The sequence below is a fragment of the Platichthys flesus genome, chromosome 21 (genome assembly GCF_949316205.1).
Source record: "Platichthys flesus chromosome 21, fPlaFle2.1, whole genome shotgun sequence".
NCBI lineage: Eukaryota > Metazoa > Chordata > Actinopteri > Pleuronectiformes > Pleuronectidae > Platichthys > Platichthys flesus.
The window spans coordinates 19,266,862-19,388,757 of NC_084965.1; the positions used below are offsets into that span (position 1 = coordinate 19,266,862).

At 41.4% G+C, this 121,896-nt stretch overlaps 1 protein-coding gene across 1 annotated transcript; it reads left to right on the forward strand.

Annotated features, from left to right (window-relative positions):
* Positions 1-44,369: 44,369 nt before the first annotated feature.
* Positions 44,370-121,395, forward strand: snx7 (sorting nexin 7). Its single transcript, XM_062379326.1, has 9 exons — positions 44,370-44,535; positions 50,342-50,530; positions 51,130-51,240; positions 54,743-54,901; positions 59,127-59,325; positions 59,590-59,789; positions 62,524-62,610; positions 74,157-74,309; positions 119,140-121,395. Exons 1-9 carry the CDS (start codon positions 44,452-44,454, stop codon positions 119,218-119,220), a joined length of 1,263 nt encoding a protein of 420 aa, XP_062235310.1. The 5' UTR covers positions 44,370-44,451; the 3' UTR covers positions 119,221-121,395.
* The last annotated feature ends 501 nt before the right edge of the window (positions 121,396-121,896 follow it).

Consider the following 121,896-nt stretch of genomic DNA (forward strand, 5'->3'; position numbering starts at 1 on the left):
AACCTTTACATAATTGAACATATATTTTCCATGTGAACCCCTTTAACACAGTTCAATTCAGGAGCAAAATATAATTTATACAGTATTTATTAGAGCTAGTATTAGTAAACAGATCAAACAAATGCAGTACAACACATCACACATCCACAGTGTCTCTTTTGCTTATCATCACAGTCAGTCAGAAGTGTCCGTTTAACTTACGTAGCAGTTGAGAGATGCTTCGTTGGAGCTAGCAGGAGCTAGCTCATAGCCAGTGCTGCTGTTGAGAGCGGCAGAGTTCACACAGGAAAAGACACAACGGGAGAGGGGAAAAAAGCTTTGAGTGCGTCCCACACTCTAACCTGCTGAGCGAACAACGTCCACAGTGACTCCGCCGCCGTCCTCTCATCCAGACTCGCCAACCGTTCTCCGGTTCTTCGTGATACACAGCTCCGCAGCTTGTGACGACGTAACTTTTTTCAGAGTCTCATGAGGCGTTCACTTGCAGCTGTGTTAAATGCAGCTTCGTTTGTCATGGCGAGTTGAAGAAGTCTGCTGCAAAGCTATGATTAATCCACATGATGAAAACTCACAGCAATGTTATGCCTACATTATCAATATATTGAGACCCATGTGACACAGTTTGACATGGTTTAGCAAAGTGAATGAGGAGAAATACATCCAAGTGTGAGACGTAACAAACCGAAAGCGGTCTCATGCTGCGTTCATGGTAACTCTGTTAAAATGGGTTTCATTGGTCATGGTGAGCTGATGAACTTTGATGCCACGCCATTAACAATCTGCATGATGAAAAGTCACAATAATGTTATGCCTACATTATCAATATCTTGAGACCAATTTGACACAGTTTGACATGGTTTAGTAAAGTGGCTGGAGGGAAATACATCAAAGAGTAAGATGACCAAAACAAGACATTTCCTGATGCCACCAGGGGGCGCTTTCCTTTTAAGTCATGATTTCTAGGTAGATGTCTTCCGGTCGCGACTCTTGTCTTATATGTGTAGTTTGGAGTCGATTGGACAAAATATGTCTAAGTTACAGAAGCTCGCTTATATTGGCGTTTAGTCGAACTTTGAGACCTCACCACGGTCACACGGTATGATGAAAAGTTTAAATATTGATAACTTTAGATCTTCATCTTGTTTTGTAGAGTCTCATCTAATTTTTAAGTTGATCTGATGAAAGCTGTCTGAGTAGTACATAAAAACATAACACGTACCAAAAACAAGACATTTCCTGTTGCCACCAGGGGGCGCTGTGATTGTAAGTCACAATTTCTGCACCGTTGTCTTCTGGTGGCGACTCTTGTCGTATGTGTCTAGTTTGGACTCAATTGGACAAAATATGTCTGAAATATGGAAGCTTGTGTTTTGATGGCGTTTCATCAAACTTTAACGCCACACCACGGTCAGACGGTTGTGCTAAAACGTAATCCTTCAATAACTTTAGATCTCCAATTTGTTGTGATGACGATCGTCTAAATTTGAAGTTGATCTGATGAAAGCTGTACGACAAGTACATCAAAGAAAAAATATGGAATATGACCAAAATGGCCACTAAAGTTAAACTGGCGGGCTTCCTGTTGCGTTATTCATAATGCACTGATGGACTTTTTTGTGCATCTACTCATGATACACAATAGTCTTTGTTTTTTTTGAGGATCGGTGAATGCTAAATGAGGGGCTTTTCCGTAGGTGGCGCTCTTGAGCCATTTTGCCACGCCCTTTTCAAAATACTCCAGAATACAAAATTTTTCGCCGCCTTCGAATTTACTGCAAACTCCTACAACTTTTTGAGCACATTAAAGCCGTCAAAAAGCCAATTCATTTAAGCTAAGAAAAATAATAATAATAATAATAACTAGGGCTACGTTGTAGCACTAACGGGCCCGAGCACAGGCAATTTCAAGTCTGTTGCGGTCGGGGAAGAGAGAACGTTCGATGACCAAGCGCTCGTCTCCACATTGCCTGCGTTTGCCCTGTGCGGCAAGGAAGATCGCTCCACTTCTTCTGGCCAGCCGCTGGTGCTGAACTAGAGGTAAGTAACCTTGAAACTATCCAACATAACCTATTGCTTTATCTATCATCATATGCTTACATGCCTCAAGTTTTTTGTAATATGTAATTGTTACAAAAGTTACCGTTTATTTATCACGTCTAATGAACAGATTGAAGCAAGATAACTCGACAGTCTTGTTTTGGTTGTGACATTATTTTTTTTAATGAGTTACTATCAATACGCTACACGTGTACGTTTCATGTGATAGTAACTGTTTCACCAATATTCTGATACAGGATGGTATATCCGCCATTACTATTTTCACATTGTTTATTTAGTCTGGCATGGAGTTGTAGAGTGAATTAGACAGTAGTGATAACATTATAATGTCCACACATCAGTGTTGTAAACACTTCTCCAATTAATTATATAATTATGTTTTCACACTGAGGGAAGTGGAGAGACTTGATGTGGACTGTTATCAACAGCTCTGTGGGAGATCATCACCTTGAATATTACAGATGAGGTAGAAAGACATTTTATCTATGTGTACAATGTTGTATTTCTTTGTCACGTTTTATCAAAAGCGATTTAAAGTATGTGCATTTAACCATTAGGATACAAACCCAGACCCTAGTACATCGGTTCTAGCTGAAATAAGTAGTGCTTCATAAACAACACAAAACATTCATAACAGTACGCTTCTGCTCCTCATTAATGCAGCTCCTGATGTCCCCAGCAGCAACATGGTGGAGATCTGCAGCTTCATGCTGGTCAACTGGAAGACAACTGATTAAGATTAAAAGATTAAGATTAAAATCCATTTATTCATCCCAAACACATGCACAGACATGCAAAGGCACACTCATGCAGGTAGGGAAATTTAATCGCTGCTTTTTACCCATCTGGTGCAGGACACACAGAGCAGTGAGCGACCATGTACGGCGCTCGGGGGAGCAGATGTTGGGGGAGTGAGGTGCCTTGCTCATGGGCACTAGAGAGGGTAGGGAGACTCTTGGATTTTTGGACAGATCAATCCAGGTTCGACTTTTGTTGTCTCTCCATGGAGTCGAACCAAAGACGGACCAGAGACCTTCTCTGCCCATAGTCCAAGTTTCTGCCACTCGACCACAGCCTCTCCTCATGCATCATCTAACTAGTAATCTACACATCACTCCATGCGTTGCTCCCTTAACTACAGATGGCCTGCGAATGTCATGGAGTTTTACAGTGAATTAGACAGTTTAGGTATGATTTTAATCTCCACACATCAGTGTTGTAAACAGTTCTCAAATTAATTATAGAATTATGTTTTCACACTGAGAGAAGTGGAAAGACTTGATTTGGACTGTTATCAATAGGTCTGTGGGAGATTATCACCTTGAATAGTACTGATGAGGTAGAAAGACATTTTATGTATTTGTACAATGTTGTATTTCTTTCAGCACTTTTATCAGAAGGGACTTAAAATATGTACATTTCACCATGAGGATATAAACCAAGACCACAGTACAACAGTTCTATCTGAAATCTGTTGTGCTTTATACACAACACAAAACATTCTTTAACAGTGCGTTTTTTCTCTTCATAGATGAAGAACTGCAGCACCTGATGTCCTCAGCAGCAACATGGTGGAGATCTGATTTGATACACTTTAGATAAGAAGCCAGTGTTTTATATTTCTGCTTTGCCATAAGAGACAGAACATGGTCATCACAGCTGTGTCCTTCAGGCTCGTCTGTCCCTAATAAAATGATAGGAAACATGAAAGTGATCGTCATTATTGTAGAGGAAGAGTTACATATGAACAAAGTGTGTAATCTTATTTTCTGTGGATATTCAACTGTGTATTTGAATATGCTTTTGGATTAAAACGTGCACTACCATGACAATGAATGTTTTTAATGGAGCTATTTCACATTAAAAGTATTGCATTATAATTTAATACATTATGTATTATGTGCAATACTTTGATTGTTTTTAAGTAATGAGATCAGGTCTGTACCTGGAGTCAGTGTTCAGTCTGGTTGGATTCAAGTTGTGTGTCAAGTTGGACCTTCTAGAGGAACATGAAACCAATACACAGATATGTAAAGTCATACATGGGCCAGGTTAAGTAATTAACAGACTTTTAAATGGTAAAAATAAAATATTAGTTCAAAGTTAATCAGAGCATAATCATTTCAGATTAGGAAATAGGTAGTGCATATAAGCCTACAACTCTGTATGACACTGTCTGTTCTAGTAAAGTTACAAGGCTATGACTTACTCATATTTAACAAAAGAATTCAGTGAAGTCTGTCTGAGATTAACGATTTAAATACTGAAGGTGGGAGACACGGTTATTTTTCACTGTAACACGTGACAGGACATCAACACCGTGACTCTGAATAAAGAGCCTTAAAAGACGTAGTGCTCCTTTGAACAGCTGCTCTTACAATGTGTATCAAGTGCTAAATCTCCATTAGTATAATAGTAACAAAAATCACCCTTTACATAATTGAAAATATATTTTCCATGTGAACCCCTTTAACACAGTTCAATTCAGGAGCAAAATATAATTTATACAGTATTTATTAGAGCTAGTATTAGTAAACAGATCAAACAAATGCAGTACAACACATCACACGTGCACCAGCATGCAGTCTCAATGTCGCTACGGAATTGACTCTGCAAAGTCAGTCCACAGTGTCTCTTTTGCTTATCATCAGAGTCAGTCAGTCAGTCAGAAGTGTCCGTTTAACTTACGTAGCAGTTGAGAGATGCTTCGTTGGAGCTAGCAGGAGCTAGCTCATAGCCAGTGCTGCTGTTGAGAGCGGCAGAGTTCACACAGGAAAAGACACGACGGACGGGGGAAAAAAGCTTTGAGAGCGTCCCACACTCTAACCTGCTGAGCGAACAACGTCCACAGTGACTCCGCCGCCGTCCTCTCATCCAGACTCGCCAACCGTTCTCCGGTTCTTCGTGATACACAGCTCCGCAGCTTGTGACGACGTAACTTTTTTCAGAGTCTCATGAGGCGTTCACTTGCAGCTGTGTTAAATGCAGCTTCGTTTGTCATGGCGAGTTGAAGAAGTCTGCTGCAAAGCTATGAATAATCCGCATGATGAAAACTCACAGCAATGTTATGCCTACATTATCAATATATTGAGACCCATGTGACACAGTTTGACATGGTTTAGCAAAGTGAATGAGGAGAAATACATCCAAGTGTGAGACGTAACAAACCGAAAGCGGTCTCATGCTGCGTTCAGGGTAACTCTGTTAAAATGGGTTTCATGGGTCATGGTGAGCTGATGAACTTTGATGCCACGCCATTAACAATCTGCATGATGAAAAGTCACAATAATGTTATGCCTACATTATCAATATCTTGAGACCAATTTGACACAGTTTGACATGGTTTAGTAAAGTGGCTGGAGGGAAATACATCAAAGAGTAAGATGACCAAAACAAGACATTTCCTGATGCCACCAGGGGGCGCTTTCCTTTTAAGTCATGATTTCTAGGTAGATGTCTTTCAGTCGCGACTCTTGTCTTATATGTGTAGTTTGGAGTCGATTGGACAAAATATGTCTAAGTTACAGAAGCTCGCTTATATTGGCGTTTAGTCGAACTTTGAGACCTCACCACGGTCACACGGTATGATGAAAAGTTTAAATATTGATAACTTTAGATCTTCATCATGTTTTGCAGAGTCTCATCTAATTTTTAAGTTGATCTGATGAAAGCTGTCTGAGTAGTACATAAAAACATAACACGTACCAAAAACAAGACATTTCCTGTTGCCACCAGGGGGCGCTGTGATTGTAAGTCACAATTTCTGCACCGATGTCTTCTGGTGGCGACTCTTGTCGTATGTGTCTAGTTTGGACTCAATTGGACAAAATATGTCTGAAATATGGAAGCTTGTGTTTTGATGGCGTTTCATCAAACTTTAACGCCACACCACGGTCAGACGGTTTTGCTAAAACGTAATCCTTCAATAACTTTAGATCTCCAATTTGTTGTGATGACGATCGTCTAAATTTGAAGTTGATCTGATGAAAGCTGTACGACAAGTACATCAAAGAAAAAATATGGAATATGACCAAAATGGCCACTAAAGTCAAACTGGCGGGCTTCCTGTTGCGTTATTCATAATGCACTGATGGACTTTTTTGTGCATCTAGTCATGATACACAATAATCTTTGTTTTTTTTGAGGATCGGTGAATGCTAAATGAGGGGCTTTTCCGTAGGTGGCGCTCTTGAGCCATTTTGCCACGCCCTTTTCAAAATACTCCAGAATACGTAATTTTACGCCGCCTTCGAATTTACTGCAAACTCCTACAACTTTTTGAGCACATTAAAGCCCTCAAAAAGCCAATTCATTTAAGCTAAGAAAAATAATAATAACTAGGGCTACGTTGTAGCACTAACGGGCCCGAGCACAGGCAATTTCAAGTCTGTTGCGGTCGGGGAAGAGAGAACGTTCGATGACCAAGCGCTCGTCTCAGCGTTGCATGCATTTGCGCACTGCTGCGATATAAACGCTTCACTTCCTGTAGCCAGCAGGTGGCGCTATGATTTTAAGTCATGGTGTCTTTGTTGATGTCATCAGGTCGCGCTTCTTGTCTTACATGTGTAGTTTGAACTCGATTGGACCAAATATGTCCAAGATACAGAAGCTTGTGCTTTGATGGCGTTTAGTCACATTTTGACGCCTCGCCACGGTCACACGGTGTGGCGAAAAATTGATCTTTCAATAACTTTAGATCTCCATCTTGTTGTGATGACACTAGTTTTTTATTTTCAAGAAGTACTTGAAAATAAAAAACATGGAATATGGTCCAAATATAAAATGGCGGGGTTCCTGTTGCGTTTTTCAAATTGCTCCGAGCGCGTTTTTTGTGCATCTGGTGATGATACACAACTGTCTTCAATTTCGTGAGGATCAGTGAATTCTAAATGAGGTGTTTCTCCATAAATGAGGGGAAGCTCCGTTGGTTGCGCTGTTGAGCCATTTTGCCACGCCCATTCTTTAAAACCATCTGAATATCTTCAAGGGAGGGGGGCTGATGATACACACATGTAGTTTGAGGGAGATGGACCCATGAACACGGAAGTTAAAGCGTTTTTGTGTGTCATGGCGAGCTGATGTGACGCCCCGCCACAGTCAGACAGTGTGACGAAAAGTTGTTTCTTTGATAACTGTAGATCTCCATCTTGTTGTGATGACGCTCGTCTAAATTTTCAGTTGATGTGATGAAAGCTGTACGAGAAGTATATCAAAGTAAAAGATTATGGAATATGACCAAAATGGCCACGAAATCGAAAATGGCGTGCTTCCTGTTGCGTTTTTCATATTGCTCCGAGCGCGTTTTTTGTGCATCTGGTGATGATACACAACTGTCTTCAATTTCGTGCGGATCAGTGAATGCTAAATGAGGTGTTTCTCCGTAAATGAGGGAAAGCACCGTTGGTGGCGCTGTTGAGCCATTTTGCCACACCCATTTCCAAATACCCCAGATTACGTAAATTTTCACGAGGCCCATAATCTGCCCTATAGATGTTGAATGCATTCTGTAGTGAGAACACATTCAAGCACATGTCCTACACCTCCATGAGAGGGGGGAGGGGTGAGAAGGGGGAGGGATGAGAGGGGTGAAAGGGGGTGGGGTAAGATGGGGGCGGGTTGATCTGAGGAGGTCTGTTTTAGACAGAGTAAAAAGGTGCTGTTTTAAATTATCCTTGGGGTATTTTTACCAAAATATTTTACAGACATTTCATTAAGACCCCAAGGAACCATATCAACTGTGTTGAAATGGAAATAATATGTCCCCTTTAAAGCGAATATGTCCCCTTTAAGCGGTTTCGTGTGTCATGGTGAGCTGATTTGACGCCCCGCCACAGTCAGACGGTGTGTCGAAAAGTTGTTTCTTTGATAACTTTAGATCTCCATCTTGTTGTGATGCCACCCGTCTAAATTTTAAATTGATGTGATGAAAGCTCTCCGACAAATAAATCAAAGCGCACGATGTACAAAAACAAGACATTTCCTGATGCCACCAGGGGGCGCTTTCCTTTTAAGTCATGATTTCTAGGTAGATGTCTTCCGGTCGCGACTCTTGTCTTATATGTGTAGTTTGGAGTCGATTGGACAAAATATGTCTAAGTTACAGAAGCTTGCTTATATTGGCGTTTAGTCGAACTTTGAGACCTCACCACGGTCACACGGTGTGATGAAAAGTTTAAATATTGATAACTTTAGATCTTCATCTTGTTTTGTAGAGTCTCATCTAATTTTTAAGTTGATCTGATGAAAGCTCTCCGAGTAGTACATAAAAACATAACACGTCTTAAAAACAAGACATTTCCTGTTGCCCCCAGGGGGCGCTGTGATTGTAAGTCACAATTTCTGCACCGATGTCTTCTGGTCGCGATTCTTGTCGTATGTGTCTAGTTTGGACTCAATTGGACAAAATATGTCTGAAATATGGAAGCTTGTGTTTTGATGGCGTTTCATCAAACTTTAACGCCACACCACGGTCAGACGGTTTTGCTAAAACGTAATCCTTCAATAACTTTAGATCTCCACTTTGTTGTGATGACGATCGTCTAAATTTGAAGTTGATCTGATGAAAGCTGTACGACAAGTACATCAAAGAAAAAATATGGAATATGACCAAAATGGCCACTAAAGTCAAACTGGCGGGCTTCCTGTTGCGTTATTCATAATGCACTGATGGACTTTTTTGTGCATCTACTCATGATACACAATAGTCTATGTTTTTTTTGAGGATCGGTGAATGCTAAATGAGGGGCTTTTCCGTAGGTGGCGCTCTTGAGCCATTTTGCCACGCCCTTTTCAAAATACTTCAGAAAACGTAAACTTGCGCACATTTGTAATTTACTGTACACTTTAGAAACTTTTTGAGCACGTTAAAGCCCTCAAAAAGCCAATTCACTGAGCGAAGAAAAATAATAATAATAATAATCTTTTCAATTTCAATAGGTCCTCTCACCGATTTCGGTGCTCGGGCCCTAATAATAATCTTTTCAATTTCAATAGGTCCTCTCACCGATTTCGGTGCTCGGGCCCTAATAATAATAATAATAATAAAAATCCTTACAGATTCAATAGGGCCTCTCACCATTCGGTGCTCGGGCCCTAACTAGGGCTACGTTGTAGCACTAACGGGCCCGAGCACAGGCAATTTCAAGTCTGTTGCGGTCGGGGAAGAGAGAACGTTCGATGACCAAGCGCTCGTCTCAGCGTTGCATGCATTTGCGCACTGCTGCAAGATAAACGCTTCACTTCCTGTAGCCAGCAGGTGGCGCTATGATTTTAAGTCATGGTGTCTTTGTTGATGTCATCAGGTCGCGCTTCTTGTCTTACATGTGTAGTTTGAACTCGATTGGACCAAATATGTCCAAGATACAGAAGCTTGTGTTTTGATGGTGTTTAGTCACATTTTGACGCCTCGCCACGGTCACACGGTGTGGCGAAAAATTGATCTTTCAATAACTTTAGATCTCCATCTTGTTGTGATGACACTCGTCTAAATTTTCAGTTGATCTGATGAAAGCTCTCCAAGAAGTACTTGTAAATAAAAAACATGGAATATGGTCCAAATCGAAAATGGCGGGGTTCCTGTTGCGTTTTTCCAATTGCTCCGAGCGCGTTTTTTGTGCATCTGGTGATGATACACAACTGTCTTCAATTTCGTGAGGATCAGTGAATTCTAAATGAGGTGTTTCTCCATAAATGAGGGGAAGCTCCGTTGGTGGCGCTGTTGAGCCATTTTGCCACGCCCATTCTTTAAAACCATCTGAATATCTTCAAGGGAGGGGGGCTGATGATACACACATGTAGTTTGATGGAGATGGACCCATGAACACGGAAGTTAAAGCGTTTTCGTGTGTCATGGCGAGCTGATGTGACGCCCCGCCACAGTCAGACAGTGTGACGAAAAGTTGTTTCTTTGATAACTTTAGATCTCCATCTTGTTGTAATGACACTCGTCTAAATTTTCAGTTGATGTGATGAAAGCTGTACGAGAAGTATATCAAAGTAAAAGATTATGGAATATGACCAAAATGGCCACGAAATCGAAAATGGCGTGCTTCCTGTTGCGTTTTTCATATTGCTCCGGCGCGTTTTTTGTGCATCTGGTGATGATACACAACTGTCTTCAATTTCGTGCGGATCAGTGAATGCTAAATGAGGTGTTTCTCCGTTAATGAGGGAAAGCACCGTTGGTGGCGCTGTTGAGCCATTTTGCCACACCCATTTCCAAATACCCCAGAATACGTAAATTTTCACGAGGCCCATAATCTGCCCTATAGATGTTGAATGCATTCTGTAGTGAGAACACATTCAAGCACATGTCCTACACCTCCATGAGAGGGGGGAGGGGTGAGAAGGGGGAGGGATGAGAGGGGTGAAAGGGGGTGGGGTAAGATGGGGGCGGGGTGAGAGGGGGGCGGGGCCTTCAAAACAGGTTGATCTGAGGAGGTCTGTTTTAGACAGAGTAAAAAGGTGCTGTTTTAAATTATCCTTGGGGTATTTTTACCAAAATATTTTACAGACATTTCATTAAGACCCCAAGGAACCATATCAACTGTGGTGAAATGGAAATAATATGTCCCCTTTAAAGCGAATTTGTCTCCTTTAAGCGTTTTCGTGTGTCATGGTGAGCTGATTTGACGCCCCGCCACAGTCAGACGGTGTGTCGAAAAGTTGTTTCTTTGATAACTTTAGATCTCCATCTTGTTGTGATGCCACCCGTCTAAATTTTAAATTGATGTGATGAAAGCTCTCCGACAAATAAATCAAAGCGCACGATGTACAAAAACAAGACATTTCCTGATGCCACCAGGGGGCGCTTTCCTTTTAAGTCATGATTTCTAGGTAGATGTCTTCCGGTCTCGACTCTTGTCTTATATGTGTAGTTTGGAGTCGATTGGACAAAATATGTCTAAGTTACAGAAGCTCGCTTATATTGGCGTTTAGTCGAACTTTGAGACCTCACCACGGTCACACGGTATGATGAAAAGTTTAAATATTGATAACTTTAGATCTTCATCTTGTTTTGTAGAGTGTCATCTAATTTTTAAGTTGATCTGATGAAAGCTCTCCGAGTAGTACATAAAAACATAACCCGTCTTAAAAACAAGACATTTCCTGTTGCCACCAGGGGGCGCTGTGATTCTAAGTCACAATTTCTGCAGTGATGTCTTCTGGTCGCGACTCTTGTCGTATGTGTCTAGTTTGGACTCAATTGGACAAACTATGTCTGAAATATGGAACCTTGTGTTTTGATGGCGTTTCATCAAACTTTAACGCCACACCACGGTCAGACGGTTTTGCTAAAACGTAATCCTTCAATAACTTTAGATCTCCAATTTGTTGTGATGACGATCATCTAAATTTGAAGTTGATCTGATGAAAGCTGTACGACAAGTACATCGAAGAAAAAATATGGACGATGACCAAAATGTCCACTAAAGTCAAACTGGCGGGCTTCCTGTTGCGTTATTCATAATGCACTGATGGACTTTTTTGTGCATCTAGTCATGATACACAATAGTCTATGTTTTTTTTGAGGATCGGTGAATGCTAAATGAGGGGCTTTTCCGTAGGTGGCGCTCTTGAGACATTTTGCCACGCCCTTTTCAAAATACTCCAGAATACGTAAATTTAAGCCGCCTTCGAATTTGCTGCAAACTCCTACAACTTTTTGAGCACATTAAAGCCCTCAAAACAGGTTGATCTGAGGAGGTCTGTTTTAGACAGAGTAAAAAGGTGCTTTTTTAAATTATCCTTGGGGTATTTTTACCAAAATATTTTACAGACATTTCATTAAGACCCCAAGGAACCATATCAACTGTGGTGAAATGGAAATAATATGTCCCCTTTAAAGCGAATATGTCCCCTTTAAGCGTTTTCGTGTGTCATGGTGAGCTGATTTGACGCCCCGCCAGAGTCAGACGGTGTGTCGAAAAGTTGTTTCTTTGATAACTTTAGATCTCCATCTTGTTGTGATGCCACCCGTCTAAATTTTAAATTGATGTGATGAAAGCTCTCCGACAAATAAATCAAAGCGCACGATGTACAAAAACAAGACATTTCCTGATGCCACCAGGGGGCGCTTTCCTTTTAAGTCATGATTTCTAGGTAGATGTCTTCCGGTCGCGACTCTTGTCTTATATGTGTAGTTTGTAGTCGATTGGACAAAATATGTCTAAGTTACAGAAGCTCGCTTATATTGGCGTTTAGTCGAACTTTGAGACCTCACCACGGTCACACGGTATGATGAAAAGTTTAAATATTGATAACTTTAGATCTTCATCTTGTTTTGTAGAGTCTCATCTAATTTTTAAGTTGATCTGATGAAAGCTGTCCGAGTAGTACATAAAAACATAACACGTCTTAAAAACAAGACATTTCCTGTTGCCACCAAGGGGCGCTGTGATTGTAAGTCACAATTTCTGCACCGATGTCTTCTGGTCGCGACTCTTGTCGTATGTGTCTAGTTTGGACTCAATTGGACAAAATATGTCTGAAATATGGAAGCTTGTGTTTTGATGGCGTTTCATCAAACTTTAACGCCACACCACGGTCAGACGGTTTTGCTAAAACGTAATCCTTCAATAACTTTAGATCTCCAATTTGTTGTGATGACGATCGTCTAAATTTGAAGTTGATCTGATGAAAGCTGTACGACAAGTACATCAAAGAAAAAATATGGAATATGACCAAAATGGCCACTAAAGTCAAACTGCCGGGCTTCCTGTTGCGTTATTCATAATGCACTGATGGACTTTTTTGTGCATCTAGTCATGATACACAATAGTCTATGTTTTTTTTGAGGATCGGTGAATGCTAAATGAGGGGCATTTCCGTAGGTGGCGCTCTTGAGCCATTTTGCCACGCCCTTTTCAAAATACTCCAGAATACGTAAATTTAAGCCGCCTTCGAATTTGCTGCAAACTCCTACAACTTTTTGAGCACATTAAAGCCCTCAAAACAGGTTGATCTGAGGAGGTCTGTTTTAGACAGAGTAAAAAGGTGCTGTTTTAAATTATCCTTGGGGTATTTTTACCAAAATATTTTACAGACATTTCATTAAGACCCCAAGGAACCATATCAACTGTGTTGAAATGGAAATAATATGTCCCCTTTAAAGCGAATATGTCCCCTTTAAGCGTTTTCGTGTGTCATGGTGAGCTGATTTGACGCCCCGCCACAGTCAGAGGGTGTGTCGAAAAGTTGTTTCTTTGATAACTTTAGATCTCCATCTTGTTGTGATGCCACCCGTCTAAATTTTAAATTGATGTGATGAAAGCTCTCCGACAAATAAATCAAAGCGCACGATGTACAAAAACAAGACATTTCCTGATGCCACCAGGGGGCGCTTTCCTTTTAAGTCATGATTTCTAGGTAGATGTCTTCCGGTCGCGACTCTTGTCTTATATGTGTAGTTTGGAGTCGATTGGACAAAATATGTCTAAGTTACAGAAGCTCGCTTATATTGGCGTTTAGTCGAACTTTGAGACCTCACCACGGTCACACGGTATGATGAAAAGTTTAAATATTGATAACTTTAGATCTTCATCTTGTTTTGTAGAGTCTCATCTAATTTTTAAGTTGATCTGATGAAAGCTGTCTGAGTAGTACATAAAAACATAACACGTACCAAAAACAAGACATTTCCTGTTGCCACCAGGGGGCGCTGTGATTGTAAGTCACAATTTCTGCACCGATGTCTTCTGGCGGCGACTCTTGTCGTATGTGTCTAGTTTGGACTCAATTGGATAAAATATGTCTGAAATATGGAAGCGTGTGTTTTGATGGCGTTTCATCAAACTTTAACGCCACACCACGGTCAGACGGTTTTGCTAAAACGTAATCCTTCAATAACTTTAGATCTCCAATTTGTTGTGATGACGATCGTCTAAATTTGAAGTTGATCTGATGAAAGCTGTACGACAAGTACATCAAAGAAAAAATATGGAATATGACCAAAATGGACACTAAAGTCAAACTGGCGGGCTTCCTGTTGCGTTATTCATAATGCACTGATGGACTTTTTTGTGCATCTAGTCATGATACACAATAATCTTTGTTTTTTTTGAGGATCGGTGAATGCTAAATGAGGGGCTTTTCCGTAGGTGGCGCTCTTGAGCCATTTTGCCACGCCCTTTTCAAAATACTTCAGAAAACGTAAACTTGCGCACATTTGTAATTTACTGTACACTTTAGAAACTTTTTGAGCACGTTAAAGCCCTCAAAAAGCCAATTCACTGAGCGAAGAAAAATAATAATAATAATAATCTTTTCAATTTCAATAGGTCCTCTCACCGATTTCGGTGCTCGGGCCCTAATAATCATTTCAATTTCAATAGGCCTCCCACCGATTTCGGTGCTCGGGCCCTAATAATGAAACCATCATCATATACCCCCCAAACCAGTACATTGAAAGGGTTACATTCAAAAACAAGCGGAAGAAGCAGAATCGCGGGCTGATCGGCGCTGACAAATGCGTGTCCGGGGTGAACAGCCGAGCGCCTCACTTTCCAACTTAAAACTATGAAATTAACTGAACTATGAACTAGTTCAGATTTAAATGGCGAACTAAATACGTGGACTATTCTTGTTTACTTGTATGAACTGAGCTTTTAACTAGTTCATGAGAAGTGTGAACGCGCAGAACACTGTCCCCAGGACATTCACAATAGTCATATGACATAAAGACGATTAGATGAGTTGTTCCGAGAGATGTGTTTCACATAAAGACAGACAGACAGACAGACAGACCTTTGTGGAATTAGTAGGTTGATGGTTCCATTGGCTCTATCCAGAAAACTGGATATGATGTTATCAGTCTGAGATGTCCCCGCCTTCTCGGCCTTGGGGTCATCTTGGTAGGATTTTCAGTTGTCAATCTGGTATGAAGAACTGGATGAAATCTCTTTCCTTGTGTGGAAGGTTACAGTCTCAGCAGAGCTGTCTTCCTCACTAATGATTGTTCTTCCTTGTAAGCTGGACGATATTTTTTGGTATGTTTCTTTTTCAATGCAAGGTCACCTTCAGTTTCACGCTGCTTACTCTTAAACTCAGGAACCTTATGCAAATCACTTATTAGTTCCCTGTAGTGAAAAATAAAATGTGCATATTGCTCCAAGGAAGCGTTATATAACAAAGCAGCAAGAGATTTACAAGACTGAAACTAAGATGTGATTGTTTGTGAGAATGTGAATACAATATTCATATTACATGTTATTCTAATAATGTAACTGTAAGATGTGTTGCGAGCTGTATGTTTGTGAGTGTATGTGTGTGTATTAGGCTTTGAGAATGTTCACTTGATGGATACATATTCTAATCCCTGATCTATGCAGAGGACATCATGATGCCTGTTGTGCAATAGTACGTAAAAAGTGTTACCATAGAATGGTGTACCTTTAGGCACTCAATAAATTTGGTTATCAAAATAAAATATAAAACATTAATATTGAACATATTAATATTGAATCATAACTTTAATTGGTTAAAGTTCTCGCGGGGCACCACCCTTCATAGAAGGGAAAGATAGCCAATTTATTGTTTAAGATCAGTCTCATTTAGATCTAGTTCAATTAGAAATCTGAATATTTACCATTCAAGATTATATAATGAACAATGAAGGTTATGGAGTTCAAAATTCACTTATGCAATATTAATGAAGTAACAATTGTGAAAGAAGAACATTTATTATGAACATAATAAAGTGTAACAACACAAATGACTAAACAATCCAACTAACTAACGACTAACTGACTAAATATGAGTGTGTGTGTATGTGTGTAAATTAGGGGCCTCCCAAAATTTGTGTTGTTATACTTTATAAGGAAGAGCAGGGGAGCTGCACCTCCGACCTCCGGTTGTGGGTGGATAGAGAAGGAAGCTGGATCAGCCAGGCCCCCCCCCCTTGGCGATGTAGGAGAAGAGAGGCTGGACAGCCTGCTGGCCTTCGAAGGATTGTAGAAAGAGAGAGAGCTTGGGGAGACCTCTCCTTATATTGGCCCCGGTGACCTCACAGGTCTTGGACCAGAGTGACCAATAGGAGTTGACCCTGGTGGTTCTTGACACCTTTGTGTGACATTGCCCAGACCCCAGGACATGCAGCATCCTTTTATATCCTCTGGGAGACTGAGTTCCTTGACTTTCTAAGATCAATGGAACCTGTGGCATCTTGGGGGATTGAGTCCACTCCAGCACATGCGGCATTTGTTTGTAACAAGTTTGACTGAAAGGAGGCCTGTGGTTTGCACAAAAACCATGTCCCAACATCCCCCCTGTGGCTTCAGGGATCGCACCTGACGTGGGTTCCTGAGGGCATATCTGAACATGTTTAGTGCAATGCTGGAAAAGTCCATTGTCAGTTCATTTGGACGGTAACATCTGGGCATTTGTTTATACTATCTAGTTAAGCTAAGCAAGATTCAAATTAGACAAATCATTCAGAGTTACAGAAACAGTACAATATGAACAACCTGTGCTGTTCACTAGGTTTAGAGAGAAAACAGAAAAATGTGACATTTGTAAATTGTAAGACAAGATGTAGAGAGAGACACGTACTATATAAGGTCATTTTTTTGGGGAATGTCCAAGAGTTTTGTTTCCTCATTGGATCTTACTTAATGTAGTACTCAGTCGTATCTGTTAGACTTAACAATTTCAAACTCCTCAGGTTTTCTGCAGAAGGATGTCATTTTTAAAATCTCAAAATTCAAATGACTGTATCATTGTTTCTGTAATAATATGCTAATGTCATACCCTGTTTGGTATGGACTCTTTATTGTGATATGAAAGGTGGTCGATCCAAACATATTTACAAAGTTGGCAGTGGTATATAAGTTTAATCAGAATTTTGGTTTTTGAGTTTGCTGCTGTTGCTAACAAAAACAGTTTTCCTATTTAACTGCATGAAACTTAATATTGACTGTCCTTACAGGATTTAACTGTGTTATGGTTATGGCCGTGAGGAGCGAGCTCTGGATCGCCTGTGTCGTGGCTCAGGGCTGTAACGCGCTGCGGGGCCAGGCTCTAAGTTGCGTTCAGAGGTGCTGTCACTGTGTGCTCGGTAATAACCATATTTTGAACTGTACTCAGAGATGCTGTCGTCATCTTCCGAGTAGTGGTTGTCTGTTTAGGCCAGAATGTCAGAGTACGGCTTCCTGCAGCTTCTACTGTGGGAATGCCTATCTCTGGGCAGTTGGTGAACATGGCGGATACGCTCTGTTTCCCCATGCTGCCTGCTGTCCCCCCCCCCCTCGTTTTGTTGTGAGGGGGCCTTTTTGAGGCTGTGGATAAATTTGACACCTTGGTGTTTGTTCTGACAGGCTCGGTTGCACCAACTGTAGCCTTGAGAGTGATAACAGTTTCCCAAGCCACCTGTGACATCTTCCTGATCTGCTGCATTGAAGGTTTTCCTTCCTGTGTCATCAGTACGACATGTGTGCGTATACATGGATGTAAGTTACGTAAGAACATGGCCTTGAAGGTGGGATTTTCTTCTAGGCCTGGTTCTTTCTTTCCTTGAAAATAAACATGCCTCAAACGTTTGAAATAATCCTTGGGATTTTTGCGACGTGAATGTTTAATTTCGGATGCTGTAACAATGGCTATTATCTCATCAGCAGTAGAAGAGAATTCCTCGACTAGTGCTTGACGGAGCTCTGTGTAGTTACTCGTGACACTGGAAGGAAGTGACCAAATTAACTTGTGAACAGCTGTAGAGCTGGTTTTTAACACAAGTCCAACCTTCTCTCTTTCTGTTGCATTTGGCACATCACTTAAGCTGAGATCTAGTTCTCTAAAGTAATTATCAATGTTGTGATCACAGTTGTTTGGATCAAATTGTTCAATATCTTTAGCTAGAAACTCCAGCAACTCGAAGCGCGGACACTGTGAGGTCCGGCTGCGTGCATCTCCTGCTACAGGTCTCTCTGGTTGAGGGGGAGGTGCTAAAACATTTTTGAATGTTGAAGTCCCCCCTTTCGAGAGTTGTGGAGGAGCAATGTGTCATGCCGCAGTGGATGAGAAGTGTATGAGGCACGATGTGTTCTTGAAGATAAACTACATATGTCATCAATGTCCGTCTCAGAGTCAGAAAGATGGGCGGTTAGGAAGCTGTTACCTTTTCCTGTCATTGGAGGATCAGAAAGTGACTTCATTCCCAAAGACTTCGGGTCGGATGGGATTCTGTCCCATCTTGGGAGTGAAGAGGGAGGTAACCGTACACTATCAGAGGAGTATGAATTGGAGTAACCAGAATCACATTGGTTCAAATACTGATGTGAGGCCGCGCCTTCTAAACTAAGTTTTAACAATTCCTTCTTGTGTGAAAATAGATCTGACTCTGCTGAGTGCAGGTCTTCCAAATAGTGCAGAGTTTTCTTACTAGCAGTCTGAACCTCCTGGAGGAGAAAAGCATTTTGTGCTCTAAGGGCATTTACCTCCTGCTCCGTGGCTGCTTTGCTCTGACAGGCAAGGTTGATTTGCCTGTGGAAAATTAAGAATCATACATCTCAACAATGGACCCTTTGATGCTGTTTGTGCATCACACCTGTCATTAAGTAAGGAATCTATTTCTTTATTACACTCATTGAAGTTCAACTTGTTGATGAATTCAGGATAGCCAGGGTTCAGGCTCGGTGCTAGGGAAGAACGCTTTGGCTCTTTCTCAGGTTCTCTTATCCAACTTAGGCTGATATGCTAGGCAGTAACAGCCATGTACAAGCTCTGTTAGATAGGGCCGGTGACACGCTATGTCTTAATTCAAAAGCATTTAACAGTTACAGGCAATTTCGCAGCTTGACCAGTTAACATTGAATATGTGATATTCAAATGTAGTTCCTAATAAGTAATTATTAATAAACATTTAATTTAGGAGTAAATTAAATTTCACCACAATGCACTTGTTTGTAAATACGGTTGAATGTCTACTCCGGTAGCAGACTAGTGGAATTGAATTCAAACCTTTGGCTTGACTGGAAATTCCAAATTCACCTATTTCTGGCTGTTGCCAAAAATGAAAAACACATTAATATTGCATAGTCATGAAGTTTTTGCCCACTGTACTCTCCCTCACACGGGCTGCACCATTTATGTTGTTAGGTGCAGCCTTATGGCCTCACACGGGGCACCATTTATGTTGTGCAATAGTACGTAAAAAGTGTTACCATAGAATGGTGTGCCTTTAGGCACTCAATAAATTTGGTTATCAAAATAAAATATAAAACATTAATATTTTACATATTAATATTAAATCAGAAATTTAATTGGTTAAAGTTCTCGCGGGGCACCACCCTTCATAGAAGGGAAAAGATAGCCAATTTATTGATTAAGATCAGTCTCATTTAGATCTAGTTCAATTAGAAATCTCAATATTTTACCATTAAAGATTATATAATGAACAATGAAGGTTATGGAGTTCTTAACAGTGTGACTGTTGGCAAAATTCACTTATGCAATATTAATGAAATAACAATTGTGAAAGAAGAACATTTATTATGAACATAATAAAGTATAACAACACAAATTACTAAACTGTTGACTATGCGTGTGTCTGTGTAGATGTTAATCAGATAATGCAAGAGTCAGAGAGACCTACAAAGGAGGCCTGTGAAGGGCCTAATTAACAATTACTTTCAAATAACTTGTTGCCACAATATCACACCACATATCAAACTTATAAACACACACCGATCAAATAAACAGTCTTGCTTAGCATGTATAATTATTAAGCCCAGATTATGTTACCAGTCCGAGGGAAAGAGGAAAAGGAAGTTGCTGTTCAGTTTGCAGTTCGGTGACGTCTCCTGGCTTTGTGGTTGGTTGTGGGTTGGATAGAGAAGGAAGCTGGATCAGCCAGGCCCCCCCCTTGGCGATGTAGGAGAAGCGAGGCTGGACATCCTGCTGGCCTTCGAAGGATTGTAGAAAGAGAGAGAGCTTGGGGAGACCTCTCCTTATATTGGCCCCGGTGACCTCACAGGTCTTGGACCAGAGTGACCAATAGGAGTTGACCCTGGTGGTTCTTGACACCTTTGTGTGACATTGCCCAGACCCCAGGACATGCAGCATCCTTTTATATCCTCTGGGAGACTGAGTTCCTTGACTTTCTAAGATCGATGGAACCTGTGGCATCTTGGGGGATTGAGTCCACTCCAGCAAATGCGGCATGTTTGTAACAAGTTTGACTGAAAGGAGGCCTGTGGTTTGCACAAAAACCATGTCCCAACATGCCTTACCTCGATCTGATGAGATTCAAATTAATTTTCAATCAGAGAGTAAGCTTATCTCTGCAGTATATATTTAATGTGCGCCGCTAAAGATGTCTGATCTTTGTCAGATTGCTGGAGGAGAAAGTCTTATTTCTGTCCAGGTTTGTCAGTCATCAAATAATCGGTAGGTTGATCAATGGCTCCCCCAGTACACATTTCAAAGTATCCTTGGGCAAGTGCTACAAATGAACACATCACTGCTGGCGTAGAAAGGAAGTTTACAGACAAAAGACAGAGCACTACTTCACTGCTGAAACGCACAATGGCAGGAGCAGTGACAAATAGTGTTCACAAACGCTGCAATCGCTCAATACAGGCACTGTCCATACACTTTTTTCTAAAGTCAAAATGGGTATAGATCATGAGTTATGTTGTATCTGTATAGGATAAGCTCAAATCCAGACCGGTACGTCCATACCATACTACTTGTTTTGTTGTACTGCGGAAGTAGTTTTTCATCCTTGCTAACACTCCCAGGATCAGTGATGTGCAAGTTCACACTTAAAATGAACTAGCTCATGTTCATTTGTTCCATATTTTTTTGGGATGATTTAGATGACAAACTTATAATCATGTATTTAGTTATTAATCAATGGTTTTAGATCATGAATCCGGATTCTGGCTGTGAGTGTCACATCTCATGATGTACTGAGCCGTAAAATGTTGAAGACTCATGATGTTTAAATGCACACTCATAAACACTTGAGCGAATCAAACACTTTGTGTTCTGATCAGATCCTAATAGCTTGTGATGGGTGTTGGTATTTATAAGTTAAAGTGAGGGCAAGTCAGCAGGAGTGTGGGGGGAGGACACAGAAACACCAGCATGGTACAAAGCAAACTTCTGATCATTGAGCAACTGTGGACTGTAGTGGAAACTCTGTATTTTCACAATTCGTTCACACTGTTAGCGACCTACTGGCTGCTTTACGTTACCGCTTCTCTTATCTCAATGTGTGTGCTGCTCTGAGCGAGTGAGTGAGGGCGGAGCCCCGTAGCCTTTGTGTATGCAGGTGTATGTGGAGGACACACACACACACAAACACACACACACACACATTTCTTCTTTATCCTGGTATTTCACATAAGATGATCAATCTCGCTGGAGTGAAAGGCGCTCACTTTCACATTCATCAAATGGTAACTGATTCGTTCAGATCAGCGTTCATAACAAATATGAACGCGCTCATTGAATGTTTCTTGAGGGCGTTCATGCACAACACTGCCCTGGATCTATGTATTTTAACAACGACCCCTTTGTTTTTGGAATGTTTGCTCTTTTATCCTATCCTCTATTGTCTCAATGGATTTTCTTCTACTGACGTATGAGTCTGATATTTAATTAAATATAGTTAATTTGAATCGAAACTGGTCGCTAATTTTATACACAGTCAATGTGAAAAGCCTACACAAATATCTACTTAAGCAGGAAATACTCTAAATAAATAGATTGATAACGTTGTGATCGTACCTTTTTTCCTAAATAATTAACCAGCCTCCTGAAGACATCACTACAGTTTGGTCCTGCCAGACCCTCTATGTGTCATTGAGTGTGTGTGTGTTTTTGTGAGTGCACATATGCGCCCCTGCAATACAGGACAATAAAAGAGCCTACCATATAATGAGTTCTCGGATGAGGAGGAACAGGGACAAGACAAAGAGGGAAGAGTTTGACTGAAAGAAAAACAAAAAGGGAGGAAAAATGGGAATAGCAAAAGCAAGCCAACACAATGAAGGAATTAAGTAAGAAGGGATGTGCCAGAACACAATGGAGGAGAGGTAGATAGTGATGGGAAGTTCGGATCTTTTTACCGTGTCGGTTCTTTGAATCTCGTTCACTAGAATGAACGAATCTCTTTTTGAGTCATTCGTTTGTTTCAACGGGGGGTGCAAACGATCCAAAGACTCGTACCCGGCAGATGAACGAATCGTTCAACTCCCGACGTGTTTCGTTCATCTGCCCGCAGAGTCTTCGGCCAACGTGTCGGCCACACAGAGCTCATTTCGCCGGTGAAAATCGCTCCTCGGAAAAGCAAGCCGAGCTCCGGGGCTCCATAATGCTGCACGTCCACCCGGACATGAACGGGGATCTACGGAGCTACTGATCCGCACGCTGCCAGTACATCCAGCTGGCCCGCCGCATCCGCGGACACAGAGCTTAAACTGCTGCTGATCCACTCACTATAACAACGCCGCATTCCTACACTTATAAAATGTAATTCAATGTGGAATAATCCAAGTATTCAGAATACGTTACTCAGATTAGTTAATGTAACGGAATACGTTACAGATTACATTTTTTGGCATGTATTCTGCATTCTGTAACAGAATACGTTTTGAAAGTATCCTTCCCAACACTGGAAATGTTACTGACTTGAGAGCAGTAAGACACCTATATTTAAAAAAAAAAAATTCTCAAGATGGTAAATTTGCACACACTTTTTAAAAAGTGCATGCATTGTGTTTATACTTAAAATGACTTTGATTAAATTACTTAAATGCACACCGATTTGTTATTCTGGTTTCTGTAATGAGCAGTTAAATAAAAATGTGGGAAAGAATATTGTACAGTATCTAATATTGTGTTGGTCATATTTAAATCATTCATTACATTTTTTTTTCGGGGGAAAGAGGATAAAATAAAAGAATCGCATATTAAATCTTAATCGCAATATTTGGGGGGGGAAATCGTGTCTTCAGATCAGTGACTCGTTCTTCTGCCAACAGAGTCTTCGGATCAGTGATTCGTTCATCTGCCGGATACGAGTCTTCGGATCATTTTCCACGTGACCTGCAGCTGCCTATGCAACAGTCCCGATGCGCGGCCACGAGAAAATGAACGAATCACTCTTTGAAAGGACTCGTTACTCCCGAGTCCTTGTAACGATTCGTTCAAAACGAACGAATCGTTCACGAACGACACAACACTAGAGGTAGAGGTACGGGAGACAGAGAGCAGAATGTGGAAATTGAGGGAGGGTGATGGCTAATAATGAAAGATAGGAATGAATAGGGTAGAGGTTGAGGGGGGATGGATTTATTGGCAGGAAGGATGAAAAGAAATGGATGAAAGGAAACAGTATGGTTGTCTGCAGTCTTCTCCTGTTTTTGAGGAATTTGAATTTACATGTAGTGAGGGATTGCTGCATCCCGAATCATGAGCATTGTGCAACATGTTAATCATTACTACTGACATTATATGATTTAGTCGTACTTCTCCGGTGCTAATATAGGCACTTAATTTTAATTTACCAGGTTCTGTCCATTTGCTATCAGATTGGTCATGCATTTTTACATTTTTGTCATGGATTTTGAGTTAAGCATTTTCGCAGTCAAGTAACCGTACCATCTTCATTCCCTACAGATACAAAGTTACCATGCTTGCAGGTGTCATGCAAGTTAAGTGGATTAGTAGACTCACTCAGCAGACTCAGTAGACAGTTGGCACAAGCTCCTTCTCCAGATGCTGCACAACATCAGGAGAATACGCCCCATCCTCACTCAGAAGGCGTTGCAGGTTCTGGTCCTGGCTCTGGTCATCTCACGCCTAGACCAGGGGTTCCCAAAGTGGGGGTTGCGACCCCGAGACACAGAGAGAAGTCGTGAGATGGTGTATTTAAATAAACATTTAAATAATTTAAGTTTTTTTTTATTGTATAAATATAAACATAAATATGAGTTGTGTAGCCGAGCGTTTTGTTTTCGTATTATATCAGGCCCCAGCCGAAAGAGGACAAAAGAGAGGGTCATTAACTTTGGACATCACACCCGTATTATCCATTTCATTCCGCAACAACTCTTCTCACAGAACCCCCTTCCGCTAAAAAAAACTTTCAAAATAAGAGTCTCCACAAACAACCCGCTTACCACAGGAACTACACATTAACCTTCAACCTTAAAGTCACTAAATAAAATAGCTTACAGTTGAAATTAGAATAAAACCACGAATAAAACATTTCCATCAGTTTTTTCCTTTTTCTTTGTTGACCCATGAGGTTATTACGACACGGATTAGCGGAACGAGTGAAATTTGAAAGGCCAAAAGAAAGTCCTCACTAAACAGACAAGCCCAGCCGCAGCTTGAAGGGCTTCATATGAGTTGGCATAATTTATTGCACAGGCAAAAAAGCCAGACACAATCGGCGAAACGTTAATTAAACCTGCTGCTTTAGCTATATATCTGGCCATGCATAGGGATAAATTATAAGCCTGTGATTTTGAAGAAGTGCCGCTGTCTAACGGGACTATTGCCCGGAGCATCACCAACATGGCCCAGGACATAACGTCACAGCTGGTGTATAGAGTTAAGAAAGGGAAATATGCTTTACAGTTAGATGAATCCACAGATATATTAAACTCTGCCCAGCTGCTTGTTTTCAATAGATACAGTTTTTACAGAAAAGGTAATGCTGTTTTGCTCCGGAGTGGGCGTGCACAGGTGAGGACATTTTTACAAGGCTTGCTTCGCTATCTTCTGGATCAGAGGAGTTTTGTGGTCCCGCGGTTTTGTGGTCCCGCGGCATTCTTGCTGACGAAGGAAGAAAAGAACAAGAAGACGATCAGAAGAAGAGAAGGAAAGAGGGGGGAGAGAGAAAAGGAAAAGTGAATAAAGAGGTAGGCAATAGAGGGTTGCCATGTGTTAAATATCAGCCCCACTTGGCCATGTTATAGAATGGAGAAATCTTTATTCGAGTCACTCATTAAATTCATTTGAACTCATCATCTTTATTAATGCAATCAATTCATTTGGCAGAGGGAAAATAACTTCTTAGCGCACTGAGCCACAACTGTGCCAAGTCTTATCAGCTGACAACCGATGCGTTTATGCAGAATTTTGTTATTAGGATCTGTGATGGTAAGAAGTGACGCTGAATCGCGGGGATGAATAATTCTCCCTGTTGTTAATTATTTCCAGAGGGGATTCAGAACAAGAGGCTCACAGGTTCGGTAAAAAATCAACAAGCTGACCTCTCAACCTGGTGAAGTCATCTGCATCATCCCACAGTATTTTCCCTGCTGAGTGTATTTAGGCCACGGCTGATACTCATTGTCATGCCCATGCCCACACACACTTTCACTAAGCACACCATACATATTCATATCAGTGACAAATATTTATCCCTCATATCTCTACACTTCTAGCAGAGATAAAATTACAAGTCAAAACAGATAATTACTGTTATATTTATGGTAAATGGTCAAAAGAATAAAGTTGTTTCATGTCTTTTCAAGTCTTAACAGCCACTCAAAGTGCTTTACAGTACAGTCACTTTCACACACAATACAACGCTTCCATACAAAGCACTTTTCGTATTGCGCATCATTCAGACTTTTCACACTCCCATGATGTATATTCATGATACAGATTTCTGATAAAGATATTACATTACAGATTAGTCCAACTATATTCTTGTTTGTTTACGTGTGCAGTTTATATGGGTGTGATTTCGCCAAACGGATTGGCATCATTAGACCCTGCTCTGTGTCCCTACTGGCAAGTCAGCAAGAAACCAACTGGTAGGAGGAATAATCTCAGGAATTATTCTATAACAGAATCAGAATCAGAAACAGAATTCTTTTATATGCCAAGTATGTTGCCTTGGTGTCGTTCGTTGGTGCACTGAACATAAAACAACAATATAGAACAAAATATATACAGTAACAAAGCAAGGAGGGGGGGGGGCGGGGGAGAGCAGAGTCCGTGTGATGCAGAGTCAGTGTGATGCTGGGGGGTTGTTTGTGAGCCCCACTGCCATGGGGAAAAAACTGTTCAGATGGAACAGTTTTTGAAAACTGCTACCATCTGTACAGTTTTCAAAGCGTTCAGCTCCAGGTGGTTCCGGCTGCACCAAGAAGCCAGGCTGTTAACTTCAGGAGTTTGACAGAGGGGTGGCTGGAAGTGCAGTTGTTGGTGTAGAGGGAGAAGAGTAGAGGGGAGAGCATGCAACCTTGTGGGGCTCCAGCGCTGATGGTCTGGGGCTCAGAGACAAGCTTGCCCAGCCTCACACGCTGCTTCCTGTCAGTCAGGAAGTCAGTGATCCACCTGCAGAGGGGCTCAGGCACGCTCAACTGTGTCAGCTTGTCCCGGAGAAGAGCTGGGGAGATGGTATTGAATGCGGAGCTGAAGTCCACAAACAGGATCCTGGCATATGTGCCGGGGGAGTCGAGGGGCTGGAGGATGAAGTGGAGTCCCATGTTGACTGTGCCATCTACGGACCTGTTGGCTCTGTAGGCAAACTGCAGTGGGTCGAGGAGGTGGTGGGTTGTGGTCTTGAGGTGGGTCAGCCCGAGGGGCTCAAAGGACTTCATTACTACAGAGGTCAGGGCGACTGGTCTGTAGTCATTAAGGCCTGTGATCCTCTGCTTCTTGCAAAAACGGGGATGATGGTGGATGTTTTGAGGCACGATGTACAACACATTCAGCCAGTGAGGTCTTGGCACCATTGTGTTGCATACCTTCTTCCGGCATACTGGGGGGCACACATGAACCATATTTCATGCAAATCTGACTTATTCAAATTCCTTAAAGAAAATGTCTCCATGCCCATCAAAAATGATGACAGGAGCAAGGCAGGAACTGGTGGTGACAGAATCTACACATGACACATAAGATGCTTCCAGACATGCAATGTCTAGAAGCATAGCTTATGTTTGTGTCTGTGGATAGTCTCCACAGTTTCTCCTGCCAAACAACTTGTAAAACTCTGAATAATGTCAGTGACCCCATGTGAGAATACTGCGGGAGATTCTCTGAAATATATTCACATTGAATAGAATGTTGATAAAGTTTGTAATATGCAATGGCCGAGACAGAAGAATAAAAATATCTCAGTATGAAAAAGATGAGCTAGATACAAGACACCAACGGAGATATCCACTTGGAAAGACAATGAGATTAATACCTTTTGGCAATTTACGAAAAATTCCCAAACCGTTTACAAGACCCTATAGCCTATTGTACGAACTGAGGTATTTTACTAAAAGAAACATTACCACTAGGCGTTGACTACAATGGCCGGAGTGGCAATAAGTCCCATAACTGGTGCTATTATGTATAGTGTGAACAGTGTGGGGTTCCAGTCAGAGTGAGTTTTTAAACTTTATTGCTCCTTTTCATCACATGACACAGAGTGGAACTGAATATAACAATAGCTTCTTTACCATTGTTAAACTATTGTTGTTTCTGTTATATTTGTCTGGTGTCGTTGTGCTGTGCTGTCCCCCATTTAAGAAATGGAGTTGGAGGTACCAGACAACTCAGAAAGAATGGCTTTGTTTGTTGACGCAGAGGGAATATGAGAAACGGTTACGGAGAGAGACGCAAGTAGATAAGCCCATGTCCAGTAGATGACCTCTGTGGTTGGACAGATGCTTCAGCCGATGCCTGCCACGCAGTACCCGTATCTACCACAAACCTGGATACAGGACCCACACTACAACTATGAACTATGAGGCAGGGTCTTACCTTCACCCACCTCTGATGTTGTTTTGCACTGCCCTATTACACACACTATTCCCCCAAATACAATGGCATAGATGCATTTTGGTGACAGCTCAGTTGTTGTTTGAAACCAAACCTATAATGGTATGTATTCCAAATGAGTAAAGCTCATGACGCGATGTTGACTTGTTTGATTCTTTGCATGTACACTGAACACATGGAAAGCATTCAGCCTATATTGTCCAGAGACCATGACCTTTTCAAGACATAAACCATTAAATCATCTTTCACGGTTCCTAACGTATCAGTCAATATAGATGTACCTTTATCAAGGGATGTATTTCAAACATTTGGACATGACCAAGAAAAGAAAGTGCGTCAAAATAAAATCACATTTGTGGTGTCCTGTCATTTTAGTTTGTTAATTTCAGTCATCTGTGTGTTTTCTATTTCCTGTTTTATTTTGTAGCCTGGCTCTCACTGTCTTGTTTCAGCTTCTCGGTGTCTCACTTCCTGTCTTTGATTGTGATCTCCAATCCTCATGTGTGTCACCGGTGTGTCATTGCCCCTGCCTTCCTTCTGTGCCCTTGAACTCTGTCCCTGAGCGGCCACGGCACCGCCCCCAAGAGCCTCAGAACTCTGCTCTTGTGCGGCCACAGCGCCGTCCTCCCGAGCCTCTGCGCTCAGCCCCGAAGCGGCCACGGAGCCGTCGGGTTTTTAATAGGGATAGTTTAATGACGGAGCTGGAGGTGGGACGCTCAAACCCGTTAGAGGGGATCTGCCTGGCTCTTGGTGGACCCCGCAGCCTTCAGCAGAGGTCTGCAGTTGGTGGCAGAGGTCGGAGCTGTACCCCCGCATCTTTAAGGCCAGCTCGCAGGCACCACCCTCCAGCCCCAGCCGTAGTCCTGTACGCTAGAAGCGACGGGGTTTTTTGGGGACCCCGCAACCTCAAGGGGTTTCCTCTGGCGGGTTGCGGACGTGAGAGAGGGGGGATCCACAGCAGAAGCCAATCCCTCCAGCAGCATGCTCACAGGGACCAGCCACCTCCAGTCCCGACTGGGTCGCAGTACCCTGCTCCGTGCCGGAGGCTCCCAGCTGATGTCTCTCGTTCACCGACGTCAGTGGTTCTCACAGGGGCGTCTGCTGCAGCACCGGCTCCAGTCCCAGCTCCACGCCGGCGGCTCCCAGCTGATGTCTCTCGTTCTCCGACGTTAGTGGTCCTCACAGCGGCGTCTGCTCCAGCATCGGCTCCAGTCCCTGCTCCGCGCCGGAGGCTCCCAGCTGATGTCTCTCGTTCACCGACGTCAGTGGTCCTCGCAGCGGTGTCTGCTCCAGCACCTGCTCCGGTCCCAGCTCCGCGCCGGAGGCTCTCAGCTGATGTCACTCATTCTCCGACGTCACTGGTCCTCACAGCGGTGTCTGCTCCAGCACCTGCTCCGGTCCCAGCTCCACGCCGGAGGCTCTCAGCTGATGTCTCGCGTTCTCCGACGTCAGTGGTCCTCACAGCAGCGCCTGCTTCAGCACCAGTGCCAGCTCCAGTGCCTGCTCCGCGCCGGAGGCTCTCGGCTGACGTCCTCTGTGTTTCGGCATCGGAGATCCTCGCGGTGCCAGCTCCGCACCCTGCTCCAGTGCCGGCTCCGCGCCGGAGGCTCTCGGCTGACGTCCTCTGTGTTCCAGCGTCGGAGATCCTCGCGGTGCCAGCTCCGCACCCAGCTCCAGTCCCTGCTCCAGTCCCTGCTCCGTGCCGGAGGCTCTCGGCTGACGTCCTCTGTGTTTCGACGTCGGAGATCCTCGCGGTGCCAGCTCCAGTTCTTGCCCCACGTCCAGGGTTGAGGCCGGAGCTCTTGCCCTCTGCCCCTGACTGGTCTTCGGTCCACCTGCCCGTGGAGCCCCCGTGCTGGGCTCCGGACCGCCCTTCCGAGCCTCAGAACTCTGTCCCCGAGTGGCCACGGCGCAGCCCTCCTGAGCCTCAGAACTCTGTCCCGGAGCGGCCAAGGCGCCGCCCTCCTGAGGAGCTTCCTTACTTGGCTCCTGACCAGCCTCCAGGTCGTCCAGCGGAGCCCTTGAACTCTGTCCCTGAGCGGCCAAGGCACCGCCCCCAAGAGCCTCAGAATACTGCTCTTGTGCGGCCACGGCACCGTCCTCCCGAGCCTCTGCGCTCAGCCCCGAAGCGGCCACGGAGCCGTCGGGTTTAGACTATGTACTTTGTCCCTGACCGGCCTCTGGGCCGTCCTCCTGAGGAGCCCTCGTGTTGCGTTCCTGTCCGGCCGTCCACCTGAGACATTGTGCCAGGTTCACAAAGGGGGGGGGGGGTGTGGTACTGTGGTGTCCTGTCATCTTAGTCTGTTAATTTCAGTCGTCTGTGTGTTTTCTATTTCCTGTTTTATTTTGTAGCCTGGCTCTCACTGTCTTGTTTCAGCTTCTCGGTGTCTCACTTCCTGTCTTTGATTGTGATCTCCAATCCTCATGTGTGTCACCTGTGTGTAATTGCCCCTGCCTTCCTTCTGTGTATTTAAGCCTCTGTTTCCCTTTGTCTGGTGTCGGGTTGTACTAGTTGTTTTCTCCCCACGTCGTGAGAAATGGTTTGTCTGTTTCCTGCTGTCTCCACCAACTTCTCCTGCTTCCTCGTTCCTGTGCGCCCTGTCGCCGGTGTGACTTTTGTTAGTGTTCTTGTTTTGTTTTGTATATTAAATCCCCTTTTTGTTATAACCTCTGCATCCTGGGTCCATCTCCTCCCTCAAACCGTGACAGCATTGACATTCAGGTTGGATGACTTAGTTGTGTACTTTGCCCATGTCCAACCAATTGGGGGCTGGGGCAGCAGATGTTATCCTCGGACAGATATGCATATATGTCAACTGAGGAATAAGAAGTGTCGTTAAAATTCAAGTTTGTTTTTACACTATCTTCTTCAGTTATTTTTTAGCCAAAATCAAGTGATCCTGATTTTTATGTAATGTTTTTATGAAAAAGAAAAAAAAAATATTGACTGAGTAATGTTTTTTAAATCATTGAGTTTAGAACAACCCAAAGTTAGGTTTAATACTACTACTGTTTCAGGTAATTACCTACAATATATATTAGAGCGAAACAGAGCTCTAAGATAAAAGGATAAAGATAAAGTGAGGTAGGGTGATGGAGTGTCAAAAGAATTAACTAAGAAAAAGGTCAAGATGACTGGGAAGAGTTTATAAATAATGCATTGAAAAATGTATATAAATATGCTATTTAATGAAGTAAATACTGATAAATCTTGATTGTTCCAATAAAGAATTGAGCTGAAGTGAAGAGCGAGCAAGAGAGACAGATGGAGAAAGTGTGTGGGTGGGTTGGGTGAGGGCTTTCAAGTCCCTGGAAGGACTGAGGCTGGGGACAGTCTCTTTATCAGAAGAGGAAACATTTCTAATCAAACTAACATAACCTTTATGTTAGTTTTATTTTTTCTATTCATAATTGTGTGTGTTTATATTATGATTGGCTTCATATTTGTATTTCAAATGGATTATATTTTATTTTGTGTTTTTATGCGATTTGTTGGTTACATTATATGCTTTTATTTTGAAATTTACTGTTTTATGCTTTTATGCTTACTTTCTGTGACAATCTCATTAGTGAGATTTAAACTTATGACGCTATTTATCATCAACCAATAGGGAAGCTTGAAGTAAGATCAACAGATGCAAAATAAAGAATAGGCACATACGATTCTGCCAAGAAAATAGCGAGCCCACACCCTCTTACTCACCTTTTTCCTTTTCCCTAATTGTGTCCATAATATTTACATCATAATTCCCCACCAGATAGTGCACAATGTGATATATTTCATTCCTATAAGGTTGGCAAATTGCACATGAAAAATATCCGTCATTCTGTGTTCATTATTCTGAGTAAGCTGTATAGACAGTTTTAGTTGAAAATCACAAGATTTTCTTTTTCAGCAGTGGATCAGAAATTTCACTGAGGGGTAGAGTGGTCGTCCTCCAACCTATGGTCGGCAGTTCGATCCCCAGGCTGTCCCATCTGCATGCCGAAGTTTCCTTGGGCAAGATGCTGAACCCCGAATGGCCCCCTATAGAATAACAAAGTGCTGTGAATAGATTCACTGTATGAATGTGTGTGTGAATGGGTGATTGTAAATCTGTTCTGTTAAGCGCTTTGAGTGGTCATCAAGACTAGAAAAGCACTATATAAATACAAAACCATTTACTTGGCTTTGAATTATCTTCTTTTCGAACATATCTGCACATTCATGGGCCACTAGTTTAATACAACTGTATATCTTATGTATTTAAAGTTTCTGTCTGACATGAGTCCTCACTTTCTCAGGAGGGGCTATATGTGTGTTAACGCAAATGTTGGAGTGAGAGCCTCCAGAGTTTCTGTGGACTTTCTTTACCAGTCTGTCTAGAATAGACTCCGCATGAATTGGACCAGGGGAAACTGTACCTGTATATAAATATTTCAGGCAGATACTGTAAATATGATGTGTGCGTACGTATCAAATCTGGCTCCGACCACATCATATTCTAAGGCTGTGATAATTATACATTATCGCATATTGTTATACTGTATATTGTTATATTGCTTTTAAAATTATGAGAATGCAAAAACAAGTGGCTGCAATGCAAGCAACTTTATTAAAATACTTTTGTCTGTATATTTGTGTGTACCTGGAAGATTAAAAAAGCATATCTGCAGGAAGGAAAATCATTGCAAATGATATGTGGCTTATACCAGAAGATAATCTTAGTAGTATCCAAAAAGTCAGCTTAATAAAAAAGGCAACATAGGTAATAATATTGTCAATGTCAATCAGACGACAAAAATGTTCCACTAATCTTAGTGCACATACTGCCTTCAAAGGTCCAGAATTTGGAATGAAATACAGACCTTTTCAAGCCCCTCCGTCCGTCCATCCATCCATCCACTACAGCTCTTACACCCCTGAGTGTTGTAGGAGGTTGGAGCCAATCCCAGCTGACTTTAGTGGAGAGATGAGGTACATTCTGTGGGGTGTTAACCATTGTTCCATCATGCTGCCCTTTCAAACCCAACATATATCAATCTCTTTAACAAAAAAAGCATGTTGTTATTTCTGCTCTTCAAAATCCAACCTCTCCCTCTGCTGGAAGAAAAAACACATAGGTGTTAACAATTTTTACTCTGAGAATGTGTAAATGGATTTGTATTTATATAGCGCATTTCTAGTCTTGATGACCATTCAAAGCTCTTTACAGTACAGTTTTAAATTCACCCATTCGCACACACATTCATACAGTGCATCTAATCGCAGCACTTTGATATTCTATGGGGAGCCATTCAGGGTTCAGCATCTTCCCCAAGGGCACTTCGGCATGCAGATGGGTCAGACTGGGGATTGAACCACTGACCTTCAGGTTGGAGGACGACCACACAACCCCTCAGCCACAGCCGTACCACCACAGATGCAAAATTGAAAAAAGAAAAAGCGGTGGCACACATGTAGAAGACAGACCAAGAGGTCAATAGAGTTTGTGGTGATGAGAGCCAATGTCGATGTACCGTAACCAAAACCTAGTGATCTCCACAGCGGAATTAATGTTACATCGCCTTTGCCTGTCCTGCAATCCTCATCTGAATCCTATAATAGAACCATTTTTTGAGGACATGTATGAACTATCCTCTGAAGCAGAGGTCTTCAACAGGGGGTCCGCGACCCCTCGGGCGTCCGCAGAGGTATGCAGGGGGGTCGCAAAATGTTTGGATGATGTAATCAAAAGGGGTGGTCAATTCTGTCAAATTCTGCACTAAGATCTGACAGAACAAGGACAGACACAAGGCTGTCTCTGTGCTAGGATTAGCTCTAAACCCAGACTGAAAGTTTTCATATATGATTTTCCTGGAGAAACTCCCACAACTTTTTCTATGATTTTAGACAGGAAGGGGAGATTAGATACTGGTCTGTAATTAGCTAAATTATATAGATGCATAAGGTGTAGTTGGGAAGAATAAACATGTATATTAATGGTTTACCAATAATTCCTTTATTATTCTTGTTCACCTATTTCCAACTTGTGGGAATAAACTTCATAAATGTTTGCAAATTGAATGTCTTAAATATAATGTTGCTTTTTTTTCCTTCTAATATGAATACAGCGGTTAAGACAGTGGAAACACAGCAGTCTGTCAATGTGACAGAATCAATAACATGGCTGCCATACAACCTCACAAACTGTCAGACAAAGTGCTTGAGCAACCTTTTAGATCCAACTTAAAATGCTTTTTTTCCCCTACAACATTTATGTATTTGTTGCTGCGAGTTTTATTCCATGCGACGCGTTGGGACACTGTCATCTCCATCAGAATGAAGAGTGGTCCAAATACTGCACACCTGCTGAGAATCAAAACGCACGTCGCTCCATTTTGGCAGATGCATTTAGGCCTATTGTGCTTGTCCGTGTCGAAATAATACACTATTTACTGCTGCATTATCATTATGTGGGCCTGTAGGCAGAGGATGAAAAAGAATGAGATAACTATTGGGGGAGGGAAACATTTACACAAATATGAAATACTGTGTGGGAAAAAAACAGTATCCTTCAACAGAAAAGCCCCTCTGGCCTGCAGGCAGTCCTAATTAGAAGGCAAAGCTTTTTGACGACAAATTGATTTTAATTGTTCAGTCCCTGTATTCATCCAGGTGGCCAAGTTCTCTCTGTGTCTGCCTCTCTCTCTCCCTCTCTTTAAGTGGAACATGTTTGGAGCTGCCTGCCACTGTTAGCAGCGGTTTCCTGAACAAGAGCAATTCATTCAACATTAGACAGATAGGATGGATGGAGATGAGGGGGAGAGAAAAATTCAACGGAAACCGACAATCACAAGAGTTGTGCCATAATTGTCAGTAATACTTTTCTACTTTAGTCATTTTGGACGTGGTACAGGGAAAACGGTCACAGTGAATGTTTTTTACATTTGCTTAGATTTCTTTCCCTCCATGTCTTACAGAGAAGCCCCTCAGACCTGTTCAGGCTAATGGCGGTGACAGTGGGTAAAAGCAGTTTGACAACGGTGATCTACTAAAGCCATCGTTGAAGGAGGCTTGGGGATTGGCTGATATGATTACTAGGCTGCTGGTGGCTGTGCAGAGATCCTGATACTCTGCCAGTTATCTTGTGAGTGGAGAACATGGAGAGTCTCTGTTAGTAGTGTTACTCAAATAATCCTCCATTTAGATGTTGAGGCTCTGCACATAGGCAGGTAGACAACAGGATGTTAGTGTTGCTATGTCAAATCAAACCATTTTGTGGTCTGATGAACAGATCTTGTCTCGTCTGCTGGGCTGGAGGGCAGCAGATAGAAGACAGCATCATGTACCACACACACAACAACGCTTTAAACCCCTATGTTTAAACCAGGGCAGTGGCCAAGGTGATGTTTGATCTCTACACATTCTTAAATGTAAGTGTTAATCATCAGAGTTAACCACGACAAAACCCGGCCGGCCACACAGCACCAAACAATCGCCATCATCATCAGAGGCACGACAACTAGATGTCTCTCTTCAGGTCGAAGACTCCGAAATGCTATGACAACACACCCTCCCTCCTCCCAGCCTCTCCCACACCCCCACCATCCTCCTCCGTTGTCGCTACTTTCACTGTGAGAGAAACAGCAGCCAAAATGAGGCTTGGAGGAGGTGAGGCTTTATTTTAAAAAATCAATCAGACAGACTGAACTGGTATGAAATGGCACAGAGATAATGCAATGGTTTGGCGTTGTGACCTTTTAAACACGGCCTACTGCTACATCCTAACCACTGAAAAACCCTGACCTTTGTAGAACCATTACAGAAGCCTCTAATCTGAAAGGTGGGGGACGGGGAAAATATACACACACACACACACACATGCATACACATCACATGAAACCATGTAGATAATATTTTTAAACGTGCGCACGATTGCATTTGTGCATAAAAACAATTAATACACACACCCAGGGTTAGCAACATGCAATAAGACTGAAACATGCATGCAAACACACTGACGCAAACATTCACTCAGCAGCCTTCCTGTTAGCTGCAAAGGTCATATGTGATAATGGCTTCCTGTATGTTAATGCCACTGTCCGTAGCGCATCCTCATGATTCTCAGTATTCTGTTCAGGCAGCGCTCACATAATTTTGAATTGCAAAGTGCCAAAAGTGGAGCGACGCAGTGTTTGTAATGCTATTGGCACTGTGCATTTAGAAAAAATACAAGAAAAATATCCTGTGGAGTGTTTGAATAGATGATTATGTGTGGCGATGTGTGTGTGCGTTTGTTAGTGTGTGCATGTGCTGACTGCAAACTGAACAATCTGACTCAGGCAAGTGGAGGACAAGCAGTAATTGTTACTGTAGAGGAGAGAATGAATCAATAAATATAGATTATCTTCTGTCCATTAGGAATAATTGGTGATGTTTCAGTGAGCGATGTGAAAACACATCAACACAAGTGAGCTGGGAATAAAACCTTATCGATTTCAAACATAATGCACCGTTTGAAAGTTTAGTTTATGTATTACAACTTGATCATCCACAGCTTTGGTTTCTTGGGATAAGTCAATACATAATTTTTTCAAATAACTACATTTGAATCCAAACAAATTCAATCAATATGATATTATGTACATGAACTAGATAGCTATTGTATAGCTATTTATACATTGTTAACAAAACCATTTTTCATTGGAACAAAACAAAATTGTTTAATGGATTGATTGCCAGATATGCACAAGAAGCCTTCTCGATCTCTTGACTCTATTATTTCCTTACAAACTACTTCAAAAGCAATAATTCCTAAAACTATGATTTAACAGAAAAAAAAATAGGCTGCAATATCCCCCCATCTCCTTATATCCATCTCCAACTTATCAAACCATTTCCCCCACCCAGCCAGACGAGTAAAGACTGCTTAAGATAAGACAACATGTATGACAAACAAAGAAAAGAAATCAATATTACCAGCACTGTCAGCAATTACAAGTACATATTATAACGCCATGCTTCAGAAATAGTAATATATATATAGGATCAACAAAACAAACCAAAAATTGCTTTCCAAGAGACTTATTTTTCTGGAGGGAATTAAATACAAGCAAAGAATGTCTGGCTACCTTAACCTTGAAACAGTCTCTCTAAAAATATTTTACAATGGTTAAAAGCACTTGTTTTCTTGTGCAAGATTTCTTTCTTGTCAGGATGTGTGTTTGCTGCGGATTGAAGGAATGGTGAATATGTGGGATAGCAGCAGTTGTGGTGAAGTGCAGCTTGTAATCATTGGCCAGGATGCAGTCTATCAGGGACCAGCTGAGGCGCGACACACAGCATGGCTTGTACAACAGTGACATCTGTAGGTTTGTCCTGTGCTGGTGGAGCAGGCATGGTGAGTCAGAGCATCCTGCAGGCCAGCCACAATACTGTCTATACGGATGAGGATCACCTGTGACCACTCTTAAAATCCATGGTAGTCTTATACATTTCCACTTAATGTAAGTTAAGGCAATTGTACTGTGAATTTTCAGACTTTAGCTGCAAGTTGTTTTAATTGAGGTCCTCTGACTCCAATTGCTAGAAGAATCACTCACTCATTGACACACAATCACAACCATTCATACAGAGCTGTGTATGCAACTTTTTTTCCATCAAATACCATTGACACTCTGCCAGTACAGCCGTCAAGGGACGTTTAAGGTTCGCTATCTTCTAGAGGAGCCCAGGATCGAACCACCGACCTTCTGATAAGTGTACAACACGCTCTAGCTACGGAGCTACATAATGAGTTAATGAAATAATAAATAAATAAACTCTTCATAAAAAAACTTTTATGTCAATTTAGTAAATGTAGTCTTGAAAGAAACCAATCTGTCGCATTCAAATGAATGCATTGCTTGTGAGTTCAAACTCCAAAGCGAAAGAGAACCGACATGATGCAAGCTTACTGTGTGTCTTAAATGCATGTGAAGAAAATACTTTTTTCTTTTAATGATAATGAACAAGATCATTGTCATTGTCAATATTAAATTCAGCAAGAGATAATTAGGGCCTGAGCACTGACAGGGTGAGGCCCTATTGAAATTGTAAGGATTATTAGGGCCCGAGCACTGACACGCACTGACAGGGTGAGGCCCTATTGAAATTGTAAGGATAATTATTCAGTCAAATGAATTGGCTTTTTAAGGGCTTAAACGTGCTCAAATTCTTACCAGAATTTGCAGAAAGTTAGAAAGTGATGAAAATGTACGTATACTAGAGGATTTTCAATGGCTGTTGCAAAATGGCTCAGCGGGGCCCCCTGAGACCCCCGGAACGTGTTCACATTGACCGATTTTCACAAAAATCGACACATAGGTGTATCATGACCAGATAAACAAGTCTTGGGAGCAATTAGAAAAACGCTATAGGAAGCCTGCTATTTTGCATTTAGTGGCCATTTTGGCCATATTCCACATTTTTACTTTGAGGTGCTTGTACCAGGGCTTACATCAGATCAACTTCAAATTGAGATGAGTGTCATCACAACAAGACGGATATACAAACTTATTAAAAGATCGATTTTAAGTCACACGGGGTGACTGTGGCGTGGCTTCACAGTTTGATTACACGCCATTAAAACATGAAGTTCTGTATCGCGGACATACATGGACCATGAATCCTTTGATGGTGAGCCGTAAACAAACAACTCCACTCCTGCAGTGTCAGTGGTCAACGATCCAAGGAATCTATATATCTTGCAAAGGTTACGTCGCTCTCTGTCTCTCTCAGAATTGGGACAAAACCGTGTAAACATTGATGTACGGCGAAGGTTCATCCTTCGGCAAAGGAGACGATGTTGTCATAACTCCCCTGTGCTTTGTCCTATCACCACCAGTCTTCTGTCTCATGATCAGAGTCCAAGCCTGAACAGCTCTTTGTGTAAATATTTCCTCAGTCATTATAAATTTTTTTATGTAAAACGAATGCAATGCTTCGAAATGCATGTGCTCAGGCCCGCCCAGTGCTCCTTTGCAGTCCTAGAAATGTTAGAAATTGTATTTTATTAAATTTTCACATGAATCTGCTAAGTACAACATTCACTACTAAACAGTGTAAAGCCCTGCATATATATATATATATATATATATATATACACATATTTATTTACTATTATTATTGGATTGTTGTCATTATTAATATATAGATTAGACCAAATGTTAAAAAGTTAAGAAACATTGTTTGTCTTTGTTGCTGGGCTGTGTTGCTATGAATAGTAGCAAACTAAATGAATCACACTGATATGTTTGACTCCAACACTGTGTTAATTGATCAGGGCCATGAATCCTGTATCTATATTCAGAAAGACAGAGGTAGATTTTACTGTACTAGTTATATTTATTCACAAAATGTAACATATTTGCAACATTCACATCATTAAATTATTAATAAAATGTATAGTAGGAAAAGGATGAGGGAGGCGGGGGAAGGAGGGAAGGAGTGGATGAGGTAAGTGCTTCTCCACCTCTTCTCTCTGTTCCAGCTCATCTCGGCCTCCACCTTTCTGCAGCTCAGTCCCATAGTTGGAGTTCCTTCTCCAGCACCCGATACTCCTTTTCTTTTGTAGTGCGCAAGCACAGTGTTTCGCGGTCTCATTCTTTATGACACCAACTTTGTCATTCAACTGATGTTGCAGCTGCTCCACCTGCCTCTACAGAGCCTGGATCTCCTTCTCGAACTTCACCATTCTGCTCCAGGTTGTCATAGGCTAAGGTGGCTACTAGGGATGGACGTTAGATTAAATATTCTTCATCGATCGTCGGGAGAATCAATGACGAATTTTCGATTAATCATTCATATTTTCAAGTTCAAAAATTCACTATTTATAGGCTATATTAAAATGAAGTGAAAAAACAAAGCGTGTTTCCTCATTGAGATCTTTATTACTGGTTGAACAAAATATGCGCTGCCGTAATCTTAAGCAGCGGAGCCGACAGCTAGAAGCGTGTGCTAAAAAACACAACTGACCCTCGTTTTTTTTTTCTCCAAAATAATATAATAATAATAATAATATAAAAAACATCATGCTAATCAACAACTTAACCACATCTATAAAATACTTAGGTCTGACAGGTTTTGCCAGATGTAACTCAAAACTATCAAAAAAGGCACCGAGTCGAGAAAGCTTCATAAAAATAACCAGTAACTCACATAAAACCTCAGCACCAGCCTACGGGTTTGTGTTGAGAAAGATGAGCATGTTAACATTCCCCGAGGTCAGACGCGAACGCAGCCTGGTGACCGTCAGTCAAGCCGCCGAAAAAACTCGCTCTGAGGCGACTGACGTCCGCGTGATACACAGGTAGCTTCCTGCTAACTTGGCTAGCCTTGCCGCGGCTCCGGTGCTTGGGCTCCCCTCGTCCATGTCAGACAACGCAGGCTCCTGGGGCCTCATGTACTAAGACTTGCGTGGATTTCATACTGAAACTTGGCGTACGCCAAAACCCAGAAACTGTCTTACGCACAAATAAATTCAGATGTATCAAAGTGTGCGAACGCATGGATCCAAGCACGTTTCTTTTGTACATCTCAATCAACGTGGAATTGAGCGCACATGCCGACGTGCCAAACTCCTCCCTGTCCACGCCCTCATTTAAATATGCAATTTCATTTAAATAGGCCCCTGGACCTGAGATTCACCTCTTAATCCGATCACCTGGCACCATGAACAGAGTTAAAAAACGCAACTTCACGGAGTCCGGGCTCGAGATTTTGCTACACGAGGTAGAAATGCGCAAGCATATGTTATTTGGTACCCTGTCAACAGGGATAAATGCTAAACAAAAGACAAATGAGTGGGAGCGTGTTTGCGAGGCCGTCAATGCAGTGGGGTCTCAGCAGCGCACACACTCAAATTAAAAAAAAGTGGTCAGACCTCAAGGTGGAGGTGAAGCGGAGGGTTTCTGCCCACCGCCGAAGCATGACCGCAACAGGTGGGGGGACGGGAGTGGGGGAACTCTCCACCTTCGATTTGAGAGTGGCCGCTTTGATCGGTGACACAGCTCTCACCGGAGTGGTGGGAGCCCATGAAGGGGACACCGATCATCCCCAAGGTAAATATGCTGAATTAATAAATGCTGTAATTATACTGGTCATACAATTGGCTGCTTACAATACACATAAGTCATGCGTAAAGATGCCAGGATATTAAAGACTTTGACTCGTGTTTGTTTACTTAAATTTTTCTCCTCCGTCGGCCCCGGTGTCTCCAGCGTCACCGCTGACTCCGGTTTCTCCACCGGCTCCGCTGCACGCGGCGCCTCCAATTCATCTGCCAACCACCCGCCCGGCCGTGTCCTCAACCGAGCTGTGCTGGAGTCACAGGCAGAAATCGTCAGAGCCATCGGTGGCATTAATGATCGCCTTGATCGGCTTATAAATGTACTCGGTGACATAAGAGCGTCAATAAATACACTTGTGTCAAAGTAAATTCTGTCCTTGCCTCTTTACATGCTTGAAATCACATTCTGCCAGGCCCGTATGGCTCCTCGGGGTGGGTTGCAGTTGACGGGTCCGGCATCCGGTTCCTCCAGTGGGGGGTTGTGCTGCTCTGGCAGTGGTATGCCATGGCGGTGTGCCACATTGTGGAGGACGCCACAGGCCATCACAATGTGGCACACCTTCTCAGGTCTGTAGAGTAGCATCCCCCCCCGACCTGTCCAGGCATCGCCACCGTCCCTTCAGCAGGCCGATTGCCCTCTCCACAATTATTCGCGTCAGGGAATGGAGGTCATTATACCTCCTCTCTTGGTCGGTGTTGGGGTTTGTAAGAGGTGTCATCAGCCACGTTCTTAGGGGGTAGCCACGGCCCCCTGGGGTCAGATGAAGCCGCAGAATACAATACACAACGTAAAAACCACACAATGAATGAATGCAGAAGTGCACCGCGGGCGACATTTCTAACTTTACGCCCGCTTTTACTGACGTGAATACTGAACATGTCAGAGAAACATGATATTTGGATGTGCACAAGCCCCAGATGTGCATTACGCTGGTTTATACATACGGGACAATTACACGAATAAAGCATTTACTCACCCAGAAGCCACCCATCGCGTACAGTGCCAGCCTCCAGCCTGTTCCCAACCATGCTGTTGGTCAGAATGAATGAATCGTGCTTTGAACCAGGCCACCTTGCCATGATGTTAAGGAGCTGCATTTGCGCATCACATATCACTTGGACATTGATAGAATGAAAGTGTTTCCTGTTAACGTAAACAAATTCATCCTGTGATGGCGCTTTTATGGCAATATGTGTGCAGTCAACAGCTCCGATTACATTAGGGAAACCGGCTGTTGCTGCAAATTGCGCTTTAATGTGGGCCTGTTCAACAGCATTGTATGGGAATTTGATGTACCTGGATGACATTCGGATGATTCCGTCCCACACAGCTGGCATGGCTCGGCTCAGGGTGGACTGGCACACTCCTGACCGATTGGCCAGCTCCCGCTGGAAGGCCCCTGTTGCCAGGAACCCCAGCGTGGTCAGCACCTGTGTTGGCACGGACAACCCCTGGCTCCTGGCTGTGTGGCGCTCTAGGGCCGGCCGCAGCTCTGCGCACAGCTCCAGTAATACTGGCCTGGGGAAACGAAATCGGCTCATGAGCCAATCGTCATCATTTGCCAGTAAGTCCTCGCGTTCCCTAAATATACGGTCCCTTCGGATGTGACCATTTGCGATGTCCTCTAACAACGCTAACACAGCCATTGTTAAAACAATTTTCTTCATCCATTGCGCATGCTTTTATAGCCACCCATATAATTGCAAGGTGTGTTAATTGTTCATTAGTGTGTCTCTGATTTGCAAATCACTCTGATGAGTCATTGTTTTCACCTTTTTTCCCAGTTTCCCAGCGTCACCTCTAAGTGTCGCCAAAGGAACAATAGCTGTAGAAACGTGCGTACGACAGCTCTGGAGCTGGCGTGGGGACCGCACATTTTTACGGTCATTTCACGTTTTGTACATCTGAACGTGAGCGTGGAAAAGGACGTACGCCACGTTTTTCTGCGTACGCAACCTTAGTACATGAGGCCCCTGGTCTCCCCCAGTCTCGGGGATGGCATTCTTCTCCTTCTCCTTCTCCTTCTCCTTCTCCTTCTCCTTCTCCTTCTCAACCTCACTGCTACAGCTTATCTCAGGCTGAGGTGGCTCCTGGTGCAGACTTGCCTCTATATTCTAAGCCTTGGCCAGACACTCAGTGACCTCATTTCATCTTCAACTGAGGATTGTTTTAAAAATGTTTTGTTATGCAAGAGAACTAAATGAAAACCTTTGTCATTGGTGCCAATTCATATATCCTACATTACATTATTAAAAAAAATCATATATTTTTTTATCGTAATGGACAGTTTCCTAATCTGTGAATCAAGCTTTGAATTTTTAAACTTTTGCATCTAAAACTTGGCAAAGCAGGCTAACTGTACAGGATATGCACACACCAGTCCTCTGTTGTGGTTTTTTCCATTGGCCCGGTAAATTCACTTCTGCAGTTTGTACACAACACTAGGAAAATTAGGACCTATTACCCCCTCTGAGCAGAGACATGTTGTCTGTCAGTCTGTCTTTGACACAATAGCGACAGCTCATTTAATGACATCTCACTTTCATGTTTTTCATTCCTTTTCCATAGTTACTTTACTTTTACACCCAGGACATTGTCACAGTGCGGATCATCTCCACCATGGATTCCTTTAATTGCGTTGACTCCTGTGGACAACAACAGTACTGCAGCCTGATGCCGGTCCTGGTCAGTCTCTCCCACATGAATCATACAGGGAGTGAATTCTGCACTGATCCTTCCGCATCTGCGCGCTCAGTCCTGCACATGTATCAAGAGGGATAAGATCATCAAAAGTATACCAGAAGTACTTTTATTTTTTGTGAAAATAAAAGCATTACTTTAAAATACTACATAAAGAACATGCCTCATGTTGAACCAAAGCTACTCAATAGTTATGATTGAGTATCCTTTCTTAGAGCAGATCCTCTTAAATCCTACACACTGAGACTAGGCAGGTCAATCCCTCAAAACACACCAAATTCACTTTTTATCATTTCATCACTTCATATGAACCATTGTTTCACTCTGAAATCACATTAGACTATCAAATACAATAAAACATTCTAAAAGAAAAATATATATTTCCTCCTCTACTGAAAATCTGAAATGAACTACTGAATATTCAAATTTGAACCCAGAATTCCCTTATGTGTTTTTTTTTATTGGAAATAAAATGCTGTGGAAAACCATTCGATATCCTGCAATGGTTCTTAAGGTACAACGAAAAGATTTTGTAGTACAACATAAACTTTTAAACAGATTTTGAACAATTTAGTCTTGCTATTTTATATATATAAAAAAATCTGATACTTCGATTGTTCTATTATAAGAACGTGTGTATACACTAGTAGTATCCAATTACAAGAACCTGAACGACGAAAACAAACAAACAAGACAAATAATTGAGGTGACTAATGAATCGCTACACTCGAATTGGTTGTAGCTGCGTGGCTTTTATTTTGAAGAGCATTAGAGGAAGTGCAACCCTCAGTCACTCCCCGGGTGTTTCCGCTGCTCAGAAGTTGTGGTAGTTTACTCTCAGGTCTGTCCGATGAGTTGACTTCATCTAGAAAGTTTGAGAGTGCGATGAGCGGACAGACAGTCCCCGCGGACTTCTCCGGACACATGTTGGACCTGGACGAGGACGAAGACCTGGAAGTTTTCAGCAAGGTAAACACACAAGCTCAGCAGAACCCGAGAGCTTCAGACACTCAGATTGTTCCACTGGCTTCGTTGCTACGTGGATTCGACTGACCTCATTGACTCACCGCTTTAACGTCAGCTTGTAGAAGATTGTAAGTTACTCCTATGTGTGTGTAGATAGTTTCCGTTTGTCGTCACTTAGAGAAAGACGGAAACCACATGTCCTGGATCAGCTGATGAGCTGACCTTAGGACCCGACTGTCCTGTCTGCTTATTACTGTGAATTGCCTTTATGGAAAGACCAACACCAAACTCCATTCAGATTTTCAGCAGTTTTAAGTATATTTGACATGTAACAAATCTTGCACATGTAGAAACGCACTTGAAAGTACCTTGACCAATCTTTAGGTTCTCCTTTTCATTCCGGCTTTACTGTTTTTAACTCTTCGCCCAGCTTTACCTGTTAGGCAAATGGATTTGAACCTGAATCCCCACGGTTGGTTGAATCGGTGGTTGTTGGTAGATGATTTTGCTGCATAATTTGAATAATGTAATACATCTTTGAAAGGCCATGATTAATGTTTTATATGTCAAGTATAATGGATGTAATTGTTGACGTTGTTACTGTATTATACTTAATACAGGTACACATGCCATTTCTTTATGGAATTTGAAAGTCGCTAGTACTTCACTTAAAGTAATAAGTAATAAGCCATTTTTCCACCACTGGCTTCATATTTATGTATTTCAGGTCAGTATGTCAGAGACATGGATCAAAAAGTTAAGAAGTTTGAAATTGTATCTTAAGAACTGATGCCTTAGACTATGATTTGGATATCTACTATGAATCAATAAATTCCCATAGTGTATTCTATGAGGTAATCGCTGATGAATGAACATAATCTAAGGGCTTTAGCAAAGTTGCAGGAAAAGGGTGAATAGCTTTATTTCTTTGTGTGTGTGTTTCTCCTGAGCTCGCTTTACGTGAGGTCACAATGTGAACCAAAGGAGGTCTCAAACAAATCTTGATCAAAATTTGGTCTCAAATCAAAACTCCATTGGCTCCAAGACCAGGTACAGGGTCACAGTCCTCATGGATCGTAGATTTAGTCTGGAAAACAATAGACAAGTAAAACAAGTGTTAAATGTCACCACTGTGAGAAAAGGTTAGTTAATGTTGTCAGCGGCAAAAGTGATGGTTGGCAGGAAATGTGCTACTGTATAGTTGACCACCTAATATGCAAAGCTCAAACTTGTGGCCACTTCTATGTAATAATTCAAAAAGCAGTTAATGTTTTCAACAGATTCTCATTTGTTTACCTCACCAGTTCTCACCACATTTATCACAGAAGTACAAAGTCATGATGAATATAGTAGAAAATTATTTTTACATTTATCATAGTGCTCGGGCCCTAATTATCTCTTGCTGAATTTAATATTGACAATGATCATGGTGAGCTTTGTGTTCATTATCATTAAAAGAAAAAGCACAGCTGGAATCATGCAGCCTTTCCCCAGTGTCAGGTAAATTAGATGAGGTGGAAGCACAAATGCTTTTGGTTTTAATTAACCCTCTTCAACTGAATTTGGGTGTCCTGCAAGGTGCTTTAACAAGACCACATTCTGAATTCTGATTCTGAGCTCAGATGCCGAAACCTCATTCAGGGGGAGAATTTGTAGGAGCTAAGTTGCTGCTGTGGAGCTACTTTTGCTGGTTAAAATTAAAAGTGTACATTATGTGCAAACACTATGCATTTTATTTACTCTGCAAGAACATTTGAATATTCTGGTTAAAGTGCAAAACCCCTTCAGGTATTTGGCAATAGGTGTCAGAACAAGGCAGGTAAACGTTAGACAAGGACAATATTTGTTAAGCTATCAGACAACATGAAATCATGAAGCTATAAGCAAACAAATTATGCAACATCTCAGGTTCTATAAACTGTATTTATGTAAAGTGTATGTACCAGATGCAAGTAGCATCATCATTGAAATCAGATACCTGACAGACAAACAGCAGCAGTTTTAGCCATCACATTAGATAGGTTAATGACATGGGTCCAATGTGATCCTCGAAGGACATATCCAGCCACATCTCCCACGGCCAAGTCTGTCAAACACTGCCTTCCTCTTTGCCACTGGCAAAAAAGTGGCAAAATAATTAACATGCACATTCATTATCAATTTGTACATCTTTCTATAGTGAATCAATTACAAAATAGTAAAAATTCCACAGTCTTCATAAAATATAAAAAAGACCAAGTGTTAACAACCCAGTCTCATTTTGTCAGACAGCTGTTTTAAAAGAAAAGCTTTTATGATCCTTTGTGCAAACACCTGCTCAGCAGTAAACAACAGTTAGTAAGGGAGCAACTGGTGAACATGTAGTAGCTGAAGTGTCAGATATTTTTCTAAGAAGTTTGTGGAAGCATAGAAGAGCTTACCTTGCTTATCTATTGGACTTAGATTCATCGAGTGGAGTTAAACACCCATCCAAATTGATGGAATTACTGTTTTCACCATAACAAGTCAAAAGTGCTAATTAGCAGCAACCTCTGCGACTAACCTATTCAAGCTCGAGAAATTGTTATTTATGTCTCCTCCCAATGAATCGCATATTTGGCGGCTTAAACATGCATCACATTTGCTGAAACTTTGGACAAAATTCAGATTTTTGAGAGAGATTTACATGGGCAATTGTTTTCACAGTAGTTGACTTTACATTTAACTGTGGTGGCAACACACTCTCTACATGGCTCTGGCAACACTTAACGGTAGCCTACGGTAGTTACCTTATACTAGTGTAGTCAAACGTTTGTCAATATAATGTGTGCAGCAGGAAGCTGTAGCTACCAACATTTTTCCAACTGCTCTGGTGACATCTGCCACACATAGCAAACACATCTTTGGTATCTGTAAACAGATAGAAATCACTGTATCCCCCTCACCTCAGACTGCTACAATAACAACCACTTAATCCCAAAGACACAGATGTTGGTCATGGTTCCTCTTGAATATAATTTGGAAAAATTTTGCTGTGTTCAGTAAAGGTCAACTATACAAGATATTTCTGCATTTCCAACAACACTGATGGGAGACTGTGGGTTTTTCAGAAAGAGTTAGATAGAGAGATCCCTGTTCCATATGTATGATCACATGATAACAAAGTTATCAGGGAGAGAAAAGTCATGAGGTGTTTGTCGTTGTTGAGCGAGGCATTACTGCTGACCTCAGCAGCTTCTTGGCTGTTGTTACAGGAAACAGGCCTGCAGGCAGCTCACTCTTAACTCACCACTGTTTGCATAAACTGTATCATTTGAGTGTGACAACATAAAGTCCACTGTGGAAAAGGCTTCTGCCTAAAAGGAAAACTGAGTAACATTTATGATTTCATTGATTAATCTAGCAATTACCTTTTTACATTAGTCAATCTTTCAATTTCTTACATCTAAAATTCTTCCTGAGTTATACCCATTTTAAATCTTAATTTATGCTATCGCAAAAAGTAAGATTTTTAGTATATTGTTATTAATAATAGTAGGTAGTACTAAAAATTGACTGAGGGAGTTTCTCTCTTTGTGTGCATATTTCTGTGTCACATTGACCTTAACATTGTTTGAAGGCCATGAATGTGTGGGAGTATCCGTACTTCATAATTTATTGTGTCTTTCACAGAAAACAAGCTGATTTTAGGCTCTACAAACATTTAAAAATTGTGTTTGCTGTAGTCCAAATTTGACAGGTCTCAATTTGACCCATTCATCACACAAAGCACAAGGGTTATGGTATTAGAGATTTTTATTTTTTTTGCCTAATTCAAATTATTGCCCTCTACAACGTCTGCTTAGGTTTACAAATTGAAAATGGTCCAGATGGCTCGCAGAGGTAGCATTCAAAAATGAACTAGGTGCACAATCCTCAGTTCAGAAATTCAGAATAGTCACAGTAATCTAAAATATACTGTAATCAGCCACTTACTTTGACAAGTACCTTACTAGTTATAATTGTGGCCTCCGCGTTCCAATTTACGAAATACACACATCTGGAGTAGACCAACACTTGTCCTGATTGAGTTTTCAAGATGTGCTTTGCCCGTGGGTTAAACATGAAATGCTCATTAAGAATATACCAATAACAGCACAATTATACACAACAATATCTATCTACCAATTATATTTGCCTGGACGACTTCTAATTGCGTCTAAATAATGTGTGGGTTTCAGAAGAGAAAACTTGAGAAACAATAGTTGTGTTGTGAGGAAAAAGTGAAAATTGTATTTGGTTTTGATAAAGAGGCTTTACTATCTACATTCAACAATGTCAATGAAGCCAGGACCAATAGCCAATCACTGGAGTCTGTAGGAAGTTATTACACAAGCCAAGAATTTTTGACACAACATCTTTCAAATTATGACTTGTTGTTTGAACACTTGATTAAATTGTGAATGAGGTTTGCAAGCATAGAGATGCTTTATACAGGGTGGTAGCACGGATATTCTATCATTCCATTGGTAAGTGAATACGTTTATAAAAAAGGTTGCTTACCTTTTACTTTAAGCCAGTGGTGGGATTGATGAGTTCTAAAATGGTTTGTACGTTCAAAGCATCTGTAAACCTTTTATGTAAAGTGCCTTGAGATGATATATATCATGATTTGGCGCTATAAAAATTGAATTGAATAAACATGTGCAGTTTTCCCCCTTGACACCTTCAGTGATTTCACTGTTATGGATGGATGTATTTAGCATTTGCCTGTAGTTTGGTGGCAACTGCTCTTTTGACTACTCTAATCAAAACGGTTGTTTTTGGCTGGGTAGATGGAAGAAAAGGAAATAAATAAACATAGTGACCTGCTTAGAGTGAATTATTTCCCTTCATGTCGATATATGGTCAAATCATAGACATTTAATATACGGTAGATCATTTGTTATTCAATTAATTTATATAGCGCCAAATAATAGTATACCTTTTTTATTTTGAAAAGAGTAACACTGCAACCAAACTTTTTTTTTAAAGTCCAATAAAGCTTGCTTTGATGGTGTTCTGGCAGTACAGATCAGATGAAGCCAAATTCTATTTGTTAAAGCAGATGGGAAACAATAGGTTATTTTTTTGCCTGTGTTAATGTCATATTGTTATTACCAGATGATCTGTTCACCTCCAGCAGAGATGCTAGTGACCATAAATACTTACAACAGCCCACCAATATTATGTGAAACGGTCATAACAAGGCGTAATAGTCATGATAAAAGACACCCAAATCATGTTGTGGCATTAGTGATGTGGTGATCAGCTGCAGCACTTCCTTTCCTCTCTGTCCAGTCAGAAGTGAAGGAAAGAAAAGCTTGTCTTGGAAACATTTCCTGATTTTCCAATTTTGCAACAAAGAACTTGGTCAGCTCAGTCTTTTTTTCTCACATGCTCAACATTATGAACGTTGGTCGATAATAAGATGTGACATCAGAGCTTCTGTGGCATTTTCCTGGCAAAAGAATGTAAAGAATTTCTACATTTAGTTTTAGAAAAGTGATGTCAATTACATTTTTAACAGTCAAGAACCATGAATGGCACAGTGAAGGTGGAGCACATGCAGGAAGTGATACATGTTCTGTATACTGGGGATTTATGGTATCATACATGTGTTATTAGACCAAACGCAAACGTGTTAAACAGTCAGAGGTAAGTTAAACAGCGAGCTGTCACAGATACACTGTGACTTACACATATGGCTAATACCATATATGTTGAGTATCTCTTTGAAAATGATGTTGCTCTTTGCTGTTCACATGGAAATCTGCTGAGCACTTACAGTGTCATTGCCTCACTGGTTCAGAACACATCCCTGGCAGATGGAAGCTCCATGCCCAACTCTCCCAGCTCCATGGTCAACCAGTACAGACTAGAGGAGGATGAAGAAGAGCAGCAGGACACTAACACCAAAGACATCTTCATCACTGTCGACAACCCGGAGAGCCAGGTCACTGCCATTGAGACCTTCATCATGTACAGGGTTCTGACCAAGGTGAGAATGTCGTAAATGGCTGTGTACATGCAGCATAGTAAAAAGACTGCATCCATCTAGTTACATACAGTCATTGCTCTTACTTGTATAACTCAGAGTAAATGCAACATTTCTATCAACTTTCTTACTTGAGACAATGACAGTATCTCTGCTGATGTTGAGGACAGACACAGGGGTGTGCCAACCTGTTAGGATTTGCAGGAGATGGAGATCAGACATGGACTGATACTTTGGGAATGGTTCATTAGAACCTACAGTTGAGGCAACCAACAATCAGAAGTTTCTGTCTCTATTGGTTGCAAAGGTTTGTTAATTACAACACTATACGTCATAATGACATCATGATCATGTCATTACTCTATATGATAAAAAATTATTTACTTGATCTATATAAGGTGTAGGTTAAAAGACTGAGACACTGCTCCCTCTGTTTCCATCCCTGTGTAATCAACACACCAGCACCATCTCATGTTATTACTTCCCTAAAAACAGGAAAAACATACTATTTCTTTGATTTTGTGAAAATCCGAAGATTGACATCAGTCTTGTAGGCTATGCAGTGTGGTAATTGGGTAGTGATTTGCTGCTTCTTTCTGCAGACTACGCGGAGTGAGTTTGACTCCAGTGAGTATGAGGTACACCGACGCTACCAGGACTTCTTATGGCTCAGGAGCAGACTGGAGGAAAACCACCCGACACTCATTGTCCACGTATGTATTAGCCCACCGCATCATCTGCTGAACACATCTGTGGACTACGTCACAAGTCCAGTGGGTAGAGACCACAGCTCATTTACCACAAGTCATACATACTTGATATTATTGTCATACATATTCCAAAGCACTCAGGGTTTTTAGAGTTGATCTTTGTCTTACTTTTGTAATTATTTTCTGAATCATTACTTGTTTTGGTTAAATTAGACAATGGAGGAGTATCTTAGTTGAGGTAAGATATGATGTTTCTACACAATGAAATTACATGTGTTACAGAAAAAAGCGTTTCTATCCCCATTCCGATTAAGTTGTAGATTATATGATATCTTGGGTAGTGTGGTAGGCTGTGTTTTTTATGGGTCTAAAACAGGACCATGCTCATTGCATGTCTTTAAAGGTAGAAAGGTAGGGGAGAGCGGGGTAATGTGAGACATTACCCGATGACCACAAATGTGTTCCATTTGTGGTCATGTGACCATAATGTTTTCAAGCCCCTCCCATTCCCCCCTTGCCATGAAGGAGAAGTTGGAGCTGGTGCTGGGAAAGGATAGCCTGACGTTTTCATACTCACAATTCAAGTCAGAATGTGAATCCGCTCCATTGGGCTGTGATTATGGGGCGTGTTTCAACCGAACCAGGAAATAAAATTCCGTAACGTAGTATGTGACGTATGTAAAGTGACGCATAGTTGTTGTCAACAGAACTCAGCTGCATGCACGCTGGAAGATGTAGAAGAAGATCAGTAAAAACGATTTTTGCCGGGGTTGTAAAAATAATTTAAGGATACACGGAGAGCTTACCAACACGATCAGCATTTTTTAGAGAAACAGTTGATGTAAAAAATGCCTCTTGTCTCAATTGGATAGACCTACAACCAATCAGAGCAACGTAGTATGTGACGTATGTTAAGTGACGCATTGTGAGTTATTTACTAACGCCGGGTTCACACCGGACGCTGAAGCGATGCCGAAGCGACGCTTCTGCGCAGCGTCAAGCCTTAAATAACAGCTGGCTCCCATCCACTCCCATGGTAAACCCTTGTGCTGGACACACCGGAGGCTAAAGCAGCGCGCTGCGCCAAGGCTGCCTCGCGCCGTGCAGCGATCGTTTTGGCGTCGAGTCTATTTTTTGCGCTTGACGCGAGCGTATCGCGCCAGGAAACACACTGAAAAATGATTAACGATATTGATGACATATTTTATATGATATAAATGATCAAATATGCATCCCATCCTTTGAATTCGCCTTCTGTTGTCCTGGAGTTTTAATTTGACCAATGACATTATTAAATGTCCCATTCTGCCCATCCACTACAGCCACACAAGCAGTGATAAAGATAAAAAGAGAGAGGGGGGGGCTAAGTATTCTCCACATATCTTGAGTGGAGAATACGTAATTTACCCTCGACCCTCCGGAGCAAACAGAGAAGTTCTTCAACATGGATGACCTTAAATTAATAATTGAAGTGGAGAAGTACAGTGAGTTGTATGATCCTCGGAACATGTTGTATAAAGTTGTTGGGACGCTGTTGCTTAATGTTGGAGCAACAAGTAAGTATATGCTTTTATACTACTGGATCAACGGGTGATATTATTAGCGCTGCCCGGCGGTTCAGTGTCGCTTCAGTGTCCGGTGTGACGGCCAAGCGCCGGCGCGATAGGGATTAGCGCGGCGCGGCGCTTAGGCATCGCCTCCGCGTTCTCTGTTCCTCTTTCAAAATGAATGCGCTGTCGATGTCTTCTAAAACAGACTCAAATGCAGCATCTACACATCTCAGCTCTCCAGCGGCAGGCATGTTTGTTGAAAACAAATTCAACCCAAGGGCACTTTGATGACGTGGTTGATTACGTTACCGTTGATCATCTGTCCATCATCGTATAAAGCCCGCCCTGACAATCTGATTGGTCCGGTCACTTTCGAACCGGGCATAATTTCTCCCCAACGGAGCGACTCCAGACCAAACTTCCCGACCTCAAATGTTGTGGGCGGGGCTAAGTTCGTCTGGCATCCAGGCTAGGGTGCAGTAGCTGAGGCAAAGAGAATATTCACAGATGAGATGGAGGATGAGCTTGCCAAACACTTGAAACAACTAGCTGATCAGTTCAATGGCCTTGGTCCAGTTAAGTGCCGTGAACTGGCATTTGAATACGCAGAGAAAAACAATATCCCAGTCTCTGCTAAATGGACAGAGAAACAATGTGCAGGTAAGCTAGGGTGTGCAAGAGATCACATGAATCATAATAATCATATATTTGCTTAATTGACCAATCCCCATAAATCTGTTACTAGTCCGATAATAGTTTTGGAATGTGTGGTTGTCAATCTAGCTGTCAGGATTTTAACTATTACAAACTGTGTTGTTATCATAGTTTTAAAGTGGAAAAAGAAAGTGGATCACTTTACCCCCTGGATTTCCCTAAGCCGTGGTAAAGTGAGACACAAGACCACTTTTGAAAAAACAATCATATTTTCACTGCCCCTTGTCCTGAAGACATTCTGATCATTTCCATTGCTAGGAAACAACCTGAATTAATGGGAAATGTGGACATTTTACTGATATATAATTTTAGCTCGCCTAGAGGGGAGCAAATGTAAAAAATGGCTCACATTACCCTGCTCTCCCCTAGATTTGATAAGTTATTTCTGAAACAGTTTTTTATCTTATTTGTTGACATCCCCTTCATGCCTAGATAATCATCAATTAATGAGATAAAAGAAAGAAAAGGAAAAAAGGCAGGTTCTGTGGTCCTGATAGGACTGTAATGAACAGTACCAATCATTTCATTAGGGCCAAATGAAACAATTGGTCAGTGTACCTGTCTGTCACTAACCAACCTGTGCACACCCTACCCATGCTCTCAGTGTGCATGAGTTGAGTTTCAGTTAGAGAGAAAGGAGAAGCAGAGGCGATTTAGTGAGCGAGCAAGTCACGAAAAAGTTGTATTCCTGCAGTTTTTAGACGAAGCACGTTCATATGGGCGTAGCTTTGAAGAGAGGGTCGATGGAGAGGATGGGATGAATATGTAACATTAACTTAAGATTCTCTAATGCGGAAAAAGAGATTATTCTTTGGCTTCAAATTGCTTTATCCTTCTAAGCATGTTTTTTTCTGATATTACTATTTTATTTGTATACACTTTTTTTACATTTAAAATTTTGTAAATCAAACATGTGAATATGGGTGTAAGATTTTCTTGTCTGACATACAATATATATAAAGGGCTGTTTACTAGAGTCATGTTTAACAACTAGTGTAAAAGATGAAAAAAGTAAAAATATATCATTATTTATGGCAATCCTTTTAGAATGGAAAATGCATATTGATTGAGTTCACATTAAAAAATAAAAAAGAGTCACTTCTAACTGCAACAACACACCATCCAAGTTTAACTCCCTATGTGCAGAGGAGCACATAATCTGCTGGCCATGTGGAGCTATGTCACCATCATTACCATAATTTGGCTCTTTGACTTAGGACACACTTTTGGTCTTTCCACAGCCGCTGCCGGAGAAGTTTGTGATGAAAGGCATGGTGGAACGATTCAACGAAGACTTCATCGAGACCAGAAGAAAAGCTCTGCACCGTTTCCTCAACAAGATCTCTGAGCATCCCATCCTGTCCTTCAGCCAGCACTTCAACGTCTTCCTCACTGCACAGGTCACACACGCACACATGCACTAAGAGAGTCTCTTTGCACATTCAACAATTGTTTCTATCATTAAGTTAATCAAAAGCAGAGGGCTAAAAGCCGCCAGTTCAAGAATCTACTGAGTAAACTTTAGTCTCACTGCAGAGATCTGGTGGATGACGAGTGGTGGTTTTACAAACAGACTACAATGAAGAAGCAAAACAATTAATGGCGATGAAAAACACACCTTTTGGGGAACCTGAGGACCTGGTCTATGCAGCTGCTGCATCCTTCATTGGCCGTGTAGTCTGCGTCTGGCCTGCTTAATGCAGCACCAGATTATCACCTTACAGGTGGCTGAGGGGTAGAGTGGTCGTCCTCCAACCTGAAGGTTGGCAGTTATATCCCCAGTCTGACCTATCTGCATGCCGAGGTGTTCTTGGGCAAGATGCTGAACCCCGAATGGCCCCCCATAGAATAACTAAGTGCTGCGAATAGATGCACTGTATGAATGTGTGTGTGAATGGGTGAATGTAAATCTGTACTGTAAAGCGCTTTGAGTGGTCATCAAGACTAGAAAGGTGCTATATAAATACAAAACCATTTACAGCCGTTGCCTAGCAAGAGAACGTGTACTATTAGTTGTTCGGTTGAGTTCTTATAGAATCTTCTAATGTTTTTGACTCTCTCTTTACTGCCATCACCCCCTCAAGAAACAGAAGCGCAATGAATCCTGGGATATGTTGGGCCAGGAAGGATCCACATGTTGGAGACTCCGTTACAAGGGGGTGAAAGGACACATATTTTGGCTGCATTTGGAGAAGCCTTGGAATTTGATCTAGTCAAACCGCTGTGACATAATCTGTCTTCAAATGCAGCCTCCGGAGGTTAAGGGCCCAAAATTGAGTTAAAGCTTCAGTGATGGCAAGTGGCTGTTGAATTTTGACTCTGAACATCAAACTACATTGTTCCAATCAGGTTCCCAGCTTTCAAATGTGAAATCAAATTATCATGCTAAATTAAAGCTTTTTAAGTGAAACCGGAAAGGGGTTACCCTGGTGTTTTTCCACTCTTAGGGAAAAAAACATCCGCTGTGACATCTTAATGTGCTTGTTATTGTCGAAGGGCAGCAGTTCCCGCTGTCACAATGGAGAGGTTATTAATAAGAAGGTTATTGGTATTTCTTCAGTAATTTAGTATGGCCTTTGAGGGAATTTATAAAAACCTAAATAAGCCTTGATAAGAAGAATATTTCCCAACCCTGCCATTAACTCAAAATGGTCTTGACTAGAGCCCAGTTTTGAATGAAGGTACCTTGAAGTTTTATTCTCCGGAACTTTTTCAAGTAACTCTAAGGTTCCAGCAGACTGCTGTTCACCTGTTATTCTACTGTTGTCTAAAGATCAGGGGAAATTAGGTACTAGCGATAGCACCAAAAAACTGTTCAACTCCAGTCCTCAAGGTGGTAATTATGCACAAGACTGTACAACAATAGCGACACCATATTAATCAAGCAATTACAACAAATAAAGGGAAAAGTGTAAACTCTGTAAAAAAAAACGGTTTGGCTCGATGCTGTAGGCCATGTGCAGCCAAATGATACAGACACAGAGAAGAGCAGTAAATTACTGACAGAGCCTGTGAAAACTGTAGAACAAAACTTTTTTACAGTAACATGAATGAAAGACCCCAATGTTCGCTGTAAGTGGACTTAGTTGACCTGTGCATTGGCTCCCTGGGTGTCCACGGTCCCTGTGGCGATGTGGCCTGGCGCCTTCTACCTCGGGCTGCGGAGCTGTCAGTGGTTTTCAATAAAACCATGTTGTTTCAATGGAAATAATGCATTTTATAGTTTTCAGTCTCTGCATAGACTACTCACTGTATGGGGTCTATGTTAGCCCCAAACCAAAACAGAAAGACTTTAACACCATATACGCCATATAACACCATATATAGGGGCGGCCTGGCCTAGGGGATAGAGCGTGTGTTCTGCTACAAGAAGGTTGCCGGTTCAAATCCCACTCTTTCCCATCTGCATGCCTAAGTGTCCTTGGCAAGATACTGAACCCCTAAATGGCCCCTCATAAAATGTTGAGTGTACTAAAAATGTAAGTCGCTTTGGACAAAAGCGTCAGCTAAATAACATGTAATGTTATATAATGTAATATACAGTGCCTTGCATAAGTATTCACCCCCTTTGGACTTTTCTACATTTTGTATTGGTATAACCACAGATTCAAATTTATTTCATCGTGAGTTTATGTAATGGACCAACACAAAATAGTGCATCATTTGGAAGTGGGGGGAAATATTACATGGATTTCACAATTATTTACAAATAAAAATCTGAAAAGAGTTGAGTGCATATGTATTCACCCCCTTTACTGTGAAACCCCTAACAAAGATCTGGTGCGACCAATTGCATTCACAAGTCACATAATTAGTAAATAGGGTCCACCTGTCTGCAATTTAATCTCAGTATAAATACACCTGTTCGGTGACGGACTCAGTTTGTTGGAGATCATTACTGAACAAACAGCATCATGAAGACCAAGGAGCTCACCAAACAGGTCAGGGATAAAGTTGTGGAGAAATATGAAGCAGGGTTAGGTCATAAAAAAATATCCAGAGCTTTGAACATCTCTCTGAGCACCATAAAATCAATCATAAGAAAATGGAAACAATATGGCACAACCGCAAACCTACCAAGAGGAGGCCGTCCACCCAAACTGAAGAGTCGGACAAGGAGAAAATTAATCAGAGAAGCAACCAGGAGGCCCATGGTTACTCTGGAGGAGTTGCAGAGATCCACAGCTGAGGTGGGAGAATCTCTCCACAGGACAACTACTAGTCGTCTACTCCACAAATCTGGCCTTTATGGAAGAGTGGCAAGAAGAAAGCCATTGTTGAAAGGGATCCATAAAAAATCCTGTTTGGAGTTTGCCAGAAGCCATGTGGGAGACACAGCAAACATGTGGAAGAAGGTGCTCTGGTCAGATGAGACCAAAATTGAACTTTTTGGCCTCAATGCAAAACGCTATGTGTGGCGAAAACCCAACACTGCCCATCACCCTGAGCACACCATCCCAACAGTGAAACATGGTGGTGGTAGCATCATGCTGTGGGGATGCTTCTCTTCAGCAGGTACAGGGAAACTGGTCAGAATAGAGGGAAAGATGGATGGAGCCAAATACAGGGAAATCCTTGAAGAAAATCTGATGCAGTCTGCAAAAGACTTCAGACTGGGGCGGAGGTTCATCTTCCAGCAGGACAATGACCCTAAACATACAGCCAGAGCTACAAAGGAATGGTTTGGATTAAAGAATGTTAATGTCTTAAAATGGCCCAGTCAAAGCCCAGACCTCAATCCAATAGAGAATCTATGGCAAGACTTGAAGATTGCGGTTCACAGACGGTCTCCATCCAATCTGACTGAGCTTCATCTTTTTTGCCAAGAAGAATGGACAAACCTTTCCATCTCTAGATGTGCAAAGCTGGTAGAGACATACCTCAAAAGACTTGCAGCTGTAATTGCAGCGAAAGGGGGTTCTACCAAGTATTGACACAGGGGGGTGAATACTTATGCACCCAACAGATGTCAACTTTTTTGTTCTCATTATTGTTTGTGTCACAATAAAATTTATTTTGCACCTCCAAAGTACTATGCATGTTTTGTTGATCAAACAGGAAAAAGTTTATTTAAGTCTATTTGAATTCCAGTTAGTAACAGTACATAATGGGAAAAAGTCCAAGGGGGGTGAATACTTATGCAAGGCACTGTACTTAAGCATTTCTTAATTAAAAATCATATCATCATTCAACAACGTTATCAAATATTGCATGCTTTCCTAATATCGTGCAGCCCCAATTTCAATGACCCAGTCATTGCAGAAACAGCGATGAGTCGGGCTCGTGATTTTATAGCGTCACTAGCTTGCATTGACAATAAAGCTGTTCGTTTTTTTTAACAGTTCAAATAAATTCTACTTACCAATTTGTCACAGAGGCGCAATGAAAAAGAAAGCTTCTTATGAAAAGTGCAAATTGACATTGTGACATTGTCCACTAAGCAATGTAAAGGTGTTTGTTGGTGTATTGTTGCGTGACCGAGGTTATGCCTTATTCCCCTGCTTCAACTCTTATGCTTAAACAGACTGACAATCAGACATGAGATATAAACAGTATGAACATTTTGAAACTGGTTCAACACTGGTACCCAATATTATTTAAGCCCTGTGCTATGACCTCCTACAGGAGCTGACGTCTCACAAAAAACAGGGTCCAGGGTTCCTGAGCAGGATGGGGGAAACGGTGAGGTCAGTGGCCAACTCGGTACGAGGCCTGAAGAGCCGCCCAGAGGAGTTCACTTTTATGCAGGAGTATGTGGAGGACTTCAGCAGCAAGATCTGCTCTGTGGACAAAGTCACCCAAAGGATTATCAAAGAACAGAGAGGTACTGCAGCATGCTTATTACCAAAAATTAACAGATCGAAGACAGCCTTTTGTTTTCTTGTGATTGCAAATACTCGCTGTAAAAGAGTTCTGCTCAGCACACAGGGTGGAAATAATACTAATATCTAATAACTGCTATGTTGGAGTGTGATCCAGGTAGTACATCACAATGGAGAGAAACCAAAATGATTTAAGAGGCGCTGGATTTATTAACACAATATTTATATATTTGCATTATTTGTTTAAAAGTTCTCTGTGCTTCCAGAGTATCTGGATGAGCTGAAGCAGTATGGCCCAGTGTATGCCCAGTGGGCAGAGTCAGAGGGGGACTTGGGGGAACCCTTGAAGGCCGTGGCCGGCTGTGTGGAACGCTGCAGTAAGGAGACAGAAGAGAACAACCAGCATCTGTCCGAGGTCCTGGCCCCTGCCCTGCACGAGTACATCCTGTGTGCTGAGACACTGAAGGTGAGCTAAGACCACACTGCTCACATCAGAAGTTCTTCATGTGTGAGTAGGAATTGTCTGTACGAATAAGATTTGTCATGTTCATCAGAGGTGGGAATACACAGCTTAATCCAGTGAAGCACGGTGAATCTCACCTATTCTACATCCATCTGCCTGTGCATGTAAGGCTAATTTCCATATAAGGATGATAAATCAACCCCTGTCATGTTTAGTTCAGTTGTCAACTTTCCCGCTAGTCAAACAATTCATCAGCATTCGGTCATTCTCACACCGACTATGTAAACGTGCTAATGTTTAGTAATTACTCTTATTACCATGATCATTTGCAAATTAGAACTAAACAAAAACCAGAAGAGGAGCTAATGGGAATGCTATTTGTTTATTAGTTTTTTTGGTCATAAAGCAAACTATTGAAGTTCATCCTGAAAGGAACATGAATTAAGTTCTAATCCACTTATTGGATGTAGCAGCGGCGATTTAACCCTGAAATCAGTTTCTAATCAGTAAGTGGCCGACCTGAACACAAATACACAATGTGAAAGTGTGTCTGTCCCCTGTTGCCTTATAGCTTTATAAGGTAGGGCAATTTTGTATGACGCCATGTCACCGTCACAAAAATAGAGGTAGCTGATTATTATAAGTAGTAGGCCTATAAAAGACCAGTAGGATATACTATTGGCTGTGTTTTGAGTGCCAGCAGGGATCAGAAATCCTATTTCAAATATAATTCACATGCTTTAGCGCTCAGCGCGACACAAAGATGTTGATAATACAGCATTAGATGTTGATAATACAGCATTAAAGTAAAATGATTGCCACAAAGTAAAAAGATTAGACAGACACATAGCTTCACATCAACGCGAACATCAATACTCTGAATAAAGAGCTTTAGGAGACGTAATAACGTAGGGCTTAGAAGATGTGACATTTTTTTATTTTTGGACGTGGATGGCCTCTCTTTTCAGCTTTGCCTGGATCTATCAATCAACATAACATAACAAAATTAACAACACTTGTTTGGCTGTGTTTTGCCTCTTTGCCGGCAATAACCGGTAGCCGAATGCATTATGTTTTGGGTGAGTCCGTCTGTCCATCTGCAAGTCTGTCTGTGAGTCCCATTCTCTTGAGCATGATACCTCATGAATGCCTTGAGGGAATTTTTTCAAATTTGGTGCAAGTATTCACACAGCACAGTTATGCCTTGTGAAGGTGATAACTCTGGAACACCATTAAGGAGTCCATTCATTGCATTATTATTATATATCATTGAGCTGACACTTTTATCCAAAGCGACTGCTAATTTTTGCATTCAACATCTGTGAGGGGCCATTCAGGGTTCCGCATCCTACCCAAGGAAACTTTGGCATGAAGGTGGGGCTGCCGACTGACCTTCTCGTTAGAGGATGACCGCTCCACCCCTCAGCCTTTTATATTTGGCACAAACATTTACTCGGACTCGAAGATTAAAACAATTTGTAAGCCGAAGTTCAAGGTCACAGTGGCTTCAAAAAGTCACAAGTTTTACATTTTATTTGTATAGCGCAGAATCACAACATACATTATCTCAAGGCACAAAAATGTGGAAGAGAGGAGGGATGGGTGGAACAGAGTGGGGAAAAGAGAGAGAAAAGGGAAGGGGGGGAAGAGAAGAGAGAGAGACCAGGAACAGTTGTGTAACCATCATATTTAAGCTTTGTCAGACTGGTTGTTACAATGAATTACCCAACGATTAGTATTTATGTGTGTAGCGTCTATCCTTTTTGCTTCTTAGTTCTTTTATTGTTGTAATTTGCTGAATTTTTTAGATCTAATTTAAATGTCGCTTTCATTTCCATCTTGGGAGGGTTAGGGCAAACGAAGGTGCACAAGGTGGTCATAAAGAATTAATTCCTCAGAAATCATGTGCTTTCTTGACATCTTCCTTAGTGTTTTTTAACTCTGTGCACGTTTTTATCTTGAGGTATTTGCAATCTTTTTTTCTGTTTTGTTGTCTGCAGCATATTAAAAGCGACAACAGCACACCGACTCGACGAGTGAATCTTGCAAAGGATCTTAAACGGGCACCTTTTTACTAGAGGTTTTAGTTTTTACTAGGGTACTGGCTACAAAAATCCAGCAGGGCGTCTGAATGCTCTCACTTGGACATTCATGTGCATACACACAACCCCATCCAGAGAATTACTGGAGGTTGGTGCATGTGTAAAAGCAGCTGTAGAGTCATACACTGTGATGTCAATGATGAGAACAACACTTCCAGGCCGTTCACTTACATTGTCATTTTACAGTTCCTTTTAACACCATTGAAAGTGATGTTAGAGAGTGTTTAAAGGAGTGGTTCTCCAAAGGGGGTAACTAGTACCCCCGGGGGTACGTGAAGGTATTCCATGGGGTAGGTGAGATTTTTTTTTAATGTATTTAAAATTAGCATCCATTGAAAAATCCTTAAAAAAATGTTATTTAATAAATATCAAATAAAATATAAGTGCTTAATAAATCAGACACTGATGGCACAGCGCTGTGTATTGCATCTTTTTTTCAACCAAAACTACTTTTCGCGGGTTAGGGGGTACTTGGCTGAAAAAATATTTCACAGGGGGTACATCATTGAAAAATGGTTTAGAACCACTGGTTTAAAGGATGTTTATGTAAATATAAGCAATATTCAGACTAACCAAGATGGATAAAAAATTGATTTCAGCAAGATTTATCAGTACTGTTTACTGGTATTTTCTAGACTGTGATGAGACGCAGAGACAACGTCCAGGCTGAGTTTGAAGCCAAGAATGAGGCTCTGGCTTCCAGAAAAGGTGAACAAGAGGAAGTAAGTATGATTTCACATCCTCACTCACAGACAATCTGAAGCACACACTGCCCCCCACCCCCCCTCTCTGTGTGTCCCTCTGAGCCAGCCGAGGTGTTTGTGTGTCCTCCAGTCATTTTCCCAGAGATTAGGTGTAATAAAGTGAAGCATGGAGTGTGGTCTCTCCCATAGGGCCAGACTCAGCTCATATTTGGAGGTGGGGAGGCTTCCTGGGAGGATTATCTAAATATCCAGGCTTGTCGACTGGAAGTCAGTCCTCAGCTCAGTGGGAATACGAGCTGTCAATATTATTTTACACTGTAAGCCCAGCAGCTAATCGTGGAGTAATGAAAAATCCCATATCCCTTTTTAGAAGATGACGCACTTCAAAATGTCAGGAGACAAAGAAAGAAGACAGAAAGTTTGCCAAGCAAAGGACAGAGCTATTTTTAAACACTCTACTAGAGGTGTTTGTCTATGAATTTGTGAGTTTGTATTTTATTTACAATCATATTTCAGGGACATATGGAAATTGAGACACACACACACATGCACATGCACACATACACACACACACACACACATACACACACAGAACAACAGAAGATGTGTATACAAAGCAATGATTCTAGGATTTTTATGTTTTGATATTAGTTTAAAGGTTCCACTACAATGCAAAAAGTTAGCACTAAAGGTTAAGTTAAGGATGTGAGCTAAATTAGATGTAAATTCATCATTAACATCTGTATTAAAATGTGTTTTTGGTGATTGGATTGCAGTTTGATAGACATTCACCACATGACAGTAAAGGTGTAAATGCATCAAAGTCACATTGATGGTGGAAATAATAATTACAGGCAAGAGTTTTTAAACCAGCGAGGTAGCAGGTATTAATTATGTACACTATTAATTCTGAAAAAAAAAGTGTACAAGTGCACAAAAGCCGACGCCACCTGAACGCAATGTTCTTTTTATAAATCACAGTCCACCTGGAAACATTTGTATGTGGATCTGGCTCAAATCCCGCACATTAAATGCACACATTCAACCATAAATGGTCATATATAAATATAAGTGGAAATATAAGTTTGATTGTGAATGGTTTTTCTTGTGTATTGTGAGTGATCTCCAGTGCACTCTGTGCGCCTAATGGCACAGTCGCGTTCACTGCAGCGATTTTACACTCAAGCGTACTTCATGATACCTACACGTTGTTAGAAGACTTTAAAAACTATTAATGACACGGCTGTTTAATGGTATCTGAATGTAATTTTTTTTTATATATTTTTCAATTGAAGGTTCATATGGAACAGTTATGTTGTGCGAGAACAATATCAATACTGACCACCACATTGTGAAACTATTTTTTGAATCTTTATTACAAATTGGTAAGATCTTTCTTCATAGTAGATTTTGCATTGTTTCAAGCTGACCCAAAGACACACCAAAATATTTTCACACATTTTTCTACTCCGATTGGGTTAAAACACAGTCATTTGGTCTTCACAAATACAAATTATTACATACTTCACGGATCTCATTTACATATAGAGCGGGTGAAGTGAGATATGATCACAAGGTCTCACAGGAGATAGACTCAGTCATTCAAGGTGTGAACAGCTAAACTTTTAGCTCACTACTTGAGGTTTGATCTCTCAGGATATATTTTTGTACCAGGTCTCGACGGGTCTGCAGCGTGAGCACAGGAGAAACATATGAACACCAGGTGTAAATAATATCTGGTAAAATACCAAATTTAAATACTAGCAGATCATGTAAACATCTGCATTAATGTTCAATCTAAAAGAACATTTACAGTCAGATCAATCCAATTTTGTCGTCTCTCTCCACTGGACAGACAGGCAGGTTAAATAAAAAGGTTAAATAAAAGACTGGAGGAGAGGAAATGGGGATTCAACGCTTCCATCACTGATCTATCAATAATAATATATTATATTTCTTTAATTTGAGTTGGGACAGGGTTTTTGTGACAAGATGTTACAGTTCTTTAAAAGTTCAGCAGAATTATCCTGGGCAGAAAGAGCTGACTGTTAATAATTTAGCCTTCCTAATCGTGCTGCTGCAGATGCTTTCTTTGCCACTGCATCTAGCTGTGAACCAGTCTTTGTCTCTAGTGTAGATGTTGATGCAGTGTTGTGTATGGTGCAGGTGTGTGTCCCCTCACCCAGCTGATATTGAAATCCTTCTGTGAAATTTGTATTAAGGAGGATTGAGATATTCTCCCAGAGACTTGTATTCTATTCATACTTTAATTAATTGTGTGTATGTGTCTCTGTGTGTGTGTGTGTGTGGGGGGGGGGTAATATAGTCCCTTAGCTTCTAATGCATATCAGTCATCTTGTGCCTTGAACACATCAGTGCTAATGAGGTGGGTGGGGTTGGTGGAAAAGATGCCTTTGGTACTGTTTCCAAGAGTACTCCTATACCATTTTTATTGACAGGTCGTTGGGTCGGATAATACTTTTAAACCTTCACTCCTTTCCATGTCAGCAGATAACATGCAACTACAGCTGATGTTCAATGCCATTTATGAGGTAGAAATAAAAGTTTCACATCACAGAAATTTCAATGACATTGATGATACCTGTACCCTGACTGATGTGGCCACTTATAATAGTTGATGTTCCCCTCACAAGAGTTGAGAAAATAGAGAGAATGATCAGCTTCAATGCGAGGAAATGGTTAGGAATCTTAAGATGTCTAAGCAACATCTGCCTGTATAGACACGGTATCCTCAACCTGCCTAGAGAATCTCAAGTCTTGTAGAGGAGTTTAAATGCACCAAGACAAGACTGGAGATAACCCTCTCCGATTACGCTGACACATCCATATCGTTTGTTGGACCATCACTGACAACAGGACAGAAATGGTCACCAAATGAGGCAACTAAACAGGCTAAAGCTACACTCCAGAATGCTGACCTTGTGGGCCTCGTTCTGCAGGGAAGAGGAGGTACGGGCATAGGTCAGAGTAGACCCCTGTGGAAAAAGGCAACTCCTACCGAGCGACGGAAATTGGTTGTCTTGGAAATTCATGGGGTCAGGATGAGGCAGCAAGATGTGCAAAGGCTGTTATTCAAGCCAGACAGGGGCAGTGGATGAAATGGAAGAGCACAGAGAAAAGGAAGATCAGCTGGAACTGTGAGGAATAGAAGCAAGCAGGATAAGATTCCTGCTTAGGGCAACCAATGACGTTCTTCCCTCACCCAAAAACCTACAGCATTGTCTGCACCAAAATCCATCCTTCCCACTATGCTCAACTCTAGCTACCCTCAGGCACATTCTTACCTGTTGTAGGTATGTATACGTTGAGACACAACCAGGTACTCAAATGCCTTGCAGCAACAACTAAAACAAAGAGAACTGCAACCAATGCATAGCCATCCAAAACGTCAGAAGCAGTTCAAAGGAAAACATTTGTTCGTGAGGGGGAACATGGGCAGAGAAGGCTGTGGCAGTAGACCTTGCCACGGTGTCCTCATCACAACAACCAAAGACGAACCATTCGCTTTTTAACATATTTATTAAATCAGACACATTTAACAAACTTAAATAAACTTCAACTTGAAGCAGACTAGCTTTGCAGCTCTGTCTCTCGTTCAGTCCGGGCATCTCTTGAGTGTCTGAGTCTCTCCTGAGGCAGCTCAGACGCCAATCAGCAAACAGCTCTCGTCTGTGCTGAGTGATCCTCTGTGGTGCAGGTGAGGGGGCTGGGAGAGCACCTCCACAAAGGCTTTCTCCACTGACCAGTTTCAGGTTGCTCAAAGATCTAGGGCAGACATGGGCAAAGTATGGCCCGCGGGCCGTATACGGCCCGTTGGGCTTTTTAATCCGGCCCTCCGAACTTTTCTAAATATTATTATAATTATAATATATATAATATATATATATATATATATATATTTTTTTTTTAATATGGTTTTTATGTTCATTGTATGCACCAACATCCAGAGCAAATTCCAGGTAGGTGTAAACCTACTTGGCAATAAATACATTCAGATTCTGATTCTGAAATTACATTTTACCTTTCTCCTGTAATGCCCCCATTTCCCCATTAGATGTCGCACTTTGACAGGGAGTGTGGTGAAAAGGCCTCTTAAGGGCACATGATCACCCTTCACTTTTTCGGTTTGCCCTGTGAGTCCTTGTCCTAAAATGAGCGGATCAAGGAAACGAAAAGTGGACAAACTTTTCTACAAAATACTTTTTCACTGAAGTCCAATCGAAGGCTGTATGCCTGATATGCCGAGAAACTGTCGCAGTTTTTAAGGAATACAACATCAGCCGTCACTTTGCTACGAAGCATGCCGACTACGCTAGCAAGCAGTCCACGCAAGAGTGGGCGGCTACGGCTCAGAGGTTGGTGGCTACATTACAGACTCAGCAAAAAATAAATTACCGACAAACTGCAATTCAAGAGTCAAATACCAAGGCAAGTTTTTTGGTGGCATTAAAAATAGCAAAGGCTAGCAAGCCTTTCTCTGAAGGTGAGTTTGTAAAAGAATGCATGGTACAGGCAGCAGACATCCTGTGTCCGTAGATCAAAAGCAAATTTGAAAGAATCAGTTTATCACGCAGGACTGTGACTCGCCATGTGGAACTGATTGATGAAAATATAGCCAGCCAATTAAAAAAAAAGTCTGATTCCTTTGAGTTATATTCACTAGCACTGGATGGAAGTACGGACGTAAAAGACACAGCTCAGCTCCTCATTTTTATCCGAGGCATTGACAACAGTTTTGCGATAACAGAGGAGTTTTTGACCATTGAGTCCATGAAAGGAACAACGCGGGGAGAGGACTTGTATAACCAGGTGTCTGATGTCATCGAAAGAATGAAGCTACGTTGGAGTAAACTTGTCAATGTCACAACGGATGGATCACTAAATTTAACTGGAAAAAATGTTGGGCTGCTGAAAAGAATCCAGGATAAAGTGAAAGAGGAAAACCCTGATCAGGTTCTTATATTCCTTCACTGCATCATCCATCAGGAATCCCTGTGTAAGTCTGTTTTGCAGTTAAATCATGTCGTGAATCCAGTCGTAAAACTTGTGAACTTTATAGGAGAAAGAGGACTTCAGCACTGTCAGTTTATTATGTTCCTGGAGGAAACTAAGGTGGATCGTCAGGACTTGCCTTACCACTCTTGTGTCCGCTGGTTAAGTTTGGGGAAAGTGTTACAACGAGTATGGGAGCTGAAAGAGGACATCATCGCATTTTTGGAGTTGATGGGGAAATCAGACGAATTCCCTGAGCTAAGCGACAAGAACTGGCTTAGTGACTTTGCGTTTGCTGTGGACATATTTTCACACATGTATGAGCTGAATGTAAAACTGCAGGGGAAAGATCAGTTGGTTCACGACATGTACAAACATGTGAAAGCCTTCAAATCCAAGCTCACTTTGTTCTCCAGACAAATTGCAAACAAATCTTTAGCATATTTCCCCACACTTGCCATGCAGGAAGAGGCACCGCGAAACGCGCCAAAATACAGCAAATCACTTGAGGACCTACACAGAGAATTCTGCCGTAGGTTCTCTGATTTCGGAAAAAATTTAACAGTCACTTCAGCTGGTGTCCTGTCCCATGTCACAAGACCCTGAAACAGCACCACAGGAGCTGCAGTTGGAACTGATAGATCTTCAAACTTGTCCTAAAGGACAAGTTCAACTCTGTTAAACTGAATGACTTTTATGCTTCACATAACAGAGCCAAACATGTGTTCAAACCTCCGGAAGAACTGAACAGACTATGCTGACTTTGTTTGGCTTGACTTATGTGTGTGAACAGACATTCAGCGTCATGAACGCCAACAAAGCCTGTTACAGATCAAAGTTAACAGATCAGCACCTAAGATCTATCCTGAGAATTGCCACAGCCAAAATAACTCCAGACTTGGATGCACTGGCAAAAATAGGAGATCAATAACACTGTTCCCACTGAAAATGAAAGTGATGATGTGTTGCTAGGTGAGGTTGGATCCAAATCTCCTAGATAATGTGGATCATAAATAAGTTCAAGTGAGGTTATTGGTTTGGTAGCAGACCTCAGATGTTTTCATGATGTTTGATCAGTCAAGTTACGACATATTTTTGTAATGTTCATGTTCGTGACATTTGTTAAATTGCCTTGCAAATAAATGTTCTGCTACCTGTTAAAGGCCAAATTCTTTCATGTAATGATTTTTCCATGTCATTTATATTAGTTCACACAAACACTCAATCCATCTGTTCCTGGCCCGGCCCTTCTGTCAAATTTTAGAACCCATTGTGGCCCGCGAGTCAAAATGTTTGCCCACCCCTGATCTAGGGGATCCATGGACAAGCCCTGCACCAGAACATAAAAGACCCTACACCCTACAGGTGAACACGCAAAGTGAAGGGGTAGGGTTGGGAGCTACAGCCAAGGGCTGAAATGGGATTAGGCCTTTAACTAACTTAAAGAGATGACATGGTACTTTAGTGTTGTGCAGATTCTATTCCAAATGCCACTCAAAATGTACTATCAATTAAACTTTTTCGAAAACACCTTAAAAGTTGTCTTTAACTCCTTAAATGTTTTTTCAAACTGATGTGCCCTATTTTTCTTCTCTGCATTGGGATGTTATGTATGGGTTGGCAGCCAGTTCCAACCTCAAACCTGTAGCTGCATTATATCAGTGCATTAATATTCATCATTTGAAATATTTATGGGACACACCATTGCCCCCTTCCCCAATATACTGGCCTTCCAGCTCAATCAATGAGTAGGGATCAGGATTTATTCTTATTTTTTATAAAGCTATTTTATAATGTGTCACAGCTCTTCTTGAAATAATGGAAGCAATTTTAGCCATTAGACCTGGCACATCCTGCAGGTGCCAAACATTCATACAGAGTTGGGGAGACCTGCCTTCTGTTACTGTGCTTCTTTAAAACGACCTCTGAGACAATTACAGCTTTAGTTGCTAATTTAATTAACTGCAATTGTGATTACATTTAATTCCATGACTTAATTATTTTTGGTGGATTAATTAATTTATTCATCTCATTGTAAATTCCTACATGGCTAACGTTGTTATTTTTTACCCAGTTTAACTTGAATTAGCCACATGTTCCTCTTTTTTTTTTTGCATTACTTGTGTCTGTATTTATTTTGTGTCTGTGGCTCAGGAGGTAGAGAGGGTCATCCACTAACTAGAAGCTTGGTGGTTCATTCTCCTGCTCCTCCAATTTGCATTCCGAGGTGTCTCGCTAATGAACACATATAGTCCTCTAGCCGGCCTAACATGTTATTGCTGATATAAGGAGTGTCCTCATAGAAAATAGTGAGACACAGTAGTGGGAATTCGATCAAAAAAGTTTGTGAAGTCTGTTCAGTCATAACTGGATGGCACATACCATGACTGAGCAGTCTGAAACACAAAATATTCAAGTTGTGTATGAGCGGTAAAGCAGAACTGTACTGACCTGTATAATGAGAATGTGAAATTCAAACAGCACAGTATAAAATCGCTCTCTTCTTCAAAGTTTATTTGGCCTTTTATTGGAGAGGAAATACTAAGCTTATATACTCCTGATCAAAATCTTAAGACCAGTTAAAAAATTGCATGAATTTGCATTCTGCACTGTTGGATCTTAGGAAGGTTCTAAGTAGAGCTTCAAAATGCAAAAAAAAAAAGAAATGGGAACAAGACACCAAAAGTTGTGAGCAGGCAATTTATTGAAAACAACAATTTAACTCAAATAGGCTGTTCATCAGCTGATCAAAAGTTTAAGACCACAGCCTTTAAAAGCCAAAATCTGTGCAAAAATTTGGATTCCATGTCATTTCCTGTCAAGTAATCACACTGTGAAGATCTCTTGATGGCAAAGGCAAAATAGCTCACCGTCTTTGAACGTGGTAGGATTGTTTAACTGCATAAACAAGGCCTCTCACAACGTGCCATCGCTGCTGAGGTTGGACGCTGTAAGACAGTCATTTTGCATTTCTTAAAAGATCCTCAGGGTTATGGAACAAAAAAATCAAGTGATAGACCAAAAAAATCTCACCGGCGCTGAGCCGGAGGATCCGAATGGCTGTCCATCAAGACACGGGACGATCCTCGTCCCAAATTAAGGCCATTACTGGTGCTGACTGCAGCCCAATAACCATCAGACGGCATCTGCGAAGGAAGGGCTTCAAAAACAAGAAACGTCTTCAAAGGCCACGTCTCCTTCAACGCCACAAAATTGCCAGTTTAGACTTTGCAAGGGAGCACCACACATGGGACATTCAAACGTGGAAGAAAGTTTTATTCTCTGACGAGAAAAAATTTAACCTTGATGGTCCTGATGGCTTCCAACGTTATTGGCATGACAAGAAGATGCCACCTGAGATGTTTTCTACGCGGCAAAGTGGAGGGGGCGCCATCATGATCTGGGGTGCTTTTTCCTTCAATGGAACAATGGAGCTCCAGGTTGTGCAGGGGCGTCAAACAGCAGCTGGCTATGTGGAGATGTTGCAGCGGGCATCCCTCATGACTGAGGGCCCTCGTCTGTGTGGTAATGATTGGGTTTTTCAGCAGGACAACGCTCCAATTCACAATGCCCGTCTGACCAAGACTTTTTTCCAGGAGAATAACATCACTCTTTTGGACCATCCTGCGTGTTCCCCTGATCTTAATCCAATTGAGAACATTTGGGGATGGATGGCAAGGGAAGTTTACAAAAATGGACTTCAGTTCCAGACAGTGGATGCAACGTGAAGCCATCTTCACCACTTGGCGCAAAATTCGCACCAGCCTTTTGAAAACACTTGCATCAAGCATGCCAAAATTACTTTTTGAAGTGATCAACAGTAATGGTGGAGCTACTCATTAATGAGTCATTTTTTGACACTTTCATTTCTGTTTTAGGAGGTTTTTGGTTTTTGAGCTGTGGTCTTAAACTTTTGATCAGCTGATGAACAGCCTACTTCAGTTAAATTGTTGTTTTCAATAAATTGCCTGCTCACAACTTTTGGGCTCTTGTTCCCATTTCTTCTTTTTGCATTTTGAAACTCTACTTAGAACCTTCCTAAGATTCAACAGTGCAAAATCCAAATTCATGCAATTTTTTAACTGGTCTTAAGATTTTGATCAGGAGTGTATGTGAGTCAATCTTTCCAGAGACAGAATGAATGTGTCAATGACCCATTACAGCCAGGAGGAGGCAATGTTGCTCTATTTTAGCAGCTCCCTGTTTCATCAAACCATATTCCATGCTTGTGTTATATTAATATTATCTGAAATCCAAGTAGGCTGACAAAATAAAAAAAAACACAGATTTAAAAATGTAAATTTATAGATTTTTGATGGAAATGGAGAATCATGATGAATTGTTGTGTGAGTTAATGTTGTTAACCCTAGAACACCAACGTACAATTAGTAACACCATCATTAACGTCGGGTAAATTTTACCTGATACAATGTACCCGATAAAAAATATTTCTCATCAAAATATATTAATGTACAACAATACATGGCAATTTCAAGTACTCCTCTTTTATTTTTCCCAATACAACATCTAATAAAATGAAACAAAGGTATCATGGGGGGACCCTATAAAAAAGCTCTAAAATTTGTGAAAAATGAGGGGGTCGTAGAAGAAAAATCCCCCCCCCCCCAAAAAAAAAATAGCGCTGGGAACTTGTTCTTCGGGCCAGCCGTTCCTGGGACATGTCCGGTGAAGGCACAGTCTCCCTGCATCATTTATATCATATTAAAAAAAATGTACCTTCTAACACTAACGTCAGGTGAAAATTTCATGAACACGTGCCTATTGAAAAAAACAGGGATGGGAGCAGGGAATCCACCCTACTTTCTATGACGTCATTGAGCAGACTAAAGCTACCCAAGGACCCACTCTACTCAGACAGCAACACAATGAAAATACCATGACAATCGCTTGGGTTAAAAACACCCGACGTTAGTGTTCTAGGGTTAATGAAACAAGATTGTCAATTTACATGATTACATCAATTTAGTCTTGTAGAGAAATATTACAAAAACACAAGTGTGATACTTGTGTGTCAGTAAATGGACTAAGCACCGGTCTGTTAACTCTGAAAATAATATTTATTTGTAATGTTTTCTGTCATATTAATGCAATGATTTACTGTGCGCTTAAGGATGAAGCCTCTTTCAGATTATACAGTCGCTGAACCCTCACACTTTGGTGTTGACCTACACTATTGGTGATGTTGCAATTGGCCCATATGTTCCTGCTAAATAACTTGTACAGAGGAAAAATAATGGAACACACACACAGATGCACTGTGGTTTATGGCCATATAGCTGTTTTTTGGATCAATATCACTGCAGTAACAAGGACGCTGCTGAGAAGCCCCCAGCTTGTCTGTCATAATCTGTCTTTGGGGACACATTTCAGAAGAAAGACCAGTTAACTGGGTACAGCTTGTCCACTTGGCACAAAAGCTGTGTCCCCAATTGGGACAATCTAATTTTTTATGTGTATGAATACTTTAGAGAGAGTGTGTATGGGGATGGAATCAAAACCACTCTAATGTAGTAAAAAACTAAAAAGTTAACTTTTTTATAATTTAATTAGTAGATTAATGACGTTAAATGGTGATTAGTAATGCATATAATTATATTACTTAAATGAAGTAAATGAGTGAGCACTTTGGCTCCTCCTGTTCTTTGTGATCTGGTGAAACCACTGTGGGTCTCTGGTTCAGTATCTTTTCATCATCATTTTTATATTCAGGTTAAAACTTGTTTTTCAAAGCAGTATCCATTGCTTTGTATAGCCACTCTGGGGAAACCGAACAAAATAAATTATATAACACTTGGCCACGTTCAAAGGCAACTAGTTATTAAAGGGTGAAACACTCTTTTTAGCTGAGAGGAACTGCAGAGTTAGTGACAATTTTCTGTGAGTACAAACTGTGAACTGGGATTGGTCATGTCGTCATGGATGATAAGTTTTATTCCATTGATATTTTTTGATTAGCAATTTACTTTTCCATTTGTGGTTTTGTTGAATTTGTATTAACTAGTGCAGTGCTTGATCTAAACATGCCTGTTTGGTAAGGCTCGATTTCTTGGCCTGTGTTAATGCACTGGAGCTACTTCAGAATTATTCCTGGTCATAAGTGAGTTCTACACTATATCGTCAAGCTGTTAGGGGATCGAACTGCCGACCTTCTGGTTGGAGGGCGACCACTCTACCCCTAAGCCACAGCCGCCGACTGACAAAAGTATTACACAAATTGACAGGCAAAACTATATTTGGGAAATGACACACAGTGATACTTAAGAACAATCCAAGCACACAACAGTCAGTGTCTTTCTGGACAGTAGAAAAATCACTGATTTGTTTTGAGCTTATTCCATAAAACCTTATATGCATACATTAGTCTTTTAAATGTGATGCAAAACAAATCATTAAAAAAAATCCAGTTTGCCATAATGAGCATTATTATCCTTTCACCTCTTTATCTTCATCTTTTTTGATTCCTATTTGGCTGATCCTGTGATGATTGTTCTCTGAACCTTCAGTCATTGCTCTGTGTTTTTGACTGGCAGCTGCAGGAGGAGGTGGATGGTCTTTCAGACCGGATGGAGATGGCTAATGATGCCTTGAAGGGAGACTGGTCCCACTGGAAGAACAGCATGAGAACTGACCTCAGATCAGCCTTTATTTCCACCGCAGAGAAGAACGTGGACTATTATGAGAAGGTGAGATGGGTTCTTTGATCATCAAAAGGTTTAGAATTAAGTGCATATGGAGATAATTACTAATTAAAGAGGACCATCTTTAATCTAGGCAACAGTTTATGTACATACATAGAAGGTGAGGGCATACAAACTCAGCAAGGAGACTCTGATCCAGCTGAGTGGATAAATCAGGAGGTCCTCACAGTTCATTAGACATGAGGAATGATGAAGGAAATAACATTGACTACATTTAAAGGTAAATAGTAACATTTACAAGGCTATAGTATAATTGTCTGAAGATGGCAGACCAAAATTTCTGACATGTCAACAATTTCACTCCCCCATGTATATTTCACCACAAATGACAAAGCTATTTGGTCAGTGCAAGAGCAGGCTATGCAAAGTTTGTGGTTAAAAAGTTTGAAAGTAGAGTATACTCAGAAGTACACAGAAGATTACATGTACTATTACAGTTCAACCATGAGTTCCCTCAGCTGCCTGATAAAAATCACCATTTAACTTAAAAATTTGAGCTGAGAAGATTTTATTTTATCAGAAAACCTTTTCAAGAACAGCAAGAATATGAAGATCCAACCAGTTTAAGATCCTTATTCGTCACAATCAATGCAGAACAATGTAGATCCATACATTAATTACAATCAACCCTGCTGGTTCCAGGTTAGTCGCTTTCTTGTTCACTCTTTTACTATGAGAACACTTTACTCATTGAGCATTGAGCATTGAATATACATTTTTCCAAAAAATTGTTTTGCAACAGCAGAGCATTGGATTCTGGGATAGTTGACAAAAATCTATATACATTATATAGTCAGTTTTGGGCACCTGTGTGCAACTAATAGACCATGAAATGAGCTTCTTCAAATGTTAATGCCATTGGCAGTTCCTACATGCTTCCTGCCATAAAGGTCTCATATCTTTTAAGTAGCAACTGCTTTAAAGTCTTTCAGCTCCAACTAATTTGTTTATTCATATCCTGTGATGTTTACACTCGTTTAGGTTTGTCACAGGGTCTAATCAAACTTATTGTATCTTTTTCACAGAGCAATGAATCTCCTTGTAAATTTGTTCGGCCTCTCATAATTGAGAAAATCGGCGCACAATTCTTGTATGATAAAGCTATTTGGAGGGAGAGGATGTAACCTGAAAGAAGAGCATTGAGATATCAATAGAGGATGGAGGAGAGTAAAACAGAGAGAGAGAATATGCAAGTTGCCATGTAGAAGAGACAATCCAGATTAAGGACCAGGCAGCTCAGCAGAGACGGCAGGGGTCTTAATATTGAGAAACGAACAATGGAGTGAGCTAGAACAAAAAAGCATTACAGGAGAAGGAGAACAAGACAATTGTTGTTATGGCAACAGTTGTTTAGTCTATTTAAGCCGTTGTTAGTCATGATGTCTAAGAAAGCAGTGCGCACAGAAATATGCTTCCACTTTTGATATTATAGTATTTAATAGTATTTTGGTCATTGAGACTGGAGCTCAGTCAGCAGAGGGTGGCAGGATTTGAAGGTTCTATTAACGGCTGTTCTTTTAAATTGCTCCTATAAATGACATATTGTAAAGATCTTGGTTGATATGGATAATGGTTGGTAGCTAGGGGATTACACATTTGAAGATTAACTTATAAATACTTAACGAAAAACTAGTGTGCTTAACTTCGTGCCATAGATTGGGTTTTGTTTGTTCTTCCTTCAACATGACAATGTATTCATGCACAAAGCAGGCTGCATTGAGGAATGGCTTCTCACTTTGCTGTGGGAAAACTTTGCCTTGAAGGTGAGCGTCCGAAGAGTGGAGCCTGCTGTAGCTTCAGACTAATGCTGGAATGCCCGGCATATATTTAGTTTGAGTAACTTTGTACTTTAGACTATTTTTTTGTCTTATAAAAGTTAGATGTTTTAAAGCTGCAGAAAACATTAATGTTCAAGAAAGGGTAACTAAACAGGGTGTTGCTAAATATCTGATTTTTTCCTGCTTTTGTTATTTCTGAAGAAGATGTTATTTGATGTGACAATTGTGTTAGTGTGTGTGTGCGTGCATGCATGCATGCATGCATGTGTGTCTGTGATTGTCCTTGTCATATTTGGTCTTTCTCTCCAGTTTCTCTGTCTGAAGGGGAAGGCCAACTCTGCTGGCCTCTCCCTGCAGCAAGAATGACAAAAACACCCATCACCCAGCACAGTCCCCCGCAGCAACCAAGTGCAATACATCAAATGAGTACTGATGTGTGTGTACTTGAATTCATATCTTTGTGAAGACCATTTTGAGTAAAGCCCTTACGGAGTGAGGACATATTGGGAAATTGAGGACATTTGGCCACTTTTCTCAGGGGCTGTTAGAAGTTTAAGATTTGGTTTTAGGGTTAAGTTTATAATTAGATTCAAGTTAGGGTTTATTTAGGGTTATGCATTCAGTTGTGATGGTTAATGCACGAGGGAATGCATTATGCCAATGACTGTCCTCACTAAGATGGAAGTGTAGGACTGTGTGTGTGGGAATGTGGAAAGTGTATAGAAGCCGCCAAAGGGCACACTGCCACTGAATATGAAGGCATTTTTAACATAGTCAGTAAAACTATTTGTTAAAAAGGGAGCCTTAAACCGGGATTTTGCCAGAACAATACATACAGCCACGGATATAATAATAATAATGGGAAATGAGACTGCCTGCTTTGTACTTGAATTATACCACATATTAATTCCTATGTTTGAATTTAAAACAAATTAAGCCTCAAAGTTTCTTCTCCTCCACATCACTTTTTAAAAGTTTTTGATTAAAAGGCAGGAAGGCCAATTTTACGCAACTCCGGCTGGGTGATATCTCTTCAAATCAGTATCCCAATTATTTAAGACTTAAGGCAAACATTATACATGAAGATACTTCTTTCTTAATGAAAAAAATATTTATGTGCATTTGTCCCAGTGTGTTAGCTCAGTAGTCGTTTAAAATGCAATGCTTTTTTTTCTTCTTTTTATTAACACATTGAATCTTCGCGGGGTGATGAATGTGTTTATTTGCATATAGTGGGGGATTCTATCACAACGTGGTCAGTCTACTGCGGTCAGCTGTGTATGACTCCCAGGTTAGAGCCCGTCACAGCCCGGCAGGACTGACGCTGCACGGTGCGAACAGGATGCACATTTCTCCTTTCTCTGGTATTAATGCCTTTCTTCGTCATCTATCTGTGATATGAAAACATCAAATTTCCAAACTGACAGAGAAAGTATGTGTCCTGCTCATATAGTTTCGTTATAAAATCCAGCACAGCGTCACTCTTGCTGCTGCTGACAGCACAGGTGAAACATTTGACACATACACAGGATGCTACAGGAGTTAAATGTTGCGCTTAACTGAAAAAAGTACCAACTTCACTGTAATAATGGACATTTAGTGACAAAATTCTGAGTAGGATTCAGCCCTGCAGTGTTTATTTGCATGTAGAGCGGGAAAGAGAAATCAAATCATAATTGGTCACTTGGATCACCCAAAATGCTTGTTATTCAGGGGTAAACCGGGCCAAAGACCTGTGATCTGTATCGGTCCTGGCAAATACTACTTCAAACGTTAGACGATCGACCACAAAAATCCTGAGCACCCTTAATTTATTTTCTTATTAATTGATGGTATCGGATCGTGAATCTGGATCGATCTGGTCCATTTAACCCTGTTGTCCTGGCTGTCCTGGCTCCCAGGTGAGAGGAGGTGGACTAGTGGCAGAAAAAAATTCGACTATGGGCAGAAAATTGGGAAGACATCAGACTGGATGGTCTTTGATTTGACTCCATGGAGTAACAACAAAAAACGTACCTGGACGGAGTAACAACAAAAAAACGAACCTGGATGGACAACAATTGGATCCGTCCAAAATATCCAATAGGATTCTCCCTACCCAACTGTCTAGTGCCCCTGAGCAAGGCACCTTACTCCCCCAACATCTGCTCCCCGGGCGCCGTACATGGTTGCCCACTACTTTAATGTGTTTAAATACGTGTTTCATAAACTCGAGAGGCGAATCAAACTTCAATAATGGTCAGATCCTAATTACTTTGGACTAATTAGTGTGTGTGTTAATTAGGTACATGTAAAGTGAGCACAGGGAGGACATGCGGCAGGGTAATACAGCATGGAACGTAGCAGAACCCAGATTTGAATGTATGAATTGGGGAAAGTATTAACGGAATTAAGCGATATGAGCAAAATTACGTCGGTTAGAGAATGTTAATGTCTGTTTTCGATACATTTTTGGTTAATTGCCCTGCGCTAGCAAACATAGCTGCTCTTTAAGCTCTGCTTTTGAGACATGTATGAGTAAAATATAACAATAAGCTGTATTTAAAGGTCGTTAAAAGGAAAATGGAAATCAAAATCCTCAACTGCTCATTTATCTGAACAGTGGTTGTTTGAATTAACTGTAAGCTAATCCGTTGACTGTCCTGAGAAGGCTTAACATAAGTGTTAGGCAGTACAATAACTGGGTGAGGCAGGTCTGTCAAGCTTTGGATTTGTCCACAAATTGAAGCTGGATGCATGGGGATGAGGAAGGCAGGATCCTCACAGTATACCAAGACTTTAAGCACTGTGACACTTGTGCTGGTTGTGGCAGACCTGGGTATTTGTTGATGTCTTCATTGCAGAATGAGGTGCAGCTCACACACGCACGCACGCACGCACGTCAAAAACTGCAAGGCAGAGATGGAGGGGTTGAAAGTTATGATGGTGCTAGCAAACAGCTGACCATATTCTATATAATAATATAAGGTATTTGTGTCTTAATACTTCTTAATCCCTTATTAGGGCCCGAGCACCGAATGGTGAGAGGCCCTATTGAATCTGTAAGGATTTTTATTATTAGGGCCCGAGCACCGAATGGTGAGAGGCCCTATTGAATCTGTAAGGATTTTTATTATTAGGGCCCGAGCACCGAATGGTGAGAGGCCCTATTGAATCTGTAAGGATTTTTATTATTATTAGGGCCCGAGCACCGAATGGTGAGAGGCCCTATTGAATCTGTAAGGATTTTTATTATTAGGGCCCGAGCACCGAATGGTGAGAGGCCCTATTGAATCTGTAAGGATTTTTATTAGGGCCCGAGCACCGAATGGTGAGAGGCCCTATTGAATCTGTAAGGATTTTTATTATTATTATTATTATTTCCCTTTGGGGGGCTTTTTCAGGGTCTAGACATGCTCAAAAAGTTATGAAACTTTGCAGGAAATTCAAGGTCTGCGGATATTTTAGTATTCTGGAGTAATTGGAATTGGGCGTGGCAAAATGGCTCTACAGCGCCCCCTGGAACCAGCCCCTAGGTTTCCACATAACGGATTTTCATCAAAATCTGGATATAGGTGTATCGTGACCAGTCATGAAAAAAAGTCTCATGGAGCATTATGAAAAACGCAACAGGAAGTCCGCCATTTTGCTTTTAGTGGCCATTTTGGCAATATCCCACATTTTTACTTTTACGTACTTGTCCCAGGGCTTTCATCAGATCAACTTCAAATTCAGATGAGTGTCATCACAACAAGATGGAGATAAAAAATGATTGAGGGATTTTTTTTTTATCACACCGTGTGACCGTGGCATGGCGTTAAAAATTTGTTACACGCCATCAAAACACGGGCATCTATATCTCGGACATACATGTTCCAATCAAGTCCAAACTAGACATGTAAGACAATAGTCCCTGCCTGATGACATCTATGCATAAATTATGACTTAAAACCGCAGCGCCCCCTGGTGGCAACAGGAAATGTCTTGTTTTTTGCTTGTCTTACACTTGGATGAATTTCTCCTCATCCACTGACCTCAACCATGTCAAACTGTATCAAATGGGTCCCAAGACATTGACAATGAAGACATAAGATTACCGTGACTTTTCGTCAAACGCCATATGAATGGCGTGGCATTAAAGTTCATCAACTCGCCGTGAAACACGAAATTGCTGTAACTTCAGTGTTCATGATTCTATCTCTCTCAAACTACATGTGTGTAACAACAGCCCCCCCCTGAAGATATTCATATGGTTTTAAGAAATGGGCGTGGCAAAAAAACTGACCAGCGCCCCCTATAGGGCAACCCCGGCACTACGATGGCCGACATTTATACAAATCTATCGGGACATGTGTCGTTTCATAATAAACAAAAAAATATCTTGGATAGGTATGCTTGACCAAACAGGGAGGCCGCCATTTTGGATTAAGTGGCCATTTTTTTTCCATATTCCACATTTTTACTTGATGCACTTGTCCCAGGGCTTTCATCAGATTAACTTCAAATTAAGATCAGTGCCATCACAACAAGATGGAGATAAAAAGTGATTAAGAGATTGACCTTTCGTCACACCGTGTGACCGTGGCGTGGCGTCTTGAGTTTGATTAAACGCCATCAAAACACAAGGTTCTGTATCTCGGACATACATTGTCCAATCGAGTCCAAACTAGACATGTAAGACAAGGGTGCCATCCTGATGACATCTACACAGAAATTATGACTTGAAATTACAGCGCCCCCTGGTGGCTACAGGAAGTGACATGTTTTATACTTTGATGAACTGCTCCTGGCTGATTTACAATATACAGCTCAAATCAGATCAGTCAAGTCATTAGATCATGGTCAGAATTGTGACGTTTCCTCAAACCGTGTAAACATTGATGTGCGGCGAAGGATTTTCCTTCGCCAAAGGACACGATGTTATCATAACTCCACTGTGCATTGTCCTATCACTACAAAACTTCTGTCACATGGTCAGAGTCCAAGCCTGAACAGCTCTATGTGTCAATATTTCCTCAGTGTCATAGCGCCACCTACTGATTCGCCAGGAAACAGGAAGTACTTTGTTAATCCACTCTGCATTATCCAACCGGCTCCAAACTACTGACCTATGATCACAATCCTGAATAGAACAGCTCCATATATGAATATTAGTTCAGGATCATAGCGCCACCTATTGATCAGTGTGAAAATTAAGTTGCGGAAACATTGTCCAATTGACACAAAATTTCTCACGCTACATCAGAGCGCCTACTTGAACAGATCTATATGTCTGTGCGTAATAATAGTGATGGCGCCACCTACTGGCAAACCTACTGCCGCAGAGCGCAAAACGCATGCAACGTGGAGAAGTGCATGCTCGATCGATGATGTGCGCTTGGTCATCGATCGCTCTCTCCACCGACCGCAAAAGGCTTCAACGTGCGGGTGCTCGGGCCCGCAAGTGCTACAACGTAGCCCTAGTTATTATTATTATTATTATTATTATTATTATTATTAGGGCCCGAGCACCGAATGGTGAGAGGCCCTATTGAATCTGTAAGGATTTTTATTATTATTATTATTATTATTATTATTATTATTTCCCTTTGGGGGGCTTTTTCAGGGTCTAGACATGCTCAAAAAGTTATGAAACTTTGCAGGAAATTCAAGGTCTGCGGATATTTTAGTATTCTGGAGTAATTGGAATTGGGCGTGGCAAAATGGCTCTACAGCGCCCCCTGGAACCAGCCCCTAGGTTTCCACATAACGGATTTTCATCAAAATCTGGATATAGGTGTATCGTGACCAGTCATGAAAAAAAGTCTCATGGAGCATTATGAAAAACGCAACAGGAAGTCCGCCATTTTGCTTTTAGTGGCCATTTTGGCAATATCCCACATTTTTACTTTTACGTACTTGTCCCAGGGCTTTCATCAGAACAACTTCAAATTCAGATGAGTGTCATCACAACAAGATGGAGATAAAAAATGATTGAGGGATTTTTTTTTTATCACACCGTGTGACCGTGGCATGGCGTTAAAAATTGGTTACACGCCATCAAAACACGGGCATCTGTATCTCGGACATACATGTTCCAATCAAGTCCAAACTAGACATGTAAGACAATAGTCCCCGCCTGATGACATCTATGCATAAATGATGACTTAAAACCGCAGCGCCCCCTGGTGGCAACAGGAAATGTCTTGTTTTTTGCTTGTCTTACACTTGGATGAATTTCTCCTCATCCACTGACCTCAACAATGTCAAACTGTATCAAATGGGTCCCAAGACATTGACAATGAAGACATAAGATTACCGTGACTTTTCGTCAAACGCCATATGAATGGCGTGGCATTAAAGTTCATCAACTCGCCGTGAATCACGAAATTGCTGTAACTTCAGTGTTCATGATTCTATCTCTCTCAAACTACATGTGTGTAACAACAGCCCCCCCCTGAAGATATTCATATGGTTTTAAGAAATGGGCGTGGCAAAAAAACTGACCAGCGCCCCCTATAGGGCAACCCCGGCACTACGATGGCCGACATTTATACAAATCTATCGGGACATGTGTCGTTTCATAACAAACAAAAAAATATCTTGGATAGGTATGCTTGACCAAACAGGGAGGCCGCCATTTTGGATTAAGTGGCCATTTTTTTTCCATATTCCACATTTTTACTTGATGCACTTGTCCCAGGGCTTTCATCAGATTAACTTCAAATTAAGATCAGTGCCATCACAACAAGATGGAGATAAAAAGTGATTAAGAGATTGACCTTTCGTCACACCGTGTGACCGTGGCGTGGCGTCTTGAGTTTGATTAAACGCCATCAAAACAGGAGGTTCTGTATCTCGGACATACATTGTCCAATCGAGTCCAAACTAGACATGTAAGACAAGGGTGCCATCCTGATGACATCTACACAGAAATTATGACTTGAAATTACAGCGCCCCCTGGTGGCTACAGGAAGTGACATGTTTTATACTTTGATGAACTGCTCCTGGCTGATTTACAATATGCAGCTCAAATCAGATCAGTCAAGTCATTAGATCATGGTCAGAATTGTGACGTTTCCTCAAACCGTGTAAACATTGATGTGCGGCGAAGGATTTTCCTTCGCCAAAGGACACGATGTTATCATAACTCCACTGTGCATTGTCCTATCACTACAAAACTTCTGTCACATGGTCAGAGTCCAAGCCTGAACAGCTCTATGTGTCAATATTTCCTCAGTGTCATAGCGCCACCTACTGATTCGCCAGGAAACAGGAAGTACTTTGTTAATCCACTCTGCATTATCCAACCGGCTCCAAACTACTGACCTATGATCACAATCCTGAATAGAACAGCTCCATATATGAATATTAGTTCAGGATCATAGCGCCACCTATTGATCAGTGTGAAAATTAAGTTGCGGAAACATTGTCCAATTGACACAAAATTGCTCACGCTACATCAGAGCGCCTACATGAACAGATATATATGTCTGTGCGTAATAATAGTGATGGCGCCACCTACTGGCAAACCTACTGCCGCAGAGCGCAAAACGCATGCAACGTGGAGAAGTGCATGCTCGATCGATGATGTGCGCTTGGTCATCGATCGCTCTCTCCACCGACCGCAACAGGCTTCAACGTGCGGGTGCTCGGGCCCGCAAGTGCTACAACGTAGCCCTAGTTATTAGGGCCCGAGCACCGAATGGTGAGAGGCCCTATTGAATCTGTAAGGATTTTTATTATTATTATTATTATTATTATTATTATTTCCCTTTGGGGGGCTTTTTCAGGGTCTAGACATGCTCAAAAAGTTATGAAACTTTGCAGGAAATTCAAGGTCTGCGGATATTTTAGTATTCTGGAGTAATTGGAATTGAGCGTGGCAAAATGGCTCTACAGCGCCCCCTGGAACCAGCCCCTAGGTTTCCACATAACGGATTTTCATAAAAATCTGGATATAGGTGTATCGTGACCAGTCATGAAAAAAAGTCTCATGGAGCATTATGAAAAACGCAACAGGAAGTCCGCCATTTTGCTTTTAGTGGCCATTTTGGCAATATCCCACATTTTTACTTTTACGTACTTGTCCCAGGGCTTTCATCAGATCAACTTCAAATTCAGATGAGTGTCATCACAACAAGATGGAGATAAAAAATGATTGAGGGATTTTTTTTTTATCACACCGTGTGACCGTGGCATGGCGTTAAAAATTGGTTACACGCCATCAAAACACGGGCATCTGTATCTCGGACATACATGTTCCAATCAAGTCAAAACTAGACATGTAAGACAATAGTCCCCGCCTGATGACATCTATGCATAAATGATGACTTAAAACCGCAGCGCCCCCTGGTGGCAACAGGAAATGTCTTGTTTTTTGCTTGTCTTACACTTGGATGAATTTCTCCTCATCCACTGACCTCAACCATGTCAAACTGTATCAAATGGGTCCCGAGACATTGACAATGAAGACATAAGATTACCGTGACTTTTCGTCAAACGCCATATGAATGGCGTGGCATTAAAGTTCATCAACTCGCCGTGAAACACGAAATTGCTGTAACTTCAGTGTTCATGATTCTATCTCTCTCAAACTACATGTGTGTAACAGAAGCCCCCCCCTGAAGATATTCATATGGTTTTAAGAAATGGGCGTGGCAAAAAAACTGACCAGCGCCCCCTATAGGGCAACCCCGGCACTACGATGGCCGACATTTATACAAATCTATCGGGACATGTGTCGTTTCATAACAAACAAAAAAATATCTTGGATAGGTATGCTTGACCAAACAGGGAGGCCGCCATTTTGGATTAAGTGGCCATTTTTTTTCCATATTCCACATTTTTACTTGATGCACTTGTCCCAGGGCTTTCATCAGATTAACTTCAAATTAAGATCAGTGCCATCACAACAAGATGGAGATAAAAAGTGATTAAGAGATTGACCTTTCGTCACACCGTGTGACCGTGGCGTGGCGTCTTGAGTTTGATTAAACGCCATCAAAACACGAGGTTCTGTATCTCGGACATACATTGTCCAATCGAGTCCAAACTAGACATGTAAGACAAGGGTGCCATCCTGATGACATCTACACAGAAATTATGACTTGAAATTACAGCGCCCCCTGGTGGCTACAGGAAGTGACATGTTTTATACTTTGATGAACTGCTCCTGGCTGATTTACAATATACAGCTCAAATCAGATCAGTCAAGTCATTAGATCATGGTCAGAATTGTGACGTTTCCTCAAACCGTGTAAACATTGATGTGAGGCGAAGGATTTTCCTTCGCCAAAGGACACGATGTTATCATAACTCCACTGTGCATTGTCCTATCACTACAAAACTTCTGTCACATGGTCAGAGTCCAAGCCTGAACAGCTCTATGTGTCAATATTTCCTCAGTGTCATAGCGCCACCTACTGATTCACCAGGAAACAGGAAGTACTTTGTTAATCCACTCTGCATTATCCAACCGGCTCCAAACTACTGACCTATGATCACAATACTGATCTGAACAGCTCCACATATAAATATTAGTTCAGGGTCATAGCGCCACCTACTGATCAGTGTGAAAATTAAGTTGTGTTAACATTGTCCAATTGACACAAAATTGCTCACGCTACATCAGAGCGCCTACATGAACAGATATATATGTCTGTGCGTAATAATAGTGATGGCGCCACCTACTGGCAAACCTACTGCCGCAGAGCGCAAAACGCATGCAACGTGGAGAAGTGCATGCTCGATCGATGATGTGCGCTTGGTCATCGATCGCTCTCTCCACCGACCGAAACAGGCTTCAACGTGCGGGTGCTCGGGCCCGCAAGTGCTACAACGTAGCCCTAGTTATTATTATTTCCCTTTGGGGGGCTTTTTCAGGGTCTAGACATGCTCAAAAAGTTATGAAACTTTGCAGGAAATTTAAGGTCTGCGGATATTTTAGTATTCTGGGGTAATTGGAATTGGGCGTGGCAAAATGGCTCTACAGCGCCCCCTGGAACCAGCCCCTAGGTTTCCACATAACGGATTTTCATCAAAATCTGGATATAGGTGTATCGTGACCAGTCATGAAAAAAAGTCTCATGGAGCATTATGAAAAACGCAACAGGAAGTCCGCCATTTTGCTTTTAGTGGCCATTTTGGCAATATCCCACATTTTTACTTTTACGTACTTGTCCCAGGGCTTTCATCAGATCAACTTCAAATTCAGATGAGTGTCATCACAACAAGATGGAGATAAAAAATGATTGAGGGATTTTTTTTTTATCACACCGTGTGACCGTGGCATGGCGTTAAAAATTGGTTACACGCCATCAAAACACGGGCATCTGTATCTCGGACATACATGTTCCAATCAAGTCCAAACTAGACATGTAAGACAATAGTCCCCGCCTGATGACATCTATGCATAAATGATGACTTAAAACCGCAGCGCCCCCTGGTGGCGACAGGAAATGTCTTGTTTTTTGCTTGTCTTACACTTGGATGAATTTCTCCTCATCCACTGACCTCAACCATGTCAAACTGTATCAAATGGGTCCCAAGACATTGACAATGAAGACATAAGATTACCGTGACTTTTCGTCAAACGCCATATGAATGGCGTGGCATTAAAGTTCATCAACTCGCCGTGAAACACGAAATTGCTGTAACTTCAGTGTTCATGATTCTATCTCTCTCAAACTACATGTGTGTAACAACAGCCCCCCCCTGAAGATATTCATATGGTTTTAAGAAATGGGCGTGGCAAAAAAACTGACCAGCGCCCCCTATAGGGCAACCCCGGCACTACGATGGCCGACATTTATACAAATCTATCGGGACATGTGTCGTTTCATAACAAACAAAAAAATATCTTGGATAGGTATGCTTGACCAAACAGGGAGGCCGCCATTTTGGATTAAGTGGCCATTTTTTTTCCATATTCCACATTTTTACTTGATGCACTTGTCCCAGGGCTTTCATCAGATTAACTTCAAATTAAGATCAGTGCCATCACAACAAGATGGAGATAAAAAGTGATTAAGAGATTGACCTTTCGTCACACCGTGTGACCGTGGCGTGGCGTCTTGAGTTTGATTAAACGCCATCAAAACACGAGGTTCTGTATCTCGGACATACATTGTCCAATCGAGTCCAAACTAGACATGTAAGACAAGGGTGCCATCCTGATGACATCTACACAGAAATTATGACTTGAAATTACAGCGCCCCCTGGTGGCTACAGGAAGTGACATGTTTTATACTTTGATGAACTGCTCCTGGCTGATTTACAATATACAGCTCAAATCAGATCAGTCAAGTCATTAGATCATGGTCAGAATTGTGACGTTTCCTCAAACCGTGTAAACATTGATGTGCGGCGAAGGATTTTCCTTCGCCAAAGGACACGATGTTATCATAACTCCACTGTGCATTGTCCTATCACTACAAAACTTCTGTCACATGGTCAGAGTCCAAGCCTGAACAGCTCTATGTGTCAATATTTCCTCAGTGTCATAGCGCCACCTACTGATTCGCCAGGAAACAGGAAGTACTTTGTTAATCCACTCTGCATTATCCAACCGGCTCCAAACTACTGACCTATGATCACATTCCTGAATAGAACAGCTCCATATATGAATATTAGTTCAGGATCATAGCGCCACCTATTGATCAGTGTGAAAATTAAGTTGCGGAAACATTGTCCAATTGACACAAAATTGCTCACGCTACATCAGAGCGCCTACATGAACAGATATATATGTCTGTGCGTAATAATAGTGATGGCGCCACCTACTGGCAAACCTACTGCCTCAGAGCGCAAAACACATGCAACGTGGAGAAGTGCATGCTCGATCGATGATGTGCGCTTCGTCATCGATCGCTCTCTCCACCGACCGCAACAGGCTTCAACGTGCGGGTGCTCGGGCCCGCAAGTGCTACAACGTAGCCCTAGTTAGGGCCCGAGCAACGAATGGTGAGAGGCCCTATTGAATCTGTAAGGATTTTTATTATTATTATTATTATTATTATTATTATTATTATTTCCCTTTGGGGGGCTTTTTCAGGGTCTAGACATGCTCAAAAAGTTATGAAACTTTGCAGGAAATTCAAGGTCTGCGGATATTTTAGTATTCTGGAGTAATTGGAATTGGGCGTGGCAAAATGGCTCTACAGCGCCCCCTGGAACCAGCCCCTAGGTTTCCACATAACGGATTTTCATCAAAATCTGGATATAGGTGTATCGTGACCAGTCATGAAAAAAAGTCTCATGGAGCATTGTGAAAAACGCAACAGGAAGTCCGCCATTTTGCTTTTAGTGGCCATTTTGGCAATATCCCACATTTTTACTTTTACGTACTTGTCCCAGGGCTTTCATCAGATCAACTTCAAATTCAGATGAGTGTCATCACAACAAGATGGAGATAAAAAATGATTGAGGGATTTTTTTTTTATCACACCGTGTGACCGTGGCATGGCGTTAAAAATTGGTTACACGCCATCAAAACACGGGCATCCGTATCTCGGACATACATGTTACAATCAAGTCCAAACTAGACATGTAAGACAAAAGTCCCCGCCTGATGACATCTATGCATAAATGATGACTTAAAACCGCAGCGCCCCCTGGTGGCAACAGGAAATGTCTTGTTTTTTGCTTGTCTTACACTTGGATGAATTTCTCCTCATCCACTGACCTCAACCATGTCAAACTGTATCAAATGGGTCCCAAGACATTGACAACGAAGACATAAGATTACCGTGACTTTTCGTCAAACGCCATATGAATGGCGTGGCATTAAAGTTCATCAACTCGCCGTGAAACACGAAATTGCTGTAACTTCAGTGTTCATGATTCTATCTCTCTCAAACTACATGTGTGTAACAACAGCCCCCCCCTGAAGATATTCATATGGTTTTAAGAAATGGGCGTGGCAAAAAAACTGACCAGCGCCCCCTATAGGGCAACCCCGGCACTACGATGGCCGACATTTATACAAATCTATCGGGACATGTGTCGTTTCATAACAAACAAAAAAATATCTTGGATAGGTATGCTTGACCAAACAGGGAGGCCGCCATTTTGGATTAAGTGGCCATTTTTTTTCCATATTCCACATTTTTACTTGATGCACTTGTCCCAGGGCTTTCATCAGATTAACTTCAAATTAAGATCAGTGCCATCACAACAAGATGGAGATAAAAAGTGATTAAGAGATTGACCTTTCGTCACACCGTGTGACCGTGGCGTCTTGAGTTTGATTAAACGCCATCAAAACACGAGGTTCTGTATCTCGGACATACATTGTCCAATCGAGTCCAAACTAGACATGTAAGACAAGGGTGCCATCCTGATGACATCTACACAGAAATTATGACTTGAAATTACAGCGCCCCCTGGTGGCTACAGGAAGTGACATGTTTTATACTTTGATGAACTGCTCCTGGCTGATTTACAATATACAGCTCAAATCAGATCAGTCAAGTCATTAGATCATGGTCAGAATTGTGACGTTTCCTCAAACCGTGTAAACATTGATGTGCGGCGAAGGATTTTCCTTCGCCAAAGGACACGATGTTATCATAACTCCACTGTGCATTGTCCTATCACTACAAAACTTCTGTCACATGGTCAGAGTCCAAGCCTGAACAGCTCTATGTGTCAATATTTCCTCAGTGTCATAGCGCCACCTACTGATTCGCCAGGAAACAGGAAGTACTTTGTTAATCCACTCTGCATTATCCAACCGGCTCCAAACTACTGACCTATGATCACAATCCTGAATAGAACAGCTCCATATATGAATATTAGTTCAGGATCATAGCGCCACCTACTGATCAGTGTGAAAATTAAGTTGTGTTAACATTGTCCAATTGACACAAAATTGCTCACGCTACATCAGAGCGCCTACATGAACAGATATATATGTCTGTGCGTAATAATAGTGATGGCGCCACCTACTGGCAAACCTACTGCCGCAGAGCGCAAAACGCATGCAACGTGGAGAAGTGCATGCTCGATCGATGATGTGCGCTTGGTCATCGATCGCTCTCTCCACCGACCGCAACAGGCTTCAACGTGCGGGTGCTCGGGCCCGCAAGTGCTACAACGTAGCCCTAGTTATTATTAGGGCCCGAGCACCGAATGGTGAGAGGCCCTATTGAATCTGTAAGGATTTTTATTATTATTATTATTATTATTATTATTAGGGCCCGAGCACCGAATGGTGAGAGGCCCTATTGAATCTGTAAGGATTTTTATTATTATTATTATTATTATTAGGGCCCGAGCACCGAATGGTGAGAGGCCCTATTGAATCTGTAAGGATTTTTATTAGGGCCCGAGCACCGAATGGTGAGAGGCCCTATTGAATCTGTAAGGATTTTTATTATTATTAGGGCCCGAGCACCGAATGGTGAGAGGCCCTATTGAATCTGTAAGGATTTTTATTATTATTATTATTATTTCCCTTTGGGGGGCTTTTTCAGGGTCTAGACATGCTCAAAAAGTTATGAAACTTTGCAGGAAATTCAAAGTCTGCGGATATTTTAGTATTCTGGAGTAATTGGAATTGGGCGTGGCAAAATGGCTCTACAGCGCCCCCTGGAACCAGCCCCTAGGTTTCCACATAACGGATTTTCATCAAAATCTGGATATAGGTGTATCGTGACCAGTCATGAAAAAAAGTCTCATGGAGCATTATGAAAAACGCAACAGGAAGTCCGCCATTTTGCTTTTAGTGGCCATTTTGGCAATATCCCACATTTTTACTTTTACGTACTTGTCCCAGGGCTTTCATCAGATCAACTTCAAATTCAGATGAGTGTCATCACAACAAGATGGAGATAAAAAATGATTGAGGGATTTTTTTTTTATCACACCGTGTGACCGTGGCATGGCGTTAAAAATTGGTTACACGCCATCAAAACACGGGCATCTGTATCTCGGACATACATGTTCCAATCAAGTCCAAACTAGACATGTAAGACAATAGTCCCCGCCTGATGACATCTATGCATAAATGATGACTTAAAACCGCAGCGCCCCCTGGTGGCAACAGGAAATGTCTTGTTTTTTGCTTGTCTTACACTTGGATGAATTTCTCCTCATCCACTGACCTCAACCATGTCAGACTGTATCAAATGGGTCCCAAGACATTGACAATGAAGACATAAGATTACCGTGACTTTTCGTCAAACGCCATATGAATGGCGTGGCATTAAAGTTCATCAACTCGCCGTGAAACACGAAATTGCTGTAACTTCAGTGTTCATGATTCTATCTCTCTCAAACTACATGTGTGTAACAACAGCCCCCCCCTGAAGATATTCATATGGTTTTAAGAAATGGGCGTGGCAAAAAAACTGACCAGCGCCCCCTATAGGGCAACCCCGGCACTACGATGGCCGACATTTATACAAATCTATCGGGACATGTGTCGTTTCATAACAAACAAAAAAATATCTTGGATAGGTATGCTTGACCAAACAGGGAGGCCGCCATTTTGGATTAAGTGGCCATTTTTTTTCCATATTCCACATTTTTACTTGATGCACTTGTCCCAGGGCTTTCATCAGATTAACTTCAAATTAAGATCAGTGCCATCACAACAAGATGGAGATAAAAAGTGATTAAGAGATTGACCTTTCGTCACACCGTGTGACCGTGGCGTGGCGTCTTGAGTTTGATTAAACGCCATCAAAACACGAGGTTCTGTATCTCGGACATACATTGTCCAATCGAGTCCAAACTAGACATGTAAGACAAGGGTGCCATCCTGATGACATCTACACAGAAATTATGACTTGAAATTACAGCGCCCCCTGGTGGCTACAGGAAGTGACATGTTTTATACTTTGATGAACTGCTCCTGTGTGATTTACAATATACAGCTCAAATCAGATCAGTCAAGTCATTAGATCATGGTCAGAATTGTGACGTTTCCTCAAACCGTGTAAACATTGATGTGCGGCGAAGGATTTTCCTTCGCCAAAGGACACGATGTTATCATAACTCCACTGTGCATTGTCCTATCACTACAAAACTTCTGTCACATGGTCAGAGTCCAAGCCTGAACAGCTCTATGTGTCAATATTTCCTCAGTGTCATAGCGCCACCTACTGATTCGCCAGGAAAAAGGAAGTACTTTGTAAATCCACTCTGCATTATCCAACCGGCTCCAAACTACTGACCTATGATCACAATACTGATCTGAACAGCTCCACATATAAATATTAGTTCAGGGTCATAGCGCCACCTACTGATCAGTGTGAAAATTAAGTTGCGGAAACATTGTCCAATTGACACAAAATTTCTCACGCTACATCAGAGCGCCTACTTGAACAGATCTATATGTCTGTGCGTAATAATAGTGATGGCGCCACCTACTTGCAAACCTACTGCCGCAGAGCGCAAAACGCATGCAACGTGGAGAAGTGCATGCTCGATCGATGATGTGCGCTTGGTCATCGATCGCTCTCTCCACCGACCGCAACAGGCTTCAACGTGCGGGTGCTCGGGCCCGCAAGTGCTACAACGTAGCCCTAGTTATTATTATTATTATTATTATTTCCCTTTGGGGGACTTTTTCAGGGTCTAGACATGCTCAAAAAGTTATGAAACTTTGCAGGAAATTCAAGGTCTGCGGATATTTTAGTATTCTGGAGTAATTGGAATTGGGCGTGGCAAAATGGCTCTACAGCGCCCCCTGGAACCAGCCCCTAGGTTTCCACATAACGGATTTTCATCAAAATCTGGATATAGGTGTATCGTGACCAGTCATGAAAAAAAGTCTCATGGAGCATTATGAAAAACGCAACAGGAAGTCCGCCATTTTGCTTTTAGTGGCCATTTTGGCAATATCCCACATTTTTACTTTTACGTACTTGTCCCAGGGCTTTCATCAGATCAACTTCAAATTCAGATGAGTGTCATCACAACAAGATGGAGATAAAAAATGATTGAGGGATTTTTTTTTTATCACACCGTGTGACCGTGGCATGGCGTTAAAAATTGGTTACACGCCATCAAAACACGGGCATCTGTATCTCGGACATACATGTTCCAATCAAGTCCAAACTAGACATGTAAGACAATAGTCCCCGCCTGATGACATCTATGCATAAATGATTACTTAAAACCGCAGCGCCCCCTGGTGGCAACAGGAAATGTCTTGTTTTTTGCTTGTCTTACACTTGGATGAATTTCTCCTCATCCACTCACCTCAACCATGTCAAACTGTATCAAATGGGTCCCAAGACATTGAAAAAGAAGACATAAGATTACCGTGACTTTTCGTCAAACGCCATATGAATGGCGTGGCATTAAAGTTCATCAACTCGCCGTGAAACACGAAATTGCTGTAACTTCAGTGTTCATGATTCTATCTCTCTCAAACTACATGTGTGTAACAACAGCCCCCCCCTGAAGATATTCATATGGTTTTAAGAAATGGGCGTGGCAAAAAAACTGACCAGCGCCCCCTATAGGGCAACCCCGGCACTACGATGGCCGACATTTATACAAATCTATCGGGACATGTGTCGTTTCATAACAAACAAAAAAATATCTTGGATAGGTATGCTTGACCAAACAGGGAGGCCGCCATTTTGGATTAAGTGGCCATTTTTTTTCCATATTCCACATTTTTACTTGATGCACTTGTCCCAGGGCTTTCATCAGATTAACTTCAAATTAAGATCAGTGCCATCACAACAAGATGGAGATAAAAAGTGATTAAGAGATTGACCTTTCGTCACACCGTGTGACCGTGGCGTGGCGTCTTGAGTTTGATTAAACGCCATCAAAACACGAGGTTCTGTATCTCGGACATACATTGTCCAATCGAGTCCAAACTAGACATGTAAGACAAGGGTGCCATCCTGATGACATCTACACAGAAATTATGACTTGAAATTACAGCGCCCCCTGGTGGCTACAGGAAGTGACATGTTTTATACTTTGATGAACTGCTCCTGGCTGATTTACAATATACAGCTCAAATCAGATCAGTCAAGTCATTAGATCATGGTCAGAATTGTGATGTTTCCTCAAACCGTGTAAACATTGATGTGCGGCGAAGGATTTTCCTTCGCCAAAGGACACGATGTTATCATAACTCCACTGTGCATTGTCCTATCACTACAAAACTTCTGTCACATGGTCAGAGTCCAAGCCTGAACAGCTCTATGTGTCAATATTTCCTCAGTGTCATAGCGCCACCTACTGATTCACCAGGAAACAGGAAGTACTTTGTTAATCCACTCTGCATTATCCAACCGGCTCCAAACTACTGACCTATGATCACAATACTGATCTGAACAGCTCCACATATAAATATTAGTTCAGGGTCATAGCGCCACCTACTGATCAGTGTGAAAATTAAGTTGTGTTAACATTGTCCAATTGACACTAAATTGCTCACGCTACATCAGAGCGCCTACATGAACAGATATATATGTCTGTGCGTAATAATAGTGATGGTGCCACCTACTGGCAAACCTACTGCCGCAGAGCGCAAAACGCATGCAACGTGGAGAAGTGCATGCTCGATCGATGATGTGCGCTTGGTCATCGATCGCTCTCTCCACCGACCGCAACAGGCTTCAACGTGCGGGTGCTCGGGCCCGCAAGTGCTACAACGTAGCCCTAGTTATTATTATTATTATTATTATTTCCCTTTGGGGGGCTTTTTCAGGGTCTAGACATGCTCAAAAAGTTATGAAACTTTGCAGGAAATTCAAGGTCTGCGGATATTTTAGTATTCTGGAGTAATTGGAATTGGGCGTGGCAAAATGGCTCTACAGCGCCCCCTGGAACCAGCCCCTAGGTTTCCACATAACGGATTTTCATCAAAATCTGGATATAGGTGTATCGTGACCAGTCATGAAAAAAAGTCTCATGGAGCATTATGAAAAACGCAACAGGAAGTCCGCCATTTTGCTTTTAGTGGCCATTTTGGCAATATCCCACATTTTTACTTTTACGTACTTGTCCCAGGGCTTTCATCAGATCAACTTCAAATTCAGATGAGTGTCATCACAACAAGATGGAGATAAAAAGGATTGAGGGATTTTTTTTTTATCACACCGTGTGACCGTGGCATGGCGTTAAAAATTGGTTACACGCCATCAAAACACGGGCATCTGTATCTCGGACATACATGTTCCAATCAAGTCCAAACTAGACATGTAAGACAATAGTCCCCGCCTGATGACATCTATGCATAAATGATGACTTAAAACCGCAGCGCCCCCTGGTGGCAACAGGAAATGTCTTGTTTTTTGCTTGTCTTACACTTGGATGAATTTCTCCTCATCCACTGACCTCAACCATGTCAAACTGTATCAAATGGGTCCCAAGACATTGACAATGAAGACATAAGATTACCGTGACTTTTCGTCAAACGCCATATGAATGGCGTGGCATTAAAGTTCATCAACTCGCCGTGAAACACGAAATTGCTGTAACTTCAGTGTTCATGATTCTATCTCTCTCAAACTACATGTGTGTAACAACAGCCCCCCCCTGAAGATATTCATATGGTTTTAAGAAATGGGCGTGGCAAAAAAACTGACCAGCGCCCCCTATAGGGCAACCCCGGCACTACGATGGCCGACATTTATACAAATCTATCGGGACATGTGTCGTTTCATAACAAACAAAAAAATATCTTGGATAGGTATGCTTGACCAAAAAGGGAGGCCGCCATTTTGGATTAAGTGGCCATTTTTTTCCCATATTCCACATTTTTACTTGATGCACTTGTCCCAGGGCTTTCATCAGATTAACTTCAAATTAAGATCAGTGCCATCACAACAAGATGGAGATAAAAAGTGATTAAGAGATTGACCTTTCGTCACACCGTGTGACCGTGGCGTGGCGTCTTGAGTTTGATTAAACGCCATCAAAACACGAGGTTCTGTATCTCGGACATACATTGTCCAATCGAGTCCAAACTAGACATGTAAGACAAGGGTGCCATCCTGATGACATCTACACAGAAATTATGACTTGAAATCACAGCGCCCCTTGGTGGCTACAGGAAGTGACATGTTTTATACTTTGATGAACTGCTCCTGGCTGATTTACAATATACAGCTCAAATCAGATCAGTCAAGTCATTAGATCATGGTCAGAATTGTGACGTTTCCTCAAACCGTGTAAACATTGATGTGCGGCGAAGGATTTTCCTTCGCCAAAGGACACGATGTTATCATAACTCCACTGTGCATTGTCCTATCACTACAAAACTTCTGTCACATGCTCAGAGTCCAAGCCTGAACAGCTCTATGTGTCAATATTTCCTCAGTGTCATAGCGCCACCTACTGATTCACCAGGAAACAGGAAGTACTTTGTTAATCCACTCTGCATTATCCAACCGGCTCCAAACTACTGACCTATGATCACAATACTGATCTGAACAGCTCCACATATAAATATTAGTTCAGGGTCATAGCGCCACCTACTGATCAGTGTGAAAATTAAGTTGTGTTAACATTGTCCAATTGACACAAAATTGCTCACGCTACATCAGAGCGCCTACATGAACAGATATATATGTCTGTGCGTAATAATAGTGATGGCGCCACCTACTGGCAAACCTACTGCCGCAGAGCGCAAAACGCATGCAACGTGGAGAAGTGCATGCTCGATCGATGATGTGCGCTTGGTCATCGATCGCTCTCTCCACCGACCGCAACAGGCTTCAACGTGCGGGTGCTCGGGCCCGCAAGTGCTATAACGTAGCCCTAGTTAGGGCCCGAGCACCGAATGGTGAGAGGCCCTATTGAATCTGTAAGGATTTTTATTATTATTATTAGGGCCCGAGCACCGAATGGTGAGAGGCCCTATTGAATCTGTAAGGATTTTTATTATTATTATTATTTCCCTTTGGGGGGCTTTTTCAGGGTCTAGACATGCTCAAAAAGTTATGAAACTTTGCAGGAAATTCAAGGTCTGCGGATATTTTAGTATTCTGGAGTAATTGGAATTGGGCGTGGCAAAATGGCTCTACAGCGCCCCCTGGAACCAGCCCCTAGGTTTCCACATAACGGATTTTCATCAAAATCTGGATATAGGTGTATCGTGACCAGTCATGAAAAAAAGTCTCATGGAGCATTATGAAAAACGCAACAGGAAGTCCGCCATTTTGCTTTTAGTGGCCATTTTGGCAATATCCCACATTTTTACTTTTACGTACTTGTCCCAGGGCTTTCATCAGATCAACTTCAAATTCAGATGAGTGTCATCACAACAAGATGGAGATAAAAAATGATTGAGGGATTTTTTTTTTATCACACCGTGTGACCGTGGCATGGCGTTAAAAATTGGTTACACGCCATCAAAACACGGGCATCTGTATCTCGGACATACATGTTCCAATCAAGTCCAAACTAGACATGTAAGACAAAAGTCCCCGCCTGATGACATCTATGCATAAATGATGACTTAAAACCACAGCGCCCCCTGGTGGCAACAGGAAATGTCTTGTTTTTTGCTTGTCTTACACTTGGATGAATTTCTCCTCATCCACTGACCTCAACCATGTCAAACTGTATCAAATGGGTCCCAAGACATTGACAATGAAGACATAAGATTACCGTGACTTTTCGTCAAACGCCATATGAATGGCGTGGCATTAAAGTTCATCAACTCGCCGTGAAACACGAAATTGCTGTAACTTCAGTGTTCATGATTCTATCTCTCTCAAACTACATGTGTGTAACAACAGCCCCCCCCTGAAGATATTCATATGGTTTTAAGAAATGGGCGTTGCAAAAAAACTGACCAGCGCCCCCTATAGGGCAACCCCGGCACTACGATGGCCGACATTTATACAAATCTATCGGGACATGTGTCGTTTCATAACAAACAAAAAAATATCTTGGATAGGTATGCTTGACCAAACAGGGAGGCCGCCATTTTGGATTAAGTGGCCATTTTTTTTCAATATTCCACATTTTTACTTGATGCACTTGTCCCAGGGCTTTCATCAGATTAACTTCAAATTAAGATCAGTGCCATCACAACAAGATGGAGATAAAAAGTGATTAAGAGATTGACCTTTCGTCACACCGTGTGACCGTGGCGTGGCGTCTTGAGTTTGATTAAACGCCATCAAAACACGAGGTTCTGTATCTCGGACATACATTGTCCAATCGAGTCCAAACTAGACATGTAAGACAAGGGTGCCATCCTGATGACATCTACACAGAAATTATGACTTGAAATTACAGCGCCCCCTGGTGGCTACAGGAAGTGGCATGTTTTATACTTTGATGAACTGCTCCTGGATGATTTACAATATACAGCTCAAATCAGATCAGTGAAGTCATTAGATCATGGTCAGAATTGTGACATTTCCTCAAACCATGTAAACATTGATGTTTGGCGAAGGATCATCCTTCGCCAAAGGACACGATGTTTTCATAATTACACTGTGCATTGTCCTATCACTACCAAACTTCTGTCACATGATAAGAGTACAAGCCTGAACAGCTCTATGTGTCAATATTTCCTCAGTGTCATAGCGCCACCTACTGATTCACCAGGAAACAGGAAGTACTTTGTTAATCCACCCTGCATTATCCGACAGGCTCCAAACTACTGACCTATGATCACAATACTGATCTGAACAGCTCCACATATAAATATTAGTTCAGGGTCATAGCGCCACCTACTGATCAGTGTGAAAATTAAGTTGCGGAAACATTGTCCAATTGACACAGAATTGCTCACGCTACATCAGAGCGCCTACATGAACAGATATATATGTCTGTGCGTAATAATAGTGATGGCGCCACCTACTGGCAAACCTACTGCCGCAGAGCGCAAAACGCATGCAACGTGGAGAAGTGCATGCTCGATCGATGATGTGCGCTTGGTCATCGATCGCTCTCTCCACCGACCGCAACAGGCTTCAACGTGCGGGTGCTCGGGCCCGCAAGTGCTACAACGTAGCCCTAGTTATTATTATTATTATTATTATTTCCCTTTGGGGGGCTTTTTCAGGGTCTAGACATGCTCAAAAAGTTATGAAACTTTGCAGGAAATTCAAGGTCTGCGGATATTTTAGTATTCTGGAGTAATTGGAATTGGGCGTGGCAAAATGGCTCTACAGCGCCCCCTGGAACCAGCCCCTAGGTTTCCACATAACGGATTTTCTTCAAAATCTGGATATAGGTGTATCGTGACCAGTCATGAAAAAAAGTCTCATGGAGCATAATGAAAAACGCAACAGGAAGTCCGCCATTTTGCTTTTAGTGGCCATTTTGGCAATATCCCACATTTTTACTTTTACGTACTTGTCCCAGGGCTTTCATCAGATCAACTTCAAATTCAGATGAGTGTCATCACAACAAGATGGAGATTAAAAAGTGATTGAGGGATTTTTTTTTTATCACACCGTGTGACCGTGGCATGGCGTTAAAAATTGGTTACACGCCATCAAAACACGGGCATCTGTATCTCGGACATACATGTTCCAATCAAGTCCAAACTAGACATGTAAGACAATAGTCCCCGCCTGATGACAGCTATGCATAAATGATGACTTAAAACCGCAGCGCCCCCTGGTGGCAACAGGAAATGTCTTGTTTTTTGCTTGTCTTACACTTGGATGAATTTCTCCTCATCCACTGACCTCAACCATGTCAAACTGTATCAAATGGGTCCCAAGACATTGACAATGAAGACATAAGATTACCGTGATTTTTCGTCAAACGCCATATGAATGGCGTGGCATTAAAGTTCATCAACTCGCCGTGAAACACGAAATTGCTGTAACTTCAGTGTTCATGATTCTATCTCTCTCAAACTACATGTGTGTAACAGAAGCCCCCCCCTGAAGATATTCATATGGTTTTAAGAAATGGCCGTGGCAAAAAAACTGACCAGCGCCCCCTATAGGGCAACCCCGGCACTACGATGGCCGACATTTATACAAATCTATCGGGACATGTGTCGTTTCATAACAAACAAAAAAATATCTTGGATAGGTATGCTTGACCAAACAGGGAGGCCGCCATTTTGGATTAAGTGGCCATTTTTTTTCCATATTCCACATTTTTACTTGATGCACTTGTCCCAGGGCTTTCATCAGATTAACTTCAAATTAAGATCAGTGCCATCACAACAAGATGGAGATAAAAAGTGATTAAGAGATTGACCTTTCGTCACACCGTGTGACCGTGGCGTGGCGTCTTGAGTTTGATTAAACGCCATCAAAACACGAGGTTCTGTATCTCGGACATACATTGTCCAATCGAGTCCAAACTAGACATGTAAGACAAGGGTGCCATCCTGATGACATCTACACAGAAATTATGACTTGAAATTACAGCGCCCCCTGGTGGCTACAGGAAGTGACATGTTTTATACTTTGATGAACTGCTCCTGGCTGATTTACAATATACAGCTCAAATCAGATCAGTCAAGTCATTAGATCATGGTCAGAATTGTGACGTTTCCTCAAACCGTGTAAACATTGATGTGCGGCGAAGGATTTTGCTTCGCCAAAGGACACGATGTTATCATAACTCCACTGTGCATTGTCCTATCACTACAAAACTTCTGTCACATGGTCAGAGTCCAAGCCTGAACAGCTCTATGTGTCAATATTTCCTCAGTGTCATAGCGCCACCTACTGATTCGCCAGGAAACAGGAAGTACTTTGTTAATCCACTCTGCATTATCCAACCGGCTCCAAACTACTGACCTATGATCACAATACTGATCTGAACAGCTCCACATATAAATATTAGTTCAGGGTCATAGCGCCACCTACTGATCAGTGTGAAAATTAAGTTGTGTTAACATTGTCCAATTGACACAAAATTGCTCACGCTACATCAGAGCGCCTACATGAACAGATATATATGTCTGTGCGTAATAATAGTGATGGCGCCACCTACTGGCAAACCTACTGCCGCAGAGCGCAAAACGCATGCAACGTGGAGAAGTGCATGCTCGATCGATGATGTGGGCTTGGTCATCGATCGCTCTCTCCACCGACCGCAACAGGCTTCAACGTGCGGGTGCTCGGGCCCGCAAGTGCTACAACGTAGCCCTAGTTATTATTATTATTATTATTATTTCCCTTTGGGGGGCTTTTTCAGGGTCTAGACATGCTCAAAAAGTTATGAAACTTTGCAGGAAATTCAAGGTCTGCGGATATTTTAGTATTCTGGAGTAATTGGAATTGGGCGTGGCAAAATGGCTCTACAGCGCCCCCTGGAACCAGCCCCTAGGTTTCCACATAACGGATTTTCATCAAAATCTGGATATAGCTGTATCGTGACCAGTCATGAAAAAAAGTCTCATGGAGCATTATGAAAAACGCAACAGGAAGTCCGCCATTTTGCTTTTAGTGGCCATTTTGGCAATATCCCACATTTTTACTTTTACGTACTTGTCCCAGGGCTTTCATCAGATCAACTTCAAATTCAGATGAGTGTCATCACAACAAGATGGAGATAAAAAATGATTGAGGGATTTTTTTTTTATCACACCGTGTGACCGTGGCATGGCGTTAAAAATTGGTTACACGCCATCAAAACACGGGCATCTGTATCTCGGACATACATGTTCCAATCAAGTCCAAACTAGACATGTAAGACAATAGTCCCCGCCTGATGACATCTATGCATAAATGATGACTTAAAACCGCAGCGCCCCCTGGTGGCAACAGGAAATGTCTTGTTTTTTGCTTGTCTTACACTTGGATGAATTTCTCCTCATCCACTGACCTCAACCATGTCAAACTGTATCAAATGGGTCCCAAGACATTGACAATGAAGACATAAGATTACCGTGACTTTTCGTCAAACGCCATATGAATGGCGTGGCATTAAAGTTCATCAACTCGCCGTGAAACACGAAATTGCTGTAACTTCAGTGTTCATGATTCTATCTCTCTCAAACTACATGTGTGTAACAACAGCCCCCCCCTGAAGATATTCATATGGTTTTAAGAAATGGGCGTGGCAAAAAAACTGACCAGCGCCCCCTATAGGGCAACCCCGGCACTACGATGGCCGACATTTATACAAATCTATCGGGACATGTGTCGTTTCATAACAAACAAAAAAATATCTTGGATAGGTATGCTTGACCAAACAGGGAGGCCGCCATTTTGGATTAAGTGGCCATTTTTTTTCCATATTCCACATTTTTACTTGATGCACTTGTCCCAGGGCTTTCATCAGATTAACTTCAAATTAAGATCAGTGCCATCACAACAAGATGGAGATAAAAAGTGATTAAGAGATTGACCTTTCGTCACACCGTGTGACCGTGGCGTGGCGTCTTGAGTTTGATTAAACGCCATCAAAACACGAGGTTCTGTATCTCGGACATACATTGTCCAATCGATTCCAAACTAGACATGTAAGACAAGGGTGCCATCCTGATGACATCTACACAGAAATTATGACTTGAAATTACAGCGCCCCCTGGTGGCTACAGGAAGTGTCATGTTTTATACTTTGATGAACTGCTCCTGGCTGATTTACAATATACAGCTCAAATCAGATCAGTCAAGTCATTACATCATGGTCAGAATTGTGACGTTTCCTCAAACCGTGTAAACATTGATGTGCGGCGAAGGATTTTCCTTCGCCAAAGGACACGATGTTATCATAACTCCACTGTGCATTGTCCTATCACTACAAAACTTCTGTCACATGGTCAGAGTCCAAGCCTGAACAGCTCTATGTGTCAATATTTCCTCAGTGTCATAGCGCCACCTACTGATTCGTCAGGAAACAGGAAGTACTTTGTTAATCCACTCTGCATTATCCAACCGGCTCCAAACTACTGACCTATGATCACAATACTGATCTGAACAGCTCCACATATAAATATTAGTTCAGGGTCATAGCGCCACCTACTGATCAGTGTGAAAATTAAGTTGTGTTAACATTGTCCAATTGACACAAAATTGCTCACGCTACATCAGAGCGCCTACATGAACAGATATATATGTCTGTGCGTAATAATAGTGATGGCGCCACCTACTGGCAAACCTACTGCCGCAGAGCGCAAAACGCATGCAACGTGGAGAAGTGCATGCTCGATCGATGATGTGCGCTTGGTCATCGATCGCTCTCTCCACCGACCGCAACAGGCTTCAACGTGCGGGTGCTCGGGCCCGCAAGTGCTACAACGTAGCCCTAGTTATTATTATTATTAGGGCCCGAGCACCGAATGGTGAGAGGCCCTATTGAATCTGTAAGGATTTTTATTATTATTATTATTATTATTATTATTATTATTATTATTATTATTATTATTATTATTTCCCTTTGGGGGGCTTTTTCAGGGTCTAGACATGGTCAAAAAGTTATGAAACTTTGCAGGAAATTCAAGGTCTGCGGATATTTTAGTATTCTGGAGTAATTGTAATTGGGCGTGGCAAAATGGCTCTACAGCGCCCCCTGGAACCAGCCCCTAGGTTTCCACATAACGGATTTTCATCAAAATCTGGATATAGGTGTATCGTGACCAGTCATGAAAAAAAGTCTCATGGAGCATTATGAAAAATGCAACAGGAAGTCCGCCATTTTGCTTTTAGTGGCCATTTTGGCAATATCCCACATTTTTACTTTTACGTACTTGTCCCAGGGCTTTCATCAGATCAACTTCAAATTCAGATGAGTGTCATCACAACAAGATGGAGATAAAAAATGATTGAGGGATTTTTTTTTTATCACACCGTGTGACCGTGGCATGGCGTTAAAAATTGGTTACACGCCATCAAAACACGGGCATCTGTATCTCGGACGTACATGTTCCAATCAAGTCCAAACTAGACATGTAAGACAATAGTCCCCGCCTGATGACATCTATGCATAAATGATGACTTAAAACCGCAGCGCCCCCTGGTGGCAACAGGAAATGTCTTGTTTTTTGCTTGTCTTACACTTGGATGAATTTCTCCTCATCCACTGACCTCAACCATGTCAAACTGTATCAAATGGGTCCCAAGACATTGACAATGAAGACATAAGATTACCGTGACTTTTCGTCAAACGCCATATGAATGGCGTGGCATTAAAGTTCATCAACTCGCCGTGAAACACGAAATTGCTGTAACTTCAGTGTTCATGATTCTATCTCTCTCAAACTACATGTGTGTAACAACAGCGCCCCCCTGAAGATATTCATATGGTTTTAAGAAATGGGCGTGGCAAAACAACTGACCAGCGCCCCCTATAGGGCAACCCCGGCACTACGATGGCCGACATTTATACAAATCTATCGGGACATGTGTCGTTTCATAACAAACAAAAAAATATCTTGGATAGGTATGCTTGACCAAACAGGGAGGCCGCCATTTTGGATTAAGTGGCCATTTTTTTTCCATATTCCACATTTTTACTTGATGCACTTGTCCCAGGGCTTTCATCAGATTAACTTCAAATTAAGATCAGTGCCATCACAACAAGATGGAGATAAAAAGTGATTAAGAGAATGACCTTTCGTCACACCGTGTGACCGTGGCGTGGCGTCTTGAGTTTGATTAAACGCCATCAAAACACGAGGTTCTGTATCTCGGACATACATTGTCCAATCGAGTCCAAACTAGACATGTAAGACAAGGGTGCCATCCTGATGACATCTACACAGAAATTATGACTTGAAATTACAGCGCCCCCTGGTGGCTACAGGAAGTGAGATGTTTTATACTTTGATGAACTGCTCCTGGCTGATTTACAATATACAGCTAAAATCAGATCAGTCAAGTCATTAGATCATGGTCAGAATTGTGACGTTTCCTCAAACCGTGTAAACATTGATGTGCGGCGAAGGATTTTCCTTCGCCAAAGGACACGATGTTATCATAACTCCACTGTGCATTGTCCTATCACTACAAAACTTCTGTCACATGGTCAGAGTCCAAGCCTGAACAGCTCTATGTGTCAATATTTCCTCAGTGTCATAGCGCCACCTACTGATTCGCCAGGAAACAGGAAGTACTTTGTTAATCCACTCTGCATTATCCAACCGGCTCCAAACTACTGACCTATGATCACAATCCTGGATAGAACAGCTCCATATATGAATATTAGTTCAGGGTCATAGCGCCACCTACTGATCAGTGTGAAAATTAAGTTGTGTTAACATTGTCCAATTGACACAAAATTGCTCACGCTACATCAGAGCGCCTACATGAACAGATATATATGTCTGTGCTTAATAATAGTGATGGCGCCACCTACTGGCAAACCTACTGCCGCAGAGCGCAAAACGCATGCAACGTGGAGAAGTGCATGCTCGATCAATGATGTGCGCTTGGTCATCGATCGCTCTCTCCACCGACCGCAACAGGCTTCAACGTGCGGGTGCTCGGGCCCGCAAGTGCTACAACGTAGCCCTAGTTATTATTATTTCCCTTTGGGGGACTTTTTCAGGGTCTAGACATGCTCAAAAAGTTATGAAACTTTGCAGGAAATTCAAGGTCTGCGGATATTTTAGTATTCTGGAGTAATTGGAATTGGGCGTGGCAAAATGGCTCTACAGCGCCCCCTGGAACCAGCCCCTTGGTTTCCACATAACGGATTTTCATCAAAATCTGGATATAGGTGTATCGTGACCAGTCATGAAAAAAAGTCTCATGGAGCATTATGAAAAACGCAACAGGAAGTCCGCCATTTTGTTTTTAGTGGCCATTTTGGCAATATCCCACATTTTTACTTTTACGTACTTGTCCCAGGGCTTTCATCAGATCAACTTCAAATTCAGATGAGTGTCATCACAACAAGATGGAGATAAAAAATGATTGAGGGATTTTTTTTTTATCACACCGTGTGACCGTGGCATGGCGTTAAAAATTGGTTACACGCCATCAAAACACGGGCATCTGTATCTCGGACATACATGTTCCAATCAAGTCCAAACTAGACATGTAAGACAATAGTCCCCGCCTGATGACATCTATGCATAAATGATGACTTAAAACCGCAGCGCCCCCTGGTGGCAACAGGAAATGTCTTGTTTTTTGCTTGTCTTACACTTGGATGAATTTCTCCTCATCCACTGACCTCAACCATGTCAAACTGTATCAAATGGGTCCCAAGACATTGACAATGAAGACATAAGATTACCGTGACTTTTCGTCAAACGCCATATGAATGGCGTGGCATTAAAGTTCATCAACTCGCCGTGAAACACGAAATTGCTGTAACTTCAGTGTTCATGATTCTATCTCTCTCAAACTACATGTGTGTAACAACAGCCCCCCCCTGAAGATATTCATATGGTTTTAAGAAATGGGCCTGGCAAAAAAACTGACCAGCGCCCCCTATAGGGCAACCCCGGCACTACGATGGCCGACATTTATACAAATCTATCGGGACATGTGTCGTTTCATAACAAACAAAAAAATATCTTGGATAGGTATGCTTGACCAAACAGGGAGGCCGCCATTTTGGATTAAGTGGCCATTTTTTTCCCATATTCCACATTTTTACTTGATGCACTTGTCCCAGGGCTTTCATCAGATTAACTTCAAATTAAGATCAGTGCCATCACAACAAGATGGAGATAAAAAGTGATTAAGAGATTGACCTTTCGTCACACCGTGTGACCGTGGCGTGGCGTCTTGAGTTTGATTAAACGCCATCAAAACACGAGGTTCTGTATCTCGGACATACATTGTCCAATCGAGTCCAAACTAGACATGTAAGACAAGGGTGCCATCCTGATGACATCTACACAGAAATTATGACTTGAAATTACAGCGCCCCCTGGTGGCTACAGGAAGTGACATGTTTTATACTTTGATGAACTGCTCCTGGCTGATTTACAATATACAGCTCAAATCAGATCAGTCAAGTCATTAGATCATGGTCAGAATTGTGACGTTTCCTCAAACCGTGTAAACATTGATGTGCGGCGAAGGATTTTCCTTCGCCAAAGGACACGATGTTATCATAACTCCACTGTGCATTGTCCTATCATTACAAAACTTCTGTCACATGGTCAGAGTCCAAGCCTGAACAGCTCTATGTGTCAATATTTCCTCAGTGTCATAGCGCCACCTACTGATTCGCCAGGAAACAGGAAGTACTTTGTTAATCCACTCTGCATTATCCAACCGGCTCCAAACTACTGACCTATGATCACAATCCTGAATAGAACAGCTCCATATATGAATATTAGTTCAGGATCATAGCGCCACCTACTGATCAGTGTGAAAATTAAGTTGTGTTAACATTGTCCAATTGACACAAAATTGCTCACGCTACATCAGAGCGCCTACATGAACAGATATATATGTCTGTGCGTAATAATAGTGATGCCGCCACCTACTGGCAAACCTACTGCCGCAGAGCGCAAAACGCATGCAACGTGGAGAAGTGCATGCTCGATCGATGATGTGCGCTTGGTCATCGATCGCTCTCTCCACCGACCGCAACAGGCTTCAACGTGCGGGTGCTCGGGCCCGCAAGTGCTACAACGTAGCCCTAGTTAGGGCCCGAGCACCGAATGGTGAGAGGCCCTATTGAATCTGTAAGGATTTTTATTATTATTATTATTATTATTATTATTATTATTATTATTATTATTATTATTATTTCCCTTTGGGGGGCTTTTTCAGGGTCTAGACATGCTCAAAAAGTTATGAAACTTTGCAGGAAATTCAAGGTCTGCGGATATTTTAGTATTCTGGAGTAATTGGAATTGGGCGTGGCAAAATGGCTCTACAGCGCCCCCTGGAACCAGCCCCTAGGTTTCCACATAACGGATTTTCATCAAAATCTGGATATAGGTGTATCGTGACCAGTCATGAAAAAAAGTCTCATGGAGCATTATGAAAAACGCAACAGGAAGTCCGCCATTTTGCTTTTAGTGGCCATTTTGGCAATATCCCACATTTTTACTTTTACGTACTTGTCCCAGGGCTTTCATCAGATCAACTTCAAATTCAGATGAGTGTCATCACAACAAGATGGAGATAAAAAATGATTGAGGGATTTTTTTTTTATCACACCGTGTGACCGTGGCATGGCGTTAAAAATTGGTTACACGCCATCAAAACACGGGCATCTGTATCTCGGACATACATGTTCCAATCAAGTCCAAACTAGACATGTAAGACAACAGTCCCCGCCTGATTACATCTATGCATAAATGATGACTTAAAACCGCAGCGCCCCCTGGTGGCAACAGGAAATGTCTTGTTTTTTGCTTGTCTTACACTTGGATGAATTTCTCCTCATCCACTGACCTCAACCATGTCAAACTGTATCAAATGGGTCCCAAGACATTGACAATGAAGACATAAGATTACCGTGACTTTTCGTCAAACGCCATATGAATGGCGTGGCATTAAAGTTCATCAACTCGCCGTGAAACACGAAATTGCTGTAACTTCAGTGTTCATGATTCTATCTCTCTCAAACTACATGTGTGTAACAACAGCCCCCCCCTGAAGATATTCATATGGTTTTAAGAAATGGGCGTGGCAAAAAAACTGACCAGCGCCCCCTATAGGGCAACCCCGGCACTACGATGGCCGACATTTATACAAATCTATCGGGACATGTGTCGTTTCATAACAAACAAAAAAATATCTTGGATAGGTATGCTTGACCAAACAGGGAGGCCGCCATTTTGGATTAAGTGGCCATTTTTTTTCCATATTCCACATTTTTACTTGATGCACTTGTCCCAGGGCTTTCATCAGATTAACTTCAAATTAAGATCAGTGCCATCACAACAAGACGGAGATAAAAAGTGATGAAGAGATTGACCTTTCGTCACACCGTGTGACCGTGGCGTGGCGTCTTGAGTTTGATTAAACGCCATCAAAACACGAGGTTCTGTATCTCGGACATACATTGTCCAATCGAGTCCAAACTAGACATGTAAGACAAGGGTGCCATCCTGATGACATCTACACAGAAATTATGACTTGAAATCACAGCGCCCCCTGGTGGCAACATGAAGTGACATGTTTTATACTTTGATGAACTGCTCCTGGCTGCTTTAAGATATACAGCTCAAATGAACTCAGTCAAGTCATTGAATCAAGGTCAGAATTGTGACATTTCCTCAAACCATGTAAACATTGATGTTTGGCGAAGGATCATCCTTCGCCAAAGGACACGATGTTTTCATAATTACACTGTGCATTGTCCTATCACTACCAAACTTCTGTCACATGATAAGAGTACAAGCCTGAACAGCTCTATGTGTCAATATTTCCTCAGTGTCATAGCGCCACCTACTGATTCACCAGGAAACAGGAAGTACTTTGTTAATCCACTCTGCATTATCCAACCGGCTCCAAACTACTGACCTATGATCACAATACTGATCTGAACAGCTCCACATATAAATATTAGTTCAGGGTCATAGCGCCACCTACTGATCAGTGTGAAAATTAAGTTGTGTTAACATTGTCCAATTGACACAAAATTGCTCACGCTACATCAGAGCGCCTACATGAACAGATATATATGTCTGTGCGTAATAACTGTGATGGCGCCACCTACTGGCAAACCTACTGCCGCAGAGCGCAAAACGCATGCAACGTGGAGAAGTGCATGCTCGATCGATGATGTGCGCTTGGTCATCGATCGCTCTCTCCACCGACCGCAACAGGCTTCAACGTGCGGGTGCTCGGGCCCGCAAGTGCTACAACGTAGCCCTAGATATTATTATTTCCCTTTGGGGGACTTTTTCAGGGTCTAGACATGCTCAAAAAGTTATGAAACTTTGCAGGAAATTCAAGGTCTGCGGATATTTTAGTATTCTGGAGTAATTGGAATTGGGCGTGGCAAAATGGCTCTACAGCGCCCCCTGGAACCAGCCCCTAGGTTTCCACATAACGGATTTTCATCAAAATCTGGATATAGGTGTATCGTGACCAGTCATGAAAAAAAGTCTCATGGAGCATTATGAAAAACGCAACAGGAAGTCCGCCATTTTGCTTTTAGTGGCCATTTTGGCAATATCCCACATTTTTACTTTTACGTACTTGTCCCAGGGCTTTCATCAGATCAACTTCAAATTCAGATGAGTGTCATCACAACAAGATGGAGATAAAAAATGATTGAGGGATTTTTTTTTTATCACACCGTGTGACCGTGGCATGGCGTTAAAAATTGGTTACACGCCATCAAAACACGGGCATCTGTATCTCGGACATACATGTTCCAATCAAGTCCAAACTAGACATGTAAGACAATAGTCCCCGCCTGATGACATCTATGCATAAATGATGACTTAAAACCGCAGCGCCCCCTGGTGGCAACAGGAAATGTCTTGTTTTTAGCTTGTCTTACACTTGGATGAATTTCTCCTCATCCACTGACCTCAACCATGTCAAACTGTATCAAATGGGTCCCAAGACATTGACAATGAAGACATAAGATTACCGTGACTTTTCGTCAAACGCCATATGAATGGCGTGGCATTAAAGTTCATCAACTCGCCGTGAAACACGAAATTGCTGTAACTTCAGTGTTCATGATTCTATCTCTCTCAAACTACATGTGTGTAACAACAGCCCCCCCCTGAAGATATTCATATGGTTTTAAGAAATGGGCGTGGCAAAAAAACTGACCAGCGCCCCCTATAGGGCAACCCCGGCACTACGATGGCCGACATTTATACAAATCTATCGGGACATGTGTCGTTTCATAACAAACAAAAAAATATCTTGGATAGGTATGCTTGACCAAACAGGGAGGCCGCCATTTTGGATTAAGTGGCCATTTTTTTTCCATATTCCACATTTTTACTTGATGCACTTGTCCCAGGGCTTTCATCAGATTAACTTCAAATTAAGATCAGTGCCATCACAACAAGATGGAGATAAAAAGTGATTAAGAGATTGACCTTTCGTCACACCGTGTGACCGTGGCGTGGCGTCTTGAGTTTGATTAAACGCCATCAAAACACGAGGTTCTGTATCTCGGACATACATTGTCCAATCGAGTCCAAACTAGACATGTAAGACAAGGGTGCCATCCTGATGACATCTACACAGAAATTATGACTTGAAATTACAGCGCCCCCTGGTGGCTACAGGAAGTGACATGTTTTATACTTTGATGAACTGCTCCTGGCTGATTTACAATATACAGCTCAAATCAGATCAGTCAAGTCATTAGATCATGGTCAGAATTGTGACGTTTCCTCAAACCGTGTAAACATTGATGTGCGGCGAAGGATTTTCCTTCGCCAAAGGACACGATGTTATCATAACTCCACTGTGCATTGTCCTATCACTACAAAACTTCTGTCACATGCTCAGAGTCCAAGCCTGAACAGCTCTATGTGTCAATATTTCCTCAGTGTCATAGCGCCACCTACTGATTCGCCAGGAAACAGGAAGTACTTTGTTAATCCACTCTGCATTATCCAACCGGCTCCAAACTACTGACCTATGATCACAATCCTGAATAGAACAGCTCCATATATGAATATTAGTTCAGGATCATAGCGCCATCTATTGATCAGTGTGAAAATTAAGTTGCTGAAACATTGTCCAATTGACACAAAATTTCTCACGCTACATCAGAGCGCCTACTTGAACAGATCTATATGTCTGTGCGTAATAATAAATAAACATTGATGTTTGGCGAAGGATCATCCTTCGCCAAAGGACACGATGTTTTCATAATTACACTGTGCATTGTCCTATCACTACCAAACTTCTGTCACATGATAAGAGTACAAGCCTGAACAGCTCTATGTGTCAATATTTCCTCAGTGTCATAGCGCCACCTACTGATTCACCAGGAAACAGGAAGTACTTTGTTAATCCACTCTGCATTATCCAACCGGCTCCAAACTACTGACCTATGATCACAATACTGATCTGAACAGCTCCACATATAAATATTAGTTCAGGGTCATAGCGCCACCTACTGATCAGTGTGAAAATTAAGTTGTGTTAACATTGTCCAATTGACACAAAATTGCTCACGCTACATCAGAGCGCCTACATGAACAGATATATATGTCTGTGCGTAGATAATTGCTTTGACAGAAGACAAGGACACTGTTACAGTACATGAGGTAAACGCAGCAGTAAATATCTACAAGCACAACATGTAGTTTCTTTGTTTTGGCATTGACCTTGTAAGCCAACCCTGTTTTTTTGTGTTTTCTTTTTATTACAGCTTGCATAGTTTTTGTCTTCAACAGTCATTTCATTTATGATTTGAGCTAACATTCCCTGAATTTTATAATGGACTATAGTGACACTGGCTAAGAGCTATGATAAAGTCAGCACTTCTGAATTTTATATGCCTCTCTAGAAAGATGTTTTATATTAATTAAATTATTTCAAAAAATGCTCACAGCTTTTTCATTTTTAATGTTATACCCTTAGTCTTTAAATTTTGGGCATTGGTTTTGATTTTATGAATATTATCGAAGTTTAATTAACTTGTTGAAGGCATTTATCACTTCATAAAACAGGAAGATAATGTTTAAACCTCATTATTAACATCCCTGCTTACTGGCCTCCTACTTTCCCAATACATCTGTATTGTTGTTATTATTTATTTGTTTTACACATTTCTGACTTTGATAACCACATCAACTACATTTTATCTTTGTGACTAATTTCGCAGAGCTCCTAGATTCAAACCTACTCACCAAACTAACTGATGTGATTTTGAAATTTATTTGACACTAATGTTTTCCATACATTCCATAGATGCATTGAGATCAAACAATAAATCCTGGTGCCCTCGTGAGAATGATCCAAATGAATATGATAACTCATTCCCATTTGCTGATATTGTTATTCAGATGCAGATGTGGGCTATTGTTGCCATGGGGCCTGTGAATGATTTATTGGAGTGGAGCACAGAGAGACGGCCTATGAGAATCTAATAAGTAACCTGCACCTAGAAGGGTTTTATACCACCTAGTTTGGGTGGAAGGGAAATAGAGACGGAGGATGAATGAGCGCACAAAGAAACAAGATTGGGTGAGGACTGTTGTGGAGGGTGGGGGAGAATGAAAGACTTTTAAAAAGCAAGATGAAGGAAATAAGACAATTTGAATATTGATTAAAATTAACCTACTAAATAATCGTATGCATTAGTGTATTATGAAAATGGTTATCTGCAGGCCTTTTGTCAGCAAAAACTTGACATCTTAAGGGATTTGAACATTTGAACGCCACCAAATCATCCATTTAACTGTCAAGTCCTCCTGACAGGTATTCTCATATGACATGCTTGTAGCAATAACACTGGGTGACAGAGGAGCAGGAAGGGGACGGTTGGTATGAAGTGGATAGCAGGACAAACTTACCCGTTCCTTAGATAACCTCTGTCACATCACATTAGATATGAATTGAAGCAATGGGTTCATCCATTTCCTTGACTGTAGCTTGTACATGGATCATTTGCTCAGATCACCCTGACAAAGGCTTCAAACCCTTTAACCAAACTGCACTGCTTTTGTATCCCGTCATTCAGAAGATACAATACAAAAAATCTCTCATTGAGTTCACTTGTGAACAGGAAGAGGATGGTAAGCTGCTGTTCCCAGACACCTGGGTTCATGTAAAGTTTACAGTGACATCAGTAAAGCAAACTCACCCAGACCAATATCTCAGTGATATTTCTTACCTCGACTTACACCAGTCAGTGGTGAGAAGTGTTGTACATAGATCATGTATTCCTTTTGTTAAGGGGATAAAGTGAGGGAGATGCAAAATATTCTTAGGGCACTCAGCAGTGTTCTGTTTATATGTGGGGGATCAGATTACAAGTGGACTCCTTTTGAGTCTGTCATTTCTCACAGACATCAGACTGTATCTTCTCATGTGTCTCTGAGTGACCACTTGTCACCAGCTCTCACTTCCATTATATTTTATTGGTATTGCACAAAATCATAATATACAGTATCTCCAGGCACTTCAAATAGAAAGTCAGGACCTTCAAATTATACAGTGCATCAATTTGCGTGTGTGCGTGCCTGCGTGTGTGTGTTAATGCTCAGGCTTGCCATGTGATTCCGCTGTTGTGTCGCCCTTGAGACACTTTCATTGACTCTATCAAATGATGTATAAGAAGATCTAAATGATTTCTAAGTGGCACTGCACCAGTTTATTTTAAACTGAAAACGGCACTTTCTGTTTCCATGGTAGCCATATTTTCTTTAGAATTAAGACCAATGACTTTATATAAATATGAATCATGATTGACTTCACAACTTCCGCCCACTGTACAAAAATATGTCAATACGCTTCGTAATTTTGCTTGTGCAGTCTACAAAGTGTACTTTTGTTTGATATTTTAGTTTAGCTCATGGCCCATCTGCTAACTTGGAGGGGGTGGGGATGTCATCCATCACAACACAACCCTTTGATGTCGCTGATGACATTAGATAAGGCCATGCCCCTGCTTGACATGCATTTCACAAGTGCTATTAAAGACTAAAATAACCAGCAGATATTCAACCCACTTAGTTAATACATCTGAGAGCCCAAGAACATTATAGATCTGAATTTGAAAAGGATTTAATAATTTGAGAGACAGCATAATTTGATGTTAGCCACTGCAGTGATGACATTTGTTTTTTTATTTAATATTAGAGCAGCCAAATAAGCATTCTAAAATCACCATGACTGGCAAAGGTAGTCTTGGCAGTAATACCATGGTGACCTCTGCTGTACAATGGGATTGATAGAAATGTGAGGATGTTCGTTATATTTCAAAATTATTTTACTGTCATCATAAATATGGAATATCTTTTGAAACCCTGTACTGGACAGCTCTTACAGTATAATGTAGCATTTGATCCCAAATAAAGTATCTCAGAATTTGGAGGCTTATAAGATGGAAAAAAAGATTTAACAAACCACTGACGGCTTGACTGAAATGTAAATTGTTATTAGTTCAGTCTGTGTGTTGTTTTTTTTTGCTGAGCTGTAAGACACACACTAGCTAATGTGACTGATTAGTGCAGGTGCTGAAGAGGCTAACTGGAACACCTTAACTGAAATGATGCCTGTCCAGATTGCACTAAGACAAACAGGCACAGGGATTGTTTAGCTGCATTAAAGAGGCAGTTTGTTTTGTGTTTATGGGTACAACTTCTTACCATATTTAAATGTAATAATCAGATTTGTTGAAGCGGAAGTTCTGACAACATTACATTTTTGGAAGGTGTGCACATTTTCTCCCCCAGAGCACTGAGCCATGACATCATTCTCTGCATAGAACCACTCAGATGTACCTTCAGAGAGCATAAGTTGACCGTGAGTCATTTTCACCTGCTGTGAGAGGGTCGATGCCCTGCTGTTTCCAAGTGATGTTACTGCCTTGGATTAAATGGCCTGCGATTCTAGCATGCTTTGGGCCAATTTTATTTTGATAACATATAATGTACAACCGATTGGATACTTTCCTATACATGGACCTGAGTTCAAAATGTGTCGCAACATTTGATTGAATACACAGAATAGAGTTTTACAGTCTGAGACCACTTTCCCATACACTTGAATAGAAATATACAGTATATGGGCCTTAGTACAAAATGACAGAGTCACGCTGAGTCTTGTTGTTCTAGAGAGGCTTGTCCCTGTAGAGGGAGTTATTGTATCTCAACGGTCGCCAAATGTTAGCTCATTGTGGGAACTGTTGGGTGTCTCTGTAATACTGTAAGGTTTGTGACCTTACTATATAAAGGGTATTGAGATAATGCATATTGTGATTTGGCGCTATACAAATGAACAATAATTGAACTGAATTAGGAGAATTCTCACCAGAAAGAGCATCGCAGTGAATTGCCAAGTACTGAAAAATATGAAACAAACTTTTTTTGGGCATACAGTAAGGGATTGAACAGTAAGTATTAGACTGTGTGTAAAAAAGACTCCAACCACTCAGAAGCTTCAGTACTAGACCATTAATTATTGTACTGTGTTAACTGGAAGTGAATCAATCCTATTTTCGTGTCACACTCTTTTTGTTGCTGTCAGATTAATGTGCTACAATTTCCTTGTATCTTGGCTTTCTCTGTAGTTTTCCATAAAGAAGAGGGTGCTGAGTCAACAGCCTGTTAAATCCATAGCTCTGTGGACAGATTTAGTTCTCCGCTGGAAAATCAAAATCTGCTTTGTTAGAAACACCCCCTGTCTGTGCTGCCAAAAGCACCAGTTCTTAGAATCTAAAGTTATGCTGCGAAGGAAAGAATTGTTACTAACTTTTAATCACATTATTTTGTTGATAAGCAGTTTCTAACAATTATTTTGTATATTATCTGCACTGCTAGAAATTGAAATGTGCCATGAAAGGCTTCTTATGAAAACTTCCAAGGGTAGTGCTACACTCGGTAACAGAGGTATTGTTAATCTGTTTTGTCATCTCAATTGCTGTTGCCAGTGTGAAATGAAAACGTATTTTCAGCACTTGAAATAACTTATTTCTTCTTTTACAACAATTCTGTTAACAGACAAACATTTCACTGCAGAATACAGAAACTTTTTAGAGTTAAGAATTCTAGAGCAGTGTGGACTTTAGGTCAAAATGTAAAAAAAAATTCAGTCCATTGGCAACCAAAAGGTCTGTTGTTCGATACCAGTCTCCCATCTGCATGTGGAAGTTTCCTTGGGCAAGATACTGAACCCCAATTGCTCATTCCTCGTAGAAAAAAATTGCTGCCCTTAGATGCACTGTATGAAAGTATTGGTGAATGGGTGAATGGCAAAAACTGTACTGTAAAGAGGTTTGAGTGGTCAAGACTAGATTGGGTTATATAAATACCGACCTTAAGATCAAATCCTGCTGCTGCAGTAGTGATTGTTTGTAGCAAAGTGGAACCAGGGGAGATCATAAGAACCATAAAAACATGACTGATGATTCTGTGTATATCACATTAGGGATCCATGTCATGTATACATTTAGCATACGCTAACTTAAATTCTAGGTTAAATATTAAAAGAGTTTGTTCTTCATACTTACTTCATCATTTACCTGCTCTAATGAGCACAATGAAAGCAGCATCTCTAGAGTTCATGCAGTATTTTACATTGGTGGCAAGGATGGTAAAACGTAACAGATGTTTGCAATGGACCACCAAAGAGTTTTCCAGGTGCTGCAGTCAGTCTTGCTCTGAAAGATGGTCAATGTGAGAAACGGTGAGAGAAACAGCATGGAAAACCATTAAACCAAAATAGAGAGGCATTATTTTGTTTAAAAAATGTTAGTATCAATATAAATTTGTGGTGGAACAAATGTAGTATATAGTGTGTATGTGTATCTATATACAGCATATATATATATATATATAGTGTATATATATTTTCATTCTAGGCCTGACACCGTCTTACCTCTCCCTCCTTTTTTACCCGGAGGTGTTTACTTTTAATAAAGCCAAATGTCACCAATGGCATTTCTGCCTCCTCTTCATTTCTATGACCAAAGCTCCAGCCTGCACTTCCACAGTGCCACCAAGGTTCTGTGGATGCTATTGAGAAAAATTGGCTGTTAAATAGAGAGTTGACGGGCCAAGGATCTGACTTATTGCAGCCTCTAAACAAACTGCTATTACCTTGGAAAAACTGACTTCACTATTGATGTGTGCTGACAGAGTGGAACCCAAGTTCATAGATTGACTTTTCAGTGTGTCTGTGCTGTAGGTGAGTGCTTGTCATTTTCACTTTCTGGTTGCATGGCTTCCTGCCTCTCCTGTTATCTAGATAACTGCTCCTTTGCAATAAAACGTGATTTGCTTTGTCAAGTTGTCTACCACACATGCACAAATACACACATGCAAACTCACATAATGGCACTCAATGCTTCTGTCAGTGCAATAATGTGCTTTCACTGCTGTTATGGCAATGGAGTGAGAAACTAAGGAGAGACTGATTAAAAGTGAACCTGGAGAGAAGATGTAGGGTAGTCATGTGAGAACCTTCCTCATACTTTGACAGAACCCTGATGATACTTTGCCTGGTCACAGCGGCTCCCCAAAATCAACAGGCTACTTCACAAATTCTCCTTTTAAACAACTTATCTGTTTCTTAGCTATTAATATGCTGACTGCAAAACGCTTCTGTTTAAATATTGTCCCAGTCAGAATGTGGTCTTGTGAAAACTGCTTGTTTGACACCACTGTTAACTTTATTGAGGAGCTGTTGTCCTTTTAATTCATCCAGTTAAGCTGCATGTTTCCAGCTCTAATGCTGCCCCAGAATGGCCTTTTGTCTCATTGCAGACGAGGTACACTGGTTTTTCTTTTACCTAAAGAAAGCCCCAAAAAGATATTTCTCTTTTAAAGCACGACATACTTGATCTATTTTTTTTTCTTGAGAGTTCCCATGATGCTTGTCAGCAGTGTCACATGCTGTATCTGCTATTTTCATGTTGTATTCCCTCTCGGATCATTGTGTCGACGATGATCTGACAGGCGTAGAGCTGTAAAGGACCACTTCATAGGATATGTTTATCTTTGAAATGAATGGCTTATAATGAGATTTCTTTTTTTATGTCTGAGTTGCTTTTTTACATTTATGACTTGCCTTGGGAGTTGGTTCAAGCTGTCTCAAGGGGCTTATAGTCGACTACGATACCCCACCTGTGACTCTAATTTATATTTTTGTTCTCATATTTAAGCTGTAAGATCATGCCTTAATAGACTGGACATAAAAGAGATATTGTACAGCAATATATACTTGTACCATTGACTTTATTTCTGCCACACTTTTAATTGATTAAATGAACAGCCAATATACTGTACATGAAATAAGATACAAGCCCACACTGAAGTTTTACAACTTCAGACTGTCTGACTGATCAGAGGAAAGCCCTGCACACTAGGGGCACCACCATGATTACCAAATTATTTGTATCACTCAAGCGTTATTTGTCTGTTTTTATAATTTGTACATTTTCATAGCATTCACCTTTCATACAGTTAAATTCAATTAAAGTGTTTCACAGATGAGAATAACCAGATATGCTAAAACGTAATACTGAACGCTTATTTTAATATTACCAAAAAAAAGCATTGAAATCGGGATAATGTTATTTACTATTTCAGCACGTCATAATGTGCATAGAATGCTAGACAAATGCTGAGGATGTGTCTTCTCTTCTCTTTAGTGCCTGGCTGTGTGGGAGTCATTCCTCCTGTTTCAGAGAGTGGAACCTATTGAGCAGCGAGATGGGGAAGATGTTCCCTAAAGCGTGGAAGAAAATCGAATTCCTGTCCTGTTTATCCACCAGAACCTCCAAAGTACAGACTTTTAACCAATGTCCACTTATGCAAACATGCATCAAGTACGAATCAAGCACTCTCTCTCTCTCTTTGTCTCTCTATTTCTTTCTGGCCAAAGGGTTCAATCCTAGTTGAACCATTCTAGTGTTAATTGGGCATCACAAAAAACAAGAAAATACACACTGTGGTCTAAAGTACCAAACATATTCATGTTTACAAACCTCGATGTGCATGGCCAAAAATGTGAAGCTTTTCTGACTCCACTTTGCTGTGTTTGTGGGGATGCATCTTTGATACAAACTACAAACAACATGGTGCCACAATTTGAAACATTTCCCTCCAATGTGGATGATGAAGACCTGGGTCTCATTGATGTCTCCTTTCTTCTGCTTCTTTTTTGGGCACAAGCCAAAATATCTGAACGTTAAATTAAGAAGTCCTGCTCTCAACTCGTCAAAGAGCGTGCTTTAAGTAAACTGTAGTTCAAGGTCCAACACAGAAGAGTCTAAAAGTTCCAAAGTAATGTGAAATGTATCGCTTTGAAAACCAGAGATAGAAGTGAGGCTGTTTGAAGAATGAATAAACAGAATGTGAGTTCAACAATATAATTTAGGGATTATTTTACATTGGTTGGGTTGAAATTTTAAGTTTGTGCTAATTTGTTCAAACCTGGTTTTAATGACAAATTTACAGCACTAATGTACTCATTCTAAAATCCAGGCTTGAAAAGACAACCGCAATAATTGTGACACAGCTATTGATACAATTGTACTGCATCAATAATACCAATGAAACCGAACCACGTGACTTATCATGATCTTTCTAACGATATCTATAGCATTTATCGACACAACCACTGTTTTTTCTGAAAGTCTTAAACAGGTTACTCTCATGGAGTTAGTGGCATAGTTCCAGGGGACTTGTCTGTGTTCTCGATCTTGGGAACAACAAATTCATTCAATAAATTTTCACCATTGAAATCGATTCCTTTTTGTCTATAAACTGTTCTCCAGACAGTAGCTTCATTATACCTGATTTCTGTGTGTCTTGAATTCAGGTCTTGAAACTTGATTCTAGCAAGAATCACGTCTTATAGACGCATCATGTGTCAAGATCAGAAAGCATTATCTCGTCCCGACCTGACAGACTGTTAAGAATGTAAAAAAAGCGTCAGACATGACAGTTTATCTTTTTATCCAGTGCTGAGTGTCAAAGGGCAAAACAGGCAATGTAGCAAGAGAGACAAAGCACCACAACCTAACAACAAACTAGCATGTCAGAATTTCCTACCTTTTCAAATTATTTTGACATCAATCAACAGGTGGTATAATGTGGCAGCCTTATACGTGTCCCCATGTGTTTGCGCTGGAAAACCACTAATAGAATCTACTGGAGATGGAAATACTGCACAGGAATATAGTCTGGGTGTGTAAGTGCTTATGTTTATACTGCACGGCATGGGTTCACAATACTGTGTGTTGGCACTAACAGTCTTGCCGACATGTGCAGATGAAAGTATCTACATCACACAGACCCTCATTGCCATGCAGAGGCAGGAGATTTGTGTTTGGTTGGTGTTCTATGTGAAGTCTGCCATGTCTTTCAACCACAGCAACTATTATGGATCCAATAATCTGACACAGTGACCAAGTAAAATCAAACCTTCATTTAACTAGCTGTGCTGTGACTGAATGGTCTTAGAACGTCATGTGGGTTTTTCAATTATCATGGCCTCTATAGCGGATCCAACCAGTGCAGATTAATGCACCAAAAGGTAAAATGCACGACTTGTACTGCAGTTGACATCACTAACTCTTCCTTCCAAGTTAACATGTGAGATCAGAATGGTATAAATAACACACAGTACTACTGATCTGCTCCATTCTAACAGAAGCTGTAAGTGCCCTAATGAAATTCTTACATGAATGTTTGCTTGTTTGTGCCGATTGAGATTTCACGTTTACATGTCTGACGAAGACTGTGGATTTTTGCAATGTCTTTGTAATAGAATGATCTGTTGTTTTTTTTTTGTTTTTTTTTCTTGTCTATTTTTTCTCACTTTTCTTTTGCTTCTATCATCGAATATGTGAAATAGTGTTTTATGAGATGATGACATAATAATAAAGACTGATCACACCCTGTGTTTGTAAACTGTATCAGCATGGATTTGATGTGAAAAACAAAGATGAATAATGTTACCCAGGTATTCAGTCTTTTAGATGGTGGTGAATAATCTCAAATGAAGCAGGTTTAAGCTGTTGAAATAAATCACTCTGATTTGACTTCTGCAGCACTGACGAAGTGAGGATTTATTATTACTAGTTATCAGGTACCAAGGACCATTGTGGTCAACCTATTTCCACAGCTGCAATTGTTTCAGTTTAACAATGATGTAGTTTTGCTCTGAGGGGATAGAAGTATGAATGCAACGCTTCAGTAAGACATGGCGTACAAAGAGCCTTGTCCTTCATGTATCTGGTCATGTATTTAATGTTTAATAGATGTGAAGAACACTTACAAACAAATCTCTAAAGGCACAGACATAATGAAGGATGATTGAGCAAACCATAAATATGGTTTGGTCATGAAAATGGGTGATTCTCTCAAATGAAATATAATAATATTTACCTGATGTTGGCTCA

What these genes read in the sequence shown, in the direction of transcription:
- snx7 (XM_062379326.1), top strand. Translation starts at nt 44,452, where the DNA reads ATGAGCGGACAGACAGTCCCCGCGGACTTCTCCGGACACATGTTGGAC. An exon ending in ACGTCTTCCTCACTGCACAG is followed by an intron (nt 54,902 to 59,126) that starts GTCACACACGCA and finishes GACCTCCTACAG; the next exon opens with GAGCTGACGTCTCACAAAAA. An exon ending in GATTATCAAAGAACAGAGAG is followed by an intron (nt 59,326 to 59,589) that starts GTACTGCAGCAT and finishes CTGTGCTTCCAG; the next exon opens with AGTATCTGGATGAGCTGAAG.